At 51.9% G+C, this 140,422-nt stretch overlaps 3 protein-coding genes and 1 pseudogene across 13 annotated transcripts; 3 read left to right on the top strand and 1 right to left on the bottom strand.

Annotated features, from left to right (window-relative positions):
- Positions 1 to 21,299: 21,299 nt before the first annotated feature.
- CRYAA (crystallin alpha A) lies at positions 21,300 to 81,245 on the bottom strand. Of its 5 annotated transcripts, none has more exons than XM_030806052.1 (8): positions 81,094 to 81,245; positions 62,438 to 62,616; positions 56,176 to 56,255; positions 54,156 to 54,438; positions 25,521 to 25,662; positions 24,763 to 25,041; positions 23,464 to 23,586; positions 21,300 to 22,035 (listed from the first exon to the last, which is right to left on the bottom strand). In XM_030806052.1, exons 6-8 carry the CDS (start codon positions 24,949 to 24,951, stop codon positions 21,826 to 21,828), a joined length of 522 nt encoding a protein of 173 aa, XP_030661912.1. In that variant the 5' UTR covers positions 24,952 to 25,041; positions 25,521 to 25,662; positions 54,156 to 54,438; positions 56,176 to 56,255; positions 62,438 to 62,616; positions 81,094 to 81,245; the 3' UTR covers positions 21,300 to 21,825. The 5 variants fall into 5 exon arrangements, with proteins under 5 accessions (XP_030661912.1, XP_030661913.1, XP_030661915.1 ...); XM_030806053.1 differs by lacking the exon at positions 81,094 to 81,245 and adding an exon at positions 79,669 to 79,693; XM_030806055.1 differs by lacking the exon at positions 54,156 to 54,438.
- On the top strand, positions 73,663 to 74,661 carry LOC115833134 (annotated as a pseudogene).
- A 657-nt stretch (positions 81,246 to 81,902) lies between the features above and the next one.
- Positions 81,903 to 96,527, top strand: U2AF1 (U2 small nuclear RNA auxiliary factor 1). 2 transcript variants are annotated; one of them, XM_030806050.1, is made up of 8 exons: positions 81,903 to 82,052; positions 85,113 to 85,200; positions 88,972 to 89,038; positions 93,738 to 93,787; positions 93,939 to 94,037; positions 94,689 to 94,822; positions 94,914 to 95,006; positions 96,234 to 96,527. In XM_030806050.1, exons 1-8 carry the CDS (start codon positions 82,009 to 82,011, stop codon positions 96,379 to 96,381), a joined length of 723 nt encoding a protein of 240 aa, XP_030661910.1. In that variant the 5' UTR covers positions 81,903 to 82,008; the 3' UTR covers positions 96,382 to 96,527. The 2 variants fall into 2 exon arrangements, with proteins under 2 accessions (XP_030661910.1, XP_030661911.1); XM_030806051.1 differs by lacking the exon at positions 88,972 to 89,038 and adding an exon at positions 88,060 to 88,126.
- Positions 96,528 to 103,102: 6,575 nt separating this feature from the next.
- On the top strand, positions 103,103 to 126,462 carry CBS (cystathionine beta-synthase). Of its 6 annotated transcripts, none has more exons than XM_030806186.1 (17): positions 103,103 to 103,866; positions 106,746 to 106,821; positions 107,891 to 108,107; positions 111,454 to 111,560; positions 113,679 to 113,813; positions 114,357 to 114,436; positions 114,531 to 114,665; positions 114,780 to 114,849; positions 116,057 to 116,148; positions 116,961 to 117,086; positions 117,647 to 117,731; positions 119,518 to 119,623; positions 120,785 to 120,862; positions 121,119 to 121,253; positions 121,833 to 121,941; positions 122,703 to 122,787; positions 125,672 to 126,462. In XM_030806186.1, the coding sequence occupies exons 3-17, from the start codon at positions 107,899 to 107,901 to the stop codon at positions 125,773 to 125,775; spliced, it is 1,656 nt and encodes a 551-aa protein (XP_030662046.1). In that variant the 5' UTR covers positions 103,103 to 103,866; positions 106,746 to 106,821; positions 107,891 to 107,898; the 3' UTR covers positions 125,776 to 126,462. The 6 variants fall into 6 exon arrangements, with proteins under 6 accessions (XP_030662046.1, XP_030662049.1, XP_030662045.1 ...); XM_030806185.1 differs by lacking the exon at positions 103,103 to 103,866 and adding an exon at positions 104,128 to 104,288; XM_030806190.1 differs by lacking the exon at positions 103,103 to 103,866 and adding an exon at positions 104,142 to 104,288 and having other exon boundaries at positions 111,454 to 111,551.
- Positions 126,463 to 140,422: the final 13,960 nt, after the last annotated feature.

Here is a 140,422-nt window from a genome sequence, read left to right as displayed (position 1 = left end):
AGACACCTGGCCCCACACACTGCCATGCAGCCCAGCCTCAGGAGGCCACCATCCTACAGGCAGGCCCCCAGACAGAGGGGCACAGGCACAGGCCCCAGGTCCCCTGGCCATGGAGAAGGCATCATGTGAATGTGTGTGTGTGTGTGTGTGCATGTGCATGTGTGTATAGCCCTAGGCCCTGGTTTGTCTCCTCTTGCCCTCTGGAAAGTAAGCACAGCACAGCCTGGCCATCCCCTCAGGGTCGCACCTGAATGAATGCCACCCACAGAGCAGTTCCCCCCTTTCTGGAGACTGAGCTGCAAGCTGTGGGTTGGCAGAAGCTCTAGGTTGGTGCAAGCTCTAGCTTGGTGGAAGCTTTGGGTTGGCAGAAGCTCTGGGTTGGTGGAAGCTCTGGGTTGGTGGAAACTGAGTTGGCAGCAGCTCTGGGTTGGTGCAAGCTCTGGGTTGATGGAAGCTCTGGGTTGGTGGAAGCTCTAGGTTGGCAGAAGCTATAGGTTGGTGCAAGCTCTGGGTTGGTGGAAGCTCTGGGCTGGCAGAAGCTCTGGGCAGAAGCTCTGGGTTGGCAAAAGCTCTGGGTTGGTGGAAGCTCTGGGCTGGCAGAAGCTCTGGGCTGGCAGAAGCTCTGGGCAGAAGCTCTGGGTTGGCAAAAGCTCTGGGTTGGTGGAAGCTCTGGTTTGACGGAAGCTCTGGGCAGAAGCTCTGAGTTGGCAGAAGCTCTAGATTGGCAGAAGCCCTGGGTTGGTGGAAGCTCTGGGTTGGTGCATGCTCTGGGTTGGCAGAAGCTTGGGGCTGGCAGAAGCTCTGGATTGGCAGAAGCTCTGGGTTGGCAGAAGCTCTGGGTTGGCGGAAGCTCTGGGCTGGCAGAAGATCGGATTGGTGGAAGCTCTGGGTTGGCAGAAGCTCTGGATGGAAGCTCTGGATTGGTGGAAGCTCTGGGTTGGTGGAAGCTCTGGGTTGGTGCAAGTTCTGGGTTGGCGGAAGCTCTGGCTTTGTGGAAGCTCTGGGTTGGCGGAAGCCCTGAATTGGTGGAAGCTCTGGGTTGATGGAAACTCTGGGAAGCTCTGGATTGGTGGAAGCTCTGGGTTGGCGGAAGCTCTGGGTTGGCAGAAGCTCTGGATGGAAGCTCTGGATTGGTGGAAGCTCTGGATTGACAGAAGCTCTGGGTTGATGGAAGCTCTGGTTTGGTGCAAGCTCTGGGTTGGTGGAAGCTCTGGGTTGGCGGAAGCTCTGGACTGACGGAAGCTCTGGGTTGGTGGAAGCTCTGGGTTGGCAGAAGCTCCGGATTAATGGAAACCCTGGGTTGGCGGAAGCTCTGGATTGTTGCAAGTTCTAGATTGGTGGAAGCCCTGGCTTGGTGGAAACTCTGGCTTGGTGGAAATTCTGGGTTGGTGCAGGCTCTGGGTTAGTGGAGCTGCTGGAGTCCACTTAGGTCCGAAGCTCCTGTACTGGTGCACCGAGTGTCTGGTGAGAGAAGTCTCCAGCAGGAGGACTCACTCCAGAAACAAAGGAGGAGGCTCAGGGTGAGCCTGTCTTGTCTGACTCATTTGTACCAAATCGCACTGGACGGCAGTTTTATCCCGTACAAAAATGAGCACGTGTCACATTAGCACTAATTGTTGTGGGGAGGAAACAAATAGCTAATGACTGAAGGTGTGGAGAAAAATGCTTGAGGCACTGCTGCCATTTCACACCCGTACAGCGCACCGTGCCCTGGCCAGCTGCCTTTGCTGCTAATTATGGGATCGAGCCCAGGAGATAGGGGGTCTCCTCTAATGGAAATGGGTCGCCTCCTTCCAGGCACTGGCAGTCCTCCCCTTCCTCTCCCTGTGCTGGCCACTGCCCTCCCTCCCACCTGACACCCCGTTCCTTCTGCCCCCTTCACATGTCACAGCTCTCCTTGGAGTTGAAATCATTGTTCCTGCCATGTATTCTCTCTCTCATCCTTCAGTGGCCCTGAGCAGTCCACTGTAAGCAAAATGACATCAGAAAACCCATGTTTTAAAAAAAAATCCTTCCATTTACCAGAATGTCTGATGAAGATGCTGCTAAGTGCGGAGTCCCATGTCTTATTTCCAATAGGTTTGGATTGACAGGAATGGGTTGGGGCTGTGGCTTTCCAGGTGGCATCTCTAAATCAAGGCCTTGTGCACTTGCCCTGGGGTCTGGGTAGCGATAGGAGTGCCGCTGTCATGTTTTCCAGGGCACCCACTGTGTGCAGGTGAGGGGTGTGTGTGCCAGCACAGTCAAAACTCACAGCCCCTCGGGAGTGGCCTTGGCAGCCCACAGGTGTGCCAGCATTCCCAGAAGGCCAACGTGACCTTTACTCCAAGATGCTGCCAGCCCTCTTCCAGGAGGTGGGCACAGTGGGTTGAGGTGGCGGCAGCACTGGCTCATAGGTAGTGTGGCCTAGGTGGGCACTCACTGTCTTGAGGAAGGGGGGGAAAACACTGCAGTTTCTAGACCCAAGCCGGCTGAGCTGTTGCAGGGTAGGGGGATGATACTGACAGTGGCAGTGACCCCAGAAACAAGCAGTGAACCCCAGCCCCACCTTCTGCAGTTGTGGCTAAGAGCCCAGCACACTTCCTGTATCAGGAAGGGACAAGGAGGAGGGTTCAGACTGTGGATGACCAGGGTTAACAGCACGACATGGACATCCACAGGGAAGGGCTGGGGCTCACATGGCATCCGCACCTAGGGGACAATTGCTGGGCATGTGAGTGTTCACAGGGGCTGCAGCCTGAAACCTCGCCAGCAGGGGCTGGGAGGCAAAGTCATCCCAGCAGAGAACCATCGATATAAAAAATGCCTGCAAATAAAAAAAAAGCCAAAATATGAAAGTCACGGGCAAAAGACTTCATGAAAGAAGAAATACAAAAAGATACTAATCCATGAAAAGATGATCAGGTGTGGTGGTTCATGCCTGTAATCCCAGCACTTTGGGAGACCAAGCCAGGAGGATCAGTTGAAGCAAGAAGTTCAAGACTTAGCCTGGGCAACATAGCAAGATTCCGACTCTACAAAAGAGAAAAAAGAAAAGATGCGTGGCCTTATGAATAATCAGGGAAATGCAAATTAGCAGACAGTCACTCAGGCGGACTGCAATCGGAGCTCCATGTGGGAAAACCATTTGCCACGATCCAGTAGAGCTGAGCACAGGTACACCCCATGACACAGTGATTCCACCCCCAGGACCCGGAGAGACTTGTGTAATAACACTTGCAGCAGCATTTTCTGTAATAGCCAAAAATCAGAAGCAACCCTGATGTTCACCAGCAACAGAATGGATAAACCGATAAACAATGGTACACTATACAGAGGCATGAAAACAAATGACCCATGGCCACGCACAGCTGTGGGGTGAATCTCACATGCAAGGCAAGACCGAGGGAGAGAAGCAATCCCATCCGGGTCCACGCAGTATCACCTTGTTTACCTCAAGTTCCAAAACCACAAAATGAAGCATGATGTTGTTTAGGGATGCATGCCCACCCACATGGAAACCCTAAGATGAAGCAAAGGAATGAACATCACAAAAAGTCAAAATGTCTCTTACCCGCAGGGTAAGGTGCAGAGCCACACAGCCAGGGATTTTGATCTCTTTTGTCTGCAGCTATGTCCCAAATGCTTAGCACAAATCCTAGCACATAGCAGGGACTCAGGAAAGACTTGCTGCAAGCATGAACAAATGAATGAACGAATGAATGAACGAATGAGATGCGATCCCAGAGGGTGCACAGGCCACTTCTAAGGTTCTGGTTAAGGTTCTATTTCTTAATCTGGGAAGAAGTTCCCCATTCTTTTTTTTTTTTTTTTTTTTTGAGATAGATAGGGTCTCGCTTTGTCGCCCAGGCTGGAGTACAGTGGGACGATCACAGCTCACAGCCTCTGCCTCCTGGGCTCGAGCAATCCTTCCACCTCAGCCTCCCAAATAGTTAGGACCACAGGCATGCACCACCATGCCTGGCTAATTTTTGTATTTTTTGTAGAGATGGGGTTTTTCCATGTTGCCCAGGCTGGTCTCGAACTCCTGAGTTCAAGTGATCCTCCTGCCTCAGCCTCCCAAAGTGCTGGGATTATGGGCATGAACCACTGCACTTAGCAGGCTAACCATTCTTTAAAATGTATATCTGTATTATATGTACTCTACTGTATGTAGCATATATTTTACAATAAAAATAAAATTGTTTTAAATCACAAAAGTGTTTGAAAAAACAGTCGTCTGGGGACAACTTGTATTTATACATGAAAGATGTCAAATAACGAAAGCCCTGTGATTTTAGAGCAAAAAATAGACAAATAGAAGAAAATAATGAGTACAGAAAGTTCAGGGAAAGGATGTGGAGCCATTATTTTTTCTTTCCTGTATCCTCGAAGAGCCCAGCAAACTGAGTTGGGTTTTGCTCCATTTCTTGGCAAATGCAGAGAAACACCACGAGCTTGCCAAGGGAGGTTGGCATGGGCACTCTGTAAAACACAAGATCCTCCCAGACCCGGTGGGGGCCAGGAGGGAGCTCTGCCACGCCAAAGAGCTCCCAGTCGAGCCAAACTTCCCACAGGGACGTAGAAGAAAGGCTGTCAACTGGTACAATTAGCAAAGGGGCCGGGAGAGCATCGGGCTAATGTTTCTGCACACAGAAAAGAGAGGAGTTAAGAAGGGGGGTGGGGCAGGAAGAGGAAGAAAAGAGACGTTCTCAGCCCTCAAGCAGACGAATTAGAAAATCAAATCAAATAAAAAAGGAACCAGGAGAGACCACACCTCAAACACCAGGAAATGAAACTAACGTTCCTCACACCTGTAATCCCAGCACTTTGGGAGGCTGAGGCGGGCAGATCATCTAGGTCAGGAGTTCGAGACCAGCCTGACCAATATGGCGAAACCCCATCTCTATTAAAAATACAAAAAGTCTGCTGGGCATGGTGGCAGGCCCCTGTAGTCCCAGCTACTCGGGAGGCTGAGACAGGAGAATAGATTGAACCCGGGAGGTGGAGGTTGCAGTGAGCCGAGATCACGCCGCTGCTCTCCAGCCTGGGTGACAGAGCAAGACTCTGTCTCAAACAAAAAGAAAGTAACCTTCCTATGTGTTGGGTTTCCCACCTCAAGTTGTGGCGAGAGGCACCTCACAGCCCACTGCTTAGGTCTGAGGGTGGCGAGGAGTGAGGGTGACCAGCCAGCCACCCCATCGGGGGATGTCCTGGCTCTGTGTTTTCCAGACTCAATGACCAAGGACCACAGTAGGAAATAGATTTTCCACCATGATCCAGTGTGTATCATACATGTGTACCTGTGTGGGTAGCACTGAAGTAAAGGTTGTGAACCAATGTATACTTCCACTCCACTCTATTCTATTCCTTCTTTAAAAATGCTGGTGGAGACCCACTGAATTAATTTCACGAGCCACCCATGGGATGTGACCACAGCTGGGAAAAGATCTAAAGGTTTTGATCCTGGGATCTATGCATGAGCTTGCCCCAGCCCACACACTTCCTGAGTGTATGTGAATGTGCCTGTGTGTACACATGTGTGTGTGCATTGCATGTGTGCACATGTATGCATGTATGTATCCGTGTGTGCTCATGTGCATGCATGTGTGCACTGTGTGTGCATGTCTATTATGTGCATGTGTCTATTGCTCATGAATGTGTGCTCGTGTGTGCATTGTATGTGCATGTTGTTATGTGCATGTATGTGTTCAAGTGTGTGTGCTCATGTGTGTGCACTGTGTGCATGTTTGTGTTATGTGCATGTGTGTATTGCTCGTGTATGTGTGCTCATGTGTGTGCACTGTGTGTGCATGTGTTGTACATGTGCATGTGTATGTGTTCATGTATGTATGCCCATAGGCATGCATGTGTGCATTGTGTATGCATGCTTGTGTTGTATGTATGTTCATGTGTGTGTGCCTAGAAATGAGCCCATGTCTTCTGATCATATTTTCAGAGGTGTCCCTGATCCTCCAAACCCATCCCAGTCCATTATGTCACAGAAGAAGAAACCGAGGTCCAGGGAGGCCTCAGTGAGTCAGGGGCTAAGCAGAGGCAGAAATTCCACCTCTTGACTCCTGCTCCGAGCCGAGCACATGAGCCTGTGACTCAGGGCCCCGTCCCTGCTGAGGAGCTCCAGCTGCCGCCTCAGGCCTGTCCGGCCTCCCCAGGAGACCTGCGCTGTATCTGCACACTGTCTTACAGTAAAGGTTCCCAGGCACTGACTGCATCGGCACTGCCGGGAATCCTGGGCAGCAGCCCCAGCAGACCCCAGGGCTGGCCTGAGTGTCCTGTGGAGCCAAGCCCTGGGCCCAACACCATCCATGGGGCTTCAACTGCTCAGCTAGCTGTGGTGCACGTGGTACAAGATCCATAACAGCAGGACCCACGGCAGCCCTCAGAGCGATGGCCGGGGGATGGGCGGGCGGGAAAATGGAGCCATGGAAGGATGAGGCCAAGGACCAACCAGTCAGAAAAACCAGAGACCTGCACAGAGCCAGCAGCAGCTGCACCGGAGGCCACAAGAAAAGAGCCCCCAGCACAGGGAGAATTCATGGAGCTCATGAATATTTTAATAGGGCTTTACAGGAAACAGCCCTGGGTACCTGATCCCCAGGTGTCTGATGGCTGGAGTGGCTGCGTAATGACCGGCAGGGTATGGAGGCCTGGGGCAGACCCAGTCTTGAAAGAACAGTTGGCTCCTGCTTTGGAAACAGAAGCCTCTGCTGAATTCCACCCTGCCACTGGCCCAGGGGCCTCAACCTCTGGAGCCCATCTCCTGAGTTTGGAAGGGTGACAGTGACACCTGCCTCCTGCTGCTCCACACCTGGCCCCTGGGCCGCATTCAGGATCAGTGAGTGTCAGGCCCAGTCCCCTCTCCTCTCGCTCTGCCTCCTCCTCACAGGGCACCTGTGAGTGGGGCCGCAGGACCCTGTGGGGGATAGCGGAGGGTCCGGATGCTGAGCAGGGAATCACCTGCCACGTGGCTGATCCAATGCAATCATTCTATCAGAATCACTGGACTACACAGGGCCAGGCCCTCAGCCAACCTGAGGGTAAGCCATCACAAGCACCTGCTGTTGGGTGGCCTGCAACCAACCGGTTATGTCACTCCCGTCCCACCAGGACCAAGTGAGACACATTTGGCTGTGGGTAACAGAAAGACCAACCCCAACTGGCTTTTGCAAAACCAGAAAAATCCAGAGATGCTTGGACATGGTTCCCTTTCTCAGGGGTTTCCCCAGCTCTACCCTCTTCCCTGCATGGGCTTTGCCTGGAGGCTGCCACAGCCCAGGTCTGTGCATGACCATGTCAGCCCAGGAGGGAGAAAGGTCACCTTGCCCACGCTCTCCGTGGGAGGGGAAGCCTCTTCCCAGAGCTGCACTCACTGTTCCTGCAGCTCGGCGGTCTGGACAGAGCACCCAACCTGAGTCGGTCTCCATCTAGGGAAACACCAGGTGCTGACTGCGGGGAGCACCCATCCCTGAACCCACAGTCAGAACAGACGCAATCCCAAAGCAGCGCAGCTACCCCACAGTGGGCAAGATGCTGGAGACAAGAGGCCAGGGACATGATCATGAAGCCCACGTCGGAACAGCATGGACCAAACGATGGTTTCAGCCACATCCCAGTTCCCAGATGTTCCAGACAACCCTCGCATGCGAGACCATCTTGCCTTTGGTGTTCAGATCTCACACATCTGGGTCTATGCATTTACAGATGCCCTCCCTGGCCCTTAGGAAAGGCTGGCTCAGCCCACAGCGTGCCCCTCAGGTGGTGGCCCCTCCACCCACCTGGCTTGGGCACTGCTGTCCTCTTTTGCAGGTCGCATCTCAGCCTCTCGAGGTCAGCCTCCTTCTCCTTGCCTTGCCTCTCTGCCCCATCCCAAGGCATGGAGCCCTCCCTCAGATCCCTCCCAGGGATGTAACAGGAACCAGGCCTCCCTGAAAGTTTGGGGCCCTTGAAGGGAACTTGATGTGAGCAACCCCTGCTTTCCACGGGGGCTCAGCCTCCTCCTGCCCCAGGAGTGACCTCACCCACAGCAGTGAGAAAGCCCTGAGCATGGCTCTCCCACTCCAAGTCCAGGCTTCAACTACTCAAGAGACAGCCAACATCTGCCTCTAAGTCTTCATTCTCTGCCTAAAATATACCTCTTTGGAGCACGATTGGTTGGGCAAATATTCAAGGACATTTGCAAAACATTCCCATCCACAGCCAGGTGGGCTTTCCCTTTGACCCCCATTAAGAACACAGAATTAGCCAGGCATGGTGGCACATGCCTGCAATCCCAGCTACTCGGGAGGCTGAGGCAGGAGAGTTGCTTGAACCTGAGAGGCAGAGGAGCTGAGATCACACCACTGCACTCCAGCTTGGGCGATAGAGCAAGACTCTGTCTCAAAAACACAAACAAACAAACAAAAAAGGACACAGAACAAGAAAGGCCAGCATTCAGCATTCACACATTCCCCAAGGTCTGTCCTCTTTCTATGCCTTTATTCTCCTCTCATATGTTGCTTTGCATTGATTAAAAGTTTTGTAAAATTCCTTTATTCCATCTATTTTGAAAAGTATCTTTTTAAATTTTAACAGGCATTGCTAACTTAAAGTCTAAATATCTCTCCAGAATAGCACAAAATCCTGGTCATCTTTAAATCCCACCTGACCAATGTTTTAGATCATTTTAAAAGCCATCAAATAGAAGTCCTTTGGTATGTATCTTTTGTATGCTGTTGGCGAACTTCTGGTTTTTGTGTATCTGAAACATCTTTATTTTGCTATCATTCTCGAGTGATAGTTTAGCTGGGTATGTAGGGGACTGATTGTTCTCTCAGCAGTTTGAATATAGTATCCTTCTGTCTTCTGACTATATAACTAACAATGACTTTACTTCAGCACATAGAAAATCTTACTCTATCCCAGGGTTTCTGATGAAAAGCTCAACGTGCTTATCACTTCCCTCCTCTAACTTGGTGGGACATGAACTCCAAACTTGGTCTTTCTGGGACTAGCCAGATGCTGAAATGTCTGCCCAGCTCTCAGCCTCCAGCTGCTCCTGCTTTCTGGGCTTTCTGGAGTCTTGGCTTGCACATGCAAACTTTAGATATCAGCCAAGGGTTTCAGGGAAATTTGTGCTAGATTTAGGAGCTCCCCTCTCTGTGGCTCCCTTTTTTTTTTTTTTTTTTGGCAGCCTTGAACTCTGGCCTCTGACCTCTCAGCCCAACAAAACTGCTGTTCCACTTCAGCTCCATTCCATATGGGGCAGTCTGAAGAAGGACCTCAGAACAAAACCCAGATAAGCATGGCTCCCTTTTTTGCAAGGGTCATACCTCTTTAGCTTGGGTTTTTTTTTTCTTTCATGCTTTATGTCACTTTCCAATGCCTTCAAATAATGGTTGTTTCCATTTTGTCCAGAGTTTATAGTCAGCAGGAAGGTTAGCAAAACTAGCATTTTCCAAGAAACTGGAAGTCCTTGGTCAAGCTGGTTTAACCTGAAATGGTAGCACATAGGGAGTTATAAATTCATCAGAGGGGAGACGGTACCCACCATGGCACAGCTTCGAGACCAATGGCAGCTTCCCTCCATGTGTTCTCTCCCAGCCTTTTATTGCTACCTTCTCATTAACCCATGCTTGGAAAGAACGAGTACCTCTTCCAGGTAGTGAGGAAAGAAACATCTGTTGTGAAGAAAACATAACCCACAGAGACACAGATCTGCTAAAACCCATCCACAGTTTACATTACTAAAGGCTTCCAGCCGGGGGCAGTGGCTCATACCTGTAATCCCAGCACTTTGGGAGGCCGAGGCAGGTGGATCACCTGAGGTCAAGAGTTTGAAACTAGCCTGACCAATATGGTGAAACCCCGTCTCTAATAAAAACACAAAAAATTAGCCAGGCATGGTGGCATGCGCCTGTAGTCCCAGCTACTCAAGAGTCCGAGACAAGAGAATCGCTTGAACCTGGGAGGTGAAGGTTGCAGTGAGCTGAGATTGCACCACTGTACTCCAGCCTGGGCGAAAGAGTGAGACTCTGTCTCAAAAAAAATTAAAAAAATAAAATAAAACAATATAAATCTTCCAGGTCTTCCAAGAACAGAAACATGTCTCCTGGCTACACATGTGCAGAACCATGGAGGTCCCAGAGTGAGCAGACAGTCATCCCCAAATGCAAACATGAATCTGTTCTGTGCAGAAGCTGCCTCCAGCTTTGAAGTAGTGGTTTCTCGTGTCTCCTCATCAGGGATTTGTAGCGACTTGGGCTCCAGTCTCCCCCAGGTTCCCATATTTCCCGAGTTGTCTGTTTTCGCTGTACTGATGACGCATCGACCTCTCCAACCATGGCAGTGGCCTTGGAGGACAATTCAAAACCATCAGGCCCTTAAGGACAGGATGCAGATCTCAGCAGGCCCTGTATCATTTGTCACCGCTGTTGCCATTGTTGTTTCAACCTCTACTTATGTGCCGCAGCATAGCAGACTTGGAAAACGACGGAGATTGTTCCATGTATTCTTGTTAATTAGCTACACTGATTTTTATGTGACTGTTTTTCCACTTTCAAATTCCATCCTAGGGGGAAAAAAGTTTCTTGGATCCAGTCCAGCCCTCCTCTGGTGAGATGGTTAACATCTCCACCCCCACAGCCCTGCTCGTGACAGGTGCACACAGGCACAGCCCAGCCCAGGAAGTCACTATCTGATGATACCTTCCCAAAGGTGCACACCTGCGGGGACTCGGAGAAGAGCAGCTTGTTGGCATCTCTGGAAACAAGTGTGAACCACGGAGCTGAGTTCGATTCTGAAATCAAAGGGCAAACAGATAATGACGTTGTCCCAGGGAGACTGGCCATGCTTCAGCCAGGCCTCCATGTACCAGGGGTACCTTCCTGCCACCCAGTCATTCAGAGATGGCCTCCAGTGCCCCGCCCAGGAACCCACCTGCATGGAATCAGGCGAGCTCATCCCTCCAGATGCTGCTGTGTGCAAACGGCGACCTTGAGAGAAAGGGCAGAAGGGGAAGTCAAAACACAAGATGGCAGAAGACAAAATCCTCGCGGCTGATGGAGTGAAGAAGGATGCACCAAAAACTATGAGAATCGGCAACACGAGGGCCACATCCGTGCCGTGAATGAAGTGCCCCGGGCGTGCAGAGGAAGGCGTGGGACTACAGAGGCCGCGGTGGTATGGGATGGCTCCTGACCTGCTCCAAATGACAAGCACCGTGTCCGCTGCTCCCACTGGGTACCCCAGACATGCCTTCATCTCGGTCACTGCACTCAGCCTGGCCTCATGTGACCACTGGGTCTTCTCTGCTGGTTCATCCCTATGGTATGGTCACTCACAATTGGTGACAACTGCAGCCCGTCCAGGTGGAATTTGTGTGTTTAAGACATCACCACGCACGCGCCATACTCCAATAGAGGCCAAGGATTGCTTCTCCAGCATGCATGACCCGGTTCAGGGCCTGGCCACGCACCTCCAGCAGGTTTAGCCAAATCAACCCTCCCTCCCAGCTCAAAACGTTTTTGGTTTCTATATTCCGGTCTATGTTCATCAAAGCCTGACCGAGGAGCGTGTGTGGACTCAGCACGAACAAGCTGCCTGACTTTCACCTATTCAGCAGACAGACCAGCAGGGAAGTATCTTTTCTTGTCTTTTTTAGGCAGCCTCAGAAAACTAGAAAACGTAGCTGAAATAATTCCCCCTTTAAAACCCGCCCTGGTGGCGAGCCCACTGTCTTAATTTGACTGCCTCGATAATTAGTCAAACGATATGGGTGCTCCCCCTTGCCGGCGAGCCTCATCTCCACCCGCTTGCATGCTAATTTGCCAAAAAGCTCCAACTGCATTTGCATATTTTTCCATCTAATTTAGCCTGATCACAATTTAGAGCAGGTGCAGCTCCAGCAGGCAGCTTGAGCAATCAGCCAGGCCCCGGTGGGCTGCGCGGGAACTCATTTAAAGGGCCCCTGCCTGTCGGGGCTGGCACAAACCATGCTGCAAGCCCATTCCAGACACAGAGGGGTGAGCTCATGGCCTGCGTTGGTTGTCCCCATCAACACTGCCACTTAATGGGTACTACGCACTCAGGACCCCTGAAGAACTGTAAGGGTGCCAGGGAACGCCCTCTGCCCTTCATGAGCTCAGGCCTGGGACACCTGAGTGGCCACAAGGCCAGGGTACCCACGTGCTGAGCCGTCTGGGGGTCCTGGGGCCACTGCCCAGCTGTGACGAGCAGCAGAGCCTTGGTAGCAGCTGCCAGCCCACCCACATCCCCTCGGCGGCAGCCTGCGCCTAGCAGGGCCCTAGGAGGCCCTGAAGTCAGCACGGGAGGAGAACCGGGTAAGCTGGAAGTTCAGCAAATGACTCGAGGCCAGACGGAGGCACAGTCGCACTCAGCACTGGCATCTGTGAGCCGCCTGTGTTCACACGTGTCTTGCATTTAGCCCTCACGGGCATCACCCAGCTGCCAGAAGAGCCTGCCTGCCATGACCCCACCCAGAACCCAGGTTTCCCGCTGCTCTGCCCACCTGCCAAAGAAGACGGCCCCTGAGACCCCCTTCCCCGAGGGTATTCTGGACAGGACCCCTCACCCTCGCCACTGTGCACGTCCAGACCTGGGCTAACACAGGAGTGGATGCATATCAGGAGTCACAGCATGGAGTGGCAGCAGCTCCAGCAGACGCAAGGCCACCCCTGGGATGCCTCTGATGAGGATGGGGATCCGCCATGGGCAGCCCCAAAATACAAAGTCTCCTACCCAGCTCCAGCCATGGCCTGCCCTGGCTGACACTGGACATTTGCCACCAGCGGCCCACAAATGTGGGTAAGTTCCCTGCAAAAACCATGTACCTGGGCTCAGCCCACTCACAGGGACACACACACACACAGCCACTCACAGGGACACCACACTCATACACACACACCTACACACAAGCACTCACAGGGACACCCACACTCACACACACAGGGACAGCCACACTCCCACACACACACATAACCCCCTTACAGGGTCACATACACACCCACACACAAAACCACTCACAGGGACACCCGCACTCACACACACCCACTCACACACACCCATACACAAACACAGAGACCCCACACACACAACCACTCACAAGGACACACACACCCACTCACACACACCCATACACAAACACAGAGACCCCACATACACACACACACAACCACTCATGAGGACACCCACACTCACACACACACAGGGACAGCCACACTTACACACACACACACACACAGGGACGGACACACAAACCACTCATGAGGACACCCACACTCACACCCACTCACACACTCTCACAGGGACACCCACACTCCAATACTCACAGGGACAGCCACACTTACACACACACAGGGACACACACACACACACAACCACTCAGGGACACTCACACTCATACCCACTCACACACGCTCACAGGGACACCCATACTCGTAACACACTCACACATGCACACATACACATTCACTCACACACAGGGACACACACACATGCTCTTACACATAGGGACTCACACACACACATTCATTCACACAGGGACACACACATGCTTATACACATGCACAGGGACTCACACACACATGCTCACATACACCCATTCATGGGACTCACTCACAGGGACACACATATGTACGTGGACCCTCATACACACACACTCATACACTCACCCCCACTCACAGGGACACCCATACTCACACATTCTCACACATACACACCCACGGGGATACACATACGCAATGAATATCAAAAACAGTCCCGCCAACCTCAGAGGCTTCCTGAGAGGAACGTGTATAATGGCGTATGTGAAGCGTCCCCAAATGCAAGGACACGGGAACTCAGGGGCGTCATCCATACTTGTCATGGGTGGAACAGTGTCCCCCAAAACATGCGTCTAAGTTCCAAACCCCAGAACCTGGGCATGTGACCTTATTTGGAAACAGAATCTTTGCAGATGTAATTCAGTGAAGCATCAAGCTGAGATCGTCCTGGATGACAGCAGGCCCTAAACCCAATGGCTGATGTCCTTTAGGGGAAAGGACACAGACGGGAGGGGAAGGCGGAGGCAGAGACTGGAGCTCAGAGGCTTCCACCAACCGGGAATGCTGGAGGAGGTAAGGAAGACTCACCCTGCAGCCTCCAGAGGGAACACGGCCCTGCAGATACCTTGATTTCAGACTTCATGCCTCAGAGTGAATTTCTGTTGTTTTAAGCCAACCAGCTTGTGGTCATTTGTCACAGCGGCCGTGGGAAATTCCCCACAGCACTGCTGGATTCCAGCTGGTTCATTGCAGAAACACCCTTTCCGACAGCCACAGGCAGGGGCAGGCAGGAAGAGTGAGCGAGGGGGCTCAAGGGGAGAGCCGGGGCTCCCCGCCTGGCTCCCAGCACAGGCCACACGGCCGCAGACCACTTACTTAATTGGGTTTCTCATCACCGAGCAGGTAAGAGCACCACGGCTGCCAGCGGGACCCCTGAGACAGCTCCTGTGTGGAGTGCAGCCCGGCCCCACACAATCAAAGGCCCAGCACTTGGCCATTACCGGCCATCAGAAATAAGTCAGCCACCAGCTCCTCCAAGGGCAGCCGCTGCCTTTTGTCACCATCAGAGAGCCACTGCCAGGGTCATCATGGGGTCTCAGTGTTCCTGCGAATGGCAGATGGGATTTGGGGTGTCCTGCCTTCCCACCCCAGTCTTCTAGGTCTGACGTGTCTTCCCCAGGGAGCGCCCTGTCCCCTCAACAGCCAGCCATCTGCAATTCTGCGTCAGAGCCTTCGGAAGCCCTGCTCAGAGACCTGCACTGCTCTGGAAAGCAAGGTTTTTGAGCCGGGATGCTTTTGAAATTGATTTCTCTCACTCCTGGCAGAGGTAAAGGCACAGCGCTCACAGGCTCCCGGGGCAGACAGCTCTGCAGAATAATGAGCCACCCCCTCTCTTCACTGCCCCTCCCTCCCGGTGCCCTTGGGGCGTCCTTGAGCTGCCGCACGGCCCCTCCCTCATACCCGCCCCTCCCTCGTGCCGTCTCTGACGTCTCTGCAGGTGGCACGAGGAATGCCAGGGCCCGGGCAGCTCGATGTCAAAGAGGCTGCTGAGCAGCACACAGGAGGGGGCTCCCCTAAGCTGGAGGGTGGAAAGGGGTCTCTCACGGTCAAGCACAAATCAGACACAGAGGGCAGCCGCACAATGAAGTAACAGCCCAGAGCTTGGCCATGGCCGTGATAGTGGTGTGTGCGTCTTCCTGTGGGCTGTGTGAGTGTATGTTTGTGTAGGTGTGCATGTGGGCATTTGTGCATGTGTAGGTGTTATGTGCTTCTGTGTGTCCGTATGTGTCCACATGTATTGTGTGATGTGTGTGTACATGTGTGTTTGTATTGTGTGTACATGTGTGTTTGTGTGTTGCATGTGTGTTTGTGTTGTGCATTTGTGTGCGCATGTGTGAGGTGTGTGAGCATGTTTTGTGTGTTGTGCATGAGTGTGCATGTGTGTTCTGTGCATATGGGCACACTGTGTGTGTGTGTGCATGGATGCAATCTGTATCTTTCCTTCTGTTCTGTTCTAATGGCAGCAGCCTGCACAGCAGGTTTGGGGCCCGCCCACCTTTCCTGCCCCTGCAAACTCAGTCCTTAGCCCAGGGTCTCAGCGGAAATCCCACAGAGCGGGGCCCTCTGGCCTCCAGCAGCCTGGGAGCTGACACTGACGGAGCCTTCACCCAGCCCTGCCACGGGTCTCTCCCCTGAAGGGAGACTCCTTTCCCAGCTCCCATCCTGGAGGCCAAGGGCAGAGCGGGAGGCAGGCGCCTGCCCTGTAGAGAGAAGGCCGCCCTGCCCCCAGCAAGCAGCTCCTTGTCCCTCGACCCCTCGGCTCTACTGTTGCCTCCTCCTTCCAAGCTGGCACCGTCTGGCACCTGTGCCTGCATCTCTGTCTCAGCCCCCTCTCAGACAGCCACATGCAGCCTTGGCTGGCAGGACCTCTGACCCTGTGACCCCAACACCGCGTCAGCTGGGGCTGCCTGCCAGGGACACTTCCCGCCCTGCCCCACTCACAGGCCTCTGCGGATGTGGGCGGGACGGGGGCTGCTCCTCACAAGAGGCTTCCTAGGAAGAGCTGACCTGGGCCGGAAGCTGGGGACTGACGTCAGTCTGCACGGAGGAGACCCCGCCAGAGCCCCCGGGGACCCCAGCACAGCCCTGGCCTTCCAGACAGTGACGCCTCCTTTTTCAAGTGATTTTACACACAAGCAAATGAAACCCCAAAACTGCTTGTGGTAAAGAAACACCGCTGGCTTCCAGCACAGCTTCTGTGTCTTCCCATCTCAGTCTCCCCTGCTGGGCACTAGCTCCCCAGGGGTCAGGGTGGGTCTCCCACAGCTTGGCAGCACGCAGCCCAGAGGCTCCCGGAGCCAGGCACTCTGCGGATGTTTGCTGCGGCCGCTTCCCACTGTCTTAAAGAGTGAAGGTGACCTTTAAGGCTGAGGTTCGGCAAGTCTCCTGCGGCCAAGGTCTCGCCGGCCAGGCAAGTCCTCTGCTGCCACCTGGTGGTAAGTGTGAGGCACGCTGGTGATGATTGAAAGGAACTGGGGGCTGGAGGCTCCCTGCGGGCACTCGGTCTCCCTGCTTCAGCCGACTGGCAAAGACGGACATTGAATACTCAGAGGGGTTGACAGATCTGCCCAAAGTCACCCAGCATGTCACCAGAAGAAAGGGACCAGTGCCTCAGGCTTCCTCAGCGCCTCCCAATTTTCACATTATGTGTGACATTGCAGTAATCATCTGCCCAGTGGCGCTGAGTCCTGGCTTTGGGGTCAAACAGACAGGGTGCACCTGGCCCAAGCCCTCACCAGCTGGGGACACCAGGCAGGTGACTCATTTCTAAGCCTGGGTGTCCTCAGCTAACAATAGAAACAGGCTACAGGCTGCTGTGCAGGCTGCGTGAGAATTGCCGTTACCCGCGCAGCAGGCACAAGGCCTGGCATACAGCAGGTGCTCCATTAATGCTTTTCTTGCTGCTGCTCATAATGATGATGACAATGATACTAATGACAGTGATGCCCAAGGTGAAAACGGGAGCAGAGGAGAGCGTGGGTCATTCTCACTCCAGAGTCCAGTGTCCCGAGCAGTGGGATGAGGAAGAGCCTCTCTGGAGATCTAGAAGGTGAGCCTCACGACCGGAGAGGCAGCTTCCAGTGACACTTCTCTCCCCCACTGCCCCAACCTGAGGAGGCGCCGCCGTCCCACAGCATCTCCCACTTGCACCTGATCATAGGGCTCACCTGGAAGCACCAAAAGCCCAGCTCCCTGGACTCTGCCCCTCCAGACTCTAAGTCAGTGGGTGTGAGCGGGGCCCAGGAGTCTGTAATTGCAATTCACTGCAGGTGGTTCTCCTGGCCTGGCAGGCTTGGGAAGTACTGGCCAATCCCATCTTTCCACGATGGCCATGTGCCCTGGAGTGAATGGGGCTGGACACTGGCATGCAGAGCTCTCTGATTTCAACCTGAATGCATACCAGGGAGCAGTGGGGCAGTCAGACCACAGGGGCCTCGGACGCCAGGCCACACAATGGGAAGCGGGGGAGAGGTGATCAGAGCCTCAGCCCTCAGAAGGCCAGGCGAGGGGGAGGGAGGCCCAGAGGGCAGAGAGCTGGCAGCAGCACCCACGGAGAAGGCTGGTGTGAGTCCCAGGCCTAGCACCGGGTGGGCAGAGGCGAGCCTGGAAAGGAGGCAAGGGGAGCAGGCATCCTCCTGGCTTCAGAAGCTCTCCAACAGCAGCCCATGGGACCTGTGTGGGCAGAAGCAGCCACCAGGGAGCCTTGGCAGCTGCTCAGACTCCAGGAAAGTGGCTGGGCACCGTGGCCAGAGCTGCGCCCTGCATGAAAGTTCACATCCATGTGGCCTCCTGCCCTGGGGGGCGGGCGTGGTGGGGGTGGAATCTGGCGACTCACCTGTGACTCTGAAGGGGTCTTGGGTACAAAGCAGCCCCAGGCCCCAGCACAGGCAGCTCCTGAGCCTGGGCCCGTTGAGATGACTTCAGGGTGGGAGCCTAGGTCTCCAGGCCTTGCCATTGGCTGGCTGGGGCCTTGCACAAGTCCCCGCTGAGCCTCTGTCTCATCTGGACAAGGTGGTGATGAGGCTGCTGTCAGATGACCGTCAGCTTGGTGCCTGCAGGGAGTCCATGTGACCTTGACCTCACAGTAGCCATGGTGACGGTGAAATCACCTGGGCGGCCCTTGCAAGGAGGGCTGTTCCAGAATAGGCCCCAAGGTGGGAAGAGAGGAGACAGGGGCTGCGGCCAGCCTGGGATGGAGCCAGGCTCTGGGCCCTGTCGGGACAATCTCTCAGGCGTATCTAGCCTACCCCAGGCCAGAGGGGAAGCAGCCCCAGGCCCCTGTGTTTAAGAACCGCCCTGGTGGGGTGTGATTGGAGAGCCGAGGAAGGATGGCATCAGGAGGCCCCAGGAGGGGAGATGGGAGGGGTCACGCTGCATGTCTTGGAGCCAGATGAGATGAGAGCCGCTCCCCGCACCCCCTCCAAGTCCTTCCTGAGCCTGTGCTGCTGGAAGACCCAACTGGGGGAGCAGAGGAGATCAGACAGCCCACCAGCCAGGGGAAGTTCTGCCTGGGCTGGCCCTGGTGCTCCGTGCGACTCTCCAAGGAGCCTGATTGAGGATCTGGTGAACCACCCACGGGCCTTGCAGACCCTGCCAAGGCCTAGCCGAAGGCCATGTCTTTGGGCCTGAATGCATTGGTTCCTGCAGCTGCAGCTCCAACGGCAGACATAGATGCTGCTGGGTCCTGCAGGCCGGGAGTCCAAGGTCAAGGGGCGGCAGGGCCGGTTCCTCTGGGGCCTCTCTCCTTGGCTTGCAGACAGCGTCTCCTCCCTGTGCCCTCACGGGGTTGTCCCTCTGTATGTCTGTGTCCTCATCTCCTCTTCTTACAAGGACACCGGCCAGATTGGGCCAGGGCCCACCCCAGTGACATCACTTCAATTTAATCAAAGCCCCCACCTCCAAACACAGTCCCATTCTGAGGCTCTGGGGGTAGGACCCCATATAATTTTCAGGGAGTCACCTTCCAGCCCCTAACAAGGTCCAGGCAGGACCTGCAGTCAAGCAAGACTGCAGGCGTGAGTGACAGCTCCATTCACTGTGCAGCCGGTGAATGGACGGGACCCCGAGCTACCAGATGTTGGGGTGGGCCCGCCTCCCTGCAATGGCTGCCAGGCTGTGCAGAGCAAAGGTGTCCGCTCAGCTGGTCCGGGACAGACCCAGGAGGAGCAGGGAACCCCAGACACCCCGATTTTCAAAAACATCCAGCCCCAGCCCCAAGGCACAGTGGGTCATTGTTGTTGCCAACCACAGGGCACCCCCTTCTGTACAAATGGGGACTCAATGGCACAACAGCCGGGCAGGTCCTGCTGGAGGGAGGAGGAGGGGGGAGTCTAGAGGAGCCACTCCCAGGACTAAGAACCCTTCACACCACGGCCTGGCCAGAGGAACACAAAGAGACACAAAGGGCATGGTGTGTTGAGGGGTGTGTGTGTGTGTGTGGTGTGTGTGGAGTGTGTGGTGGGTGTGTGTGTGTGTGGATTGTGTGGAGTGTGTGGGGGGGGTGTGTGGAGTGTGTGGGGGTGTGTGTGTGTGGTGTGTGTGGAGCGTGTGGAGTGTGTGGTGTGTGGTGTGTGTGTGGAGTATGTGGAGTGTGTGATGTGTGTGTGGAGTGTGTGGTGTGTGGGGTGTGTGGTGTGTGGTGTGTGTGTGGAGTATGTGGAGTGTGTGATGTGTGTGTGGAGTGTGTGGTGTGTGGGGTGTGTGGTGTGTGGTGTGTGTGTGGAGTATGTGGAGTGTGTGATGTGTGTGTGGAGTGTGTGGTGTGTGGAGTGTGTGGAGTGTGTGGGGGGTGTGTGTGGTGTGTGTGTGGAGTGTGTGGTGTGTGTGGAGCGTGTGGAGTATGTGGTGTGTGTGGAGTGTGTGGTGTGTGTGGAGTGTGTGGTGTGTGTGGCGTGTGTGGTATGTGTGTGGCGTGTGTGGTGTGTGTGTGTAGTGTGTGGTGTGTGTGTGGAGGGTGTGGTGTGTGTGGAGTGTGTGGTGTGTGTGGATTGTGTGGAGTGTGGGGTGTGTGGTGTGTGTGTGGAGGGTGTGGTGTGTGTGTGGAGTGTGTGGTGTGTGTGGAGTGTGTGGTATATATGTGGGGTGTGTGGTGTGTGTGTGGGGTGTGTGGAGTGTGTGGAGTGTGTGGTGTGTGTGTGGGGGTGTGTGGTGTGTGTGTGTGTGTGGTGTGTGTGTGTGGAGTGTGTGGTGTGTGTGGGTGTGTGTGGGGTGTGTGGTGTGTGTATGTGGGGTGTGTGGTGTGTGTGTGGGGGTGTGTGGTGTGTGTGTGGGGTGTGTGGTGTGTGTGTGTGGAGTGTGTGGTGTGTGTGCTGTTCAGTGGCCGTGGCACGTGCTGTCACTGGGCGTCACAATGGCCGCCCACGCTAATGCCTGTTGCTGACTTTTTGAAACCCCGGTGGTATCTGTGTTCTCGCGGGTGGAGGCTGCGCCCCCGTGGTCGTCCCGCTGGTGCCGTCAGGGTCCCGGTGCCTTCGGCCTCCGGGGTGGAGGGCGCTTTACTTGGCTGAGGGCGCTGGCAGGGCCCACCCGCCGTGGACTCTGCTTCCCCTCGGGTGCCCTCTGGCCCCCTCGGTGAGCGCAGCAGGCAGCCAGGGCCCCCCAGGCCGAGTCTCCCTCCCCGCGGCGGGGTCTGGCATGGCCGCCCAGTGTCTGGTCCCGGGAGGGGACAGAGCGAGCTTCCGCCTCCCGCTCGGGGCGACGATGGGTTGCCCAGGGGAAGCTGCCGAGTTCCAGCTCCTCAAAAGCACGAGTGCCCTTAAAGCCCGGCCCCGAAGACAGCAGGACAGCCCCGCGGACCCCCGAGAGAACAGGACGGCCCCGCGGACCCCCGAGAGAACAGGACGGCCCCGCAGAAGGAGGCCAGGGCTGGCGTCCCGCCCCGGTGCCGGTGCCGGCGCGGACAGAGAAAGGAGCCCGGCCTCCCTCCATTCCCTGCAGCCCCTTCCAGGTCCCTCCCCTCCCCCAGCTCTCGGAAGCGCTCCCCAGTACCTTTCCCATCAGAGGCTCTGCCCCCAAAACCCTCTCCTTCCTGCCCAGTGTGGAGGGAGGCGCTTGAGCTCAGGAGAAGGACGGGACGCAGGCGACCCCATCATTCCGAGGCCGCCGGGTCCAACCCGAGCAGGAGACCCCGCTGTCTTCCCTCCCGGCGCCGCCCTCGCGCCCCTCGCGCCCCTCATGGAGACAGCACCAGCAGACGGCGGGTTGCTTGTATCACCTGCTCTTTATTGATTGCCGCGGGCTGCGCTCTCATGGGCGATCCATGTCCCCAAGAGCGGCACTACATAGAGGGGTTGGAGGAAGACGGTCTGAGAGAACAGGCCGCCAGAGCCCAGGCGCACAGAAGCCCCGGCCCCACGGGCCTCACGCGCCCCGGGAGGTGTGGGCAGGGCCCGCCGCGGAGGGAGGCTGCAGGTGTGTCGGGAGGCACCTGGCCGGAGGTCACCCCCTCCTTCTGGACCCTCAGCAGAGTTGAGGCGCCTGCACCCCAGGGGAGCCAGGCTGCTATCTAAAGGAGTGTGAGGTGCGGTCACTTCCGCCACTGGCCGGTGTCGGGGTCTGGGACACCCTGAGACCCTGAGCTCTCCTGGCTGCTCTCTCAAACCCTCATTTCATGTGAGAAGGTGGAAAGGAAAAACAGGGAAGCAAAGGAAGACAGACACCCCCCCCTCAGGGTGCTCCCCCGATGATGGGCTGGGGCTGCAGGGGAGCCAGCCGAGGCCATGCCTGCTTAGGACGAGGGAGCTGAGGTGGGCTTCTCCTCCCGCGACACGGGGATGGCTCGCTCGCCGTGGGTGGCATCCAGGCCGGTCTGGATCTTGGGGCCACAGAAGGTCAGCATGCCGTCGGCGGACAGGGAGCAAGAGAGGGCCGACTGGTCCACGTTGGACGGCAGGCGGTAGCGGCGGTGGAACTCACGGGAAATGTAGCCGTGGTCATCCTGGAGAGGGTGGGGGTGCACAGTCAGAGGGGCCATGGTGCAGGTGGCCCCCTCACCCCATGCCAGAGAAGCTGCCCCAGCCGCACCGACTGCAGAAGGTGGCGAGCCTGCGGGGGCTCTCACAGGGGCCGGGTGCAGCCAGCGCATCCCATGGCCAGGCCCCCTGGGATTTACAGATTCATGCCCCTGCCTCTCTGGACCTCAGCCTGGCCTCGTGGCCACTTGCCGGGCTGTTCCCTGCATGCGGTTCTCTCTTCACGCTCCATGGCTTCACTCCAAAATTGCAGGATCATTCCATACCAGGCCCCGCACCTCAGCCAGGCTTCCCCTGCCAGACCCCGCAGGACTGCTCCAGCCCAGGTCTCTGCAGCCCTACCTAACGTGGCCAGACAACCCACACACTTCCACGTCCCCTGGACGCCCTAAACCACAGACTCAGCTCCCTGGGCTGACCCCCTCCTACACTGGGTGCAAAGACCAAGAGCTGGGAGCTCAGGAAGCATTTTCCAGGCTGTGCTGGGGCTAAGTGGGGGCTTTACCGGGCCCAGGCAAGGGAGGGGCAGCACATGAGGAGGTCAGGGTTTACCCTGCAGCGCCGCCTTCTCCAGCCATTGAAAGAGGATCCCGGCCAAAAGAAACCAAGACTTTGGCTAAGAGTTCCACCTTCCAGCCCCACTCTGCTCTCCAGCCCCCGCGGGACACTGTCCATCTGTGACAGTCCATGAGCTCTTCCCGGCCCCGCCAGGAGATGCAGGTCACCAGGGCTCCAGTGCCCTGGCTCCCTCGACACCACGGAGACGGAGGCCTCCACCCGAGCAAGAGCGGGGCATCAGGGTGACTGTGGGGAGAAGCTCCCGTCCCACCTGCCCAGTACTAGCTGTGGGACCCAGCAGGCTGAGGACCCCCTTGTTCCCCAGCCGTGCCCTGGAATAATGACACTGGTCCCAAAGGGCTGCTGTGAGGTGAAGGTGCCAATGCCTGTAAAGCATTACAAGCAGATGCAGCTATGCCGTCGGGGACCGGCCTTCCTCAGGTAGGGTTCATGTGAAGATGTACATTGGCTAGGAGGCGGCCACCCGGGGCACTCCCACTTCCTGGGGTTCTTTCTAAGAGCACCCTGGCATCGAGGTGACAGGGATGGAGCTGGCGACGGCTGGGTGCAGCCCGGGAAGGGACCCTAACCTGGATCCCTGAGCCACATTAACTCGGGAATGGTGACCTCTGTCGCTGGGAGGGGCTGGCTGTGCTCAGGTGGGCATGGCCCCTCCCTTGGGGAAAAGCCAGGCCTGATTCGGGGGCCCCTGGAGAGCGTTCCTCTCCCAGGGTGGAAGGCCTGGTGCAGGTGCGCAGGCCCGGTCGCGCCCACCGTGACCCCCTTGTCCTCGCGCCCACCTCGCCCCCCTCTCCCACCTCTCAGCCTGGGCTCACCTGGCGCTCGTTGTGCTTTCCGTGGATCTCCACAAAGTCATCCTGCACCTTCACGGTGAGGTCCTCCGGGGAGAAGTGCTTCACATCGAGGAAGATGAGGAACTTGTCCCGGTCGGATCGAACCTGAAACCCAAATGTGCCATGTGGAGCTACCCAGAGGGTGCCGTCCCTGCTGGGGTTGGCAGAGACAGGGCGGATCCCGGTTATCAGAACAGAGACGCTTCAGTCACCTGCCGGCCTCTTCTCCCACACACCAAGTGGGGCAGAGCTTTCGGGGGTCTGTGACTGTCTCCTGGACAGACAAGCATGACCCTCGACCTGTCTCCAAACCCTCAGGGCCAGCTGAGGGGCTGAATGCTACTGGTGGGCCGGCTGGTTGTTTGGCTATGGTCAGGTGGCTGGTTATAGATCGGTTGGCTGGTTATAGGCTGGCTGGCTACTGGTTACGGTAGGAGGGGTCGTTATGGGTTGGTTGGCCCATTAGGGTCAATCGTCTGGCTGGTGATGCTTGGCTGCCTGTGGAATGAGGTCACTGCCCTTGGTGTCATGCTGTCTATAGAAGCGGCCGGAGCCTGCTGACAGCCTGTGCAGCTGCCGCTCCAAAAAATACTTCCACATGCTCCCTCTCGCTGCCCTGGCTCAGCCTCGGCTCCCTGAGGCATTTTGTGCCCTGGCGTTGATGCCTACTGCAGCAGCCCTGGGGAGGACCCTGTTTATTAGGTGCTGGGTGGGACTCAGGCCCTCCAGAACAGCAGAACCCGCACCGCTCACCCGTGGCTCAGAGAGGAGGCCTGTGGTGAGGGGGGCCCATTGCCTGTCCCTTTGGCCTTGGCAGGGCACCTAAGAAAACTTGCCAAGAGCTTTGCTGGCCGTGGGCAGGCCGAGCTCATTGGAGGAGGTGCTAGGAACCCCCTGCTCTCTGGCTTTCAGGACTGTGACCCCCACCTGCTCCCAGGTCTCCGGGACTCAGGAGACCAGCGGAACCCGGGAGCTCGCATTCGCCACCACGCATGCCTGCATGGGCTACTCTTGGGATTTCCAGTATGTGGCTGGTGCCTTACAAAGCACACATGGGTCATGAGCTGATGGAGGAAAACAAAGGTGGATTCAGGCTGTTCCCTTGTCCAACCTCTCCAAGCTCTGCCGCGTGGCTGCAGTGGGGACACAGGCTCTCGCCCAGCCTCTGCAAGGGGATGAAGTAGGGTGAGACCACCTGCCTGACGGAGCAAGACCAGAGTCCATCGCTCTCCACCCACCAAGGCCAGCGAGGAGAGGCCAGCACCACGGGCCACGTCTTACCTCAGAGATGCCGGAGTCCAGCACGGTGCGGAAAAGGGACTGGCGGTAGTAGGGGCTGATGGTGGATGACAGGAAGGGCAGCAGGTCATACTCAAAAAGGCCCTCGCCGAAAAACTGGTCGAACAGCCGGCTGGGGTAGAAGGGCCCCAGAGTGCGCTTGAACCAGGGGTGCTGGATGGTCACGTCCATGTTCAGCTTTGGTACCACGGGGACCTGGAGGCTGGCAGGAGTCAGCGGGGCCTCTGGGCAGCGCAGTGTGGAGCTAGGGCCGAGCCCTCCCTATATATGCCGCCAGCAGAATGGAGGCATTAAGGGATTTCTCTGGAAAGGCATGAGCTCATGAAGAAGGCTGCTCAGTCAGCAGAAACGTGGCTGAGACAAGTGCCCGCCCCCAGCCCCAGGAGGGGCTGCATGGACTGTCCCCGAGGCCTGGACTCAGCTGAGGCCCGCCTGGGCACCCTGGGGCTCCCGAGAGGGCAGACAACCCAAGGAGGAGCCTGTGCCCCACACTCGCCTGGGGTGACAATGGAGCTTCTCATCTCCCAGTTACTGGGCGGGGGCTACGTGCCAGGGACCACGCTAGTTCTCTGCACACCTTGTCCTGCCTGGGTGGTCCTCATGGTCGCCGGAGGAGGGAGAGCCCACACCCCCATTAGACACAGGGGTTAGACACATCGTCCTCAGAGTCTCACTGCGCCTGGGCAAGAGTGCACTGGTTTCCAAAGCGGAGTGCGTCTGTGAACCCCTGTTACACTCACCACTTATAAAAGGTATGCATGCTTGTTAAAACTCCTGGAGAAGAAGCTGAAAGGTGCCATAATTCCAGCACCTGGGGGAGCCCTGTGGAGTTTCATGCTTGTCCTCCAGGGGTCTGCGTGCCTCCAACAGGAAGACGGGCGGCTGTGCGCAGATGAGAGTGCCACGTGGTGAGCTTCCCTCTGCGGCCCACCCTGGACGCCCAGCCCCATGGCCATCGTCCCCTCGATGTAACGCCTCAAGCGTTACGCCTTGTAATTATGTAACGCCTCGATGTAACGTCCCCACGTAACGCCTCGAGCCTCCGTGGCATGACCTGCCATGGCTGTTGAGTGGGGCTGCTCCTGTCAGGGTGGCGACATGTTCCCATGTTCCCGTCACCCATGCGGTACCACCACCCACATGATCCTGTTATCCACAAGTCCTGGTGATTATTTTGCTCCTCGACTCATGGCCCCTGTCCAGTTCTCACTAAGTGTCCAGGCACTCCTGGTTTTGTTTGTTTGTTTTTGAGATGGAGTCTTGCTCTGTCGCCCAGAGTGGCGCCCAGATCATACAGTGGTGTGATCTCAGCTCACTGCAACCTCTGCCTCCCAGGTTCAAACAATTCTCCCACCTCAGCCTCCTGAGTAGCTGGGACTACAGGTGCCCGCCACCACACCTGGCTTTTTTTTTTTTTTTTTTTTTTTTTTTTTTGTATTTTTAGTAGAGACGGGTTTTCACCATGTTGGCCAGGCTGGTCTTGAACTCTTGACCTCAGGTGACCCACCTGCCTTGGCCTCTCAAAGTGTGGGATTACAGGCGTGAGCCACTGCACCGGGCTCACTCCTAGTTTTAAGTCTTTTGATATTTTGGGGTAAACTGGCCCTGGGGAGCATGGTCCTCCCCCACATCCCCCCTGCCAGCCTGGGAACAGGCCGTGCCCCCTCTCCCAGGCTAGCTTTTCTAGTGTACGGTCCAGGCTGTGGGAAGTTGCTTGGTTCTCTTTGGGCCTCCCAGTTCCTGCTCAGCCTCTAACAGATTCATGCGTGTGGAGTAAACACACACCCAGGACACTCCTGGGCTTTGCAAACTCATCTCCAGCCCATGGGCTCAGAAGGCCACGAAAGGTCAGATGCCCCAGGGTATGCGGATCAGACCTGACAAATCCCAGATGGGATCAGAGCTGAAAGGGGGGCTCCGAGGCGTGCTCCACAGGGCACCTCCATCATGAGCAGCACCCAGCACCAGACCCTTCCTCCTGCATTTACAGCCCTGTCCGGGGACACAGGATCCCAAAAAATCTTGAAATGACTTTTGCCCTGCAAGGTTACAATTCCAGAGGAGTGATTCCCTGGGGTGCCAAATTAAGGTGCAGATAGGAAACGCTGCGAGAGTGATGGGTGCCTTCCCCAAAAGCCTACACCAGGCCTCTGCCTGTGGGTCCTCAGAGCCACCCTGTGAAGCAGGTCCCAGCATCATTCCCGCTTCACAGACCAGGAAATGGGAGCTTAGAAGGTTAAGCCGCATGCCCAGGTCACTTGGCTTGGAAGAAGGGAAGGGGGCTTAAAGCCACCTTTCTAGTCTGGGGGTCAACATCCAAGCAGTGGCAGGGTCTGGGTGAGGCAGTGGGCGGCCCCACTGTGCTGGCTACCTATTCCTGGGGCACAGGGAGGGGGAAGAAGAGGCCGTTGGGATGGAAGCCAGCATGCAGCTTGGCCCCGGGGAGGGTCGAGCCAGGCCAGGCGCACGGTAAGTGCTGGGCGGAGCCATGGTGGAGCTTGAAGCAAAAGGAGAAGGCTGTCGTCCTCATCCTGCCTTTATGTAAAATGTTGACTGTTTGTCCACCGCAAATTTTTTGCATTCATTTTTATTTACTTATTTATTTATTTTATTTATTTATTTTTGAGATGGAGTCTTGCTCTGTCGCCCAGGCTGGAGTGCAGTGGCACAACCTCCCAGGTTCAAAGGATTCTCCTGCCTCAGCCTCCCGAGTAGCTGGGATTACGGGCACACACCACTACACCCAGCTAATATTTATATTTTTAGTAGAGATGAGGTTTCGCCATGTTGGCCAGGCTGGTCTCGAACTCCTGATCTCTGGTGATCCACTCGCTTCAGCCTCCTAAAGTGATGGGATTACAGGCGTGAGCCACTGCGCCCGACCCATTTTGATTTTTTTAAACATTGCATCAAAACATGATTTCAACATCAGGACATTGATGGCGGTGTTTTTAGTGCCCCTGACACTTGGCAGGGAGGGAGGAGCTGCGCTGTCCTTCACAGCTGGACCTGCACATGGTCAGTCAAACAGTGGAGACTGCAGGCTGAGGAGGCAGCTGAGGCACCAACCTGGGGCTGAGCACCAGCCTGGTCCTATGGACTGCACAGCTCTGGGCACCGAGGCTGAGGCAAGGTCCACACGAGGCAGAGCGAGATCCAGGCACTCACACCTCTTGCGCCCCTCACCACATGCTGTAGGGCCTGGCGGCTCAGAGGCCGCCATGGGACGTCGAGGCTCCTGCCACAGGGTTGACCGGGCCTGCAGGGGCCTTCTGAGTGAGCCAGCGCCTGAGTCTGCACAACAGAAGCAGGAAGGCCTGGACCAGGGGACAGGGAGGGCTCTAGGGCCCTAGGGGCCTTTTCAAACCCCGAGTTTAGGTGTTGTATTAGTGTCTTGTGGCTGATGTACCAATCACAGACTTAGTGGCTTAAAACAATACAAATGTTCTCTCACAGTTCTGGAGGCCACAAGTCTGAAATGTATCTCATTCAACTTAAAGCAAGACACCGGCAGGGCTGGCTCCTCCTGGAGGCTCAGGGGAATGTTTCCTGCCTTCTCCCTCGTCTCAAGGCACCTGCCTTTCTTGGCTCGTGGCCCCTCCTCCACCTTCAAAGGCAGTGGTGGGCGGTGAGGTCTCTCCCATCACATCCACCTGGCAATTATGCTCTCAGCCCACTTGGATAATTCAGGATCACCCCCATCACATCTCAAAGCCGGCTACTTTCAGGAGCCTTAACCCCCGCTCGCTGGCCCGGAGGCTGCCGTGCAAATATCCTCACTCAATTGATCCACACGGGTCGAGTCCTATCTCTTAAGGCTGTGTTTAAACAAAGTCCCTGCTTTTGTGGAGCTGATATTCTCTTGGGTAGAGACAAGCAACAAACAAATAAAGAAGTAAATGCACGCTGAGGTCAGTGCATCCGCCTGCCAGAGCCCTGCGCCATTCGCCTGGATTCTGGGGAAACAAGACCCTTTTGCTCTGGACCTGGGCTCCTCCCGACATTTGTGTTGAAGATGCTGCCTCAAAGCCACAGTGTGCAGGCGGAGGGCAGGGGGAGGTGACGGCCAGTGCACTGAGGGATATGATGTCTGTGGAAAATGAAAAACCAGAATGAAACCAAACACAAGTCAGTGTTCTTTTCCTGATTCCCAGCCACTGTCCATGCAAATCATGTCAGCACAAAATCCGCCTCCCCTTTTGCTGGGCTAAGTTCTAGCAATTGCTGCATTCATAGCAGTTGATTCTCGAGGTAGGGATGTTCTATAAGCTGCTGTGAGCACTGAATTAGTGATGCCTGGACTGCTGAACCATGGCTCCCAGGGGAGACACAGGGTTAGGGTCCTGTGAGCCTCTGGTCCCAATGTTCTCATCAGCTGAGCAATGCATCATTTGTCTTACGAGTGTTTCTGTGTAAAGATGCTTTACTGAGGCCGGGCATGGTGGCTTACGCCTGTAATCCCAGCACTTTGGGAGGCCAAGGCGGGTGTATCACCTGAGGTCAGGAGTTCAAGATCAGCCTAGCCAAAATGGTGAAACCCCATTTCTACGAAAAATACTAAAATTAGCCAGGCGTGATGGTGCGTGCCTGTAATCCCAGCTACTTGGGAGGCTGAGGCAGGAGAATCGCTTGAACCCAGGAGGTGGAGGTTGCAGTGAGCTGAGATCGTGCCACTGCACTTCAGACTGGGCAACAGAATGAGACTCTGTTCCAAAAAAGAAAAAAAAAAAAAGATGCTTTACTGAATCTATAAACATTGATTCACTAACACTGAACTCATGGCCAGCAGCCCTGTAGCTCGGCCCGAAGGAAGCTTCTCTAACCCGTGTTTCCTCTGTGAGATGCGCTGCAGCTTTCTTACCTTTTGCAGTTCTGTGTGTTTTGTTCGGATTTTGCTGTTTAAAATGCCCCCAAGCACAAAGCTGAAGAGTAACCAAACAATAACCAAAACCGTCTTTGGGTTTCCATTTGTATGGCATATTTTTAGAAATCTTTTACTTTCAAACTATTTGTGTCTTTGAATCTAAAGTGTCTCTTGTAGACAGCATATAATTAGATAATGTTTTTAATCTGTTTGGACAATTTCTGCATTTTAACTGAAGTGCTTAATCCACTTACCTAAAAATGCCTCCAAGCACACAGCTCTTCAGCACTGGGCTTGGGGACGTTTTAAAAAGCAAAATCACAAACAAAACACACGAAATGCAAAAATCGTGGCACTAAATAGACCTCGAAAAGGACACTGGTTGACCGCCTGAGGCTGCAACAAGAGGGCATAGTGTTGCCTTGTTCAACCTCAGCCAGGAATGTGTGTAAGGAGACAAATGTTTTGGCACACTCTACACATCTGTGAATGACCAGGAAAACTCTGCAATTATTGATTTGGGGTCACAAATAAATTTTTTTGGTAGTTTTTTTGTAGGGATGGGGTCTTGCTTGCTATGTTGCCCAGGCTGATCTTGAACTCCTAGGCTCAAGTGATCCTCCCACCTTGGCCTCCAAAGGTGCTGGGATTACAGGCGTGAGCCACCACGCCCAGCCTACAAATATTTTTGACCAAGTAGGTGTCATGGACTGAACTGAGTTCCCCAAAGATTCCTATGTTGAAGTACTAACCCCAGGACCTCAGAGTGTGACTGTATTTGAAGATAGGATCTCTCAGGAAATGAAGTTAAAAGGAGGTCCTTCAGGTGAGCCCTAATGCATGTGACTGGCATCCTTATAAGAAGAGGAAATCGGCCGGGCGCGGTGGCTCACGCCTGTAATCCCAACTTTGGGAGGCCGAGGCGGGTGGATCACGAGGTCAGGAGTTCAAGACCAGCCTGGACAACATGGTGAATCCCCGTCTCTACTAAAATACAAAAAAATAGCCAGGCATGGTGTCGTGCGCCTGTAGTCCCAGCTACTTGGGAGGCTGAGGCAGGGGAATCACTTGAACCCGGGAAGCGGAGGCTGCAGTGAGCTGAGATCGCGCCACTGCACTCCAGCCTGGCGACAGAGTCTCACTCTGTCTTGAAAAAAAAAAAAAAAGGAAATCTGAACAAATTCCAAAAAGAGACACCAAGAACACGTGCACCCAGAGGAAAGTCCACATGAGGGCACAACAAGAAGAGGCCTGTCTGCGAGCACAGGAAGGAGCCGGCCCCGCCGACCCCACGATCTTGGACTCCCAGGCTCCAGGACTGTGAGGCAACAAATGTCTGTGGTCCCTGGCACGCTGACATCACAGGGAATTCCCAAATCTGGAATGCATGAGTCATGAGGAGAGACTGTATTTCTGTAATCTTCACATTAGCACAGTTTTATTTCTTGTTCTAAACATTTACTGAGTGGAAATTGTCCAGTGAACTTCCAGTCATGGGGCCACTCCCGACACTGCAGACGCAGCCACCTGCATTTGCTTGGAGCGGCTTTGAAGGCCGGGTGCGGATGCAGGTGCACTGGGGGAGGGGTTCTTATCTCCAGCCCCCGTGGTTCAACATATTTCGGTGCTTAAACGAGAAATTTCGCATAACAACAACAGCACTCACAAAGAAACCGAGCTGGAAGTATTTCAGTTCTGTCATTCTGCATGACCTCTTGGTGTTTTCATTCTGTGTTTCAAATGTGAGACTGTGAAACCAGAGCACAAACGGAGGTTTGTGAAACGGAGCACAAACGGAGGTGTAGTGCTGAAGCTGAGATGTTAGCTCATGCATGAAAGAAGTCACTGAATTTGAATATCTTTAACATTGAAATGCATTTTTTTCTGTTAATTGCTTTAAAGAATGAATCAAGAAAATCATGATTATCCGTGATTATTACATAACTATCGTGAAAATAATTTTGCGGTATGGAGGATGGAATATTCAAAACTGTGACTCACTCTGGTGTCAAATAGCCTGGGGGCACCACCGGCCTGGGGCTCCTCAAGCTCCTTGCTGGCATCCAGTGGCCTCTGGCAGCCCTCCAAGTGTGAGCAGACTGAGACTGTTTGGGGAGGCCTGGAGCCCTTTGGCTCTGCCCTCAGTCTGCCTCTGAGCCAAAACCTACAGCCGGCCTTGTCACCAGCGACGCTGGGACGCCAAGGTAGAGATGATATAGGAAACAAGGGTCCCCCCAGGATGTCTGAAGGGTGAGGTGAGCTTCTTCCTGTGCCTCCCACACCACCGCCCAGTGGCACAGGGCCCCCTGGGCCTGCCCGGGACAGCCTGCAGGAGCCTGGCCCCAGCACACAGGCCCCAGGCTGGTGTGAGCTGGGTCAGGGGAAGGTCCGCCTGGGGACAGGAAGGGCCATGGAGAGAGAGGTCTGCCCAGTAGGCCCCAAGGACCCCTCGGGGAAGATGCTGGCCTCTCCAGGCAGCCTGGCATGGAAGCAAAGGGCTGCGAGTCAAGTGTCTGACTCCCAGGCCAGGGCTGGGAAGGGCAAGAACAAGGCTGGTCCTGTAGCCTGCCACCTGGGAAGGGCACGGGGGTAGGCAAACAGCTCAGCCCTGCAGGCACACCGGGGTCTGTGTAAACATGGTCACCCTGGGTACGGGCGGCCCTTCCTCACTGGACGTCCCTGGGCACGGGTGGCCCTTCCTCACTGGATGTCTCGTGGTTCTCCTGGCCTCCTGGAGAGTAACCGTCACTCCTGCCCGTGCCCTGGACCAAGACCCTGGCGAGTGTGACCAGCTCAGGGCAGACCCAGCCAGAGCACCCAGTGGGCCCCAAAGGACACGCCTTGGGTTAAGGGGGCACGGGAGGGGGTCACCGCAGAGCCAGCAGCTTCCAGAGAAGGCTGAGGGTGGGGACCCGGGCATAGCCCAAGGTGCCAGTGCCCACCTGGGGTCTTGGTGGCCACAGGGAGAATGCGGGCCGGGTGCCGCGCGCAGCTCCATCCAGCCTGACCCTCGGTCCCAGCCCCGCCCTGGGCCACTGCTGCTGGGTCCCCCCTCACAGATGCAGGGACTGCGCAGGCGGCAGGGTCGGACGGACGCAGCCTCCACATGGGCCCCACCTAGGCCATCTGCGCCCCAGCAAGGGAGGCGCCAGCCCAGCATGCCTGGCTCAGTGCAGTGCCACCACAGGCCCGACCCTCACGCCCCTGCTCAGAGGAAGAAAAAGTAAGAGTTTCACAGAGATCAGAAAAAGAAAAGGCGCGCCCCTCCCAGAGCTGAGCAAGGCCACGGGGCAGGGCTGGCCCCTGTGCCCACCAGCCCTCGCGGGGGCCGTCCCACCCGGGAGAGGCCTCAAGGCCATTGGCTGCCTCCACGGGAACTGCAGCCCAGTGGAGCCTGCAGCCAGGGCCTCAGGCCTGTTGCAAGTGTGGAGCCCCGCCGCCTGAGGACGTTCTGCAGGGTGGGCAGCGCTGGGGATGGCGCAGGGGGACCCTCCCTCCCGACCCAGGGGCTAGGCAGGACCGAGTGTGGGCTGCATGGGGCTCCTGAGGGTGGAGAAGGGGTGGGAGGCCAAGGGAACAGACGGGCAGATGTACGGGAGCTGGGTGGGAGGGCAGGGCTCCAACTGGTCTGGAAGCGTGTGCGGGGGTGTGGTGTATATTTGATATGTGTGGTGTGTGGGGTGTGTGTGTTGGATATGTGGTGTGTGATGTGTGTGCGGTGTGGTGTGTGAGTGGTATATGTGTGGTGTGTGGGGTTTCTGTGATGAGTGTAGTGTGTGGTGTGTCTGTGACGTGTGCGGTGTGTGTGTGGTGTATATGTTGTGTGATGTGTGTGGGGTGTGGGGTGTGTGTGGTGTATATGTTATGTGATGTGTGTGTGGGGTGTGTGGGGTGGTGTGGAATGTGGTGTGTGTGTGGTGTATGTGTGGTGCGTGATGTTTCTGTGGTGCGTGTGGTGTGTGATGTGTGTGGTGTGTCTGTGGTGTGTGTGATGTGTGTGTGGTGTATGATGTGTGTGCAGTGTGGTGTATCTGTGGTGTGTGTGATGTGTACGTTGTGTATCTGGTGTGTGATGTGTGTGGGGTGTGTGTGGTGTGTGTGTGGTATATCTGTGGTGTGTGTCTGTGTGGTGTGTGTTGTATAGGTGGTGTGTGGTGTGTGTGTGATGTGTTTGGTGTGTGTCTGTGGTGTGTGTTGTATAGGTGGTGTGTGGTGTGTGTGTGATGTTTGGTATGTGTCTGTGGTGTGTGTTGTATAGGTGGTGTGTGGTGTGTGTGTGATGTGTGGTGTGTGTCTGTGGTGTGTGTTGTATAGGTGGTGTGTGGTGTGTGTGTGATGTGTGGTGTGTGTCTGTGGTGTGTGTTGTATAGGTGGTGTATGGTGTGTGTGTGATGTTTGGTGTGTGTCTGTGGTGTGTGTTGTATAGGTGGTGTGTGGTGTGTGTGTGGTGTTTGGTGTGTGTCTGTGGTGTGTGTTGTATAGGTGGTGTATGGTGTGTGTGTGATGTTTGGTGTGTGTCTGTGGTGTGTGTTGTATAGGTGGTGTGTGGTGTGTGTGTGGTGTTTGGTGTGTGTCTGTGGTGTGTGTTGTATAGGTGGTGTGTGGTGTGTGTGTGATGTGTTTGGTGTGTGTCTGTGGTGTGTGTTGTATAGGTGGTGTGTGGTGTGTGTGTGATGTGTTTGGTGGTGTGTCTGTGGTGTGTGTTGTATAGGTGGTGTGTGGTGTGTGTGTGATGTGTTTGGTGTGTGTCTGTGGTGTGTGTTGTATAGGTGGTGTGTGGTGTGTGTGTGATGTGTTTGGTGTGTGTCTGTGGTGTGTGTTGTATAGGTGGTGTGTGGTGTGTGTGTGATGTGTGGTGTGTGTCTGTGGTGTGTGTTGTATAGGTGGTGTGTGGTGTGTGTGTGGTGTTTGGTGTGTGTCTGTGGTGTGTGTGCCTGGGGGTGTGTAAGCCACTGTCTCGAAGATCCTTTTTCTGGAATCTCTCTACAGATGGAGACCTGTCGGGAGGTTTTTCCCGGCCTCTGGGATGGCTCCTCCGCGGCTCCCCGGCATTGTTTCTGTGGCCCAGCTTAAGCCTGTCCTCAGCGATTTGCCGCCCCGCTGCACCCGAGCTCAATGCCAGCCCCCTCACACAAAGGCGACATTCACTTCATCTACAGGATTCCCGTAACGCCAGCAGTCTGCCCCACAAAGGCTGGCGCTGCAATTTTCCACTCCAGGGCCCCGCGGGGCTCACACACAAATCCGCCTGTGTAGGGCGGATGGGGCATTGTTGTGGCTCAGCGGGGAATGTGCCTGAGCTAAGCCCTCGCCCTGCTTCTCCTCGAGGTCAGCAGGTTAGACAGGATGGTCCCCCGCAGACCCCCGAGCTGCCCTCAGAGTGGAACGTGGGGCCGGTCATGTCCCGCCAGCCCCTTCCAGAACAAAGCCGGCAGGCAGAGTGTGCCATAGACCCCGGAGGCCCTCCGAGGCTGGAGTGAAGTTGGGGAGAGGATCCTCTTTCGGGGGTTTAGAGATAATTCTGTCCCACAGCACACACTGGGCGCTCACCACTGCCAGGACATGCAGGTCATGGGTGACGGGGACAGAGCCAGTGACGTCCCGCCCTCCCCCTGCCGGCCAGCACCTGGTGCGCCCATCATGGGGTATCACTTTTACGGTGGCGGCAAATGCTACTTAATTGAGTTTATTTTTATCACGAAAATTTTTACACAGTCTCAAAACTAGAGACCATGGAACAATGAGCCCTCCACATACTCGTCAGCCAGATCCAACAATCAGGAGGATTTTGCCCCGCTTCCCGGCTCTCTTGGTTTTTTTCTTTACTGGAGTATTTTAAAGCAAAGCACAGACGCCACGTCATTTCACCCCCGCGCAGTTCAGGTGCCTCTCCTACAAATGGAACATTTCTTTATATAAGCGCAAATTCCCTCTCATGTTTGACAGGATTCCTAACAATTTCTTGATGTCATCTAAAACCTAGTCCCTCATCAGATAACCCTGATTGTCTCAAATATGTTTTTTTACAGTTGATGTGTTTGAATCATGACCCAAAAAGAATCTGCTGGCTGCTCTGGTTGTGACGTAGGTAGCATTTTTTCTGAAATTGCTTCTGCGTTCCTGAAAAGGTCATACGTCTTTTCCTCTTTTGATGTGTTAATACAAAGAACGTTATGAATCAGTTGTCTAATGCTAAACCAATCTCACATGATTGGAACCCACCCAGCTTAGTTACTGTCCTAGCCCAGCTTTCCAAGAAGAGGGAGCCTGGGGAGACGTCTAGGTGTGGATGTGGAGGCACCACCCCAGGGAAGTGAAAGGGAGGTGAGGAAGGGAGGGAGGGTACTTTGCAGAACTGGCTCTTCCTTCTCATCTCCAGGTGGCCAAATCTGCTCCAAAGGATGGCGGCTTCCCTCACCCCATCCCAACTTTCTGATGTGTCTTTCTGGGCCCTTCGGGGAACCATGGGGCAGCAGAGCCCTTGGGATCGGGGCAGCTCAGCCTGAGGCTCCCACCAGGATGGGTGGGGGCACCCCAGCCCAGGCTTGCCTCCGAGGAGCGCTAGATGGGACGGTGGGTTCAGCTCTGTTACATTTAGGATTTTCCACCTATGCTCTGAATGCGGCTGGCCTGTAACTCTCTCTTGTATTGTCCTTATCTGGTTTTGATACCAAGTTTGTAACCACCTTATAAAACGGGGGGTATGCCGGGGGCAGTGGCTCACCCCTGTAATCCCAGCACTTTGGGAGGCTGAGGAGGGTGGATGGCTTGAGCTCAGGAGCTTGAGACCAGCCAAGGCAACATGGCAAAACCCTGCCTTTACAAAAAATACGAATATTAGACAGATGTGATGGCGCGCACCTGGAGGCTGAGGTGGGACGATGACTGAGCCCAGGAGGCAGAGGTTACAGTGAGCAGAGATTGCACCACCGCACTCCAGCCTGGGCAACAGAACCAGACCCTGTCTCAAATAAAAATAAACAAATAAAATGAGAGGTGAGGGAAGCATGTTTTCTAATTTTCTTTTCTTTGGAAGAGTTTCTATAAAATTGAAACTGTTCTTACTTGTTGGTAAAACTCACCAGTTAACATCTAGGAATGTTATCTTTTATTTGGGGCTTTTTTTTTTTTTTCCTACTGATTCCATTTTTTAATGGATATAGGACTTCTGGTGTTTAGAAAATCCTCCTTTGTGTAGGTATCACACTCACGGGCATGCAGCGTCCCCCAGGGTGCTCGGATTCCTTGGTGACCTCCTCTGGCCTCACGAACATGGTGGGCAGTTGGTTTTTTTTCTCATCCCTCTTCTTGTTTGTCTCCACCTTTTTCTTGATTAATTGGGGCGGTTTATCAATTTTATTAGATTTTTGGCTTCGTTGATCCTCTCTACAGTATGTCATTTTTTATTTCATTCATTTCTACTCATATCTTCTTTTCTTCTTCTTTTTTTTTTTTTTTTTGACATGGAGTCTCCCTCTGTCACCCAGGCTGGAGTGCAGTAGTACAATCTCGGCTCACTGCAACCTCCACCTCCCGGGTTCAAGCAATTCTCCTGGCTCAGCCTCCTGAGTAGCTGGGATTACAGGTGCTCACCATCATGCCTGGCTAATTTTTGTATTTTTAGTAGAGATGGGGTTTCACCCTGTTGGCCAGGCTGGTCTCGAATCTTTCTTTTGCTCTTTCCTCTGGATTATTCCACTGTTAATGTTTGTAAATCTAACGTGGTAACTTTGCTATGAGTTTTACCTTTTCTTCGCTCAGTGTCAGCGTGAAGATGGTTGTTCCTTTTCTCACCGTGGCCGCATCCCACAGGTTTAGCTGGAGAGCTGGGGCTCTTCCCGCAGTGCCCCGGAGGGAGCCGGGGCTGGCCCTGCAGGAGTCACCGTACAGCCCAGTGAGGGGCTTTCAGACATCCGGGAGCGAAGCCACACAGCGGCTTCTGCAGTCAGTCACTGGGCAAGACTCAACACTCACTGTGTGTTTGTTCTTAGCCCACCTGACCCAGAAATGATTGGAGACAGGCAAGAGGGGCTCAAGCCCTGGGCATTGGCTGTGTTCAGAGGAATGAACAGTTCCTAGGCCAGTGCTGGAGGAGGGAGAGGAGCTGTTGACGCACCACCCGTGACAGTGACGCTGCTGCTGTCACCACACCAGGGGTGTCCTGAGTGCTTCACCTGAGTGGGACCCTGCACCCCCCACAGAAACCCTCTGCAGTCAGAACCACGGCGACCCGGGTGCTGGGGAAGCAGCTTCGGCACCGTCCAGAAAGTTACAGGAAGCTCCTGGAAGCTTCGAGAGGCAGAGCCCGGGCTAAGCCCGCCACGATGCTGCCCGCTTTGTGTGGTCTGAGCGCGGAACGTCTCCCTTTGCTTTTCTGCACAAAACACTGCTGCGCTGCCAGTCCTCAAGATCCGATCTGCGGTCCTAGCCCGCCCCAGGCACTTGTTTCCCCTTCAAAGACCTCTCAGCGGACAATTGTTTTTCATGCCCTCTGGAAGGGAACACTCAGGCCGCAGGTGACGGGCGACGTGGCTGAAGGCATGGGACACAGTGGGTGCTTAGTCTCTCCAGGAATCAACCCAGGCTCACCGAGGAGGCTGGACACAGCTCTGGGCGTGAGGACAAGGCTGGTTTGCCTTTGGTTCCTGAGCAACACGGCCCACCTTTCCCCACCCAGAGGTTCCGCCCTGCCTCAAGGGGCAATGACACGGGTCAGCCCAGCCTGCAGTCAGAAGCAGGTGCTCTCAGAGCCAGGCTCTGGCTCCATGACTCCACGTGCCTGGTCAAGGCGAAGGTGCTAAGGAGCCCCCCCAACCCCCTGCCGCCTGAGGGAAAGCAGGGAGGTGGGTTGCTGGGGGGGTGTTGGCTCCCCCACATCAGGGGATCGAGAGGAGAAGGCAGGTCTGGGGCCTTTGGAAGGTGACCTGGGAAGCAGGAGTGAGTGAGAGGGCAGGAGGTGGGGTAAGGAGCAAAGCCACCGAAGGCTCCTCCATGAGAGGGTTGCTGGTGCAGGCAACTGGGGCCAATCCCACTGAGGATGTCAACTGTGGCGCTCCTAGCTCTCACGCGGGCCGAGTGGACCGAAGCCCCAAGAGCAGAGAGGCGGGGAATGCGGCCCCTCGGAAACGGCCCCCTTAGCTTCCGTGGGCTCAGAGGCAACTGCAGGGTTCTGGCCAGGGCAGCAACAGGGTCTGGCGCCAGCGCCAGAAACCATGACCCCCACCAAACCAGGGGCATCTGTCAGGGTTCCCAGAGGAACAGAACCCACAGGACAGAGCCGATAGGACAGGTGGACAGAAGGATGAATGGATGGATGGAGGGAAAGAGATTTATTTGAAGAGATTGGCTCAGCAATTGTGGGGGCTGTCACTTCCAAAATCTGCAGGGCAGGCAGCAGGCTGGAGACTCAGGCAAGAGCTGACTGAGGTCTCGAGTCCAAGTTCTGCAGGGCGGCATGCTGGAGACCCAGGCAGGGTTTCTGTATTGCAGTCTTGGGGGAGATGGAATTCCTTCTTCTTCAGGAAACCTTAGTCTTTGAACTTAAGGCCTCTGGCTGACCGGACAAGACCTACCCACACGACAGAAGGTCACCAGCTTTAAACAGAGTCTACTGACCTAAATATGAATCACATCTACACAGCTGTCCACAGCAACATCTAGATGGGCGTTTGACCAAACCGGGTGCCGTGGCCCAGCCAAGTTGATGCATGACACTAACCGTCGCACCAGGGGTGAACCCAGGAAGGTTAACTCATCACGAAACCAGGAAGGTGAGCCTTCCTGCTGCTCTCAGAGCCTTGAGGAAAGGGAGCGCATTAGGGTTGAGGAAAGAAAACCTCTTCTTAGATGATTGCTACTAAAATTACCATAACCTCCAAGAAATGGCTGCACCATGGGGGTTATTTTGTTTGTTTTTCTTTTTATCTGTTATTTTTGTACAGACAGGGTATCCTTATGTTGCCCAGGCTGGCCTCGAACTCCTGTTAAATCCCAGGGGCAAGAGGAAACCAATGGGAAGCAGGGGGACAAAGAGGGGTCGGTATCACTAAATCCACGGGACATGGTGCTTTTTTTAAAGTGTTTTTTGAACTGTGGTAAAACATGTATAACATAAAATTTACCATCATGACCATTTTTAAGTGTACAGTTCAGTGGCATCAAGTACATTCCAGTCTTGTGCAACCATCCCTGACATCCAGCCACAGAACTCTTCATCGTGCAAAGCAAACTCTGTCCCCGTTCAACACTCCGCCCCCGTTCCCCATCCCCCAGCCCCGGTGCCACCATTCTGCTTTCTGTGTCTGTGAATCTGACTCCTCCAGGGCCTCATCAAAGGGGAGGTCACCGTACTTGTGTATCTGTGACTGGCCTCTTTGACTCAGCCTAATGTCCTCATTCCTGTCTAGCCTGCATCAGAATTCCCTTCCTTTTGAAGGCTGATAGTCCCCTGTGGGAATAGACCACATCTAGGGAACACTTCTTGAGGGCCTGCTGGGAAGTGGAGGTAGCCCAGAACTGACAGGCCCAGTTTCGGCCCTCAAGGAGCTCACAGGACAGGGAAAGCGCACTGGAGATGCGGCGAGGAAGCCACACCTGCACGGCCACACTCCTGCCTCACCCACAGCCAAGGCTGGTATTTTTGCTCCAACCCTGGCCAGCCAAGTTCTTGCCCCACCAGGGCCTCTGGGTGAGCTGCAGCAGGAAGAACATGGATAAAACTAATCATCGGCTGGGCGCGGTGGCTCATGCCTGTAATCCCAGCACTTTGGGAGGCCAAGGCAGGTGGATCACTTGAGGTCAGGAGTTCGAGACCAGCCTGGCCAACACAGCGAAACTCTGTCTCTACTAAAAATAAAAAAATTAGCCAGGCATGGTGGTGCATGTCTGTAATCCCAGCTACTCAAGAGGCTGAGGTAGGAGAATCGCTTGAACCTGAGAGGTGGAGGTTGCAGTTAAGCCGAGATTGTGCCACTGCTCTCCAGCCTGGGTGACAGAGGGAGACTCCTTCTCAAAAAAAAAACAAAAAAACTAACCATCAACGCCTGGACCTGCCTCCCTCCTTCTAGGAGCTGAGCGAGACTGCACAGCTGGCAAGGGGTACAAACGGACCCAAGCAGCCGCCTCATGAGGGGGCCTGGGACAGCTCCACATGTGCTTGCTACAAACAACATCGCACGCATCTCTGAGAGCATTTCCCTAAGTCAAGTTCCCAGAAGTGAAATTCCTGAATCAAATAATCAAACATCAGTCGCAATGAGAACTACAGCTCCTTCCTCACCCCGCCATGAACTTGTAAAAGCAGATATGAAATGAACAAGTAGAACGCTCACATCCTCTCGTTCCCCTTGGGGAAAATGTACAAGTGAATTTCCCTAAATGCAGTTAGATAAGCATGAAACTTCACACACAGAAACCAATGAGATGATCTACTACTCTTTTGTGGGTTTATCCAAAATGTTGCTTCTCTATTAGAAAAAGAAAGGCCCAAGGTACGCCACAGCACAGAACTGCTGCCTCCCTCCTGCTTCCACAGCTCCCCTGGCGACACGGCCAGGCTCCAGGGGCTGGCCAGCCCTTGTCTTTAACCCTCTCAGGACACAGATTCAGGAACAAACAAAGCACTTCTCGCCTGTAACTTGAGCATCTCAAAACCCAAGGGCTGGCTGGACATGGTGGTTCACACCTGTGACCCCAACACTTTGGGAGGCCAAGGGAGGAGGATCATTTGAAAGCTGGAGGTCAAGGCTGCAGTAAGTCAAGATGGCGCCACTGCACTCCAACCTGGGTATATTAGTCCATTTTCATGCTTCTGATAAAGACATACCTGAGACTGGGAAGAAAAAGAGGTTTAATGGGCTCACAGTTCCATGTGGCTGGGGAGGCCTCACAATCATGACAGAAGGCACATCTCACATGGTGGCCACAAGAGAGAATGAGGGCGAAGCAAAAGCAGAAACCTCTTATAAAACCATCAGATCTCATGAGACTTACTCACTACCACGAGAACAGTACGGGGGAACCACCCCCATGATTCAATTATCTCCCATCGGGTCACTCCCACAACACGGGGGAATTATGGGAGTACAATTCAAGATGAGATTTGGGGCTGGGTGCGGTGGCTCACACCTATAATCCCAGCACTTTGGGAGGCCAAGGTGGGTGGATCACCTGAGGTCAGGAGTTCAAGACCAGCCTGGCCAACATGATGAAACCCCATCTCTACTAAAAATACAAAAAAAATTAGCCAGGCGTGGTGGTCTGTGCTCTTAATCCCAGCTACTCGGGAGGCTGAAGCAGGGGAATCGCTTGAACCCTGGAAGTGGAGGTTGCGGTGAGCCGAGATTGCGCCACTGCACTCCAGCCTGGGCAACAAGAACGAAACTCCGTCTCAAAAAACAAAACAAAAAAAAGATGAGATTTGGGTGGGGACACAGCCAGCTCATATCACTGGGTGACATAATGAGACCCTGCCTCTAAAAATAAAAATAAATATAAATATAAATTCTTTAAAAACCACAAGGGCTGACTGCCAAGGTCGGGGAGCCCCAGGGGGCTAGCCATGGTAGGGGAGTTCACAAGAGAGGAGGGTCTCCGCTGCTCCCGGCCACCTTACAGCAGGTGTTCCCACATCAGTATCTGTGCACGTTGATGAGTTCGGGCACAGAAATTCAACAGAGCGCTGCCTCATTCACATTTGCATCCCCAGGGACTGGTGCACAGAAGGGTTCAGGAAATCCATTTGTGCATGAGTGGGTGTTTTTTTTTATTTCCTTGCTCCATGAGAAGTGGACAAAAAGGAAGAGAAAGTTCTAGCCAGGTGGACACCAGCAGGCCGTCACCTGGAGTCCAATCGGAGAGTGTCAATCTGTTTTTCCCACCTGCCACCCCCTCTGCCCACCCTTAGGGGTTGTTTAACCAGGGCCACCAGCACCTCACACCTAGTGGACACCCCAGGGGCTTCCAGAACCCCAAGCTCATGGCGTCTTTGTGTTTCTAACTTGAAAGTCCACCAGCTCCTGCCATCCCAGAACAGGCTGTTTCCTTGGAGTTCACGCAGAGAACCTCAGAGCTGGGAGGAGGCGAGAGCCCCAGACCACACGTGACGAAGGTCCAACCGCAAGACTGTCAGGGACGGCGACTGTTTGTCCACCGCCCATGCTCTGCTCTTTCTGTTCTCCTACCCAGGCTTTTCATTCCTCTGAGCCTCAGTTTCCCCAACTATAAAATGGAGATGAAGGCAATGACCACTCACCTAAACAGCACCACAGCTGCCAGAGGCAGGATGGCCAGCTCCATGGCCTACAGAGGAGGAAGCTGAAGAAAGAGCGACTGAGGAACTGGACCTCTGAGGGCTCAAAGTCACGCATGGCCTGGGGTGGCTCTAGGAGCTGGAGGGAGGCAGCTGGCTCCATTCTGGCCCCTGATCCATGGGACATCCTCCCCTTGCTGAATGGGCATGCAGACCGGCCACCTCCACCCAGTCACCCCTGACACAAATGCCCACAGCCTCTTCCAGCCCCTACTGAGAACCTACATAAATGGTCTCAGAGAAACCATGGCTCCGAAACTTCCACAAAGCTACCGGCATGGCGGCTCTCTCAAGCCACTGTCCACACCACCAGCTCATTCTACCTGGCTCACCAAGGACCTGCATTGGGTGGAACTGTGTCCCCCAAAGCGATGTCTTCAAGTCCTAACCTCAAGACCTATGGATGTGATCTTATTTGGAAGTGGGGTCTTTGCAGATGTAATGAGGCTAAGATGGGGTCACACTGGAGAAGGTGGACCCTCATCTAATGACTGACGACCCTGTAAGAAGAGAGAAATTTGGACGCACACACACAGAGAGGTCGTGTAAACACAGAGGCAGAGGTAGGAGTGAGGCTGCCACAGATCAGAGTTCCAAGGCTTCCGGCACCCACCAGCAGCTGGCAGAAGTGAGGAAGGGAACTCTCCTAGAATCTCAGAGGGGGCGCGGCTCCGCCCACACCTGGAATTCAGACTTCTGGCCTCCAGAGCCATGACAGAGCACATGTCTATGGTTTAAGCCCCTCATTTTGTGGTACTTTGTTGGGCTGCCCCAGAACACTGATGCAAGCCTAGATTCGTCCATTTTCCCACTGCTATAAAGAACTTCCGGCCGGGCGCGGTGGCTCACGCCTGTAATCCCAGCACTTTGGGAGGCTGAGGTGGGTGGATCACCTAATGTCAGGAGTTCGAGACCATCCTGGCCAACATGGTGAAACCCCAACTCTACCAAAAATACAACAATTAGCTGGGAGTGGTGGCAGGCACCTGTAATCCCAGCTACTCCGGAGGCTGAGGCACGAGAATTGCTTGAACCCAGGAGGCGGAGGTTGCAGTGAGCCGAGATCATGCCACTGCACTCCAGCCTGGGTGACAGAGCAAGACTCTGTCTGGAAAAAAAAAAAAAAAAAACTTACTTGAGACTGGGTAATTTCTAAAGGAAAGAGTTTTCATTGACTCAGAGTTCTGCATGGCTGGGGAGGCCTCCGGAAACTTATAGTCATGGCTGAAGGGGAAGCAGGCACCTTCTTCACATGGTGGCAGGACAGAGAGAGCAAGAGCGAGCGAAGGGGGAAGAGCCCCTTATAAAACCATCAGATCCCATGAGAACTCACTTGCTATCATGAGAACAGCCTGGAGGAAACCACCCACATGATCCAGTCGCCTCCCTCCTTCAACACCTGGGGATTACAATTCGAGGTGAGATTTGGGTGGGGACAGAGCCTCACCACATCATAGCCATTCTGTCCTCCCTGCCCTGCCTCAAGACCTGGAGTGTTTCTGAGAGTGGGCCCAGCACAGGGAGGAGGTGGGTCAGGACACTCAAGTCCTGGTCGAGCTCCCACTCATAGCTAGGGTCCTGGCCGGTGACTCCAGCTCCCTTTCTGCTGTCTCCCTGTCTATAAGACAAGGGGCTGGGCCAGCCATCTCAAGGTCCCCTCCAGTTCCATGTTCCCAGGGCTGAGCAGGTCCTGGGCCTTGGTGTCGCAGAGCCCAGCATCATGGGCCCACCTGGGAGAGGTATCGGGATGTGTCTTTGCCATATCATAAGTCAGGTAGAAAGATGTGTGGGACGTGGCTCTGCCCCTGGTCAGGACGGTAGACACGTGCAAACGCCGCACAGACGCACCCTGCCCCGACACCGCCCAGAGCGCCTGGGTGGCTTCCTGAATGGCGAGGCACGGTGGGCACTCATGGGTCTGCAGTGCACCCCACCTGCAGGGCACGTGCCCAGCAGACAGCAAGGGCTGAATGACAGGTGACAGGACGGCCGCCAGGCAGGCCAAGGTGGGACCAAAGGCAAGGGTGGGTGCTCGGCTGCAGGGCACGGACACTCAGCCTCTATTTCCTCCTGGGGTGGCAAGGGAGGGGTGAGGGAGGGTCAGACCGGATGTGACCATGCTTCAGACTGCACGGGAAGTCCTGGGAAGGAGTGGAGCCCGCTTCAGCTGAAGGGACAGAGCGGGAGGCAGGGGCCAGACAGCGCCGACCACCTGAGACCCAGGCAAGAGACAGTATGGTGGGTGGGGGTGCTGCTCAGTAAGGGCTGGGGGAGAGGACTGAGGAAACCCTCCCTCCATCAACGTGCCTGGGAGCCCTGCCAGGTGAGAGCCCTGTTGTTCCTGGATGACTGTGGACCGCTCACTCCGGCCCCTCAGCCCCTACCCAGCCTGCCCCCAGGAGCAGCATGGCTCAGCACCAGCATCTCTCCAGCTGGCAGCTGCCCCAGTGGGATCCCCCAAATGCCCTGCAAGCCAAGGTGTGCAAGCCCTGCACACCGACGGCCGGAGGGCAGCCCCTGTGCTGTGTTCCAGATGGAGGGCGGGGTGGGGAGGGGGGAGCTACACTGCCGGGGAGGGAAAGCCTCAACACCACCCCTCTTATCCCCTCATCCCCCGCAGCCTCCCAGCAAGGTTGTGGCCCACAGCAGACGCTCCCCACGAGGTAGAGCCCCGTTTCCACACCTGGAGCAGCTGCACCTGGAGGTGGGGCTCATCTCCATACCTGGAGCAGCTGCCTGCCCCAGGGCAGAAGCCACTGCGCGCAGCCAGGTGAGGCCATGTGGCCAGTCCTGGTCAATGGACTGAGCATGAGGGGACGTGTGCCCAGCAGCAGGGACTACTGTGCACTGAAGGCCAGGGCCGCTGGATTGGGACAAATAAATACAACAGGTCCTCAAATTCCATCGTTTCATTCTAGGGAGCGGTGAGGAGGTCTCCCCAGGTCCGCATGGGTTTTCTCCAGGTCCTCCAGTTTCCTCTCACATCCCAAGTACACACCTCAGCCTCATGGCATGTCTACATGGGCCTAGTCTGAGTGAGTGTGGGTGTCCCATGGAGGCCTGTCCTATCCAGGGCGGGTGCCCGCCTTGGCCCTGAGCTGCCAGGATGCGCCCTGGTCACCTGCCACCCTGAACTGGAGAAAGCAAGTTGGAAAATGAATGAATAAATGAATATAAATTATCGAATAAAAATCATAAAGCCTATGGTAATCACACAAACGCATGCCAACAAACGCCGCGTGTGAGGGTGTTCAGGGAGAGGCCATATTCACGGTCGCTTGTCTTTCAGCTGTGCGGTGGGAGGAGGTGCTCCCAACAGCTTGTGCTTTGCAGACATTGATTCCTTGATTTCACCACCACCACTACCACCGCTGTCACTCGTGGACTTCCCAAACATTGGGTAGATAATGATCTCACTTGTTTGTATTAATCTTTCTTATGTAGGTATAGCTACCTCTACATGTAGGGATAGTTTACATTTATTTCAATGTTTAATATTAGAAGTGTTTGGGTCTTTAGAAATTTGGTGGTGTTTTTTTTTTTTTGTGGGTTTTTTTTGGAAATAGGGTTTCGTTCTGTCGCCCAGGCTGGAGTGTGGGGGTGTGATCACAGCTCACCGCAACCTTAGCTTCTGAGGCTCAAGCAATCCTCCCACCTCAGCCTCCTAAGTAGCTGGGACCATAGGCATACACCACCTTTCCTGGCTAATTTGGGGGGTATTTTTTGTAGAGATTGGGTTTCATCATGTCGCCCAGGCTGTTTTGAACTCCTTGCCTCAAGAGATCTGCTACCTCAGCCTCCCGAAGTGCTAGGATTACAGGTGTGAGCCACCAAGCCTGTTCTGGTGATGTTTTGAGAACAGAAATATGCCTTTTTTTTTTTTTTTTTTTTTTTGAGACAGAGTTTGACACTTATTGCCCAGGCTGGAGTGCAATGGCAATCTCGGCTCACTGCAACCTCCACCTCCCAGGTTCAAGCGATTCTCCTGCCTCAGCCTCCCGAGTAGCTGGGATTACAGGCATGCGCCACCATACGCAGCTAATTTTGTATTTTTAGTAGAGACAGTGTTTCTCCATGTTGGTCAGGCTGGTCTTGAACTCCCAACCTTAGGTGATCTGCCCGCTTTGGCCTTCCAAAGTGCTGGGATTACTGGTGTGAGCCACTGCGCCCAGCCTATGCCATAGGAATTTAACTCTTGTTTATATCAACTAGCCTATGGTAAAATTGGTTTCATTATATGTTGTCTTGCTTAAAGTCACAGTTTCCAGGAACCTGTGATGAAATCGAGGACTTACTGTATGCCATTATCTGTTTAAAAGAAATGATAAGTACCAACCCATGGCCCCTGTTTCCATGGGGCCTAAGATGAAATGCCCAAGGTAAAGGCGATGGCTTCCATCTCCCAGTCCCCTGAGCCTGTCTGAGCTCCAATACTGGTTCTCTGCCCTGTGCGGTACCCCTTGGGAAACACTGACTTTCCTCCCCGAATCCAAATAATCATCTCTGTAGTTGCAGAAGTGGAGAAGTGGACTGAGCCGTCACATTGCCTAAAAGATGGAGAACTCCGCCCTCTAGTGTCCGTCACCACAGCAAGTGGGACACTTCCATTTCCAAAGTGGAAAGACCGTGCCTTTAAAGATGTAACCCCAGCGGAGGTCAAGGTCTGAAAGGGGCAAATTCTTTCCATGACTCCAGCCTGATACAGACACCCACAACCCTCCCGCCACTTGCAAGATTTGATCTGAAACCAGCTTCTAACAGGTGCCAAACTAAAATGCCTTAGAGACATGGGGTAACCAAATTACAAACGCACGTTCCATGTGATGCAGCCCTTCCACCTCTAGAACTGTATCCTACAAATATCGCACATGTGCAGTCACCTGTGCACAAGATTACTGTTGCAGCTGTTGGTGTTAGTGAAAAACGGACACTCCCTAAATGTGCGCCGTAGAGGGTAGGTGTGCCAGCCTCGGCTGCAAGCAACAGCCTGCAGTGGTTGAAAAACGAGGAAATCTGCACATCCATGTTCACAGCAGCATCATTCACAACAGCCAAGAGGTGGAAACAACCCAGACGTCCACCAACAGGCCAACAGAGAAACACAACGTGGTCTCTACATGCAGTGAAATATTATTCAACTTTAGAAAGGAAGGCGTTTGGACACATGCTACCACATGGATGAACCTTGAAGACAATACGCTCAGTAAAATAAAACAGTCACAGGCCGGGCGCAGTGGCTCACGCCTGTAATCCGAGTTTGGGACCAGCCTGACCAACATGGTGAAACCCTGTTTCTACTAAAAATATAAAAAAAAAAAATCGCTGGGAGTGGCGGCACACACCTGTAATCCCAGCTACTCGGGAGGCTGAGGCAGGAGAATCACTTGAGCCCAGGAGCACAAGTTGCAGTGAGCTGAGATTGCACCACTGCACTCCAGCCTGGGCGATAGAACCAGATTCTGTCTCAAAAAAAAAAAAAAAAAAAAAAAAAAAAAAGACGGTCACAAAAGAACAAATGACTGTACTTATTTGAGTTTCTTAGAGGAGTCATATGCATAGAGACGGACAATAGAATGGTAGGTGTCAGGGGCTCAGGTAGGGAGAACAACAGGCAGTTAGTGTTTCATGGGGACAGAGTTTTGATTTTGCAAGACAAAAAAAAGTTCTGGAGGTTGGTGGTAGTGATGATTGCACAACAATGCAAATGTACTTAATATCACTGAACTGTACACTTATTAGTAAAATGGTTAAAATGGTGAATTTTATGTTACGTGTATTTTACCATTAAAAAATGAAGAAATTTCTTTGCTATTGTGGCACACACACAAAAAGAAATTCTTTGTTTTCGTATCTCCTTCCTTCTAGAGATATGGAAATATCTCCAACTTATTAAATAAAAATAAGGTGGAGAACAACGTATGTATGGTGTGCTAACATTTCTGCCAAAACAGGAAATACATATGCAATTGCTTGTAACTACATAAAATATCTCTAGGACCCACATGAAACTGGTCACGCTGGCTGCTCCTGGTGAGGTTGTAGGAGGCTGAGCACAGAGCCAGCAGGGGACTTTTTGGTTATTTTTATTTTGAACCGTGAGAAGGTATTAATCACACATACAGTAAGCAAAATAAAAAAGCCATTTTGGGAAAGAGTAAAGCCATTTATGGAAAGCCACAAATATGGGTTGCCTGCATACAGGCTGATGTAATGGTGGTACAGATCACCATTATTCTGCTGGAAATAAAACTGACCTATATGGACCCCAGGTGCAGACCTGTTATGAACTGAATATTTATCAAAATTAAAATGTTGAAACCCTAACTTCCTACGGTGTTAGGAGGTGAGGACTCAGAGGTAATAAGGTTATGAGGATGGGGCCCTATAATGAGGTTAGTGCCTTTATAAGAAGAGAGAAGAGAGCTTGCTCATTCTCTCCCTCTCCTCACCATCTGAGGATACAATGAGAAGGCAGCTGTCTGCAAACCAGGAAGAGAGACCTCACTAGGAACAGGACTGACCAGCAGCTTGATCTTGAACTTCCAGCCTCCAGAACTGTGAGAAATCAATTTCTGTTGTTTAATCTGCTCATCTGTGGCGTTTGTCACAGAAGTCCCAGCTGAGGGAGATACGACCTTAAGTCTTCTTAGGGGTTTAACTACATGGTCTGATCAATTACAGATGCTAATAAAACACAAACACCTTCCTTTTAAAAACTGAGATTCACTTGCTAAATGATTTCCCTGTGAGATCTTGTGACGACCATTCATGTGTGACTACATGGAAAGAATATGAAAGTGAGAGCCAAGCCGGGCATAGTGGCTACGCCTGTAATCCCAGCACTTTGGGAGGCTGAGGGGGGCGGATCACCTGAGGTCAGGAGTTCGAGACCAGCCTGACCAATATGGTGAAACCCTGTCTCTACTAAAAATACAAAAATTAGCTGGGCGTGATGGTGCATGCCTGTAATCCCAGCTACTCAAGAGGCTGAGACAGGAGAATTGCTTGAACCCAGGAGGCGGAGGTTGCAGTGAGCTGAGATCTCGCCATTGTACTCCGGCCTGGATGACAGAGCGAGACTCCATCTTAAAAAAAAGAAAGAAAGAAAGAAAGAGAGAGAGAGAGAAAGAAAGAAAGAGAGAGAGAGAGGAAGGAAGGAAGGAAGGAAGGAAGGAAGGAAGGAAGGAAGGAAAGAAGGAAGGAAGGAAGCCATCAGAACATGAGGCTCCCTGCGCTCTAGGCAGCAGGGAGACGAGTGTCTGTCTCCCTGGGGAGGGAGAGTTTACAGCTTTCTGCAGACCATGGCAGGAGGGTTGTGTTTCATGTCGTAGACTCACAAAGTTGGGGGTTTCAGAAGGGACCCCAGGAATCAACTCCCATAGTGCAACTCCCATTCCACAGATCAACAAACCAAGGCCCAGATTGAGAAAGTGACGGTCTGAAGCCTCACTTGGCCCTCACAGCACACCAGGCCTATGCTGGGCACTTCACAGCTTTACCGAATCTTTTCCCAACAACACCCTAAGAGGCAGGCACACTTACTATCTTAGTCTATTTTCCGTTGCTTATAAACAGAATAGCTGAAACTGAGTAATTGATAAAGCAAAGGAATTTATTTTTTACAGTTACTTCTCACAGCTGCCAAATTGAAATGACTTTGGCAGCTGAGAAGTCCAAGGTCAAGAGGTCAAGAGGTCACATGTGGTGAGAGCCTTCCCACTGGTCACATGGCGAGGGGGCTGTGCATGCTAATGTGCTAGTTCAGGGGTCTCTTCCTCTTCTTATAAAGCCACCAGCTCCCCTCCCATGATAACCCATCCATCCGCTAACCATGAATGAATGAATGCATGCATGACGGCAGGGTCCAATCACCTCTCAAAGGCCCCGCCTCTCAATACGGCCACAGTGGGGACAGTGTCAGCATGAGTTATGGAGGGGACATTCAACATAGCACATAGCATCCTCATTTTACAAATGGGAGAGCTTGAGAGATTAACTTTCGTGCCCAAGGTCTCAAGCTCTCCCTATGGCAGAGTCAAGATTAAGCCCAGGTCTACAGGGTTCCAGAGACCAGGCCCTAAGCCCTTGTTTGCCCTGATTCCTCACACAGTGCCCATCGTCATCCTAGGCTGGCTGAGAAATGGCAATTCTGACATGGAGCAGCTGGCCCCGCACCCCTGTCCCCCCCATTACTCCCTGCTGCTCTTCCTTTCTCCCTTACCCTGAATGTCCAACCCCCCAGCAAAGGCTGCACCTCTACCTCCTATCCCTTTCCCTCCACCTCCAGCCTCCATCCTGGCCCAGCCTCCATCTCCAGCCTCCACCCTGGCCCAGCCTCCACCTCCAGCCTCCACCCTGGCTCAGCCCCCACCTCCTGTCCCATTCCTTCCACCTCCAGCCTCCACCCTGGCCCAGCCCCCACCTCCTGTCCCATTCCTTCCACCTCCAGCCTCCACCTCCAGCCTCCACCCTGGCCCAGCCTCCACCTCCAGCCTCTACCCTGGCCCAGCCCCCACCTCCTGTCCCAGGATCACCCCTCGCCTGCCTTCTCCCTGCTGTCCTGCCCCCAGCACTCTAACCTCTAGTTTTTTTAACAGGTTTATTGAGAATTAATTCAATACTATAAAGCAGCCCTTTTAAAGTGTATGATTAAGTGGTTTTTAGAGTACTCATGAAATTGTACATGCAACACCACCATCAAATTCTATCTTCATCACCCCAAAAAGAGACCCCAGGCCATTAGCAGTCCCTCTCATCCTCCCCTCACCCCGGCTGAGGCAACCCCTTATCTACTTTTTATCTCTATAGATTTGCCTATTCCTGTATTTCATAGAAATTGAATCTTAATGATACGTTGTCTTTTGTGTCTGGTTTCTTTCATGGAGCATAATGTTTTTGTCGAAGTTGCAGGTACCAAGATGAACTCACTTTTTCTTTTTTTTTGAGACACAGTTTCATTCTTGTTGCCCAGGCTGGAGTGCAATGGTGTGATCTCAGCTCACTGCAACCTAGGTCTCCAGGGTTCAAGCGGTTCTCCTGCCTGAGCCTCCCGAGTAGCTGGGATTACAGGCACCCACTGCCATGCCCGACTAATTTTTGTATTTTTAGTAGAGATGGTGTTTCACCATGTTGGCCAAGCTGGTCTCAAACTCCTCACCTCAAGTGATCCTCCTGACTTGGCCTTCCAAAGTGCTGGGATTACAAGGCATGAGCCACTGAGCCTGGCCTGAACTCACTTTTGTCAGACCCAAACAAAATAGGTGTGGGAAAGCCGAAAGCAGTGGGGGCTCACACTTAGGTGTCTGAGATGACTGTTTCAAGGACTTTTCTAAAACCCTTTCGTGTTCTTCGCGCATCTCCTGCTTTGATAAGATCATCACCAGACATCGTTTAGGACGGCAGTGACTCACGCAAGATGCTCCTGGAAGAACACCTGCCCAGGAACAGCCTCTCCGCCAATGAACTGACAGCAACTCTGTCTTTAGACCTCTGGGACCCATGGACTCTGTTTCTAAGCAGCTTATGTAAATCTCTTTTTGCCAATAAGAGCTCCCCTTGTGTCCCTCACCGAACGCCCTGGAGGCTTGCCATTCCATGCATTCTGGATTATAAGCCTTATTTCTACTCCTGAACAAACCCAGTGTGTATAGAGATAATTCTCTCTCATGCCTTTTTTCTGCATTGACGTGCTCAAGGTTCACCCATGTTGCCGCATGTGTCCGCGCACCATTACTTCTTAGGGCTGGAGATTATTCGTCGTATGGATGGACCACACCTTGTTTATCCACTCGTCGGGTGAGGGACTTTGGACTGATTCCACTTTTTGGCTGTTGTGACTAATGCTGCTATGAACAGTCTTGCACAAGTTTGTAGGGACATATGTCATACTCTACTTCTGAGACTTTTAGAAACATAAACTGATCTCAATTCTCCCCTTGTTCAAATGCCTGGTAGTGTCCTCAGGGTGGTTTTAGGATGACATCATGCTCCATGCCACAGCCCACCTGATCTGGGCCAGGAGCCCCTCCCCAAACTCTGCCAGCCTCACCTGGCCCTGGACCCCCACCAAGCTCCGGGCACAGTGGTCTGCTCGCTGCTCCTCGACATAGAGTTCATTCTCCACCCGCCACCCCGCCCCTGCCGACCCCAGGCCTTCACTCACTCTCAACTCTACATCTTTTCAGGGTCACACCCTCAACACCACGACCACAGCTGCGTCACCATCTGGGCTGCTCAGGGCCTCTGAGTGCCACGCATTCTCTCCACAGCTCTAAGCACTGTCTGAAATTAGCTCACTTCTTTCCTATTTTTTGTCTTCTCTCTCTCCCTGAACCTGGGGCCCCTGAGGGCAGGGGCCTGGTCTCATTTGCCCTGGTAACCCCAGTTCCTCAGGCAGCATCTGGTTCATAGGAGGTGCTCAAGAAATATGCAATGGATGAGTAAACAAAAGACTGAGTGACTGGAAGCCCCAGAACCCGGGCCCGGCAGAGCGTCATTCCATAAAGCACCGGCCTTTACAAAGGCCTGGCTGTTCATGGACTGCCATGTCTGGTATGTCTGGGTGGGGCTTCACTGGCCTGGTTGGTGGGCTGATACTGAATTTGGGGTTTTCTCCTATATCATCAGAGCACATCTCCCCTCTCATACAGGAAGACAAATTCTTCCTTGGGTCTGCAAGACTTTTAAGACTTTTTTTTCTTTTTTTGAAACAGAGTCTCACTCCGTCACTCAGGCTGGAGTGCAGTGGTGTGATCTCAGCTCACTGCAACCTCAGCCTCCCGGGTTCAAGCAATTCTCCTGCCTCAGCCTCCCGAGTGGCTGGAATTACAGGCATGTGCCACCATACCTGGCTAATTTTTGTATTTTTAGTAGAGATGGGGTTTCACTGTGTTGGCCAGACTGGTCTCAAATTGCTTACCTCAGGTGATCTGCCCACCTCAGCCTCCCAAAATACTGGGATTATAGGCGTGAGCCACCATGCCCTGCCTGTGAGACTTTGTAATACTTAATACTAAGTTAGGTGTGCCACCAGCATATACACATAACCATTTTCCTCTCCTTTAAATAAAAAATGAGAAAGAACAGACAGATGGTACAGGGTCTGAGACAGAAAACCACTCTGGCCAGCAGCAGCATCGAAGGCACAAAGCAGCCTTTGGTTCTGCCAGGAGGCTGTTCCTCTGCCACTGAGAGAGCCCTTACCCGCATCCCAGTGGCTACAGACGCCAGCTTCTGCCAGCTCTCAGGAATGTTTTGCTCCTGATCCACTTCTGCATCTACTTCCTGATGCACTGGCTCCAGCCCAGCCGACATGCACGGCAGCAGAGAGATGGCTGTCATATCGGCTGCTCAAGCAGTCAGGGGCCAAGTGGAATCCTGGCACTGGGGAGAACGTTCACCACAGTGATGGAGCTAGTCTGTGATTCCGCTTGAAAAGCCACCTGCTAGGCGGCTTGTCTGCTCTCAGCCGGGCACCCTCATGCATCTGCAGTGGTGACAGGTGGGTCTTGTTGCTGTGGGCTGTCCCTATGCAATGGGCTGTAGCTGTCCCAATGCACTGAGCTCTATGCTCCAGCGGACTGGCCCAGACACATTGCAGCAGTTGGCAGAGCTGAGAGAGGAAGTGTGCAGTCCCCTGGCAGCCTCAGCTCAGGGCTGGCCTGCAGTCACGTCTGCCACACCACTGCTCAAAGCCATTCTCCTAGATGTGCCACACTCAAACGAAACAGATGCCACCTCTTCAGAGGAAGAGCTGCAAAGTCATTGATTTAAAGAGCAGCAAACTCATATCATCATTTCTTTCTTTCTTTTTGAGACCGGGTCTTGCTCTGTTGCCTAGCCAGGACTAGAACTCCTGAGCTCAAGTAATCCTCCTGCCCACAGACCAAACTGAAGGTAGACCACCTATGCTCATGTCCCAGTAACAAGACGCAGATGAACTAGGAGAGAAGGGAGCTTTTATTTCTGTAACCAGTTACAGAGAGAAGGCCTGGAAATTATCACCAGACCAACTCAAAATTACAGCGCTTTCCGGAGCTTGTATACCTTCGCAGCTATATGTCTACGTGTAAGTGTGCATTCATCTAAAGACGTAAGCGATTAACTTCGAATCTATAACTAAGATCTGAGTCCTGAAGACCTTCCTCTGGAGCCTCAGTGAATTTAATGAATCTAGCTGGGTCCAGGGGCTGGGGTGAAAACCCGGATCTGGCCTCCTGCTAAGTCATGGAGGTTTGGGGAGTTCCTTTAGTCTCCAATAAAGCTTGTTTGTGGAGGCCTGGGGAGTTTCTTCAGACCCCCAATACAACTTATTTAATCCTAAATGGGTCCTGTTAAGAATTCCTTTGCTATCTCCTCATGCTTTAAAGCCCAGGAAAGGTCTGGGCAAAACTCTTGGTGGGCTTCTGTTATATTCCAGCCTTTGTATAAGGGCGCTGGCTCTTTCAGCTTTTAATATTTAACTTCACCACTTGGTCAGCACTGAAACAGTTGTTATGGAGACCTGTGTTAGTGAGACCTGGCCTGCCGCACCCCCACCTCAGCCTTGCAAGTAGCTGGGACTATAGGTGTGTATGACCACAACCGGCTACCAAGTCCTATTTCTAAGGTGCATGGAAACAGTAACGGGAAAATTGAGGCTATTTTCGCAAACAAAACATTCAAGCAAACCATTTATAGCAGAATAAACAAATAAAAGCAGCCAGGCGCGGTGGCTCACGCCTGTAATCCCAGCACTTTGGAAGGCCAAGGCGGGTGGATCACAAGGTCAGGAGATCAAGACCATCCTGGCTAACACGGTGAAACCCCGTCTCTACTAAAAATACAAAAAATTCTCCGGGTGTGGTGGCGGGCGCCTGTAGTCCCAGCTACTCCGGAGGCTGAGGCAGGAGAATGACGTGAGCCCGGGAGGTGGAGCTTGCAGCGAGCCGAGATCGCAACACTGCACTCCAGCCTGGGTGACAGGGCGAGACTCCGTCTCAAAAAAAAAAAAACAAAAAACAACAACAACAAAAAAAACAAATAAAAGCAAGTACTATAGATTGCATAGCCCCCACCCATCAGGGGTCTGAGGCAGGACTCCAAAGGCAAATATACTGATATTTCTGCAGCCAAATTCATCATGCTAAGTGGAACAAATATCCCATAAACAGGATTACAGCTTGCTTCCGGCTGATTTATATAGTAATACAGTAGTTCATGAAATAGCAAGATAACCACATACCATAAATTTTCTAGTACTTCTTACTCCCAAGGACAATGTTCACTAAAGCTTCAAACACAGGTTCAAGTGAAGCTAAATGTCTGCGAAATAAAAAAAAAAGTTGTTTAAAAGCAAATAAAATTTCAAGACCCTCTAAATTTATCAGGCCAAAGGGGATGTTAAGCCCTGGAGACTAAGTCAGTAGCATATTTGCAAATTCTGCTTCTTAGATTACAGCTTAACTCTCTTCCCCAGGGTCCTTGTTCTGGACATGACTAGGAGAAACATGAAAAGCTGCAAAGTTATTGATGTTCTGAAAAGCTGCAAAGTCATATTGTCATATTTCTTTCTTTCTGAGACAGGGTCGGTCTTGCTGTGTTGTTCAGGCTGGATTGGGACTCCCCCTTTCCGGACCAAACCAATGTTCATCTTACATGTGTTAACTGATGTCTCAGGTCTCCCCAAAGTGTCTAAAACCAAGCTGTGCTCTGATCACCTTGGGCACATGTTGCCAGGACCTCCTGAGGCCATGTCACGGGCACGTGTCCTCAACCTTGGCAAAATAAACTTTCTAAATTAACTGAGGCCTGTCTCAAATGTCTGGGGTTCACACAGTCAACCGAGTGCACGTTAGTGGAGCTGTCCATCCTGTCCGAGCATTTGCAACTGTGTGAATGGCGGCCTTATGAGTGAACTTAGTCAGGAAGCCCTGCTTTCTGTTAATGGCAGGATTCCCCCTTCCCCCCAAAAAAGCATTTATATTCACTCTTATTGGAGTGTAAAACTCCCTTCACAAATCGAGGAGAGTAAATGTCAGAAACATTGCTTTTCAAAAGACATTCAGGAAAGGAATGTGTGGAGCAGCTGTGCAGAAATAACAAAATGTTCGTTTTTCTTCCAGACCAGCTTATCTGCAGTGAATTCCTGGCACTGATACAAAGGATTATTAAACCATGCAGAAAACATGGCTCGGGTTCCCAGTATATGTTCCCTTGCATACTAGCATACACCATTCACACCAGTGGCTTTTTCCAACCACAACTAGCTTTGGCCAGCATCATCCCATGCCTCTCCTCCTGGACGCCTATTGTGACTCTCCGCAACCATCCTGCCTGTCTAGAAAGGAGCACAGGTGAAGCTGCCTGACTCATCAGCTCCACAAACTTGTTCTGACTAAGGTTTTGTTGTTTTTTGGTTTTCAGACAGGATCTCTCTCTGTCACCCAGGCTGAAGTGCAGTGGCACCATCTTGGCTCACTGCAGCCTCAACCTCCCTGGGCTCAGTGATCCTCCTACCTCAGCCTCCAGAGTAGCTGGGACTACAGGCATGCACCACCATGCTTGGCTAATTTCTGTATTTTTTGCAGAGATGGGGTTTTGCCATGTTGGCCAGACTGGTCTCAAACTCCTGGGCTCAAGCAATCCACTTGCCTTGGCCTCCCAAAGTGCCGGGATTGCAGGCGTGAGCCACCGTGCCTGGTTGAGACTAAGGTTTTCAGAGGATACAAATCCATCAGTGTAATTTTCAGCTGTTTCCTGATCAGAAAAGAAGCCTTTCCACCACAGCTATGCAGATTGTTTTACACCATGACACTTCTTGAATATTCATGCGCACCTTTAAAGTTCAGTTCTTCCTGCTGTATTCCAGCTTCTTTCATAACCAACAAACCACTCCTTGGCATATGGTGACTTCTTCACTGCCAACTGGATTCCATCCATTCCTGGTCAAGATCTCCCTCCCTACACCACACCTCACTGGCCCTGTGTTTTCCATATTTCAGTGGCTCTTGGTAATCACAATTATTGTAAATTTTCAACTGTTTGTCTTTTTTTTAATAGAGAGGGGGTCTTGCTATGTTGGCCAGGTTGGTCTTGAACTCTTGATCTCAAGCAATCCTCCCACCTCAGCCTCCCAAAGTGCTAGGATTATAAGCATGAGCCACCACGCACAGCCCAACTGCTTGTCTTTTGATGGCTTCCCAACATCACTGATGGTTTCTGCACTATTGACAAAGAGAGTGTTTCCATGTGTCCTTCCCACAGTGAGCACTGGGTACATGTTACCCTTTTTGTATGAATTCACAGTGCAATTAAACCCATGGTCACAAAAAAGACAAATGCATTTTAAAAATTAAAACATACACATTGTCAGCAACCAGCAGAGGTGCCTGTAACAGAGGGAGTGCTGGGATGCTGCCAACACCTCGGGTCAGGTCAGCTTTCGCAAATTTTGGCACCAAGTTTACAGAAAAAAAAAAAGGCCTTTTCATTTTCACAGCTTTTGGCTTTTTGGAATGCTGATAAGGGCTTGTGGGTCTGTTCCATCATGGAATCATGATGAAAAGACAGAATTGGAGTCCTCAAAGCAACCCCAGCCTAGTAGGACAGGGATGTCAACACTGCATTAGAGCATCATTCAACAAGGGCAGTTTCTGATGCCTCATGGGCACCTACTAAGTGCCAAGCTTCGTCCACTCCTCAAAGGCAGGTTGGCTGATCCTATTAGCCAATGGAAACTCTGAGTGTAGAGAACTTCATAACGAAGGTCATGCAGCAGGAAGTGGCAAAGCAGGATATCAGATCCAGGTCTGTTCAACCTTTGCGGGTAAGGAGGGGAAGCTGTGAGAACCCAAAATGCATTGCACATCTGGGAGGGAGATGACTCCGAGGAGGCCTCAAGAGCCAAACTGGAATGCTGGGAAGGAGGGAGTGGGCATGGGCCCTGGAAGAACACACTGTGCACAGGTGGGAGGCTCCCAGGACCAAGAGCTGAAAGTTGCCCGGCACATTCCAGGGACTGGGAGCCATGGAGGGCTCCCAGCAAGAAACAGCAGGATCGAATCTGTATTTCCCACAGAGCCCTAGAAAAGGAGGCAACAGCATAGATACTGCTGTAGTGATCCAGGTACACTCAGGAATGGCCAAGAGGAGGAAAAGGAGCAGACATGGTTGAGAGAAGCCAAGGAATTAGAATGGATATGAATCAGACAACTAAGGGCAACCCAGGTGGTCTCAGGCTGTAGATGACTGGCATTTACTAAATGCTTGAACAGAACGTCAAGAGATGGGAGGAGGAGGATAAAATGAAGTCAGCTGGAGATATGTTGAGCTGAGGTGCCTGGCAGACTTCTAAGTGGAGCTCTGTCTTCCGAATTTGTGTCTGTGCACCTGCCACAGTATCTGACACATCAGACATGCCCCCAAAAATATAAGATGGATGGACGGACAGATGGATGGATGGATAGATGGATGGATGACTCAGTGGGATGGATGGATGGATGAATAAATGGGTGGGTGAAAGGACAGATGGGGATGGAGGATGATCAGTGGGATGGATGGATGGATGAATAAATGGGTGGGTGAAAGGACAGATGGATGGATGGATGGACGTCTGGGTGAGCGGATGGATGGATGGATGGATGGACTAACAGACAAATGGGTGGATGGCTAGATGAGCAGACAGGTGGGTGAAAGGACAGACATATGAATGAACAGATGAAGGGAGGAATGAATTCTCAACTTTAAATAATGAGATTTAGAAAATATGATTAAGTACAAAGTTTATTCAAGCCCAAAGCTTAAGGATGGCCACCTGGGAGCCTAGATTCACGTTCCCCTGAACAACAGATGCTCCAATTAGCAGCAGTGGGTTTTTTTTTTTTTTTTTTTTTTTTTTTTTTTTTTGAGACAGGGTCTCACTCTGTCACCCAGTCTGGAGTGCAGTGGTGTGATCACAGCTTACTGCAGCCTCAACCTCCCAGATTCAAGCAATCCTCTCTCCTTAGCCTGCCTCAGTAGCTGGGACCACAGGCACATGCCACTATGCTTGGATAATTTTTTTAAATTTTTTATAAAGACAGGCTCTCACTATGTTGTCTCAAACAAAAACAAAACAAAAAGTCCCACACTCCTGTCTCTCTGGGCCTGATAACTTTGGCACACCTCACATAGCTCAGACTACTCTGTGCTATTTTTTTCCCATTTCTCCCCTTTTCATCAAGACCTTTCAGAGAAGGCCTCATAGAAAAATGCAAATTGTTTTGGCTCCCTTTATGTTCAGGAGCTTAGTCCTGAGTTGCTAGGAAGGTTAATTATCAGATGGCCTCGTCCCACATAGGGGAGGGGAGACGTATTAAGCCATTCTTGCATTGCTATAAAGAAATAACCAGCTGGCTGCACTGGCTTGCGCCTGTAATCCCAACACTTTGGGAGGCCGAGGTGGGCAGATGGCTTGAGCCCAGGAGTTTGAGACCAGCCTGGGCAACATGGCAAAACCTCATCTTTACTAAAAATTCAAAAAAAATTAGCCAGGCATGGTGGTACATGCCTGTAGTCTCAGCCACTCGGGAGGCTGAGGTGGGAGAATCACCTGAGCCTCGGGGGGAGAAGGCTGCCGTGAGCCATGATTGTGCCACTGTACTCTAGCCTGGGTGGCAGAGTAAGAACCGATCTTGCATGAAAATAAATAAATAAATAAATAAATAAAATACCTGAAATTGGGTAATGTATAAGAAAAGTGTAATTGGCACATGGTTCTGCAAGCTTTACAGGAAGCATGGTACTGGCATCTGTTCAGCTTCTAGGAAGGCCTTAGGAAGCTGACAATCATGGCAAAAGGTAAAGGGGGAGTGGGCATGTCACAAAGGGAAAGCAGGAACAAGGGAGAGAGAGGGAGAGAGTGGCAGGTGAGGTGCCACACACTTTTAAAAGACCAGATCTCATGAGAACTCACTATCGTGAGGACAGCACCAAAGGGAGGGTGCTAAGCCATTCGTGAGAAATCCACCACCGTGAGTCAACCACCTCCCACCAGGCCCCACCTCCAATGTTGGGGATTATATTTCAATATCAGATTTGGGTGAGGACAAATATCCAAATTATATCAGGGAAGTATACCTCTCAGTGAGGAATCTGAAGAAAGCCAAAAGCCAAATTGGGATGGCATCGCAGGGTGGCACAAATGCGACCTCAGTCAGGTCATCAATTTATATAACTGCTGTTGCCTGTTGACTCATCTCTAGTCTTCAGAATACCATGAATTTGGTTTTCTTAGGAGAAGTAAAACAATGAGAGATACAGCCGGGCGTGGTGCCTCACGCCTGCAATCCCAGTACTTTGGGAGGCTGAGGCGGGTGGATCACTTGAGGTCAGGAGTTTGAGACCAGCCTGGCCAACATGGTGAAACCCCGTCTCTACTAAAAATACAAAAAATTAGCTGGGCGTGGTGGCGAGCACCTGTAATCCCAGCTACTCTGGAGGCTGAGGCAGGAGAATCACTTGAACCCGGGAGGCAGAGGTTGCAGTGAGCCAAGATCAAGCCATTGCACTCCAGCCTGGGCAACAAGAGTGAAACTCCATCTCAAAAAAAAAAAAAAAAAAAAAAAAAAGAGAGAAAGAGATACATAGTAGAAATATAATGCACATAAGAATTACAATCAAAGCCGGGCGCGGTGGCTCACACTTGTAATCCCAGCACTTTGGGAGGCTGAGGCGGGTGGATCACAAGGTCAGGAGATCGAGACCACGGTGAAACCCCGTCTCTACTAAAAATACAAAAAAATTAGCCGGGCGTGGTGGCGGGCGCCTGTAGTACCAGCTACTCAGAGAGGCTGAGGCAGGAGAATGGCGTGAACCCGGGAGGCGGAGCTTGCAGTGAGCCGAGATTGCGCCACTGCACTTCAGCCTGGGCGACAGAGCAAGACTCCGTCTCAAAAAAAAAAAAAGAATTACAATCAAAAAGAAATGTGTATGCCAGAACAGAAAAAAACAATTCAATTTATGAGTGAACTAAAAACATCATAAAGAAAATTAAAACCCAGCCCTTCTTTAAAGACTTGTTGTAGCCAGGAAATAATTAAGGATTGCAGGAAAATAATAAAAACTCAGAAACAATCATCAGGGCTGGAATCTATTAATAGGTATAAAATCGTTTTCTTCTGAAACATAATTTTTCTCTCTCAGATTCCCCATTTCTACCAAAGATAAATCTTAGTGGGACCAAGTTACTTGTAAAATAAGTTTTAGCATTGTACTCAGCTTCATTATTTGCATAAAGTGGAACAAGAATTATGACGGATCATAAAGGTTCTTTTCAAGTTGGCTTTGAAGGACTTTTCATAGAGAATTTCAGATTAGACTTTTTAATCTAAGGCTTTAAAAAGCCAAAGATTCATCTTCAGATTGTGCCTGTAACACCTGCATGAACTGGGTGAGTTCCTCTTTTCTCAAGGCCCCAAAATATTTGAGGTTCCTGGGCCTGTCAGAAAGGGGCATTACTTACTTACCTCAAGATCAGGAACCTTGTAAGGGAACTGTATAGATAAGGCACATGGCCACTCTTTCCAAGTAGCTTTTTATTGGCTCTGTTAAGCCAACCTGAATTCCTCAAAGCAGTCTGGTCATATCTGGAAATATGCCATTCCAGTCAAAGCCTGCTAGAACAACCAGTGTCTTCAGTTGTGTTCTGTTAACAAAGGAAAAAAAATTTTTACTAAAATTATGCAAATAATTATATCACAATAAAATAAGAATATTCATTCATAGTTTCTGAATTCTGGAGAAATCAGGTAGAAAGAAAGATAAATGCTTCAATTTTGCTCACAAACATATATTTTACCCAATTGCTATAAGCTCTAAACAGATTTTTTTTTTTTTTAAAGTTTTCGGCCAGGCGCTGTGGCTCACGCCTGTAATCCCAGCACTTTGGGAGGCCAAGGCGGGTGGATCACCTGAGGTCAGGAGTTCGAGACCAGCCTGGCCAACATGGTGAAACCCCATCTCTACTAAAGGCATGGTGGCACACACCTGTAATCCCAGTTACTCAGGAGGCTGAGGCAGAAGAATCGCTTGAATCCGGGAGGCAGAGGTTGCAATGAGCCGAGATTGCACCACTGCGCTATAGCCTGGGCAACAAGAGCAAAACTCCATCTCAAAAAAAAAAAACAAAAAAGTTTTCTTAACTCTCGAAAACAAAACAAAAAGAGTTAGCAATGTTTCGACAAAAAAGTCATAAAAATAATTTCAGTCCAGTGTAATTAATTATTGTAATGCCTGATGCTGGGTTAGCAATCTTCATGAATGCATCAGTTTTTCATTAGCGTTCTGGAAGTTTTTACCTAGTCCAATGGTATGATATCTAAGTTTATTAGAAACCTGTATTCAAGAGTACTTCTCAGTGTCCTTTCCATGAATTTCCTTGAAGAAAAGATAAACTTTGGACTGTAGCTGATTGTAAACCACTTTTTCTTTTTCTTTTTTTTTCTTTTTTTTGAGATAGAGTCTCCCTCTATTTCCCAGGCTGGAGTGCAGCAGTGCAACCTCAGCTCACTACAATCTCCACCTCCAGGGTTCAGGCGATTCTCCTGCCTCAGCCTCCCGAATAGCTGGGACTACAGCTGTGAATCCATCTGATCCTTGACTTTTTTTGGTTGGTAGGCTATTAATTATTGCCTCAATTTCAGAGCCTGTTATTGGTCTATACAGGGATTCAGCTTCTTCCTGGTTTAGTCTTGGGAGGGTGTATGTGTCCAGGAATTTATCCATTTCCTCTAGATTTTCTAGTTTTATTGTGTAGAGGTGTTTATAGTATTCTCTGATGGTAGCTTGTATTTCTGTGGGATCAGTGGTGATATCCCCTTTTCATCTTTTATTACATCTATCTGATTCTTCTCTCTTTTCTTATTAGTCTTGCTAGCGGTCTATCACTTTTGTTGATCTTTTCAAAAAACCAGCTCCTGGATTCACTGATTTTTTGAAGGGTTTTTTGTGTCTCTCTCCTTCAGTTCTGCTCTGATCTTAGTTATTTCTTGCCTTCTGCTAGCTTTTGAATGTGTTTGCTCTTGCTTCTCTAGTTCTTTTAGTTGTGATGTTAGGGTGTCAATTTTAGAACTTTCCTGCTTTCTCTTGTGGGCATTTAGTGCTTTCCAGCTTTGTTCCATTGCTGGTGAGGAGCTGCGTTCCTTTGGAGGGGCAGAGGCACTCTGATTTTTAGAATCTTCAGCTTTTCTGCTCTGTTTTTTCCCCCTCTTTGTGGTTTTATCTACCTTTGGTCTTTGATGATGGTGATGTACAGATGGGGTTTTGGTGTGGATGTCCTTTCTGTTTGTTAGTTTTCCTTCTAACAGTCAGGACCCTCAGCTGCAAGTCTGTTGGAGTTTGCTGGAGGTCCACTCCAGACCCTGTTTGCCTGGGTATCAGCAGCGGAGGCTGCAGAACAGTGAATATTGCTGAACAGCAAATGTTGCTGCCTGATCGTTCCTCTGGAAGCTTTGTCTCAGAGTGGTACCTGGCCATGTGAGGTGTCAGTCTGCCCCTTCTGGAGGGTGCCTCCCAGTTAGGCTACTTGGGGGTCAGGGACCCACTTGAGGAGGCAGTCTGTCCACTCTCAGATCTCAAACTCCGTGCTGGGAGAACCACTGCTCTTTCCCATCCTGGCTAAATGAATGACTTATTTTACACAGACCTGTGATCCTATTTTGATATTAAATGTTTTCTTTTTTCCTTCTTTTTTTTTTTTTTAGATGGAATCTCGCTCTGTCACCCAGTCTGGAGTGTAGTGGTATGACCTCAGCTCACTACAACCTCCGCCTCCTGGATTCAAATGATTCTCCTGCCTCAACCACCCAAGTGGCTGGGATTAGAGGTGTGCACCACCACACTCGGGTAATTTTTGTATTTTTAGTAGAGATAGGGTTTTGCCACGTTGGTCAGGCTGGTCTTGAACTCATGACCTCAGGTGATCCACCCACCTCGGCCTCCCAAAGTGCTGTGATTATAGGCGTGAGCCACTGTGTCCGGCCATATTTTGATATCAAATGTTTAAAAACCTTTGATATTTGACATACTTCCCAAAATCAATTTTTTTTTTTTGAGATAGGGTCTCACTCTTTTATTCAGGCTGGAGTGCAGTGGCACAGTCATGGCTCACTGTAACCTCTCCCTCCTGGGCTCAAGCATTACTCCCACCTCAGCCTCTAGAGCAGCTGAGACTACAGATGCATGCCACCACACTCGCTTAATTTTTTTTTTTTTTTTTTTTTTTAGTATTTATTGATCATTCTTGGGTGTTTCTTGGGGAGGGGGATGTGGCAGGGTCATAGGATAATAGTGGAGAGAAGGTCAGCAGATAAACACGTGAACAAAGGTCTCTGGCTTTCCTAGGCAGAGGTCCCTGCGGCCTTCTGCAGTGTTTATGTCCCTGGGTACTTGAGATTAGGGAGTGGTGATGACTCTTAAGGAGCATGCTGCCTTCAAGCATCTGTTTAACAAAGCATATCTTGCACCGCCCTTAATCCATTTAACCCTGAGTTGAGACACAGCACATGTTTCAGAGAGCATGGGGTTGGGGGTAAGTTTATAGATTAACAGCATCCCAAGGCAGAAGAATTTTTCTTAGTACAGAACAAAATGGAGTCTCCTATGTCTACTTCTTTCTACACAGACACAGTAACAATCTGATCTCTCTTTCTTTTCCCCACATTTCCCCCTTTTCTTTTCGACAAAACTGCCATCATCATCATGGCCCATTCTCGATGGTCGCTGTCTCTTCAGAGCTGTTGGGTACACCTGCAGAAAGGCTGTCACTTCACACTTGGAAGGTTGCACAGCGGCCAGGCAGAGGCGTTCCCCACTTCCCAGAGGGGGCGGCCAGGCAGAGACGCTCCTCACATCCCAGACGGGGCGGCCGGGCAGAGGCGCTCCTCACTTCCCAGACGGGGCGGCCGGGCAGAGGCGCTCCTCACTTCCCAGACGATGGGCGGCCGGGCAGAGGCGCTCCTCACTTCCCAGACGATGGGCGGCCGGGCAGAGGCGCTCCTCACTTCCCAGACGGGGCGGCCGGGCAAAGGGGGTCCCCACATCCCAGACGATGGGCAGCCAGGCAGAGACGCTCCCCACCTCCCAGACAGGGCAGCGGCCAGGCAGAGGCTGCAATCCCAGCACCCTAGGAGGCCAAGGCAGGCGGCCAGGAGGCGGAGGCCGCAATGAGCCGAGACCACGCCACCACACTCCAGCCCGGGCAACACCGAGCACTGAGTGAACGAGACTCCACCTGCAATCCCAGCACCCTGGGAGGCCGAGGCAGGCAGACCACCCGAGGCCAGGAGCCGGACACCAGCCCGGCCAACACGGCTAAACCCCATCTCCACCAAAAACACAAAAACCAGCCAGGCGTGGTGGCGTGCGCCCACAACCCCAAGCATCTGGCAGGCTGAGGCAGGAGACCCACGGGAGCCTGATGCAGGGAGGCTGCAGTGAGCCGAGATCACGCCACCACATTCCAGCCTGGGCAACAGAGGGAGACCGCCACAAAGAGAAAGAAAAGAAAGAAAGAGAGAAAGAGAGAAGGAGAGAAAGAGAGAGAGAGAGAAGGATGGGGTGGAAGGGAAGGAAGGGAAGGAGGGGAAGGACTCGGCTTAATTTTTAAATTCTTTTTTTAGGGATGAGGCTTGATCATATTGTCTAGGCTGGTCTTGAAATCCTGGGCTCAAGTGATCTGCCTTCCTTGGCTTCCCAATGTGCTGGGATTACCAGTGTGAGCCACTGTACCCACCCAAAAATCAAATTTCAAATTCTAAAATTAAGTCTTTTTGACCTGAACTAATATGGACATAACCTGGACATAACAAATAGAAACGCCTGGAAATCCAAATAGTAGGCTTACTTGGTATGTTAGAATCATACAGGAAGCATTGTCAAATAAACAATAGTGTTTAACTTTCTTTGAGTTATATGTGTATGACACAACTATAAATGTGTGATTAATATTTGTTCCAAAATCATATGAGATTTCTAAAATTTTGATATGTCCTGGTATATGTTATCAGTCATAATTATGATTATGATGTTACATTGTTGGATGCCACAGAAATAACCAATTTTCCTTGTCACAGGCATCTTTAACTATGGTTACTATAAGTCTTTTGTCATCCGTAGACAATTATTGTTTTACTTTGATTCTTTTTGAAAAGTGGTTTACGGCCTGGCATGGTGGCTCACACCTGTAATCCCAGCACTTTGGGAGGTCAAGGCTGGTAGATCACCTGAGGCCAGCCTGGCCAACATGGTGAAACCCCGTCTCTACTAAAAATATAAAAATTAGCCAGATGTGGTGGTGGGCACCTGCAGTCCCAGCTGAATGCTACCAGAGGTAAAAGGAGGAGCTGGTACCATTCCTTCTGAAACTATTCCAATCAATAGAAAAAGAGGGAGTCCTCCCTAATTCATTTTATGAGGCCAGCATCATCCTGATACCAAAGGCTGGCAGAGACACAACAAAAAAAGAGAATTTTAGACCAATATCCCTGATGAACACTGATGCAAAAATCCTCAGTAAAATACTGCCAAACGGAATCCAGCAGCACATTAAAAAGCTTATCCACCATGATCAAGTGGGCTTCATCCCTGGAATGCAAGGCTGGTTCAACATACGCAAATCAATAAACGTAATCCAGCATATAAACAGAACCAAAGACAAAAACCACATGATTATCTCAATAGATGCAGAAAAGGCCTTTTGACAAAATTCAACAGCCCTTCATGCTAAAAACTCTCAATAAATTAGGTACTGATGGGACATATCTAAAAATAATAAGGGCTATTTATGACAAACCCACAGCCAATACCATACTGAATGGGCAAAAACTGGAAGCATTCCCTTTGAAAACTGGCACAAGACAGGGATGCCCTCTCTCGCCACTCCTATTCAACATAGTGTTGGAAGTTCTGGCCAAGGCAATCAGGCAGGAGAAAGAAATAAAGGGTATTCAATTAGGAAAAGAGGAAGTCAAATTGTCCCTGTTTGCAGATGACATGATTGTATATTTAGAAAACCCCATTGTCTCAGCCCAAAATCTCCTTAAGCTGATAAGCAACTTCAGCAAAGTCTCAGGATACAAAATCAATGTGCAAAAATCACAAGCATTCTTGTACACCAATCACAGAGAGCCAAATCATGAGTGAACTGCCATTCACAATTGCTTCAAAGAGAATAAAATACCTAGGAATCCAACTTACAAGAGATGTGAAAGACCTCTTCAAGGAGAACTACAAACCACTGCTCAACGAATTAAAAGAGGACACAAATAAATGAAAGAACATTCCATGCTCATGGATAGGAAGAATTGATATTGTGAAAATGGCCATACTGCCCAAGGTAATTTATAGATTCAATGCCATCCCCATCAAGCTACCAATGACTTTCTTCACAGAATTGGAAAAAACTACTTTAAAGTTTATATGGAACCAAAAAAGAGCCCGCATTGCCAAGACAATCCTAAGCCAAAAGAACAAAGCTGGAGGCATGACGCTACCTGACTTCAAATTATACTACAAGGCTACAGTAACCAAAACAGGATGGTACTGGTACCAAAACAGAGATATAGACCAATGGAACAGAACAGAGCCCTCAGAAACAATACCACACATCTACAACCATCTGATCTTTGACAAACCTGACAAAAACAAGAAATGGGGAAAGGATTCCCTATTTAATAAATGGTGCTGGGAAAACTAGCTAGCCATATGTAGAAAGCTGAAATTGGATCCCTTCCTTACACCTTATACAAAAATTAATTCAAGATGGATTAAAGACTTAAATGTTAGACCTAAAACCATAAAAACCCTAGAAGAAAACCTAGGCAATACCATTCAGGACATAGGCGTGGGCAAGGACTTCATGTCTAAAACACCAAAAGCAATGGCAACAAAAGCCAAAATTGACAAATGGGATCTAATTAAACTAAAGAGCTTCTGCACAGCAAAAGAAACTACCATCAGCGTGAACAGGCAACCTACAGAATGGGAGAAAATTTTTGCAATCTACTCATCTGACAAAGGGCTAATATCCAGAATCTACAAAGAACTCAAACAAACTTACAACAAAAACACAAACAACCCCATCAAAAAGTGGGCAAAGGATATGAACAGACACTTCTCAAAAGAAGACATTTATGCAGCCAACAGACACATGAAAAAATGCTCATCATCACTGGCCATCAGAGGAATGCAAATCAAAACCACAATGAGATACCAACACACACCAGTTAGAATGGTGATCATTAAAAAGTCAGGAAACAACAGGTGCTGGAGAGGATGTGGAGAAATAGGAACACTTTTACACTGTTGGTGAGACTGTAAACTAGTTCAACCATTGTGGAAGACAGTGTGGCGACTCCTCAAGGATCTACAACTAGAAATACCATTTGACCCAGCCATCTCATTACTGGGTATATACCCAAAGGATTATAAATCAGGCTGCTATAAAGACACATGCACACGTATGTTTATTGCGGCACTATTCACAAGAGCAAAGACTTGGAACCAAGCCAAATGTCCATCAATAATAGACTGGATTAAGAAAATGTGGCACATATACACCATGGAATACTATGCAGCCATAAAAAAGGATGAGTTCATGTCCTTTGTAGGGACATGGATGAAGCTGGAAACCATCATTCTCAGTAAACTATCGCAAGGACAAAAAACCAAACACCGCATGTTCTCACTCATAGGTGGGAATTGAACAATGAGAACACTTGGACACAGGAAGGGGAACATCACACACCGGGGCCTGTTGTGGGGTGGGAGGAGCGGGGAGGGATAGCATTAGGAGATATACCTAATGTAAATGACGAGTTAATGGGTGCAGCACACCAACATGGCACATGTATACATATGTAACAAAGCTGCACGTTGTGCACATGTACCCTAGAACTTAAAGTAAAATAAAAAAAAAAAAGATTTCAAAGAGCAAACTCTTTTACTCTAAAATAGAGCAGAGACTCAGTTTCCAATCAAGAGACATAATAAAGATAGCATGAGGCAAATTCTCCCAGCCCCCTTTTTTTGCAATTTATTCAAAAGGTAAACAAATCTTTTACTTTTTTTTTTTTTTTAGATGGAGTCTCGCTCTGTTGCCCAGACTGGAGTGCAGTGGCACAATCTCAGCTCACTGCAACCTCCACCTCCCGAGTTCAAGTGATTTTCCTGCCTCAGCCTCCCAAGTAGCTGAGATTACAGGCATGTACCACCACGCCTGGCTAATTTTTGTATTTTTAGTAGAGACAGCGTTTCACCATGTTGGTCAGGCTGATCTTGAACTCCTGACCTCAAGTGATCCACCTACCTTGGCCTCCCAGTGTGCTGGGATTACAGGTATAAGCCACCACACCCAGCTTACTATCTCTTATTAATACAACATGAAATTCTTATTCAATGGAGAAAAAATTTAACTTTTATATTAGTTTATTATCAATCATCTATTCTCAGTCAGCTTTGACCATACAAAGTAAGATTCCCAAAAACCTTTTATAAACTCTTACAATTTTCTTTCTCCTAATTTTTAAAATAACAGTGATAGGGTCTCACTATCCTACCCAGGCTGGTCTCAATCTCATGGTCTCAAAGTGCTAGAATTACAAGGATGAACAACCATGCCCGGCCCAACTCTTATTAATTTTCTATTAAAGAGTACATCAATACTCCAAGAAAACCTACTGTTCAGACACAGGGGCCCAGACTCTGGCCTAGCATTACTGTGCTTTTTTTTTTTTAGACTCAGACTCCCTCTGTCACCCAGGCTGGAGTCCAGTAGCGCAATCTCGGCTCACTGCAAGCTCCGCCTCCCGGGTTCACGCCATTCTCCTGCCTCAGTCTCCTGAGTAGCTGGGACTACAGGCACCCGCCACCACGCCTGGCTAATTTTTCTTTGTATTTTTAGTAGAGATGGGGTTTCGCCGTGTTAGCCAGGATGGTCTCTATCTCCTGACCTCATGATCCGCCCACCTTGGCCTCCCAAAGTGCTGGGATTACAGGCGTGAGCCACCGCGCCCAGCCAAGCAGTCCCTTCTTTAAGCCAATTAATTATAGCATTTTCATATATTTTGGTAGTGAAATATCACATACACATGACACATATAAACATATAGACGTACAGACAGAAGCAGATCTTATAGTTTTTGTAAAGAATCTTCTCTCCAATTCCCCATTTCTACCAAAGATAAATCTTAGTGAGACCAACTAACTTGTAAAGTAAGTTCTGGCATTATACTTAACCTGATTATGCTCTCAAATAGTTTTTATCTCCCCCTTTTACATGATCCCTAAGCAACTGTTAGCTAGGCAACACTAAATTGGCACTTCTAAAGGGATGACTGAGGTGAAACAAAGTAGAAAAAATTCACATCTCAAAAGCACAGAGCTGAATTCAAACCAAGGAAGAAGGGTGTAGGTAGAAGCCTAGTTGTAGGAGGCAAACCACCTACGTGCCAAGGCAAGAGACCGAGGGCATGAGCTGTTCCAGTATAATAAAATATATAAAAGAACAAGAGTTATACTAGATCTAGATCACAGACATGATTATATATGAATATCATCAATCATTAGTTGGTAGTAATTACTCTTTATTCCAATATTATAATAATTCTCGCTCTATAATCACAACCTAGGAAAAACCAGGCCATACAGACATAGAAGCTGAGGGGACATAGTGAGAAGTGACCAGAAGACAAGTGTGTGAACCCTCTGTTATGCCTGGACAGGGCCACCAGAGGGCTCCTTGGTCTAGCGGTGACGCCAGCGTCTGGGAAGACGCCCGTTGCCAAGCGGACCATGGTCTAGTGGTAGCGTCAGTGTCAAGGAAAAACACCTGCTACTTAGCAGACCAGGAAAGGGAGTCTCCCTTTCCCCATGGGAGTTCAGAGAAGACACTACTCCTCCACCTCTTGTGGAGGGCCTGACATCAGTTAGGCTTGCCTGCAGTTATCCAGAGGCCTAACCGTCTCCCTGTGATGCTGTGCTTCAGTGGTCATGCTCCTAGTCCGCCTTCATGTTCCATCCTGTACACTTGGCTCTGCCTTTTAGATAGCAGTAGCAAATTAGTGAAAGTCTCTGATTTGCAGAAATAATGGAGCAAGTTGTCTCTCTCTCTCTCTCTCTGCCTTGGCTGCCAGGCAGGGAAGGGCCCCCTGTCCAGTGGACACGTGACCCACGTGGCCTTACCTATCATTGGAGATGACTCACACTCTTTACCCTACCCCTTTTGCTTTGTATCCAATAAATAACAACACAGCCAGACATTCAGGGCCATTACCAGTCTCCATGTCTTGGTGGTAGTGGTCCCCCAGGCCCACCTGTCTTTTATCTCTTTGTCTTGTGTCTTTATTTCTACAATCTCTCGTCTCTGCACATAGGGAGAAAAACCCACCGACCCTGTGGGGCTGGTCCCTACACCTAGCGAAGCTCTGAGGTTGCCAGGAAAAGTATCTCCACCAAAGGTAAGGTCTGTGATGTAAACTGTAAGACAGTGTCTTCAGCCAATGTCTTCCCCACCATCTTCAGTTTTGAGCAGTTTGGGTGCAGGGGGGGAGATGCCCTTACAAATGGAGATTTCCTTCGTATATATAAATGTTTTTTACAAAGAGTTTCAAAATAGCCAGCTAACGGCCGGGCGCGGTGGCTCACGCCTGTAATCCCAGCACTTTGGGAGGCTGAGGCGGGCGGATCACGAGGTCAGGAGATCGAGACCATCCTGGCTAACGCGGTGAAACCCCATCTCTACTAAAAATACAAAAAATTAGCCGGGTGAGGTGGCAGGCGCCTGTAGTCCCAGCTACGCGGGAGGCTGAGGCAGGAGAATGGCGTGAACCCTGGGGGGCGGAGCCTGCCGTGAGCCGAGATCGCGCCACTGCACTCCAGCCTGGGTGAAAGAGCGAGACTCCGTCTCAAAAAAAAAAAAAAAAAAATAGCCAGCTAAATGCTAGAAAGCCATACCTTGGAGATCAAAGTTACACAAGGGTCTGCATTAGTCAGGGTTCTCCAGAGGGGCAGAACTAACAGAATAGACATATATATGAAGGGGAGTATATAGGGAGAACTGGCTCACACCATCACAGGGTGGAGTCCCATGATACGCCATCTGCAAGCTGCAGACGAAGGAAGCCGGGAGTGGCTCGGTCGGAGTCCAAAAGCCTCAAAAGTAGGGAAGCCAACAGTGCAGGCTTCAATCAGTGGCTGAAGGCCTGAGAGTCCCAAGCAAACCACTGGCGTAAGTCCAAGAGTCCAAAGGCCGAAGAACCTGGAGTCTGATGTCCAAGGGCAGGGGGAACGGAGGAGGCATCCAGCACGGGAGAAAGATGAAAGTGAAACTGCCTCTGCAAAAATTACAACTGAGGAAATGACGACAGTGAAAGAGATCAGACCTACCCGACTCCATCTTGCTTCTAACCTTTAGGCTGTCTTTGTTCACTCCTGGGCACAGGCCAACTAACCTTGGGAAGGAATTTAGCTTATAGTTTGACTCTGAAACAAAATTGATAATAGCCGCTTCCCAGAAAGATCCCCTTCTTGCCTAGGAACCAGTCTGCCTTTGTAGGACTAACAAATTAGCTACAAGATTAGAAATTTTAAGGCCCAAGATGGCTACCTTCACATTAGTACCCGTGTGAAGTCGGCAGGGACGGTTCCTGTCGCCTTGAGGGCCATATCTGGTCCTCATTCTTGGGTTTATTTGGTGTGCTGTTGAAGGGGGAGACTAGAGAAATGGCAGGGAGCCTCTTATGTGGGGCAGGTAGGCGCCTGTGGGACTGGGTATGGCATGCAGAAGCTTCTGTCTTGGTGTTCCTAGATTGATCGGTACAAGGCTCACCCTCCCACCCCCCAAAGTAGTTGATCCTTGCAACGAGAGGAGGGCCATGTTCAGAGTGTATGACAACATCAGGATCCTGGGAAACTTTGAAAAGCACCCCAAAGAACTGATCAGGGACCCCATATGGCTTCGAGGTTGGAAGGGGAATGAATTGCAATGCTGTATGCAAAAGAAGAAAATGGTTGGAAATAGAATGTTCGCTGATGAGCTGCACAACCTTAATAAACACATCAGCTATCTCTACAAACACTTTAACTGACATGGGAAATATCGATAGAAGAGAAAGCTGAGAACTTCAGAAAAGGCTCATCTGTCACCCTGGAGAAGGGAAGCTGTACTTTTCCTTATGAGGAAACGGCTTTGTATGCTCTCTGTAATAAAATGGGTCTTCTTTGAAAAAAAGAAAAAGAAATTTTGATTTAAAGGTCATCCAGCCTCTGGCTGTGAGTCCAAACCTCCCGAAATTGCTCCTGGGGATAACGTCACCATTGTAATCCGAAGATCAGTGCTTGAGGTATTCTGCAAGACCCTGTACTCGATGGATCAGCTGATACCACACAGACCGGCTATCTGGCTCAGCCAGTTCTGCCGTCGCACTCAGGAACAGAAGATGGCAAGGAACCCTCACTTTGCCCTCCCTGTGATTCCATCTCCAGCCGGATCAATCAGCACTCCCAGTTCCTGAGCCCCTGCCCCCCAAATTATCTTTAAAAACTCCGATCCGCAAATTCTTGGGAAGTCTAATTTGAGTAATAATAAAACTCCAGTCGCCGGCACAGCTAGCTCTGTGTAAATTACTCTTTCTGCATTGCAATTCCCCTGTCCCGATAAATCCGCTCCATCTAGGCAGCCTGCAAGGTGAACTCATTGGGTGGCTACAAAAGCCAGAAGACTCAGCAAGCCAGCTTCTCTCACCCTCCTGTCTGTACTAAAAATACAAAAAATTAGCTGGGCATGGTGGTGGACACCTATAATCCCAGCTACCCGGGAGGCTGAGGCAGGAGAATCGCTGGAACCTGGGAGGCAGAGGTTGCAGTGAGCCAAGATCGTGCCATTGCACCCCAGCCTGGGCAACAAGAATGAAATTCCATCTCAAAAAAGAAAGAAAAAGAAAAGAAAGAAATCTTGCTAGCTGCACATGGAGTACAATCCACATTTCTGTCCAGCCATATGTTCTAGGACCTCAGCTTCTCAGCTGAGCACCTATACATAAAGGTCCAAAAGCCCTGTATGCCCCCACAGACAGGAAACTACAAGAAATCAAAAGCTGTTCACAGAATGAAAAAGGATGAATAAAAAATGTGTTCCCCAAAAGGTCCAGAGTTACAAGAATAATTTAAAACAAACAGGCCGGGCGCGTTGGCTCACGCTTGTAATCCCAGCACTTTGGGAGGCCGAGGCGGGCGGATCACGAGGTCAGGAGATCGAGGCCATCCTGGCTAACACAGTGAAACCCCGTCTCTACTAAAAAATACAAAAAATTAGCCGGGCGTGGTGGCGGGCGCCTGTAGTCCCAACTACTTGGGAGGCTGAGGCAGGAGAATGGCATGAACCCGGGAGGCGGAACTTGCAGTGAGCCGAGATCGAGCCACTGCACTCCAGCCTGGGCGACAGAGCGAGACTCCGTCTCAAAAAAAAAATAAATAAATAAATAAATAAAACAAACATGGCCAGGTGCAATGGCTTGAACCTATAATCCCAGCACTTTATAAGGTGGAGGCAGAAGGATTACTTGAGGTCGTGAGTTCGAGACCAGCCTGGCCAACATAGCAAAATCCCATATTTACAAAAATAAAAATTAAAAAATTAGCCAGACATGGTGATGCCCACTTGTAGTCCTAGCTACTTGGGAGGCTGAGGCAGAAGGATCACTTGAGCCCAGAAGTTCAAGGTTACTTTGAGCTATGATAGCACCACTGTACTCCAGCCTGGGTGACAGAGCAAGACCCTGTCTCTAAAAATAAAAATGAAAAAGAAACAAAACTGGCTGGGCGCAGTGGCTCACACCTGCAATCCTAGCACTTTGGGAGGCTGAGGCGGGCAGATCACCTGAGGTCAGGAGTTTGAGACCAGTCTGGCCAATATGGTGAAATCCCGTGTCTACCAAAAAACACAAAATTTAGCCAGGTGTGGTGGTGCATGCCTGTAATCCCAGCTACTCAGGAGGCTGGAGCAGGAGAATTGCTGAAACCTGAGAGGCGGAGGCTGCACTGAGCCAAGATCGTGCCACTGCACTCCAGCCAAGATTGTGCCACTGCACTCCAGCAAGACTCCGTCTCAAAAAAAAAAACACAGGACTGGAAATTGAACCCAGGCTGCAAACATGAAGGCAGAAACTCATAGCCTCTGGCCCACAGGCTGAAGCACTCACAAATCCTGCGGGGGCTCCAGAGCAGGCAGTTAGAGCATTTAAAGGGTTTTAACTTGTTTCAGATCTGATCTCAGCTGAACTAATTCTCTGGATGTTAGCATTTTATTTTTTTAATTTCCCTCCCTCCCTTCCTTCCTTTCTCTTTTTCTTTTTCTTTTTGGCAGCATCTCGCTCTCTTGCCCAGGCTGGAGTGCAGTGGCACCATCTCAGCTTACTGCAACCTCCACCTACTGGGTTCAAGTGATTCTCCTGCCTCAGCCTCTCGAGCAGCTGGGAATACAGGCACATGCCACCACATGTGCTTTTAGTAGAGATGGGGTTTCACCATGTTGGCCAGACTGGTCTTGAACTCCTGACCTCATATGATCCACCAGCCTTGGCCTCCCAAAGTGTTGGGATTACAGGCGTGAGCTAACATTTCTTTTCTGGCCTATTTCTTTTCTTTTTATTTTTTATTTTTGTTGTTGTTGTTGTTGCTGTTTTGGGTTTTTTTGACACGCAGTTTCCATCTTATCACCCAGGCTGGAGTGCCATAGCGCCGTCTCGGCTCACTGCGACCTCTGCCTTCCGGGTTCAAGTGATTCTCCTGCCTCAGCCTCCCAAGTAGCTGGGATTACAGGAGCCCGCCACCATTCCCCGCTAATCTTTTTTTATTTTTAGTAGGGACGGGTTTTCACCCTGTTGGCCAGGTTGGTCTCAAACTCCTGACCTCAGGTGATCTGCCCTACTTGGCCTCCCAAAGTGCTGGGATTACAGGTGTGAGCCACCGCGCCCAGCGTCTGTTCCAAATTTAAATATACTTTCCCCTTTTTGAGAGAAGAAAATGTGTGCATTGTGGAATTCCAAAAACACTGCTTAAGAGATGTATGGGAGCTGAGGGAACAGGCAGAAAGAGATAAGTTTGGATCATCCCAGAGGCAGAAGGAGAAGCAGCAGCTGGAAACAAACAAGAGAAAGCCTCCACGGTCTGTTTGTTTGTTTGTTTGTTTGTTTGTTTCTGTTTTGAGTCTCTGTCGCCTAGGCTGGAGTACAGTGGCGCAATCTTGGCTCACTGCAACCTCCGCTTCCTGGGTTTCATGGGATTCTCTGCCTCAGCCTCCCGAGTAGCTGGGATTACAGGCGCCCACCATCATGACCAGCTAATTTTTGCATTTTTAATAGAGATGGGGTTTCACCATCTTAGCCAGGCTGGTCTTGAACTCCTGACCTCGTGATCCACCCGCCTTGGCCTCCCAAAGTGCTGGGATTATAGGTGTGAGCCACCTCACCCAGCCTGAAACTACTTCTAAATTTTAAAAAGAACTGTGGACGGCTGGGCATGGTGGCTCACACCTGTAATCCCAGCACTTTGGGAGGCCGAGGCTGGTGGATCACCTGAGATCAGAAGTTCGAGACCAGCCTGGCCTACATGGTGAAACCCTATCTCTACTAAAAACACAAAACATTAGCCAGGCGTGGTGGTGGGTGTCTGTAATCCCAGCTACCGGGAGGCCGAGGCAGGAGAATCGCTTGAACCCGGGAGGCGGAGGTTGCAACAAGCTGAGATTGTGCCATTGCACTCTAGCCTGGGCAACAAGAATGAAACTCCGTCTCAAAAAAAAAAAAAAAAAAAAAAAACAAAAAAAAAAAAAAAACTAGCCAGGCAAGGTGGGGGGCGCCTGTAATCCCAGCTCAGAAGAATTGCTTGAACCCAGGAGATGGAGGTTGCAGTGAGCCAAGATCACGCCAATGCACTCCAGCCTGGGTAACAGAGCAAGACTCTGTCTCAAAACAAACAAAAAAAAGAAATATTTCAGATAATCTTTTGTTTTCTTCTTGCAAAGAAATGACTTCATCAGAACTTCTTTTAGAAGCTTCTAAGTATCATTGAAAAATAGCTCTCTCAGTATTTAAATTTTAGATGCAGCTTTTTCCTATTGAGTGCATAAACTAATTCAGGTATTTTAAAGGCACCCCATTTTAGCTATTATAGTCTGGGGTCTTCATGGGTTAAGTGAGACCATGTTTCCAGATATTGACAGAAGGTGGCACCATAAGCATTGTCCATGAATCCAGCTGCCGTTTCTGCAGATGGATGTCTCTTTTAGAAGCACAAGTGCCCATAATTTAGATTTTCCTTCTGAATAACCAAAAAATGCCCAAGGGGAGGAATTTTGGTCACTAAAGAACAAAGTGGCCAAGCGTGGTGGCTCACGCCTGTAATCCCAGCACTTTGGGAGGCCGAAGCGGGGGGATCACGAGGTCAGGAGTTCAAGATCAGCTTGGCCAAGATGGTGAAACCCCAACTCTACTAAAAATACAAAAAATTAGCAGGGCATGGTGGCAGGCGCCTCTAATCTCAGCTACTTAGGAGGCTGAGGCAGAGAATTGCCTGAACTCAGGAGGCAGAGGTTGCAGTGAGCTGAGATCATGCCACTGCACTCCAGCCTGGGCGACAGAGCAAGACTCTGTCTCAAAAAAAAAAAAAAGAAGAAGAAGAAGAATGTTTAGATTTGTCAGTTGAACCAAGTTTCAGAATATGGCCAGTTTTAAAGATGACACTTTCTCCTTGACCAAATTTCGAATGAGAGAAAAGGCTGCAAACTCTAAAAAGACAAGCAAAACCTCAGAGAGAAGTGAGAATCACAAATCTGCAGTCAACAGAATCTCTAGAGAATAAAAATGGAAACTCCTACCTTTCAGTGGAGCTTCAGTTCCAACCCTATCAAATTATTAGTGTATAAGTCTCAATCTTCAACTAAGCTGGGAGGATTCAGATCCCAAGACTGGCCTTACCAGAGACCCCTGCCAGCCCCAGTGAGGTCGAGTAAACAATAGTCGTTTGTGCTGGTACGAAGGCTCCGACTATTGATGAAGTAGTGGCAATCCCTGAAGGCCTGCTTCAGGTCCTATATGGGTTGCCAAAATGTCAACCTCAAATAATGAAATTCAGGAAATATGATTAAGTATAGAGTTTATTTGAGCCCAAAGCTTGAGGATGGCTACCTGGGCACATGCCCCTAGGCTGCCCTGAACATATGTTCCCATTAGCAGCAGTTACAGTGGGTTTTTAAGGAAAAGGAAGAGGCAGTCCCTAAGTTGTTAGCAAGAATTTGCATTAAAATAGCAGAAGGTGCTGATTGTATCACTAATTCCATGTGAACATGAAGATAATGGGTGAGGCAGCCTGTCAGGAGCTGATTAGTATCACTAATTCCATGTGAACATGAAGATAATGGGTGAGGCAGCCTGTCAGGAGCAAAAATTCCATCAAACAATTGCCCCGGACAGTTGCTTCTATGGTGGAAGAGGCGCTGAATGAAGTCCCACACTCCTGCCTCTCTGGGCCTGATCATTCTGCAAACCTCACAGAGCTCACACTGCCCTATTTTTCTTTTCTTAGGAAAAATGGGTGGATGGAACTGGTGACCCTGGTCTGATCATCTACCCTGGTTCTAGTAACCAGATTAATTCCTTGTAATAGAGCTGTGGATTTCAGTTCAGTTCCCACGCACAGACCTTACCTCTGCTTTCTCCGACCACTTCTCCCCCACCCCAGGGACTTCACAGCTGAGACCCTCTTGCCAGCTTCCAACTCTCCAGCAGTCTTTGTTCCCAGACCGTGTCCTGAGGCTGCACTTTCTGGACATGACCACCTGCTAGACTGGCATCTGTCTTGTCACTTCTCTGGCCTCACCTCTGCGAAAGGAACACAAAACTCAGGACCCCAGTTCACTCTGTCAAAAGGAAAAGAATGAGCTGAAAGCTGAGTCATGTAAGCAGCTGCCTTTCCTTTCGTTCCTAAGCAGACGGCTACAGATAAAAGGTTCAACATCCGCTTCTCTTATGTAAACTGCTGATTTGCTGAGGAGTGAGCTGTACACAGTCGACTGTTCCCGACCTGCTTCTTTTCTCTTGCAACGTGTGGATTACCACACTGTTCCGCTTTCGCCTCCAGCCCACTTTTCCCCTTTAAATACCAAAGCCCTCAAAGTCATCTTTGGAGAAAGGCAGAGACCGCAGACTGTTTCTGTGATACCGTGTTTTATTTCCTCCCAGGCACTGTCCTTAACCTTGGCAAAATAAACTTCTAAATTGATTGAGCCCTGTCTCAAGATACTTTTTGGTTTACACCTCCGAGGCCCTACTGTTTCTAATACAGGTTTCCAGTTTGCTCATCTTTCCCAGGTAGGAAGATGCTCTGTTGCCAAGAGAAATGCAATTCTAACACGCAAATCCGCCCAAACACTAGGGCTCAGCATTCAGCTGTAGCCGACCTAAGAGGATCCCATGGTCCTGCCCCACAGTCTGGGGCTCATCTTGTGGAGGAGGTAAGTGAAATAGGCCCCGTCTCTCTGACTTCTACCTAACCAGAGTTGATAGTTGCGTTGGAAATTAGGTAAATCGCAGGTGAGTTGATGAATGTGGGAAACCAGATGAAAATGGCTGCTTGATGGGGTTAAAACGCAGGAGAGAGGAATAGAACCGTTCCAACGGAATGGTTCCAGCCTTGTGACATGAGGAGACTGAAAGGGTATCCCAGAGGCAGGTCACTGGCCTTCCAGCTCCACCTGCGGGTGGCCTTGGCCAGGCAACTGCAAGAGTGCAGGGCCCCGGGGAGGTCGCACCTGGCAAGCGCTCAGGGAGGGTGAAGCGGACCGGGGTGTCAGAAAAGAAAAATTACACAGAGCGTCCGAGCTATGTGAGGCGTGCGAGGTTAATCCGGCCCTGAGAGACAGGTCTATGGGGCTTCAGCGGTCCCCAGCCATGCCTGGCAATTGTTTAAAGGCACTATTGCTCCGGACCCGCGGCCTTCACCCATGAACTTCCTTTCCTGGAATTATGATATAAAGAACAACGTACAGCCAATTAATAGCTTCTGTTATTTTCATGTAAATTCTTGGTGAGCAATTTAAGAACTGCCCCCCTCTTAAGCTTTATAGACTCACTTGTCACTGTTGCAAATCCTATATGTTCAGGGCAACTTGAAGCTATGCTCCCGGGTTACAATCTTCAAACTTGGCCCAAATAACCTCTCTACTTATATCAAGTTTGCCGGCCGGGCGCGGTGGCTCACGCCTGTAATCCCAGCACTTTGGGAGGCTAAGGCGGGCGGATCACGAGGTCAGGAGATCGAGACCATCCTGGCTAACATGGTGAAACCCCGTCTCTACTAAAAATACAAAAAATCAGCCGGGCGTGGTGGCGGGCGCCTGTAGTCCCAGCTACTCGGGAGGCTGAGGCAGGAGAATGGCGTGAACCCGGCAGGCGGAGCTTGCAGTGAGCCGAGATCGCGCCACTGCACTCCAGCCTGGGCGACAGAGCGAGACTCCGTCTCAAAAAAAAAAAAAAAAAAAAAAGTTTGCCTCAGTTTTTTTTTTTTCTTTTAGGTCGACGGTTCCCGCCCCGCAAGGGTGCTGGGAAGGGGACGCCCGCACTTCCTAGTGCTCCCTTAGCTGGGGTCGAGCTGAGCGCCCCCCACCGAGCCCCAGGCGGCTCTGTGGAGAAGCCCCTCGGCCCCGGGTTCGGTCTGCACTGCCAGCCCCCAGACCCCGACGCACAGGATCCAGCAGGGCCAGCGCCCGGCGGGCGAGAAGGTGAGAGAGCTAGGGCCGGGCGGGGAGGGCACCGGCAGGGGGCGCGGGTTCCCAGGACCGAAAAGGCGGAGCCTCCTACGCGCACTACGTGCTCCCTACGCGCATGCGTCCCGCCCACGCGCAGGCAGCACCTCGCTTGATTGGGTAGCGCTGCCACGCCCGGGCGGGGAAAAGCGTCGTCGCGTCCGGGTGACGTCTCCCGCGGGCGTCGGCAGGGTCGGCGGCGTCGGCAGAAGTGTCGACGGCAGCGGTGGCGGCGGGTGGGAAATGGCGGAGTATCTGGCCTCCATCTTCGGCACCGAGAAAGACAAGTGAGTGGGAGCCCCCCGCCGGGGGTTGGGCGCGATCGGGGCACAGGGTGGCTGAGGCGGCGGGAGGGCGACCGGGGAGGCCCAGGCGGGCCGGCGCGGCGGCGGCGGCGGGGGAGGGGCCCGCGGCGGGAAGGAGCGGCGGCCCTTCCGGCCCCTTGCGCGCCCTCCGGAGCCGCGCGCCGCCGCCGCCTCGTGGGCCGCGCGGCGGAAAAATGGAGCGGGGTGAATGAATGGTGCCTCTTTTCGGGGCGCCGCGGCCGAGCTCTCTCCGGCCTTGGGGCCTGGACTGGCTGATCGCCCGACGTCCGGGCCTCCGAGCCGCCGGGTCCCGGAAGCCGTCTCGAGCCGCGCTGAAAGTTGCCTGGAGCATCCGGGCCTTTTCGATGTGGACACGTTTGCTCCAACTTTCAGCTGTGAATGTCCTGTCGAGCAAGCTCTGGTATCAGCCTCGCCAGTATTCAGTCGCTTATCTAACTTAGGGTCCTGAGCGTTGGTGTTTTATCCACTTAGCCAGCCTCTTGCCTGTTTAAGCGACCACTGGGCCGGCAATAAGGAGATATGACAAGGAAAAGTATGGTGGAGACTACTGGATTAACTATCTAACCACAAGAGACGTGATCCGCTCTTAAAATACAGGTGCTCCTCGATTTACGATGGGATTGCGTTCCGATAAACCCATCATGAATCGAAAATGCCTTTAATACCCCGATAAACCCATCATCTAAGTTGAAAACTTGTAAGTCGGTGACTGTTCTTGAAGACACAATTCTGATATAAGGAAAAAGATGTTTTAATTTTTTCCTTAAGGTTGCATGCCTTCCCTAATCAATCGTTAGGTTAAAAGCAAAACATTTAATTTCAGCTTTAATTGCCACCTTGGCACGTACTAATTTCCATTGAGTTGGCTGTAGTTTTGACTAAATGGAATGTTTTCAGACGTTTGAAGGATAATTCTTACTTTGAAAACCTAAAGACTCAGCATCTGGCTTAATCTACTCTTTAGTTATCTTGGCATTCTTCAGTGCCATACAAAGTTAACATGACTTTATGTTTTCAGTGATAAACCCCTAAATTTGTCACAGATGTTTTTAATGCCACTTTTTTCAAACGCTGTTTAAAATGTTTCTCTTTTCCAGGATGGAGTCTATTTTGTAAAATGTCCTCTTCACACATGGTAGAATCTCCTGTGTTGTTTGGATGAGGAGGCTATATTTCTAGCAAAATTTTAAGCCAAAATCTACCAGTTATAGTCACTCCAGAAACATTTAGTGTGGGTCAACTATAGGTCAGTTTCTGGAGACTTAAACATGGGTAAAATTTGGATATTATCCCTAAGGAACTCACGGTATGATCTTGGCGAATGAATAGACCAGCTCTACTGGAACAAGAGGCTCTTCTGAGTTTAGGGTGAAGAACTAACACTTGTAGGATCGGGGCATCATTAATTTCGCCTTTTCATATTTGCATGTGGCATGATTTCTGTCTTGTAAAAGTCTATCTCCCTATATTTCTGCTATAAGCAACCACAGTTTAGTCTATTGGGCTATACTATAAAGGTCATGGTTTTAATTCAGAAAAGTTGATTATTTAATCTAGGTTACTTGTGTTTTCTTTTCAGGGAGACGTGGGGTTTTAGCTTCCAGGAAACAGGATCAACTCCTAAAAAATGAAGCTGATGGTTCATATTAACTTTGTTTTAATTGTTATTTAAGCTAAGAATAAAATATAGATCTCTACCAATTAAAAAATATTCAGCTTATTATATGTTTGAAGTTATAGATGTTTTCTAGATTCAGGGATCTCCTAATAGCTTGTCTGTGGTTTAATTGTATGGAATAATTGAATATTAATTGTTGAGGCCCAGGGCTTGCCCATTCTGAGGTAGTTTTTAAATAAGCTTTCTTTATTTTTAGAAGACTTCCTAAAGATATGCTATTGTCTAATCAAGTTAAATAATCTCAAGACCTATAAGTTTGCAAATATATATAATCACTTTCCTCTCCTGATAAATTCGGACTTTCCCATCTTTATTGCTACCTCATAATAAATCAGTGGCTAGTCAGTCTTCATGTCCATCAAATTTCACTGAGGTTGAGGCCCTTCAATCTTAACTCTGGATTGACTGTTTAAAACATAATGGCACTTGGTAAAAAAAAAAAAAATTGAATTTTGAATAGAGTCTGTCTAGTAAGATGTCCTAATTCATCAGAGATCAGCTTCCCTCCCTGACATTGCTGGCACACAGGCATGATTGCTGGTTCCATTGGATATGGATCTGGATTGTCAGCGTATTTGAACAGTATTAAGGGAGGGTTTTGCAGTAGAGACAGAAGGTGACGTAAGGTGGTTCCTAAGGTGGGTTTGGTCAGTCCCCTAATAGTTTGTTTTCAGTGTATTGAGACCAGGAGAACTGATTTACTTAGGACCTATTTTTTGAAACTCCCTGTTGGTCTGGTGTCATGGGTTTAGAGAGACTCTGAACTTCGTTTTCTGTTTTCCTTAGATAATGATAGCACTTCGTGAGCACCATATGTGAAGCACACATACGTTCTGTCTGACTCTCAGAACAGTGCCACATTGGCATTGTCATCATTTACAGATGACATCTGAGAGCTAGGGTGACTTGCCCAAGCAGCTGGTAGCAGAGTTGGGATCTTAACCCTCACCACACCGGTGTTTTCAAGAGAGAACTTCAATGTGGAGAACTGGAGAACAGATACTGTTTAAGTTACATTTAGTTTTAGACTAGTGTAATACTCCATTTAAGAAAAAAACAGAACATCTGTGCAGTTAGGAAAGTGGAGGGGGTTTGAATGAGGAGGAGGCAGATTAGAGTTAGAACCGTCTTTGCTGAACAAGTAGTGTGTTTGAAGAAAGGGAAGTTGAAGTTACGTTGTCCTAAAATACAGCAAGAGGAGGTGCTTAATACCACGGAAAAAAGCCTGTGTCATGTTTCTGTGAGGTTAAAAGTAATTTGATAGTGTATGTCATGCTGCTGACATATTTCCATGTGTTTGATATCTTCTCAGCAAAATAATCAGCTCTCATTTTCCCTTACAGAGTCAACTGTTCATTTTATTTCAAAATTGGAGCATGTCGTCATGGAGACAGGTGCTCTCGGTTGCACAATAAACCGACGTTTAGCCAGGTTTGTTTGCCTTTTTTTTTTTCCATGTAAATTATAAAAACTTCACATTCTTTTCAAAGACAGTTAATTTCTACATATTAAGCAAGTCATTTTTTCTCTAGTAGTTGTATTTTCCATTTGTGTTCATAAGTGTGTTCTTTTATTTAAATAAGAGTGAGGCAGGTGAACCACTTCCAGTGGAAGGTCTGAGACCACCACTCCTTGTTTTTATCATTAGAGAAACTTTAAAAATCAGTTTTTGATGTTTGTGTGTTGGCTGTGCCTGATATTTGCTGCCCTGCCATCTTCCCTACCCTCTCTGATAGACATGAGTCCAGAGTGGGTGGCCGTGCCAGCCTTGGCTTAGCCTCTTCCAGGCACCAGTGGACACGGAGTGGGCTTTCTGCTCTTTGCTGTCTCCAGACAGTAGAGGTGATGGAGCCACCTTACAAGCTAGCATGGTTGTCACCAGGCCCATCATGCTGCTGGAGCTTCTCTGGCTGCGTCCTCACTTTCACATCCCTAGTTGAGGAAACAGCGAGTTGCATCACGTCATGGAAACATGAAAAATTAAGCTGAAAGGTAGAAAATGGGCCGTAAATTGCTCATAGCGGGTCTGTGGATAATTGAGGAGTGCCCATTATCTTGGGCTTAGATCCACTCTGAGTTCAGTTCAATCAAAAGTTGTGATTTTTGATAGTTTTATTTTTGCTTAATTGAAGAAAAGGCAAAGGTTTGTACCACTTATGGATTAAAGGGAGAAGGCACCTCTAATCGGAGCAGAAAACTTGTGCCCAAGTTGATGAGAACATTTGAAATTTGAAAATCTGTGCCCAAGTCTTTCCAGATGGAGGGCTGGGGAACTCCTTCCAACCCATCCTTGAAGTCTAAATGTGCAGCCTCTGAGCTGTTGAGTAGCCATTATGCCCCTGGGAGCTGCCAGGCTCTGCCTTTGAGCTCACATCTGTCTATACATTTTCCTGTAAGCATTTAAGAAAATCTACCACTTGGTATAAGTGAGCTGGGAGAAGGAAACATGGGTTTTTTCCGGTTGAAGCCCATGGACAACCCCACAGCACACAGTGTTTTTAGAAGGGAAGAGGATGATGGCTTTTCCCTCCATTATGCTAATTACCAAGTGGTTAGTATAATAGCAGTCTGTCTTTTGATAGCTCTGAACATGTGTTTCTTTTTACAAATTTCAAAATCTTGGAGAACTAGCTTTAAATTTTCTGTGTATTGTAATTGTTTTTCTTTAATGTTTTGATTTATGAACCGAGTCTCCCCTAACTAAACCAGTGGCCATGGATTGTGCTATAACCAAGCATCTTAAGTGACCACCCAGTTCTTTGATTTTGGGGGTGTCCCAAGTGTTGGGCTGAGAGAAATCAACTGTTCCCTATTCTAAAAGTTTTCTTTAATCTGGCCGGAGGCACTTTCTTCATGTTTTTCTGGATCATAGATTACCTGAGAATGTGAAATGTGAAGTTAATTTAGGCACTCCGGATCAGTGCTGGGGAGAGCCCATTGGAGCTCGATGGGGTCAGTAGTATGTGTCAGCTTAAGCATCCTAGTTTGATGTGTGGGTTTGTTTTGGTTGGTTTTAGGCAATCCTAGCCACCCTTGGCTTTCCCATTAGACTGCATTGCCTCTTTACGTTAAGCTTCCTTCATTAAATAGCCACTGCCAGAATACCTGAGTGAGACCAACGGAATTTTACTGTTGAATAATTGGGCTCAGTTTAGCTTTTCATCAGGGTTGTCATGCTACGGTCATTTCAGTTCAAAGTTGAGTCAAGTCAGCTTTGGGAAGCCTCCCAGGCCTGAGTTCAGTTGACTCAGGGCAGTACTTGACGGCTTATGGAAGAGACGGGGCCCTGATACAGGTCTGAGTGGTTCAGTGTGGACAGTTTGTCAGACCTCCCTCTTAGGTGCGCTTCCCAGCTGCACACCTTTGACTGAGGGACTCTTCATACAACCACTCCCCTTTAAACAGAGCTAGAAATGGAGCTGGCTGGTTTTGTAAAACGACCATTTACAAAACTGCTTCACATGGATATTGTTAAGACTAAACATTTATTTTTCTAAATCATGTGAGTGATTGCTTTAGCTTGTAAATCTCTAGCATAATTCAGGGTGGGTTTCTTTATAAGCTGCTTACAGTGATATGGACATTAAGATTCATGTAATATATTAGCCTACTAACTTAAACATGGTTTGTTTTTTCAGACAACTTGATTTTAAGAAGAACGGTACAGTGTAAGGTTTCAAGTCTGCCTGATCCAGTTTAAAGCACAAGGGCTAAAAGGATTTTTTTTCCTTAAAAGAAGGATCGGAAAAGAGCAAATGTTTTAAGCTATTGTATTATGTAAACAGAGATCCCACCAAGAAAGTGTAAATCAGAGCCGGGTGTCCATGACAGTTGACAAACCTGTTTGGTGTGCCTGTTTTGCTAGGAGACCAGAGAACTTGAAGTACTGCAGACAGCTGAGTTACACATTTGGTTTTGAAAAATTATCTTGTGTGAGGAATATGATTATAACATGAATTTTTCCACATCTTGGTGTCTGCTAGCTTGAAGTACAAGAAAATGTTAGTATTCTACTATTTATCTTGCATTAAAACACTTTAACATTGAAAACGTGGGACTACTCAAAACAATACAGTTTCTTCTTGGTTGCTGGCTGACTTGACCCAAGTCACTGCTCAAACTCTGTTTTCATAATATGATGGTTTTGGTGTACTCTTCAGAAGACAAATGTCTGACTTGCGGGAAAAAAACAAACGTTTAGCCATTTGCAAACAAATTGTCTCTTTGCAATTGTCTAATATATGCACAGCAGCCAGTAGAATTCCCCTTTTTATTTTTTTTTCCCCGCAGACCATCTTGATTCAAAACATCTATCGTAATCCCCAAAACAGTGCACAGACGGCTGACGGCTCACACTGTAAGTCCCACAGTTGGAGAAATTTTTTTAAAACAATGGTGTTAAAGAGCCCACTCTTAATTGAGACAAATAATGTTGGCTTCTGAGCTGCTGACATAGAGCTGTTGCAAACAGGACAAGGTGCTGGAACTCCTTGGCGCACACAGCAAGAACTTGATACTTGGCCACGTTCAGGAGGCTTTTCCCTTCTAGGGAGGGTCACTGGCCCGGCCACCTCCATTGATTGACATTTGTCATGAGAGCAGGTCCGTCCATGTGAAACGGATTTCAACATTTTGAGCCGTTCATTGGTCTTTACAGTGACTGAACCCCTGGCCTTTATTAAGTTCTTTGTGTAAAATTAAAACTCTTAGGAATATTAAGGAATCGATAAGGTAAGTTGCCCAGTAAGTGTGGGTTTTATTTCACCATTATAATTTTTCCTCCAGGAAGTGGAGATTTCATGATATGTAACAATTGTATTTCTCTAATACAGTAATTTTTTCCATCAGTTTATGTAAGCATTATTCTTTCCGAGTTCATTAAAAATTTTCTGCCACATCTAAGAACATTTTGGTGCTAGCCTGGAAACTATTTGTGCTTTTACCTGAATTGGAATTTTGAAAAGGAGAGTTTTCACGTTCTGTAAGCAGAAGTACAAGATGGGCATATCATGAGACCTCCGTTACACCGCAGTGTTAGGGATTCAAGGCAGCCGCCAACTGAGAAAACGCCTCTGCTTCTCCAGAAAATAACTTGCTCTCTTTTCAGCACTGAATCTCAACTGAAGCACTTGCCAGAGGCAGCCGGTTAAGTGTTTACCTTTAATTTTCCATAATATAAAGTTGTTGCGTTTTGTATTTCAGACCATTGCCCTCTTGAACATTTACCGTAACCCTCAAAACTCTTCCCAGTCTGCTGACGGTTTGCGCTGTAAGTTCATACAAGTTCCTTCCCCGGTTCCCTGGGCTTGCGTGTCAGAGCTCAGTGTCCACTCCATCTGGTCTGCCGTGCTAGTGTCAAGGACCGCGTTTCACTAGAGGTGGCAAGGAGCTTTCGTCCCACTGACCCCACGGAAACCTCTGTTGGAGATTTGAGCTCCCACCGTGTGTTAAAAAGGGAAAAAGTAACTGGAAAGGGTGCCCTTTAAAACAGTCTGGAGCTGGGCCGGGCGCGGTGGCTCACGCCTGTAATCCCAGCACTTTGGGAGGCCGAGGCGGGTGGATCATGAGGTCAGGAGTTCAAGACCAATCTGGCCAACATGGTGAAACCCCATCTCTACTAAAAATACCAAAATTAGCTGGGCGTGGTGGCAGATGCCTGTAATCCCAGCTTCTAGGGAGGCTGAGGCAGAGAATCGCTTGAACCCGGGAGGTGGAGGTTGCAGTGAACCGAGATCGTGCCGCTGCACTCCAGCCTGGGCGACAGAGTGAGACTCCGTCTCAAAAAAAAAAAAAAAAAAAAAAACCAGTCTGGAGCTGCTGCTGCCCCTTCTTCCTTTACGTTGGCCGTCATCCTGGAGGGAATGTACTGGAATTAAATGTCGAGTCATATTCTTCCCTCTTAGAGCAACAATATTTGAATGTTTCTCTCACTTTCTGGAATTTTAAAAAGCAAACTTTTTAAGTTATTTTTTCAGATTTTATTTCTCATTAGCCTTTTTTCCTTGAACTCCATTTTGGAGTGCACCCTGTAGTTGTGAGAGCATTTTTCTGAGAGCGTTCCCCAAATGAGGGTCTGCAGCTTGCACTGACCCCTGAGTTCCTCACCCACCAGCCCCGTGCCGACCCGTCTAACCCGTGTGGGGGTGCTCCACTCAAATAGGCCCTTGGCAGAAAAGATTGTCCGTTCTGTCCACACACTGCCTGGATACAGTCTCCAGCTCTAGGAGATGGAATTGGTTTGCTCCATTTAGAAATAGATCGAAACTGGGCATTCAGTAGATGCTGCCAATTTCTTCCTGTACTGGGAAATACTAAATTTGGGTTGTGAATATTTACTTAATGATAATTTTTAGAGAAGGAAATATCGTAGATGAGTATGATTGGAAAGTTCAGAAAACTAAAATTTGATTTTTACAGCCATCCAACTATAGAATCATTGGAATTTAGTCATTTATGCATAAATTAAAATGAACACCTGGACTCTTGTTAAAAAGTCCAAACCAAAGATAGGCACTTCCCATTCACCATTCTGTTTTAAAGCAGTAAAAATTGAGGTGCCCTTGGATATCCACAAGCCTAAGTTGTGTACACCCTTGAACCAGAGCCCCTCAGTTAATGGGGTGACCGACATGGGGTAGATGATCCCAGGGGGCATTCTCCTCTCGAGCTGGCCCCGCACCGGGAGGCCTGGGGATTGTGCTTCCTCGCACACAGTGGTGCGCATTTCTGTGTGTGGATGAGATTTTCTTGTCAACTTTTCCTGCCAAGACACTAAATGCTTTTCAGTGCTAATACTGACCTGATAGTAGAGGTTTCTTTCCCTGAGTCGGATGGTAGCAGGATTTACTTGGTAACCCTTGGTTTAAAATACCTGTTTTTTTGTTTGTTTGTTTGTTTTCTTTTGTTTTTTAAGGAAATAAGATCAATAGGCGGAGGGAAATGTTTCTATATGCACTTATTAAATAATTTTTGTTAACAACCCTGCCCTGGGATAAAAGTGAATGGAAGTACATGACTGAGTAACAGTAATTAATTCTTTGCCCTGATCGTTTATTTGGGGACTGTATATGCTTTATTGACTGACAATAGAATGTTGTATTAGTTTTCATTGTGTCTTTATTTGCAGTTCACAGCACTTTTGTTTTGCATATGCTACAAACTAAAAGTTTAGCAATTATGTTATATTCCAATTCTGGGGTCCAGATTGTACAAATTAGATGAAATTAATTCATCATTTTAGGAAGAAATCAATTACCTAAAATTACTGGCTCTTTTTAACATACCCTTTAGTATGTAGAAAAATAAGCTTCAAATGCGTGGGTTAAAGTTAACTATCAATCCCAATTTAAGAATGATATTTCTGTAAGAAAACTGCTTTATTTTCCCAGTTGTATTTAACATAGGCTGAGTCATAAATAAGTTTTTAATTGCATCTTAATGCAATTCTCTGCCTTTCAAGTCACTTTTGATTGAAACATTTTAAGCAGAATAAATATAGCCAATAATTTAAAATAATCACCCCAAAACCATTTCTCAAAGCTGCTGAAACTTTGAACATGTGAATATTTTTCTCCTCTTCACATTCTTCTGATGTGGGAAGGAAGTGAATTTGAAATACTAAAATCTGCCCTTTGGCATAGGCTTCTTTGGCCGTTTATAACATGATTTCTACTCGGGGAGGAAGGTACATTCCCAATAGCTTTTCAATTGGGATATCCTGTGATATGATTGGCAGGCTGTCCAAGTAGTTACACTTAATAAAATTTGGGTTTGAAAGCAGATTCCTGGAAGTTCAAAAATAACTAAAACAGCCCCAGATAGGTTAGAAAGTGAACTTAAATCATTCTCAGAATTAGAAAATAAGACGTTATTTTTTATCTTTAAAGATAAAATGGGGGCCGGGCACGGTGGCTCACGCCTGTAATCCCAGCACTTTGGGAAGCTGAGGCAAGTGGATCACGAGGTTGAGAGATTGAGACCATCCTGGCCAACATGGTGAAACCCCGTCTCTACTAAAACTGCAAAAATTAGCCAAGATCACTCCACTGCACTCCAGCCTGGAGACAGTGAGACTCCGTCTCAAAAAAAAAAAAAAAAAAGATAAAGAGAGTTTCGAGCAAGCTCAAAGACCCGTGTGCCAGCAGTCAGATGCCCACGTTGGGTGCACAGGCTAAGGCAGCCGGCCCAATCTGGAAACCAGTCAGGGTTTTGCCAGCCCCTAATCTAGCTGATTTGAACATGTTTGTTGATATACCAGCTCTGTGATTTCTCAGGTTTAGAGAACTCTAGAATTTGATAGAGTGGGCCGGGCGCAGTGGCTCATGCCTGTAATCTCAGCACTTTGGGAGGCTGAGGTGAGCAGATCACGTGAGGTCAGGAGTTTGAGACCAGCCTGGCCAACATGGTGAAACCCCATCTCTACTAAAAATACAAAAATTAGCCAGGCATGGTGGTGCGCGCCTGTAGTCCCACCTACTTGGGAGGCTGAGGAAGGAGAATTGCTTGAACCTAGGAAGTGGAGGTTGCAGTGAGCCAAGATCGCGCCACTGCTCTCCAGCCTGGAGTGGACAGAGACTCCATCTCAAAAGAAAAAAAAAATTAAGTTTGATAGAATGATGATGGGGATAGAGTGTAAATTTGCCAAATCTCCCACGCAACAGACATGATTTTACCTAATACATGTGAATTATGAAGAATAAACTGATGAAAATAGTTTGGGAATATAAAACTTAAGAATGCTTGCGCCGGGCACGGTGGCTCACGTCTGTAATCGCAGCACTTTGGGAGGCCGAGGCAGGTGGATCACGAGGTCAGGAGTTCAAGACTAGTCTGGCCAAGATGGTGAAACCCCATCTCTTAAAAATACAAAAATTAGCCGGGCGTGGTTGTGGGCGCCTGTAGTCCCAGCTGCTCGGGAGGCTGAGGCAGAGAATCGCATGAACCCAGGAAGCGGAGGTTGCAGTGAGCCGAGATCGCGCCACTGCACTCCAGCCTAGGCGACAGAGTGAGACTCCGTCTCAAAAAAGAAAAAAAAGAATGCTTTCATCAGCAAAACATTGTACCATTCCCTTTATTTGAGGGCGTCCACAATACTGTAACGTTGCATGGGAACTGTCCTACTGAATCTTCATGGTTGCTTGGATTTTAATCACATCAGAAGAATATGAGAGCATACCATGGCTGGCAGTCCGTAAAAGACTAGTTAGGAACATCAGGTTTTAATTGTTGACCCTGCTTTCAGGTTTCATTTTAAACTTATAGAAGAGGGGAAGACATCAGTGTGCTTACTTGCCCTTTACTCTAAATCTTAAAAGGAAGAAAATTTTAATATTTCTTAGTTTGAGCCCAGGCGCGGTGTCTCACGCCTGTAACCGCAGCACTTTGGGAGGCCAAGGCAGGCAGATCACTTGAGGTCAGGAGTTCAAGACCAGCCTGCCAACATGGTGAAACCCTGTCTGTACTAAAAATTAAAAGAAAAAAAAAATTAGCCGGGCCTGGTGGCGGGCGCCTGTAGTCCCAGCAACTCTGGAGGCTGAGACAGGAGAATCGCTTGAACCCCGGAGGTGGAGGTTGCAGTGAGCTGAGATGGTGCCACTGCACTTCAGCCTGGGCGACAGAGCAAGACTGCATCTTGTGGGTGTAAAAAAAAAAATTCGTAGTTTGAGAGTCAACTTTTTCCTCACAGTTTCTGAAAATGTGGCCCTTTTGATGCTGATTAAAGCTGGTTGTGATTTTAACACCTTAGTAGCCAGAATCGAGACTGTCATGGGGGCATTTAAAATCGCACCACACTTGACACCATTCACAAGTAGCCATGTGGCTCAGTCTCCTGAGTGCTCCTGCAGAGTGCAGCTCTGACAGGCTTTTCTCTAGATAATCTCGTGTGTGTTACTGTAGCAGTTTGAGTTTAAGCACAAGAGTTCACTCAGTTAACACGTTCTAACCAGCAAGATTTCTGTTGTTTCCAGGTGCCGTGAGCGATGTTGAGATGCAGGAACACTATGATGAATTTTTTGAGGTGAGAGAATTGACCTGTAACTAATAGACCTGTTGATCTGTATCTGTTTGGAAGGATTTAAAATGTTTCTCTGCTAATAAACATACATGAGTTATATCTAATGACACTTTGTAATGTATAACAGTCTTAAACCACTGTGATCTCCCTTCAGGAGGTTTTTACAGAAATGGAGGAGAAGTATGGGGAAGTAGAGGAGATGAACGTCTGTGACAACCTGGGAGACCACCTGGTGGGGAACGTGTACGTCAAGGTAGGAGCCAGGGCGAGACGGCGGCGTGGCCACTTTGTGTGCCGGGGCCAAGGCCGACAGGCGAGAGCGAGACAGTGGTGCAGCCGCTTAGTGTGCCGGGGCCAAGGCCGACAGGCGAGGATGGAGTGCCTGCCGCTGTGCACCTTGAGATCCTGGATGCTCAGGCGCACAGCCGGGCTCGGGTGCACTGGCTCGGCACCTACCGGCTGCGTCGTATGTGGCGGTGGCCAGCCTGCACATGCGCCCAGCCAGCAGAACTGAAGGACAGACCGTACACCGCGGTCATTGTTATTTCAGTGTAGAATATTTAGTACCTGTTGGTTAGAAGCTGTTTGGACTAAGGAAAAGTTAGGTTTACTCACATGTTTGGTTTCTTTTTCTTTTTTAGTGAATAAAACTTTATTTGCCTACACAGCCATATTTGCTCCCTTAACCAGTTGAATTTGAAAATGAAAGCAACATTTGGCAAAATCTTGGACTATCTTGAAGTTAATCTCATTGAAAATAAAGGATTTTTCAATTATCCTGTAATGCTATTTCACCTTACTATACTTGAGTGTGTATATCTCTCTCTGATACATACTTGGATTGGTGATTCAGAAAGTGTTACTAAAGCGTGGATGGCAAGCACTTTTGTTTTTGTCTTTTCAGTTTCGCCGTGAGGAAGATGCGGAAAAGGCTGTGATTGACTTGAATAACCGTTGGTTTAATGGACAGCCGATCCACGCCGAGCTGTCACCCGTGACGGACTTCAGAGAAGCCTGCTGCCGTCAGTATGAGATGGGGTGAGTGAGGAGCGGCCAGTGACGTGGCTGAGCACAGTCCGGGGCCGTGTGCACACGAGGTAGTAAGTGTCTCCTTCCAACCCACCCACAGAGAATGCACACGAGGCGGCTTCTGCAACTTCATGCATTTGAAGCCCATTTCCAGAGAGCTGCGGCGGGAGCTGTATGGGCGCCGTCGCAAGAAGTGAGTATTCCTGTGCGCGTTGTTAAGCTAAGTGGCTTCTTTCTCCCCTCACAACCGCCCCCCCTTCCAAAAAAAAAAAATTGGGGGCATAGGTGTCATTTCTGTTTTTTAAAAGGCAGTGCTTAGAACATAGTACATATTTTTAAATATCCAAATGTCCTCTTTGGAGAAGAATATTCACCTGCACACAGGTAACTTCATTATCCAACTTCTCAAGTAGAGATCAGATCTTAGTAATCAAGCAAGAGGGCGGTTAGCTGGGCAGCCGCGGACGTGAAGCTTGTGGAGAAAGTGGGCGTGCAGTTTATTCCCCCAGATACTATGAAGAAGAAGAAGAATAGACGTTGTAACCTCCTTTAGATCAGGGATGGCTTCCCTGGGACACATTGGAAGAAGAATTGTCTTGGGCCACACATGAAATACACTAATGATAGCTGATAACTTTTTTTTTAATTGCAAAAAAAAATCTCATGTTTTAAGCAAGTTGATGAATTTGTGTTGGGCCGCAGGTTGGACAAGCTTTTTGCTTTACATATTTCACATGTCCACTGGGGTCTTTGGTTTTGTTTGTTGGTTTTAGGGCATTTCATTATGTCTTGGGATCGGTGGCATCCTCCCTTCGGGACACTGGCAGAATCAGGCCCAGCAGTCACATCTCTCTGATCCTACATTTAAATGCCCGACAGTCAGGTCACAGAGCAGAGAAAATCAAGATATCAGAATCGAACTGATTTGAGTTCTGAGTCGGGACAGGTTCTCATCCCTCTTCTGTTAAACATGGACTAGGAAATCGATGGGTGGTGATTGTTTTATTGTCAGCATTCAAGAAGCATAAAAGAAAAACAGGCCTGCTCTCCCCAGCCCAAAAACCGGCCTGATGGACACAGTAGCTATGAGCGCCTGAAGCGTGGGGTCAGTGAGGGTTGAAGATGGTGTGTGTCCAGCTCATTTTCATTATGATCTCCTGTGATAGTTTGAGTTGGTTCTAGAAGAAGACAGAAGATGGAAGGTATTACACCTGTCACTTCTAAGCTGCACATTTTTTTCTCCTGAAGCTTTTAACACCTGAAATCAGGGTGCCTCTCAGTCACGGAGTGTAGTCTCTGTAGTGTGTTTATTAGTGCCGTTGGCTTGAGGAGCTGCTCGGTGTTGCAGAGTGTGGGTGTGGTTCTGTGCTGCACACTCTGGTTTGGATGGCACGGTTTTGTTTCTTTTCCTTGGTTGCAGGCATAGATCAAGATCCCGATCCCGGGAGCGTCGTTCTCGGTCTAGAGACCGTGGTCGTGGCGGTGGCGGTGGCGGTGGTGGAGGCGGCGGCGGACGGGAGCGTGACAGGAGGCGGTCGAGAGATCGTGAAAGATCTGGGCGATTCTGAGCCATGCCATTTTTACCTTATGTCTGCTAGAAAGTGTTGTAGTTGATTGACCAAACCAGTTCATAAGGGGAATTTTTTTTAAAAAACAACAAAAAAAAAAACATACAAAGATGGGTTTCTGAATAAAATTTGTAGTGATAACAGTATTCTTGGTGTAACATTTCTTGTGGAAGTTCTTTAAATTTCTTTTTCTTTGTAAATCTGCTAGTCATCTTGGAGGTAAAGATTAATATCCATCTGCCACTTTGAGTATAAATGAAATGGTATTTTTTATCTTAGGGCATGAAATAAAACACATACCAGGTGAGATCTACATGTTAAATAATCCAGAGTTTCTCGAGGCTGTCATGGAAAGCCTTTTGGGGTTTCTTTTGTAACTGGTTAGTGAAGAAGTGCTTAGCTGTAATCAGTAGACACACTGTAGACTGCACTGATGTTGGGAAGAAGGCTGATCCTGTGATGAGACACAGTGGGTGGGCCCGACTCATGTTACCTTCTCGTTCCTGCGAGTTTGTGTCAAGAACCCAATGCCTTCCTGGGAGGCGCGTGGGAGGGAGCGTGGATGCTTGCGTGGCACACTGAGGGCCGGTAGTCTGTGTCTGTGTTTCCTTATGCCAGTGTCTGTGGGAGACACCAGAAGCCTGTGGTGCAGATCCTCCTTTAGTCTTTAGACACTCTGGTGTTACTTTCCCCAAGGCTACTCGGGTGGCGCGTGCTGGTGGTGTGACTGTGGTGACAGCCAGCTGACCAATGTGGGGCTCCTGCCACAAGTCAGTGCTGGGGGCTGAGCATTTCATTCCTAAGACCAAAACATTCCAAGCGAGGCCATCCCAAACCATGCCCAGGTGTCCACATACCTCATCCTCAAAAACCTCCCGGCTCTGGGTGGGAGTCACCCAGGCTCTCCTGCCCTGCTCTGCTCCTCGTGGGGGCTCAGTGACAGATCCCGCTGGTGGAGTAGGGGAGTGGCTAGGCCCTAACTACACACCCAGTGAAGATTGGCAGGACATGCTACTTGGCCAGTGTATCTCATGAACGCCTATTTGCATGTGATGAAGTTCAAAAAGGTGATGCTGTCGATTGACCTGGGAGGCTGAAGTGAGCTATGATCATGCCACTGCACTCCAGCCTGGGCAACACAGTGAGACCTTGTCTCTTAGAAAAAAATAGGTTTGTATATTATAGTAGTGGGCAGATAATTTTAGACGGGTTGGTGGCAGCGTTTGGCGATGTGGGTGGTGGGCAGAAATTTTAGATGGGTTAGTGGCAGCGTTTGGCGATGTGGGCAGATGATAATTTTAGATGGGTTAGTGGCAGTGTTTGGTGATGTGGGCACCACTGCACTCCAGCCCGGGTGACAGAGTGAGATTGCATCTCAAAAAAAAATAAAAGTAAGTTGAATCAGCTGGGCACGACGGCTCACACCTATAATCCTAGCACTTTGGGAGGCTGAGGTGGGTGGATCACCTGAGGTCAGGAGTTCAAGACCAGCCTGGTAGGCCGGGCGCGATGGCTCATGCCTGTAATCCCAGCACTTTGGGAGGCCAAGGCGGGCGGATCACGAGGTCAGGAGATCAAGACCATCCTGGCTAACACAGTGAAACCCCGTCTCTATTAAACATACAAAAAATTAGCTGGGTGTGGTGGCGGGTGCCTGTAGTCCCAGCTATTCGGGAGGCTGAGGCAGGAGAATGGCGTGAACCTGGGAGGTGGAGCTTGCAGTGAGCCGAGATCACGCCCCTGCACTCCAGCCTGGGTAACAGCAAGACTCCGTCTCCAAAAAAAAAAAGACCAGCCTGGCCAACATGGCGAAACCCCATCTCTACTAAAAATATAAAAATTAGCCAGGCACGGTGGAACGCACCTGTAATCCCAGCTACTCGGGAGGCTGAGGTAGGAGAATAGCTTGAACCCGGGAGACGGAGGTTGCAGTGAGCCAAGATTGCACCACTGCACTCCAGCCTGGGCGACAGAGTGAGACTCATCTCAAAAAAAAAAAAAAAAAAGTTGAATCATAGGAAATTGCCATTTTTTTGTGGGTCAAAAGGTTACATTTCAGCAATTTCACGTGGTTCAAACTGGGACTGACTGTCGTTATGGGAGGACCACAAAGTCCCATGGGTAAGAGTGGGCCCAGGAGTCCCGCCACCTGGTCTTACCCGGCTCTGCTCCGTTCCTGCGCACTTGTCTTTCTCTTCTGTAAAGGGATGGCCAGGTGGTGCCCCTCCTTCAGCGTTAGGAAGATCCTGTCAGGTAACACAGGTGAAGTTCCCAGAGCAGGGCCTGGCACATCCGCAGTCAGTGCATAACAGTCAGTTGTTGTCATTGTCAGTAGCAATAGCATTAGTAACCATAGCCGGGTGTGGTGGCTCACACCTGTGCTCCCAGCTACTTGGGAGGCTGAGGCAGGAGAATCACTTGAGCCCAGGAGGTCGAGGCTGCAGGGCACCATGAATGCACCACTGCACTCCAGCCTGGGAGACAGAGCAAGACTCTGTCTCTAGAAAAATGAAAGATACAGGCTGGGTGTGGTGGCTCACGCCTATAATCCCAGCACTTCGGGAGGCTGAGGCGGGTGGATCACCTGAGGTTGGGAATTCGAGACCAGCCTGACCAACATGGAGAAACCCCGTCTCTACTAAAAAATACAAAATTAGTTGGGCGTGGTGGCACATGCCTATAATCCCAGCTACTTGGGAGGCTGAGGCAGGAGAATCGCTTGAACCCGGGAGGCGGAGGTTGCAGTGAGGCAATATCACACCACAGCACTCTGGCCTGGGTGATAGGGTGAGACTCCGTTTCAAAAAAAAAAAGAAAAAGAAAAGATACAGTATTAGTAACTGAAGGTGGGATGTGGGGGTGTGGGGGTGGGGCAGACACGCAGAACGGGGAGCAGGAACTCTACTTGCCCAAATGCAGAGTGGAGAGATGGCGTGAAAGTGAGCGAGTGCACACGTTACTCTTGGAAAATGACACAGCATTGCTGGAAGACGTGTAGCCAACCTGAGACACAGACGGCCTGCATTCCTGGGCCAGCAGACTCGTTCAAGTCAAAAGGAATAAATGTAACCAAAGAAGTGTGAGACCCCAAATCCCAAAACACCACTGAAAAAAATTAAAGATCCAACCTCCTCCTGGACGCCTGGGCTCCGGAACCCTCCCCTCGGAACGATCTTGGCCACTGTCCTACCCAAATCCTCCCCGCCTCTCATACCCAAAGGGCATTGTTGCTATAGCAGCAGCCCCTTCAGCCCCTCAGATGCTCCAGCTCCTTACTCTAGAACTCTCCATCAGCAGTTCTTTCTCTCCGGTGACGCTGCCTGTCCATGGACCCACCAGCTTTTCAGTGTCCCTGCCGCCTGCTGCCCATCCTTCCCGCCCTGCCCAGCGCAGATCCCTGCAAACAAACGCAGCTCAGCCTCCCTTCTGTGCCGTCTCCCACCAACACACTCAGACAAAACTTCGCTCTCACACATAACCCAGCCTGCAAACAGCCCCAGTCCCAGTGGCTCCCAGCAAAGGGCATTTTGTTCTTGCCCTGCCGGGCTCTGCAGGGCTGGGCCCCGGGCTGCAGGTTGAGGTCAGGGCCGCTGTCCCTGAGGTCTCAGCTGCAGACAGGCACACTCCCTTCTGCTATGTGTCCCAAGGGGTGAAGCAAACCAGGGCTCAGCCCAAATCCAAAGGGTGGGTAAGTTTCCGCCACTGCCGTGACTTGGGCAGGGAGAGAGAATCTCGTAAACACACACGACCATCTCTAGCGCTCTTCCCCCTGCTCTGCCACGTGGGCCACTCACCACAGCCAGAGGAAAGCACAGCCGTGCTGCCAGGGGCCTGGGAAATTAGTGAATGGAAATTTGCAGGGGCCCTCAGTGCTACCCACCTCTCCTCCCTCCTCCTTCCCTTCCTCTTCCTCCTCCTTCCCTTCCCCTTCCTCCTCCTTCCCTTCCTCTTCCTCCTCCTCCTCCTTCAACCTCCTCCAGTTCTGAGGGCCCAGCCTTCCGGCCACCAGGGGATGGTGCAGGCCCAGGCCTCTCCCCTCTGCTCGCACCCCAGTGGGGTAGCGGTTTATCCTCTGTCCACTCGTGACGTGTGCACTTTCTTCATACGTGTTATACTCTGAACAAAAGTAACAACAACAAAACCATCAGCTCGGCCTCTCTGTCCACTTGCTGCTGACCAGCTGTCAGGCCTATTCCTTTGAGGAAACAGGTGATTAGAAGGAAGCTCTTCCACCATGTCCACAGGACACCAGCATTCCTGCGTCTCTGGCTCTGCGCTCCTTCCCATTACAATGTGGCCGGCCAGGCCCTCCCGGGGGCTCTGCTCCTGCAGTGCCTCCTCTCATGTAACAGGCAGACACAGAAATGAGGCAGAGGCTAGAAAATGATGAGGGCCAGGGAGATGTGTTTTTCTTTTTTCTTTTTTTTTTTTTTTTTTTTGAGATGGAGTTTCGCTCTTGTTGCCCAGGCTGGAGTGCAGTGGTGTGATCTCAGCTCACTGCAACCTCCACCTCCCAAGTTCAGGTGATTCTCCTGCTTCAGCCTCCCGAGTAGCTGGGATTACAGATGCCTGCCACCACACCCAGCTGTATTTTTTCTTTCTTTCTTTCTTTCTTTTTTGTATTTTTAGTAGAGACGGGGTTTCACCATGTTGGCCAGGCTGGTCTCGATCTCCTGACCTCAGGCGATCCACCTGCCTTGGCTTCCCAAAGTGCTGGGATTACAGGTGTGGGCCATTGCGCCGGCCAATATTTGTATTTTTAGTGGAGACTAGAGACAGAGTTTTGCTATGTTGACCAGGCTGATCTCAAACTCCTGACCTCAGGTAGTCCTCCCACCTTGGCCTCCCAAAGTGCTGGGATTACAGGCGTGAGCCACCCCACTTGGCCATTTGTGCACTTTCAGTAATCAGGTGTAGTTTTTTCGTTTTAAAATAGGACCTATGGCTCACACTGATATAACTAAGTGAATAAATAAATGAGGGGGAAGGAAAACTCTGATAATGGAATGCCAAATGGTAAATGGAGGAGTGATGGGCTTAGAAAAACCACTATTCAGCAACCATTTTATTTTATTTTAATTAATTAATTAATTTATTTATTTATTTATATTTTTTGAGACGGAGTCTTGCTCTGTCGCCAGGCTGGAGTGCAGTGACACAATCTCAGCTCACTGCAACCTCCAAGTCCCTGGTTCAAGTGATTCTCCTGCCTCAGACTCCCGAGTAGCTGGGATTACAGGCACGCACCACCATGCCCAGCTAATTTTTGTATTTTTAGTAGAGACGAGGTTTCACCATGTTGGCCAGGATGGTCTCAATCTCTTGACCTCGTGATGCGCCCGCCTCAGCCTCCCAAAGTGCTGGGATTACAGGCGTGAGCCACAGCTCAGCAACCATTTTAATAAAAATCAATTCAGACAAAATCTTCAGTAAGTGTTAAAACTAGAGAGTGGGCTGGCTGCAGTGGCTTACCCCTGTAATCCCAGCACTTTGGGAGGCCGAGGCAGGTGGATCACCTGAGGTCACGAGTTCGAGACCAGCCCGTCCAACATGGTGAAACCCCGTCTCTACTTAAAAAAAAATACAAAAAATAGCCTGGTGTGGTGGTGGGCACCTGTAATCCCAGCTACTGGGAGGCTGAGGCAGAAGAATCGCTTGAACCCAGGAGGGGGAGGTTGCAGTGAGCCGAGATCACACCACTGCACTCCAGCGTGGGTGACAGAGCAAGATTCTGTCTCAAAAAGAAACAAAACAAAACAATACAAAACAAGTTAGAGAAACCAGAGAGACTGAGTGACAGACAGATTCATACACCATACCTGTGCACGTGTGTGTGTGTGTGTGTGTGTGTGTGTGTATGTGGAGAGAGAGAGAGAGAGACAGAGGGAGCAAATGTAGTAAAAACTTTACATTTGAAATAACAATGAGTTTCTGATAATAGAAGCAAAAAAAATTAACATTTGGAAAATCTGGATGAGGGAATATGACATTCTGTATGGTTCTTGCCACTTTTCTAATCTAAAATTACGTTAAAATTTTTAAAAAATTAAGAAGTATTTGGGCTGTGTAACAAATTACTGCAAACTTGAGTGGTTTAAAACAACACACATTGGGCTGGGCGAGGTGGCTCACTCCTGTAATCCTAGCACTTTTGGGAGGTCGAGGTGGATGGATCACCTGATGTTCGGAGTTCGAGACCAGCTTGGTCAACATGATGAAACCCCCTCTCTACTAAAAATACAAAAATTAGCCTGGCATGGTGGCGCACGCTTGTAATCCCAGCTACTCGGGTGGCTGAGGCAGGAGAATCGCTTGAACCCGGGAGGCTGAGGCTGCAGTGAGCCAAGATCTCGCCATTGCACTCCAGCCTGTGTGACAGAGACTCTGTCTCAAACAACAACAACAAAAACAACACCGTTTATCATCTTTCTCTCCCGCAGGCTGGCTGAAGGCTCTGGGGGAGGCCCTCCCCACCTTTCCCAGCCCTGTGGAGGCCGCCAGCCATCCCTGCCGTTTCTCGTCTGGTGGCAGCACGTATCATCTCTGCCGCCATCTCCACATGGCCGTTTTCTCTCCGCGTGTCTGTGTTTACGTCTCTCTTCTTATAAAGGCTGGACAGGATTTTTTTTTTTTTTTTTTTTTTTGAGACAGTCTTGCTCAGTCGCACAGGCTCGAGGACAGTGGCGTGATCTCGGCCTCCAATGCCACCTTCCAGAGCCTTCATGATGTAACTCCATCCCTGTCCCCTCCCCACGTCGCCGGCTTTATTGTTCTTCGTGTCAGTTCTTGCTAGTGGACATTTAATTCTAATTCACGTCTCACTCCCTCCCCCACTGTGAGCCCCACGTGGCAGAGACCCCTGCGGAGCCGCGCGGGCCGGAGGAGGCTGCGGAGCATCGCTCTGACCTGAGCTGGGGACGCTGCGGAGGCGCAGCACGTTCCTCTGCCCAGAGCTGATGGGCACCGGCCTGTCTTTTGCTGCAGGTCCCGGGGGAGACTCAGGGGCCTGGGATCCCCCATTTAGCCACAGGGCGGGGGGGATCAGGTTCACTCTGAAAGTCCAGAGCACGATGTTTGGGAAACGGCCCCGCCCGCAGCCTCCGGGACCGCGGGGCGCCCCTGCTACCACCCTGCGCGGCGTCGGCCCCGTCCCCGCGAGCGCCCGGAAGCCCCTGGCCGTGGGCCGCACCGGAGCTGCGCAAGGCGACTGTTCTGCGCCTCGCCTCGGGGTTCGGACCCGGCGCTGGGCGCGGTCACGCGGGGCGCTGCGCACGACGTCCGGCGGCCACAGAGCGCGGCCATCGAGTCCCGCCCCGGCGCAGCGCCCCCTCCCGGGCCCGCGACACACGCCCTCGGGGTCGGTCCTCGAGGACACGCAGCGCCCCACGCACCCACCAGGACGCACGTTTTAAGCTCATCAGTGAAGGTTCCTTAAATTCCCGAAGGGCAAGAAGTTAACCAAGTAAAACAGCACCGGAACACCAGGTAGAGGGCACCACCGGGGTCCGCGGGTGGGGGTGGGTGGAACCCGGGGTGGGCGAGGGCAGGCGAAGAAGAAGGCGGGGGAGGGGACGGCGACTCGGGTCTGCGGTTGAATCAACAGGGCGTGGGAATGGGGCGGGCGGACTGGGGTGGGGGCATGCCGGGGTCCCGGGGAGGGCGGGGGTCGGGCAGGCCGGCGGGTCCCAGGCTGCGGCGGGGTGGGAAAGGGATGAGGGGGAGGGGCCCGGGCTGCGTGGGGTGGAGGAGGGGTTGGGCGGGGCGGTCGCCGGCCTCCGCCCCCACCCCTCCGCCAATCACCGCCCGCCTGCTCCCCTCGCCGTGGGTCCCCGCGAGGCCGCCACCCCGGGGTCGCCGTCTCCGCCTCGCCGCAGCCGCTCGCCCCTCTTTCCCATGTATCCGTCCAGGTGAGATCCGGCCCCACCGAGACTCGCTCCCCTCTCTGGACGGAGGATCTCAATTGGGTCCCGGTTTCCCTCTCCGCGCCTCCGCCCAGAGTTGCATCATCTGCACCGAAAGGCGGCGAGACAGGGTCTCCCAAGACCCCCGCCCCACCGGCGCCCACGCCTGCGGTCTTGACCGCCCAGAAGATGGGGGCTGGCCCGTGCCCCGGGCTCCCACCCAGCCCCCGCGCCGGCGGAGTGGACCCCACTGGCGGCGAGTCCCGGAGCGTGGAGCGGGGACGCGGGGTGGGAATCCGGGGGAGATGCACGTTTCAGTGCCCAGCATTGAGTTTTCGCTGCATTGTGGATGGGAAATGGCTGTTTGCAAATCGCCCTTTTCGGCGGATCGTGTGGGGTGGCGGTAAGCGCTGTTGCGCGGGCGGCACGCGAGGTGGGTGCCCGCTGGGGGAGGGACGCGGGGCTCTGCCCAGATGGCGTTCGGGGGATGGAGGCTTTCCTGGGACCTCACTTCCCTGAGCCCCAGGCGAGACGGCAGCCGAGCTGGAGGATGCAAGGGGGAGGCGGAGGGGGGTGGGAGAGCGGCGCGCGAAACTCGGCTTCCCGAGGATCTTCTGGGCTTACTTGTCCCCAGCTTTGTACCGAAGTGTCGCTTCCGGAGGCGGGTGGCCGGCGGCTTCCGGCTCTCAGCAGGGTCTGGATCTCCCACCGGGAAACTTGGAGGAGGTTCCCGCTCTCCCTAGGCCCCTCCGGGAGCGCTGGCGCGCGCGTGCAGGGTGCCCCGGGAACGTCGTGACCCCAAGGGGGTCTTGTGGTTTAAGGAGCGAACGGAACCGGCCGGGCGATGCCAGCTGAACCCGCCTTCCCGGGACGCACATGCATCCGGCCGTCCGGCGCTGTCGCCTTGGGGAGCCCGCGGGTTCGGGTCTGGGTCGCCTGGCGAGCTTTACGCCGAGCGCCTCTGAGTTCTATAGAGCCCCGACGGCTTGCGATCTGCGTTCCCGGCAGTCCCTTACCTTGCGGGAGAGGGCTCCAGGGCGAGGCGAGGCGAGGCGCCAAAAGCAAGGTGCTGGGCCGTCTGCGTCTGCCGGGGCCTCGGGTCCACGGCTTTCTGGAGGATTCGGCGGCGGAGCGTGCGCTCCCCAGGCCAGACAGGGCCTGTGCCAGACGGAGAGTCCCTTCCCGCAGGTGACTCCCGCGACCCGCAGGGGACTGCTCCTGCGGCCGGAGGAGGGTTGTGTTAACCCAGGAGTTTGAGACCAACCTGGGCAACGTATCAAGATCATGTCTCTTTAAAAAAAAAAAAAGAAAGAAAGAAAAATGGTGGCCAGGTGCGGTGGCTCACACTTGTAATCCTAGCACTTTGGGAGGCCGAGGCAGGTAGACCACTTGAGGACTGGGATTCGAGACCAGCCTGGCCAACATGGCAAAATCCTGTCTCTACTAAAAATACAAAAATTAGCCGGGTGTGGTGGCAGGCGTCTGTAACCCCAGCTACTCAGGAGGCTGAGACAGGAGAACTGCTTGAACCCGGGAGGTGGAGGTTGCAGTGAGCCGAGATCGCACCACTGCTCTCCAGCCTGGGCAACAAGAGTGAGACTCCGTCTCGAAAATTTAAAAAAGAGCAGTTTGGCCGGGCGCGGTGGCTCACGCCTGTAATCCCAGCACTTTGGGAGGCCGAGCCGGGCGGATCACCTGAGGTCAGGAGTTCGAGACCAGCCTCAACATGGAGAAACCCCGTCTCTACTAAAAAAAAAAATACAAAATTAGCCGGGCGCGGTGCTGCATGCCTGTAATCCTGGCTACTTGGGAGGCTGAGGCAGGAGAATTGCTTGAACCCGGGAGGCAGAGGTTGCCGTGAGCCGCGATAGCGCCATTGCACTCCAGCCTGGGCAACAAGAGCGAAACTCCGTCTCAAAATAAATAAATAAATAAATAAGAGCAGTTTTAGATTTACAGAAAAATTGAGAAAATAGAGTTCCCCCAGTTTCCCCTGTTATTAAGATCTTAAACTGATGTTGTATATTTGTTACTTTATTTATTTTATTTTATTTTTATTTTTATTTTTTGAGACAGAGTCTCACTCTGTTGCCAGGCTGGAGTGCAGTGGCGCGATCTCGGCTCACTGACCTCTGCCTCCCGGGTTCAAGCGATTCTCCTGCCTCAGCTTCCCGAGTAGCTGGGACTACAGGTGCGTGCCACCATGCTTGGCTAATTTTTGTATTTTTAGTAGAAACGGGGTTTCACCATGTTGGCCAGGATGGTCTCGATCTCTTGACCTCATGATCCGCCCGCCTTGGCCTCCCAAAGTGCTGGGATTACAGCGTGAGCCACCGCGCCTGTCCTATTTGTTACAATTAATGAGCCAATTCCACGATGACACAACCATTGTTGACATGAACCAAAGTCCGCGCTTGAGTCAGATTTGCAGAGTTTTCTCCTCACTCCCCTTTTCTATCCCAGGATCCCACGAGAGATTCCGTTGTCACATCTCCTTCCAGAGTTTGAACGGTGCTGAACTGTCAGCACCATCTGTCCGGTGAGTGACAGCTGTGGACTTAGTCTTCCTGTTGAGTGTGGAGAATCAAAGGAGGGTGAAGGAGGGCTGAGTCCAGTCCTGGGGCCTCTGAAGAAGGCAAGGTGGGAGGTGATTGTGGGTTCCTTGTCCCCCCAGAGGAAGGGCAGCAGATGGGACCTCGCCTGGCTTTTTTCTTTCTTCCCTTTTTTTTTTTTTTTTTTTTTTGTCTCATCTATTTCAAGGTGCTTGTGTGTTTTTTTAATCCTGGGTAAAATACACGTAACACTTATCACTGTAACCATTTGTAACTGTGATGCAACCACCGTCACTATCTCCACCCAGAACATTCTCATCATCCCCAACACAACCTCTGTACCCATTAAACAATCACCCTCCCTTCCCCACTGACCTCAGCCCCTGGCAGCCTCTGTTCTACTTTCTATCTCTATGAATTTGCCAGACATAGAGGGGCGTTCAAGAGTCCCAGGGGCCTCATCGTGGAAGTGGAATCACACAGTATTTGTCCTTTTGTGTCTGGCTTATTTCACTTGGCCTAATGTCCTGAAGGTTCGTCCGTGTTGTAGCATGTGCCAGAATTCGTTTCTCTTACGGCTGAGTAATATTCTAGTGTGTGTATGAGCCTAAGTCCATCCGTCTGCGGATACATGGGCTGCCTCCACCTTTTGACTTGTGAATAGTGCAGCAATGAGCATGGGTGTACAAGCATCTGTTTTGTTGTCGTCGTTGTTTTATTTTTTAAATAGAGACGGGGCTGGAGCCCAGGCTGGTCTTGACCTCCTGGATTCAAGTGGTCCTCCTGCCTCAGCCTCCCGAAGTGCTGGGATGAGAGGCATGAGCCACCGCACACGGCCCAAGCAACTGTCTGCTTCCGTTGCTTTTGGTATATGCCTATAGGAGAGAAATGGCCCAGCGGCTGCCCACAGGGCTGGTGCCTATGTTTTTGTGTAGTTCTTCCAGGGCTTCTCTGAGGGAACGGAGCACCCCTCCCAGAGGGGGCCGGGTCAGCAGTGTTCGCTGGAACCCCACAGCATCTGAGCCTGAACCGACACCTCTCTCCTTGCTTTGCCAGGTCCCAGCATGCCTTCTGAGACCCCCCAGGCGGAAGTGGGGCCCACAGGTTGCCCCCACCGCTCAGGGCCATACTCGGCGAAGGGGAGCCTGGAGAAGGGGCCCCCAGAGGGTAAGGAAGCCAAGGAGCCCCTGTGGATCCGGCCCGATGCTCCGAGCAGGTGCACCTGGCAGCTGGGCCGGCCTGCCTCCGAGTCGCCGCATCGCCACACTGCCCCGTAAGTCCTGCTTTTGATCACAACAGGGCTGATCCATAACCTGGAGGGCAGGAGTTTGTCACCTGGACACCACACAGCCAGGAGGACATGAGGTATAACCCCCTGTAGTCACTCTGGATTGAGGAGCTGGGGGTGGCGGCATGCTGTGTAGATGAGGCTCTGAGAGGCCAAGGCCTCCTTACACTGCAGCCCAGAACCTAGGCCAGTGCCTGGCAAGACAGTGGATGCTCAACAAGTAGTTCCGGAATAAATAAATAAATGTGCCCAGGTCACATGCTTTGCCCGGTCTGTGGCTGCACATGTGCATTCCCTGGAGGTGAGTGCCCAGGGTCCTGCCTGCACTCTCTTATTTATTTTATTTTTTGAGACACAAGCTGGAGTGCAGTGGTGCAATCATGGCTTACTGCAGCTTCAAGCTCCCCCGATTAAGCGATCCTCCCACCTCAGCCTCCCAAGTAGCTGGGACTATGGGCACCCACCATCACACCCAGCTAATTTTTGTATTTTTAGGAGACGGGGTTTCACCCAGGCTGGTCTTGAACTCCTAGGTTCGAGTGATCCGCCCGCCTTGGCTTCCCACAAGTGTTGGGATTACAGGTGTGAGCCACCGCGCCCGGCCCAGCCTGCACTTTTCCGTTAACTCTAGGTCATGAAGACTTCCCGTAGGCATTAAGTATTTTTCCATAAGGGCTGTTTTTCTGGTGGCACAGACTGTTCAGTGAAGAAGCCTCTACGGGGTAGACAGGTGTTTGCAGTTATCTCATTTTACATAACTGCAATAGAAGATACTACACATTCATTTAGCCGAGTTTTTCCTCAGTGCCTTGTGCATTTCGTGCCCTGCTCAAGGTGCAAAAGATCTGTCCGTGGAAAAGACAAATGAACAAAAATCCCTACCCCAGCTCGAAACTGAAATCAAGCTCACTAAGCCTTAGGATTATCTTTATTTCCTTAGTATAATCTCCTTGGAGGAGAACAAATAGATCAAAGAATGTGCTTCTTAGATGTTTGATTCCTTTTTTTTTTTGAGACAGAGTCTTGCTGTCGCCCAGGCTGGAGTGCAGTGGCGCGATCTCAGCTCACTGCAACTTCTGCCTCCCGGGAAGCGATTCTCCTACCTCAACCTCCCTAGTAGTTGGGATTACAGGCATGTGCCAGCACGCCCAGTGGATTTTTGTATTTTTAGTAGAGATGGGGCTTCACCATGTTGTCCAGGCTGGTCTTGAACTCCTGACGTCAGGTGATCCAATCGCCTTGGCCTCCCAAAGTGCTGGGATTATGATTCCTATTTTGTGTACACCACTACCAGCATTTATGGTTGTTGATTTACAGTTCAGAATGGGTGGGGGTGGCTGCGTGTACTCTCAGTGGAGCAATAGAAAGAAGTGACAGTGGACAAACCCAGAAGGTCTGAGTGTTGAACATACTCAGTGCTGGGAGCTCAGGAGGCCAAGCAGATGGGTGGGCAGCCAGAAGGATGGGCTCTTGCTGCCAAGACAAACCCAAGAGAGCAGTGGGTGAGAGGCCCGGTGATGTCGGGAGTGGCTGCTGGGGGGTGGAGTGGGCAGGGAAGACAGGCCAGATTCCTGAGGGCTGTGTGAGCTCCTAACTCTAGGGCATGAGATGGGGACGATGCCCTCCAGGCTGTAAATGGCACTGCACCTGCACCTCACATACTGGCCTCATTCATCCTCCGAAGACAGCCCCATCCTGAGATGCAGAGCCGACGCTGCTTGTCTCCAGTCAGAGGGCGCCTGAGAATAGTGGCGTTGCGGGGAGGTGCTGCAGAGGTGGGTCAGGAGTTGGAGGTTCATTCTAGGACAGTGGGGCGCGTCCTCCCAGGAGCCTCTTGGGCTGTGGAAGTGGGAGTCCTTGAGATAAGGGGCTCCAGGGCTATCCCTGCAAGTCAGATCCTTTATCTTGCTAAGTGCTCTGGGCCTGGCCCTGACCACCTTTCAAACTTCTCAGGTAACTTCACAGCCACCGAGGCCCAGTGCTGAGTCAGCACACCTGCTGCAGGGAGGTGGGCCTCTTCCTGCCTGGCTGGCCGGATGCCGGAACTGAGTTAATGAACTAATCCCCGGCGCTGTCACCGGGGGCTTGGCTTTCCACCTGGCCCTGGCTCTCTACACCTGCCAAGCCTGGTTCCCTTCCGCCGAGAACTGCTTCCGAGGGAGCCTCCCTGGCCCCTGTACAGTTTGGGCACCTGGCAGGACTGCCCTCTGCTCCCTGGGAAGGGCACGACTGGACTCCAGCTGCTCTTGTTGGCACCTGTTTTGGCCTCAGGGCAGCTCTCCCTGCAAATGTGGCACTCCCTCCATGGCACAGGACCTCCGGGAGCTGGGTTCACCCCAGGTCTAAGGGTCGCCTCCTGGCGGGCAGGACCCAAGGACCCTGGCTGTTTAGCAGGTGCCTGTGCTGAAGAGGGGGCTCAGGGTTAGCCACAGGGTGTCATCAGAGCTGCAGGGGCCAGGGAGGGGTTGCAGGTCTGGAGACTGCAGCAAGCCATGCGTGTTCCCAGATGAGTATGTGGTGAGCTTGGTGCAGATAGATAGGGGGTGTCATCGGCCTCTCCCTGGGGGAGGATGGCAGGGGCAAGAGGGCCATTTAGGAAACCACCTGGACCAGGGTTTGAGGGTTTGCACAGCCAGATGCTGCAGGGCAGAGCATCACAAGCCTGGCCGACAGCGCCTCTGCCGGGGCTCTGTGTCTGCCACATGCCTGACATTTTCTGTGCAGGGCTAGACATCCCGTCTGCGCTTTGCGGCCATTGTCCCTGGTCTAAGGAGTCTCTGCCCTGAGGTCAGCACTTCACTTTTTTTGCTTCCTGTGGTCACATGCTGAGAGATGAAAGGAAATGTCATTCTCCAGTAAAGCCTTTCTGAAAAGGTGGACCTAAACCTTTGTTTTGGAGTCAGTATTTGCTTATTTTAACTTTTTTATTTGGAAATAATTTACTACTCACAATAAGTAGCAAAAATAATAGATCCTTTGTACCCTTCTCCCAGCTTCCCACTAACAACATCTGCCACGACTGTAGGTTCATTTTCAAACCTGGGAAGCTGGCATTGGTGCAAATAAACCACAGGCATGATTTGCTTTTTATAGATTTGTATGTCTAAGTATGTGTGTGTATGTGTGTTTCAGGCGTGTGTGTGGGGTGTGTGTTAGGTGTATCTGTGTACAGACTTGTGTAACCACCACCCAGATAAAGCCAGTTCTTTTTTTTTTTTTTTCCCGCCAGTTCTTCGAGAGTTGATTTGTGTAAGACAATGTCTGCCAGGACTGGTACTATTTTGTTTTGTTTTGTTTTTTTCCTGAATAATTGTGGACTCCTCTGTTTCAGGGCAAAAGCTCCAAAAATCTTGCCAGATATTCTGAAGAAAATCGGGGACACCCCTATGGTCAGAATCAACAAGATTGGGAAGAAGTTCGGCCTGAAGTGTGAGCTCCGTGAGTGCCCTGGCTTTGGAGAGGGGCTTCCTCCATCTACACTGGGCTCCGTGGGCCTGGGGGGTCCTGGGAGGTCTTGGGATGGGTCCCTTAGGCAAGGCCCTGGGATCAGAAAACACGCTGGTTAATGAGTGGCCAAGAACATATCAGCTTAAGTTTGGGAAAAACACACAACAGGGCATTGTGTCAGAGGGTGACCAAAGTGGCTCCCCAGCTGATGGACCAGGGAACGAACAGGTGACCTTTGAACTGAGGCCAGAGTGGAAGCAGCGAGGGTGTGAAGGGCCGGATGAGGGTCAAAGGCAGAAGCAAGCAGGTGGGGAGGGTTAGCGTCATGTCTCCTAAGGAGCAGTGGACGGGTCCTAGCACGTGCCGTGAGCCATCCGCTGTCCAGGGAGCGGTTACCTCTGTCTTGCCAGCTTCGTGGGGACAGACAGTTCAGCTCATCATTTATGAGATGGAGAATGGGAATTTGGAGGGTCCGTGGCTGGCCTCGTCCTGGGTGCACAGGGGGTCACCTGAGGTGTGGTCTGAGCCCTCCGGGGAAGGGCATTTCTTTGCAGGACGCAGTTTCCAGGCTCAAGAGGGTGGAGGGAATTCTTAAGGGTCGCTCTTCACCAAGAGCGCAGGGCCCTGGTAGACCTCAGCATCGTCACGGAGAAAGCTGTGGGTGCAGAGGCCTTGGGGACAAGGCGGGGATGGAATTTCATATTTCAGATGACCAAGGCCAAGTGAGTTTGGAGGGCGGCAGGAAGGGTGCCGCGGAGAACCCCGCGACAGGGCCAGATGGAGGGGTGCAGTTCGAGTGGGAAGGAGAGGGAACCAGTAACATGGCTTGGGACTTTTTCATCCTGAGGTGCTATAATGTCACAGCCGGGGGACATGTGAGAGCTGGGACAGGTGCTGGGGGAAGGAAGTCAGGGGTCAGTGCGTTGGGAACCGATCGCCGATTCACAGGAGGAGCCTCGTGGGAGCCTGGCTCTCCTCTGTGCCCCTCTAGGGAAAGAAATCTTGGAGCTGCATCAGAGCAGCCCCCTTCACAGAGACCCCCAAGGCAGCAGGGCCGGCTCTGTGCTCAGAGTCAGACAATAGGGACCCTTAACCCGTACGCAGCAAGCGTGGCTGGCTCACTGTGCTCCGTGTAGGACGACGTCTAAACTTGGCAGTTGCCCTTGAAGTAGGTTTTGGAATGCCCGTTTTACAGACAGACACGCCGAGGGTCAGGTTGGTCACGTGGCTTGCCCGAGGCCACCAGCTCTGCTTTCTGCCTCGGAGCTGGCCCCCAGGCGCTAGTGAGAATGATCTAACAGTATGGGACCCAGAGGGGTCCGGGAATGCAGGCCTGTGGAGGGCCAGACCCCGGGAGTTCTCCCCACCACACACAGCGCCTCGCCCTGGTTCTAGGGGCAACACCTGTCTGGTGGTGGCTTTCAGAAATTTTGAGGTGCCGCAGGCTGGTCCCAGGTCCCTCAAATCACATTTCTTGCAGCCCAGTCTCTCTCTGTTAAAAACTAAATATTTTTAAGAGCTGGAGAGGCAGAGAGGACCTGCAATAAGGAAGGAAGTGCAAGTGAAGGCCTTGGCCTTGTGTGGGACTGCGCAGGGAGCCCTTCCCCGGGCAGGTGACGCCCCACGGGGGAAGGATGATGATGGGAGGCTGTAGGGAGAGAGTGCGAGTCCCCATCCAATGGGGAAGCCAGTGCCCTGGCTTCAGGACATCAAGCTGTTTTGGCAGGGGCCGCCGGGTATGGCTGGGCATAGGGGTGTAGGGGACCCAAATCCAGGCGCCTGCCCACCACAAGCCCAGCTCGTGGGTGGGGGGACGGGGTTTTCTGTGGTGCCCCCCAGTGAGGGCTGCTGATGCCTCTCTGGTTCCCACAGAGTTGCTCTGCGCCCTGCAGGACTGGTAGGATGGGCTGCAGGGGGAGAAGCTCTAACAGGCTAGTGCCCAGGTGCAGGTGTAGGGGAGGTGAGTGGAGAGGTGGCAATTTTTCAGAACCCACAGACCCCCAAGCCCGTCTCCCATCCTGGGATGTATCAGGTAATGGGGGGGTGAGCAGGAATCAATGGGGGGGGGTGGTCAGGGGGTCCCCTCTGTGATTCATTTCTGCCTCCCAGTGGCCAAGTGTGAGTTCTTCAATGCGGGCGGGAGCGTGAAGGACCGCATCAGCTTGCGGATGATTGAGGATGCTGAGCGCGACGGGACGCTGAAGCCCGGGGACACGATTATCGAGCCGACATCCGGGAACACCGGTGGGTGCCGGGCCCAGCGGGGGTGGCCGGGGCTGGCTGTCCCCTACCCATGCCGAGCCTGCCGGTACCCGGGGGGGATGGCCGAGCTGCAGCTGCATGTGCTGGCCCGCCTGGCCGCCTGCTCCCTGACATCTTGCACCGCTGCCGGCCTGTGTCCCAACCTAGCTTCCATTGCCCAGCATTCGGGGCCAGTGCCGATGCTGTCGGGGCGATGGCACCTGGCAGTGCCTGGCACACAAGATGAGCACCCAGAGTCTGCTGTTCCTGTGCCCGTGTACCTGGCCGGGCCTGGAGGAACCAGATCTCCTGTCCTGCACCGCTGCCTCCTCCTCCTTGATGTACCTTTTATTTCCGCCTCTGGCAGTCTCTCTCCCCCTGCACTTGAAGGCAGAAGCAGCTATGCTGGGCAATTTTGGAATCCCACAGAACCCTCTTCCCTGGGCCCTAGGGGAACCGGCATCGGGGTGTGCCCCTGTGTCCCAGGCAGGGGCGGGGCAGGGCTTGGGGGTCACTGGGCCCCTCTCACCCTCTGTGTACCCTCAGGGATCGGGCTGGCCCTGGCTGCGGCAGTGAGGGGCTATCGCTGCATCATCGTGATGCCGGAGAAGATGAGCTCCGAGAAGGTGGGTGGGCGTGGCCAGGGGCGGGGTCATAGGGCAGGGGATGAGGGTGCCTGGGCCAGGCGGAAGGTGCAGGCCAACGCTTTCCTTCCTGCAGGTGGACGTGCTGCGGGCACTGGGGGCTGAGATTGTGAGGACCCCCACCAATGCCAGGTTCGACTCCCCAGAGTCACACGTGGGGGTGGCCTGGCGGCTGAAGAACGAAATCCCCAATTCTCACATCCTAGACCAGGTGAGGCGCCTGGGGCCTGGAGACAGGCATTCCCTAGGAGGGTCTCAGTCAGGGATGTGGGGGTGACTGAGGTGTCGGGGGCCAGCTCACGGGCTCTGCTCTCTTTCTATGCAGTACCGCAACGCCAGCAACCCCCTGGCTCACTATGACACGACCGCTGATGAGATCCTGCAGCAGTGTGATGGTGCGACCCTCTGTCCATCTTGATTGCATTTATCCCTGGCTGCCTGGGAGTGTACAACTCTCTTGCCCTCTCATTGGGGAACTCCTATTCACCCTTCAGAACCCAGCTCAAATGTTCCCTCTGTGAAATGCTTTCTAGAGCATTTCTCTAGAACAGTTTCCTCCCTCCCTTGTGCCCTCTTGGCCTCCGCCTGTGGCTTACCTGTAACACCAAACACAGGGCACGGCTGTATTTGTTTACCCAGCAATCTCTGCAGGTCTGCAGGGGCTCCACCGGCAGAGAATGCAGGGAGCGAGTCTGTTCAGGGCCCAGGCTGGTGCTGGGCTCACAGCTTGGACTTCATTTGGGATCCTGCCCTGACTCGGCATCAAATTCATCTGCAGAACAGGGCTGGTGACATCTGCGATGAGCTCACTCTCTGTTACAAGCATGAGGCTGGCTCCTTGGGCCCTTTTCCAGGGACTCGGTGCCAAGGCCCGTGGGGGTTGGTACTGATGTTTTCCCAAGAGATCCCTTTAGAGACAAGTTGCCAGGACGTTGGCGCCCTGGCTTCCTATTGGGAATGTGGTGTTGGCATGGGCTGGAGTACACCCTCAGTCTGTGCCCAGGAGCCAGGCTGTAAGGTCCAGGCATTTGCTTGTTTGGGCTTTAAGTGTGAGAACTCTCTCATTTGGCAAAAACAGTCCTGTCTCCGCATGGGTCCCCAAGCTGCTCCGCCTCGCCGAGTCTTTGCCTGCTGTGACTTGTCCGCCAGATGCCCGCGCTGGCGGCCAGCAGTGTGAGCGCCCAGCGAGTTTCTGCACTGAAGCCTAAAAGACTGATTCCATTTCCTGTGTAAATTCAGTTAACTCACTCACACCACGCAAACATCCAGCAGCCCACGGAGGTGGTTAATTCACAGCCTCCCTCTGCCCGCCCTCAGCGCCTGCACCCCCCGGACAGGGTCTTGTCTTTCTGCATCCAGCCAAATGGGGGTTTTAGGGGCCAAGTGTCATTGAGCAAAGACTGGGCTGGGGTGCCCCAGGCAGCCCGTTTCTGAGGCTTTCACAGACCAAGGGCAACAACAAGGGCTGCTCCAGCTGGAGAAGTTTTTCTTTTGAACTTTTTGGTCACCGGCCGTGGTTTGGGCTGAGTGTGTTTTCAATCATTATTACTATGAGTGGTGGGCTGGCCAGGCGGGGACCCAAGAATGTTATCCGTCCACCAGGGAAGCTGGACATGCTGGTGGCTTCAGTGGGCACGGGCGGCACCATCACTGGCATTGCCAGGAAGCTGAAGGAGAAGTGTCCTGGATGCAGGGTGAGTGGTGTGGCCGGGCCCGGGAGGGGCAGTGCGGAGTGGCCCCGGCTTCTGAGCTGAATCTCGTTCCTCATGATCTGCTCAGCACGCTGTCTCCCACCGTATTTCCGCGCTGCCTGGGAGGTGTTTGGGAAGACGGTGCTTGACAGATAAGGGACCAGCAGCTCGTGACCCAAAGGAGCTGGGGCTGGGTGGTCGCTCACCGGCCAGTGTCTTGGAGAGGCTTCCTGCGCTGAGTGGGGGGTCAGAGTTCCATCTGGGGGCCTCTGAGGATCAACCAGGAGCTCTAAGTCCTCTGGTCCTGAGTCTGCCCCTCAACTGGGGTTTGTGGGAGTTGGGGGAGGGTTCCTGGACTCAGGGTTAAGAGCAGGTCTGAGGAGGGGTGCCTAGAAAAGTCCCGCTGATAAGACAAGAGCGTTCTCTCCCTGTTGCTTGCCCTTGAAAAAGACATCACTGCCCAGCCATGCCCTTTGTCCCCAGAGGCTCTGCTGCTCCGCCGCAGGGTGGTCTGTCTGGGCTGTCCTGGGGGCCCCGCTCTGAGAAGCCCCCCAGGGAGGTCAGTTCCCCCCAGGCACCTGCCTTTACTTAGTGAACATTTAGTCCAGACGAGGTCATTATCGCTTTAATACTTGGAGCCTGGGTTCTTGGGTTTCCCATCCTGCCTCTGAGGCTGGGAACAGGCCACCACCCACGGGCAGATCGTTAACAGGCACTGGTTAATGGCGGTATTGGCCACTCCGATAATAGAATAGCGAGGCATGTCCAGGCAGGGCATTTGCTGGGCTTGAGCCCTGAAGCCGCGCACTCTGCAGATCATTGGGGTGGATCCCGAAGGCTCCATCCTCGCGGAGCCAGAGGAGCTGAACCAGACAGAGCAGACAACCTACGAGGTGGAAGGGATCGGCTACGACTTCATCCCCACGGTGCTGGATAGGACGGTAGGTCGAGTCCAGAGCCCGGCCACAGTGCCGGTGCAGCCTGTAACTCACCCTCACACTGGGGAGCCTGGCTGACCCTGGGCCCCAACTGGCTTCTCCACTGAAGGGAACAGAAGGGCAAGCCCCGCATGGTGGTGAGAAGCTGGTCTTGAAGGTCGAGACAAAATAGACTGGGGGACGATGTCGGCACATGTGGCCTGACCTCACCAAGGGATGTAGCCCGGGTGGCACAGGCAGGGAGCAGGGAAAACGTGGGAAAATTAAGGCCCCAGAAAACTCTGTTAAGAGCCAAAAAGGTGACTTTGGCCTGAGGGAGAGCAGAGACCGAAGGGCCGGTGTGGGTCACACGGATGCTCAGTGGGGCTGGCGGGCAGTTTTGCTGTCTGCAAAATGCGTTGGAACTGGAAAGTCTGCAGACGTGCTGATCCCAGGGGGAGAGGCTGGGGCATGACCTCTGGGGTCCTGCCGCCCAGACACGGGGTCCACCACGAGGCTGTTCACCCCCTTGGTCACGTGGGAACGGCTCCCACGCTGACAGGCTGTGGTGGGGTCCTGCTCAGGTGGTGGACAAGTGGTTCAAGAGCAACGACGAGGAGGCGTTCACCTTTGCCCGCATGCTGATCGCGCAAGAGGGGCTGCTATGTGGTAAGTGGGTGGCGGGCACGGGGGTACGGGGAAGGCAGAGATGGCTAGGGGGCACCGGGTATGGCCGGGGGCGCACCCTCTGTCAGCCACCGACCTGCATGTGTAAGACAGCAGTTCTGTGGTGGCCACGAGCCTCAGGTGTTGTCTGCCTGCCTGGGTCCTCACCTGCCCAGTGTGGTCACCTGCTCGGGTGAGGGCAGGAGGCCATGGGGTGGGGCTTCGAGCTGCCTTCAAGAATGTGTTTCTAGAACAAGGCTGAAGCTCTCATGGCACTTACTGTTTCTAATCAAGTCCACCAGGGCCCCTGGGGCGGTGGCTCTGCATTGACGGGGCCCATGGCCAGGACTGGGTGCTGCGAGCACCCTGGAGCAGCTGGGGAGGGGAACTGGAGCCTGAGGCTGTCCAGGATTGACCCCACTCACCTTCCTCCCACCCCATGCACCTCTGCCCACCTGCTTGGGGGTGGACAGACCAGGTGGCCGCTGGCAATGCCACTGACTAGCCACACAGGCAGCAGAGGCCCTGTAGGGACCACAGTTGATCTAGGCCTCTGGGGACTCGGAGAGCACACACCAGCTTCTAAAACCCAGGCAGGGACATAGGAGGTTTCTACATGTGCATTCCGTGTGTCATGTCACTTTGGGGGTGGTGACAGGGAAAGTGGAAGGAAACCAGCCCTCGGCATGGCCAAGTCCCCCAATAGCTGAGCCCCAAACTAGAGATTGGAAGAAAGTCTTAATTGAAAAACCATTTCCCAGCCAGGCGCGGTGGTTCACTCATGTCATCCCAGCACTTTGGGAGGTCGAGGTGGGTGGATCACCTGAGGTCAGGGGTTCAAGACCAGCCTGGCCAACATGGCGAAACCCCATCTCTACTAAAAATACAAAAAAAAAAAAAAAAAAAGTAGCTGGTGTGGTGGTGCATGCCTGTAATCCCAGCTACTTGGGAGGCTGAAGCAGGAGAATTGCTTGAACCGGGGAGGTGGAGGTTGCAGTGAGCCGAGATCATGCCATTGCACTCTAGCCTGGGTGATAAGAGCGAAAACTCCATCTCAAAAAAAAAAAAAAAAAAAAAAAGAAAGAAAAGAAAAAGAAAAGCATTTCCCACATGAATCTGTCATGAAAGGTGACTTGGTGCCCATAATCGCTGGGCTTTCCCTATCTCAGTCTTCCTGTTCCCCGTGTTGGTGGAGAAACAAGCCCCCACCTTTGGGGCTGGAAAGCAGGTCCATGGGCCCCGTTACAGACGAGGCCGCCTCTCTTCCTACGGGGGCTCCTGGTGCAGACTTAGACGTTCCCGACTGCTGTGTGCACCCTCAAACTAAGCCCAGAGAAGATGCCTCCGACTCTGACTTCAGGGCTCCTAGGGACAGCTGGTGTCACTGTGAGCCTTGGTCTCTTGTTTATAAAGCAGAGCCCAGTGTGCAGTCAGGCAGCCTGCGGGCCTGGTGTTGAGGGCTCCGTCCTTGTAGCATCGCTGGCTCTCGGCTCAGGGCCGGGAGGTTTGCCAGGGGCTGCAGCCCCGCCGCAGGCATTTCCCTGGCACCAGTGCCCACCCCAGCTGATTATGAAGCCCCAAGTGGACACGAAAACTCCATGGTGCACAAGGAAGAAGCTGATGCTCACGGAGAAGTGGGGTCCTCCCAGCCCCTGTCCTCGAGGCAACCCCTCTTGATGGATCCTTCGGAGCGTGACATGCTCCCATGCGTGCACGTGTACAATTCACGCACATGTGTGCATCCACGCACGCTCACCCTGGCACGTCCATCTCATGGCCCTCTCTGCAGGTGGCAGTGCCGGCAGCACGGTGGCGGTGGCCGTGAAGGCCGCGCAGGAGCTGCAGGAGGGCCAGCGCTGCGTGGTCATTCTGCCCGACTCAGTGCGGAACTACATGTAAGACACGGCTTCCCTCCCAGGTCCCTGCTCCTCTCCGTCCTGCCACCCTTCCCTGGATGCCTCGCACGCCTCACCTGAGAGCCAGCAGCCAGAGCTGGGAGGGGAGGAGGCCAGCGGGGCCCTGTGAGCACTGCCTCCACTCTCCTGCCCGCGTGCCCTCACGCTGTGGGGCTTCCCAGCCTCTTAATGCTGTGAAAATCAATGCGCACTCGCAGTGACAGCCCTGACGGGAGGGGCATGAAAGATGGCGGCTCCCTCTGTGTCCCTCCTGTCCCTCCCTCTCTGGTGTCTGGCCCCCTCACTGCTCTGGGGTCCATGAGCTCCAAGGGGTAGCCCTGGCCACATGGACTGACGTCCTCTTGGGCTGGGCCCTGTGCCGCCTCCTATCCACCCTGACTCCCTCTGCTGCTTCCCCCATACTCCAGATTGGGACCGAGTGCTGCCCGGGTGGCAAGAGCCCTGCTGCCCAGGTGGCCCCCTAGGACTTGCTGTGACTGTTTTGCCCAGAGGCCCCTCGGACAGTAACGCCACAGACCTCGCTGGTCACCGGGCAGCTGGGCTGAGACTGGCGCTGCTCTGCACCTGGTCTCCGGAGGCGGTACCAGGGCGGGTGTCTAGAGACCCCCATGCCCTGCCCCCTGCACCTGCAGGGTTTCCTCCATGGCCTGCAAGCTGCAGGGGCTACACAGCTCCCGAGAGCTCAGCTGCCCTTGGAGGGCCAGGCCTGGCTGATGGGTGCCCCGAGTTGGGTTCCCCGGTGTGGGATGATTCACATCTGGAGCCCACGGTCAAGTTGCCCTGTGCAGGGCTCCTGCCCACCCCCGTCAGTGCAAGAACACCATCTCCCCACCTACTTGGCCAGCCTGCCATGTGTACCTGTGCGTGTGAGTGTGCGAGGGGCAGAGAGTGAGCATGAGAGGGCGTGTTTATCTGAGTGCCAGAGCGATGGCTGTGTGCATGCTTGCACACGCTTGTTGGCCATGGGGGGCGGGAAGTCCAGCCCCCAGGCTTCCCCCTGGGCCCTCCAGCCAGCACTTGGGGGTCTCTGCTGCACCAGTGAGGTCCAGGAGAGGGGCTGGGCAGGCAGTGCGTGCCCCTCAGCAGGGGCGGAGGCCTGGTGGGGCCCTGCGGGGCCTCGGTGACTCCCCCATCCCACAGGACCAAGTTCCTGAGTGACAGGTGGATGCTGCAGAAGGGCTTTCTGAAGGAGGAGGACCTCATGGAGGAGAAGCCCTGGTAAGACCGCTTGGCCGGAGACCCGCTGCCTGTGCTGGCCCTGCCCAGTGTGACAGGCAGGACAGCAGTCCCCGTGGCCTGTGCTGGCCCTGCCCAGTGTGACAGGCAGGACAGCAGTCCCCGTGGCCTGTGCTGGCCCTGCCCAGTGTGATAGGCAGGAGAGCGGTCCCCGTGGCCTCCTGCTGAGGTGCTGCCGGCGGGGGTGCCAGAGCGTTTGTCCTTGTCCTGATCCCCCCGACCTGCCCTCTTCCCTCAGGTGGTGGCACCTCCGCGTTCAGGAGCTGAGTCTGTCAGCCCCACTGACCGTGCTCCCGACCGTCACCTGTGAGCACACCATTGAGATCCTCCGGGAGAAGGGCTTCGACCAGGCGCCCGTGGTGGACGAGGCGGGGTCAGTCTCAGCCCCTGCCCAGAGCTCAGTCCTGGGCTCTGTCTGTCCAGCTCCACCCCGTCAGTGTCACTGGACAGGGCAGCCGTGCAGACCCCGCAGCCGGGCTCATAGGCCCGCCTGGGCCGCCTCATGCAGACGTTCAGGGCGTTGGAGGCCCCTTGCTGGTCTCTGAGCAGCCTGGGGCAGGGCTGCTGTGCTCACTCCAGGCCCTCAGACCTCAGCCCACCCACCCTTTGTGTGCAGGCTGTCCTGGGCCCACCTGGGGGTCAGGGAGAGATGCCCCGAGGACATGTCTGACAGCAGAAAGCCTTGGCACACGTGCCCAGTGACCACTGAGAGCCCCACGTCGCGGAAACCTGACGGCTGGTCCCCCTCGACCCTGGCTGAACGGGTCCAAGGACTCTTGGTTTCTTTCTGCCCGTCAGGGCCCAGCCTGGTTCCTGCCACGTGTAGGCTCGCGGCAGAGGACTTCCATGTGTGGCCAGAGAGCGCCCCTCCCCAGGGCAGCTGAGGGTGTGCCCCACCGTCCTGCGAGGGGCGAGGTATGAGCACTGACCCCTGCCTGCCCGCATCCCACAGGGTGATCCTGGGAATGGTGACGCTTGGGAACATGCTGTCGTCCCTGCTTGCCGGGAAGGTGCAGCCGTCAGACCAAGTTGGCAAAGTCATCTACAAGCAGTTCAAACAGGTACCCAGTCGCCCACAGGCAGTTCAAACAGGTACGCAGGCACTTCGGGACCCCAGAGGGTGCCCGAGTTCCCCCGGCGTCGAAGGCAGGACACGGTGCTTCCCGTGTGGGGTGTGGGGTCCTCGACCCTCAACACCACTTAGGCCGAAGCTGGCTGCACCCCTCAAACCATGAGGCTGAGAAGCACCCACTTTACAAGGGCAGCAGCCGGACAGGAGTCTGTCATCAGTGCAGGCTCATCCACACCAGCCATGTTTTGGGGACTTAAGGAGGTCATTTGCACTCAGAGGCCACCATCCCGGCACCATGCGGCATCTGCCGGGGTCTTTCTCATGCCCAGCCTCATTTGCCTGTGCATGCACTTGGTTATCCAACAAGAGCTGGAACATTCTGGGAGGAGCCCACGATGGCTCCTTGCTGGGCTGGTCAGACTCCATGGTTGTCCTGAGCCACCCACCCTCTGCTGCCGAGGGTGGCCCAGGAAAGTCTGTGTGACCTTCCACATGGATCCCCTGGGACATGCAGGTGTGGCTCTTGACACTGGAAAGGCTGAGGGTTCTGCCCAAACCTAGGAGCAAACTTGACTTCTTTCCCATCTCATACACACACCCGAGACGTCACCCGAATCCACGCGTTTCTCACATTCGGCTGCCACTGCCTCCCGGGTGGGCCTTGCAGGACCCACCATCGCGTCTTCTCTCACTCCACAGAAAACTCATGGGGCCGTGTCCCCCCTGCCACTGACCATGCTTCCCTTGCAGATCCACCTCACGGACACGCTGGGCAGGCTCTCGCACATCCTGGAGATGGACCACTTCGCCCTGGTGGTGCACGAGCAGATCCAGTGTGAGTGGGGCCCTGCTCTGTGCGTGGGGTTCTCACTGGGGTCAGGCCACCAAGCCTGGCCTCTGCCATGGGCAGCAGCTGGGCCCCCATCCCCTGCGGGGTGTTAGGGGAATGGGTGGTGCCAACCTTCAGTGATACCCAGTCTTTATGCCTGGGCCTCCCACACGCTCCGGGCTGGTGGGCTGCACCTGTGATTCCTGCAGAGACCCCTCAGGCCACACTGTGTAGGGCCCTTTGTCCAGCTTGCAGAGGCTCAGGAGTCCAGGCCTCTTGCCTCCAGGGAGGCCAGCAGTCTTGGGGATTCTCAGGGACAAGCCCAGAAACATCTAGAAGGGTTTCAAGTCCTGACCCTGGCCATGTCCCGCAGCCCTGGAGAGGCAGCGTTTGCCCCAACAGCCTCCTGGCCTTTGGAGGGCTGCTCTGAATGGAAGCCCCATGTGGGTCTCAGAGGAGCCACTGATGGGCTGTCCTCAGAGCCCCGCTCCCAGCGAGCTCGTGAGGTTTTGCAACTCCTGAGCACATCCCCGGGCGTCCCCACCACATCCCCACAGGCCAGGACAGTCGCTCGCAGGTTTTGGGTCATAGATGGCAGCCCTGGGCCTGGGGCCCACAGGAAGAGTTGGGAGGGGCCCTGGAGCCCGGAGCCTACTCACCCACCAGGCCTGTGTGCAGTGGGCGAGCGCTCGGCGGCTGAGGCTGGTCTGTGAGGGCCCCGAGTCTAACCCCATCTCCTGTCCTTGGCTCTGCAACGCAGGACCAGGCCTGGGCAGGCGTGGTGGGGGGCGCCCACAGCTAGGTATCACCCACCCCTCAGAATGGCTCTCAGGCTCAGAGTCACAGCCTCCCCATGGCAAATGGAGGCCTTCCAGGGTCCTGGACCCACCCCCCCGCTTGGGTAGGAGGGTTCCCCCTCTTAATCTCACATGTACTGGTGTGTGAACATCTCAGAAAAAAAAAAAGAGGCAAATTCCAATGTCAGGGTCCCCAAATCAAGTCCTCCTGGAGCATGTCCACGCTTGTCACCACTGTCTGTGGCTGGCTGCTTTCGAGCACGTCAGGGCTGCGTGCTCATAACAGAGACGGCACGGCCCCCAAGACCTAAAATACCACCAGCTGGCCCTTGTCGGAAAGTCCCCTGGCCGGCCCTGGTTCACTGCCTCAGGGCCAGGCTGCCAGGGCCACAGAAGCCTGCGGCACTCAGGGCTCCCAGGGCTCCCTTCTCCCAACAGTTGCTGTGCCTCGGTTTCCCCGAAACGCAAGGAGCTGATCTCATCTGGGTTCCCTATGTTTTCCTGGGGCTCTAAGTGGGCCACCCCAAGGGACCTCTGCCTACAAAGAGAGGAGTGACAGCCGTGGCGGAGTGGGGACAGGCTCCGAGGGCTCTGCCTCGATGTTCCTCACCCCCACCCTGCTCACCCCTCTGTGCCTCATGACAGCTGGTGTAGGGTCCTGTGGAGACCCAGGACCAAGAGGATGTGGGGTGGGGGGAGAGAGAGGGAACGAGATCTGTGTTAAGGAACTGGATCATGAGATCATGGAGGCTGACAAACCCTGAGATCTGCAGGGTGAGGCGGCAGGCCGGAGATTGGAGAGCCAGCAGTTCAAGGCCCAAGGCAGGAAATTCCACCTTTGGTTCTATTCAGGCCTTCAACTGCTTGGGTGAGGCCCTCCACAGTAGCACACCTTATCTGCCTCTTGACTCTTGTGCTAATCCGGAATCCCCTCACACACGCCCAGAACGACGTGTGACCAATGCCTGGGCTCCCACGGCCCCGTTAATCTGTATTAAAATTAACCATCACAACAGCCCTGTCTGTGTATGTGGCATGGGAGCCTGGGCCAGCATTAACACCGAGTCTACGCTAGCCAGGAGAAAGTAGGGGTGAAGACAGAATCAGGCCAGAGATGGAAGCTGTGTGCTGCCCATGGTGACAAGGGGTTTTTGTCTGTTTTTAGAGACAGGGTCTTGCTCTGTTGCCGACTGGAGTGCAGTGGTGCCATCACAGCTCGCTGCAGCCTCGACCTCCTGTGCTCAACTGATCCTTCTGCCTCCGTCTCCAAAGTAGCTGGGACCACAAGCGTGTGCCACCATGCTCAACCAATTTATTTTTAAAAATATTCTGTAGAGACAGGGTCTCAATATGTTGCCCAGGCTGGTCCCAGACTTCCGGGCTTAAAGGATCCTCCCACCTTGGCCTCCCACAGTGCTGGGATCACAGGTGTGAGCCACTGTGCCCGGCCCTGTAAGCGGGTTTGAATTTCACGCCCACACTGGCTCTGAAGTCATGAGCGCCTCAGGAGCTCAGCCGCTGGGCCAGGAAAGGGTGCGTCCTGACCTGCGGTGGGTGGAGCCTGGCCTGGGGCCCAGGGGGCTCATGCGGTGGGTGGAGCCTGGCCTGGGGGCTCATGGGGCTCATATCAGAAGAACACTGGCTTGGCCAGACACAGTGGCTCACGTCTGTAATCCCAGCACTTTGGGAGCTGAGGCAAGCGGATCACTTGAGGTCAGGAGTTCCAGGCCAGCCTGACCAACATGGCAAAACCCCATCTCTACTAAAAATACAAAAATTAGCTGGTTGTGGTGATGTGCACCTGAAGTCCCAGCTACTCGGGAGTCTGAGGCACAAGAATCACTTGAACCCAGGAGGTGGAGGTTGCAGTGAGCCAAGACTGCACCACTGCACTCCAGCCTGGGTGACAGAGTGAGGCCCTGTCTTGGAAAAAAAAAAAAAAGGAAACACAGCCTTGGCCGCTGGGCTCCAGCAGGCCACCCTGGGCCCCCATGGTGCACAGGTGCCCCAGGCCCTCAGGAGCCTCCTGCCCCGCAGCAGCCCGCCCAGCCTCCCACGGCGCCTGCAAACCTGCTGCCTCATTCTCCCCTCAGACCACAGCACTGGGAAGTCCAGTCAGCGGCAGATGGTGTTCGGGGTGGTGACCGCCATTGATTTGCTGAACTTCGTGGCCACCCAGGAGCGGGACCAGAAGTGAAGTCCGGAGCGCTGGGCGGTGCGGAGCGGGCCCGCCATCCTCGCCCACTTCTTCGCTTTCCTGAGCCCTAAACACACACGTGATTGGTAACTGCCTGGCCTGGCACCCGTTATCCCTGCAGACGGCACGGAGCATCCGTCTCCCCTCATTAACACATGGCTTCCTAAATGACCCTGTTTACGGCCTATGAGATGAAATATGTGATTTTCTCTAATGTAACTTCCTCTTAGGATGTTTCACCAAGGAAATATTGAGAGAGAAGTCGGCCAGGTAGGATGAACACAGGCAATGACTGGGCAGGGGGGATTAAAGGCAAAAGAGAGAAGAGTCCAGGAAGGGGGCGGGGAGAAGCCTGGGCGGCTGAGCATCCTCCACGGGCAGCGCCGTCTGCTCGGGGCTGAGCCGGCGAGAGCAGTTTGAGAGTTTGGGTTTTTTAATTGAGATGAAATTCAAATAACCTAAAAATCAATCACTTTAAAGTGAACAATCAGCGGCATTTAGTACATCCAGAAAGTTGTGTAGGCACCACCTCTGTCACGTTCCGGAACCTTCTGTCATCACCCCATGAAGCAATCATTTCCCCTCCTGTCTTCCTCTCCCCTGGCAACTGCTAATCGACTTTGTGTCTCTGTTGTCTAAAATAGGTTTTCCCTGTTCTGGACATTTCATATAAATGGAATCACACAATTGTGGCCTCGTGTCTAACTTATTTCACTTTGCATGGTATTTTCACGCATGTTAGAGCATGTGAACGTGGTTTCTTTTTGTGGCCAAATAATAAGGCATTGTGTGGATAGACCACATTTTGGTTCCTCATTTATCGGTGATGGACACCTGGTTGTTTCTGCTTTTCAGCCCTTGTGAGTAATCTGCTGTGCAGCTTCATGGCCGAGTATGTCTGGACACCTCTTTTCACTTTTCTTGGTGTGTACCCAGGAGTGGCATTGCTGGTTAATGTGGTAACTCCATGGTTTTTTTTTTTTTTTTTTTTTTTTTTTGAGATGGAGTCTTGCTCTGTTGCCAGGCTGGAGTACGACGGCACAATCTCGGCTCACTGCAACCTCTGCCTCCTGGGTTCAAGCGATTCTCCTGCCTCAGCCTTCCAAGTAACTGGGATTACAAGTGTGCACCACTGTGCCTGGCTAATTTTTGTATTTTTGTAGAGACGGAGTTTCACCATGTTGGCCAGGCTGGTCTCGAACTCCCGACCTTAGGTGATCTGCCAGCCTCAGCCTCCCAAAGTGCTGGGATGACAGGCGTGAGCCACCGTGCCCGGCCTCCATGTTTATTTTTTGAGGAACCATCAAGCTGTGTTCCACAGTGGTCGCACCAATTTCCATTCTCACCAACAGTGCACAAGGGTTCCAGTTTCTCCAGGTCCTTATCAACACTTGTTATTTTCTTGTTTTAAATTATTATAGCCATGCTAGTGCGTATGAAGAGGTGTCTCATTATGGTTTTGATTTGCCTTTCTCTAATCATTGGTGATGTTGAGTGACCATCTTTTCATGTGCTTGTTGGTTATTTTTTGGGAGAAGTCCATCTCCTGTTTTTAAATTGGGTTGTCTTTTTGTTGAGTTGTAGGAGCTCTTTATATGTTCAGGATACTAAGCCCTTATCATAAGACTTGCAAATATTTTCTCCCATTCTGTAGGTTATCTTTTTACTTTTTTTTTTCTTTTTTGAGATGGAGTCTTGCTCTGTTGCCCAGGCTGGAGTGTAGTGGTGTGATCTTGGCTCACTGCAACCTTCACCTCCTGGATTCAAGCTATTCTCCTGCCTCAGCTTCCCAAGTAGCTGGGATTACAAGTTCCCAACACCACGCCCAGCTAATTTTTTGTATTTCGTATTTTTTATTTTTTTGAGACAGAGTCTTGCTCTGTCGCCCAGGCTGGAATGCAGTAGCGCGATCTCAGCTCACTGCAAGCTCCGCCTCTCAGGGTCAAGCAGTTCTCCTGCCTCAGCCTCCCCAGGAGCTGGGATTACAGGCACGCGCCACCACGCCTGGCTGATTTTTGTATTTTTAGCAGAGATGGGGTTTCACAGTGTTGGTCAGGCTGGTCTCAAACTCCTGACCTTGTGATCCGCCTGCCTCGGCCTCCCAAAGTGCTGGGATTACAGGTGTGAGCCACTGCGCCTGGCCTAATTTTTAATATTTTTAGTAGAGACAGGGTTTCACCATGTTGGCCAGGCTGGTCTTGAAATCCTGACCTCAAGTGATCTGCCCATCTCAGCCTCCCAAAGTGCTGGGATTACAGGCATGAGCCACTGGGTCCCAGTCTCTTTACTTTCTTAATGTTCTTTGATGCACAGCAGTTTTTAGTTTTGGTGGAGTCAAAACTTGTTTTTGTTTTTTTTTCCTGTTGCTCATGCTTTGGGTGTCATATCCATTGGCAAATCTAAGGTTCATGGAAATGTACCCCTATGTCTTCTTCTAAGATCTGTACAGATTTAGCTCATTGATCGATTTTGAGTCAATTTTTGTAGATGGTTTAACATGGGAGTTTGTGGATGTCTGTCTGTCTCAGCATCTTTTGTTGAAGAGACGATGCTCCCCCCATGGAATGGCCTGGCACCCTTGCTCACAGATGTATGGGCTCATTTCTAGACTAAGTGCTATCCCATTGATCTGTGTGTCTGGCCTTATGGTGGTACCACACTGTTTTGATTACTGTAGTTTGTAGTAAGTTTTGAAATTGAAAGTATGGGTCCTACAGCTTTGTTCTTTTACAATATTGTTTTGGAAATTATGATGTGTCCTGATGTATTTGTCCTTATGTTTTTGTGTGTGGAATTCTTTGAGCTTATTGGATCCCAGCATGTGGCAAGTAAGAGTTCCAAAAAGAAAACAAGGAAGGATCTCAGTAATGAAATAATTCACAAAACTGCTCTGGAACTCAAAGACATGACCTTGCAGACCGAGACGCCCACCCAGTGCCCAGCAGAATGGATGGCGAAAGATCTACACGGTGAACATCACTGTGAAATGTGAGGTCACTCAAGACATGAGAACTCTAAAACGCTCCCAAAAAAGGATGAAAAGCCCAGCTCACACAGGGAGGCTTGGGATGAGAAAGGCATCAACTTCAGCCTCCAGCACACATGGAAACTAGGAGATGAAACCTGACCGAATCCGGAGGAGGAAGGAATGTAGGCTGGAAGCCCTGGGGCCAGCACCCTCTCACTTAGCACTGGAGGCAGGAGACATACTTACATCATGTAGGGCAGCCTTTCTGCCCAGGAACACACGCCGCCAAAAGGAGGGAGTAAAACCAGGAGAGGAAATGGTGTCACAGGAGGTCCCAGGGCCACCGTGAGTCCAGCAGCAGTAGGACAGAGGAGGCCTAGGCGGGGAGATTGCTTGAGGCCAGGAGTTCGAGACCAGCCTGGGCAATACAGTGAGACCCTGTCTCTACAAGAACAAAGAAAGGAGAACAGCTCCTCAGGAGGCTGAGGCATTGGGATCAGCATTGGGATCACTTGGGCCCAGGAGTTGGAGGCTGCAGTGAGCCATGACTGCACCACTGCATTCTAGCCTGGATGACGCAGTGAGACCCTGTCTCAAAAAAAAAAAAAAAAAAAGACAGGAGTGATGCTTCAAGGGAGATAAGGAAATCAGGAGGTCACCAGAGTGCTGTGAGCCTATCAAGAGATCTGCATGCCTGGCGGAGAGTTGGGAGTTGCATCAGAACCTAGAAAACAAAGAGGCCGGGCACGGTGGCTCATGCCTGCAATCCCAGCACTTTGGGAGGCCGAAGCAGACACACTTTGGGAGGACTCGACTCAACACACACACTTGAGTCCAGGCGTTCGGGACCTCATCTCTATTAAAATAAAAATAGCTGGGCATGGTGGTGGGTGCCTGTGGTCCCAGCTACTTGGGAGGCTGAGGCAGGAGGATTGATGGAGCCAGGGAGATTGAGGCTGCGGTGAGCTGTGATTATACCACTGCACTCCAGCCTGAGTGACACAGCGAGACCTTGTCTCAAAAAAAAAGGGGAAAAAATACTGGAGCTCTGTAAGAAATGTAATTACATAACATGACTAGGCTAGGGATAATAGTTGCTTCATCATAATCATGTAAACACTGGATATTAATCTATTCTCAATTATAAAACTGTCTTGAAGGAATCCGAGAATGGAATTATATTTCCTGCTAGTGGAGAGGAGCATGGAGAGGAAGAATCTTCATTTTTCCACAGAAGGATGTTGGTAGATAACATCTATACTTACAAAAAGAAAAAAGCAGCTGGGTGTGGTGGCTCACACCTATAATCCCAGCACTTTGGGAGGCCAAGATGGATGGATTGTTTGAGCTCAGGAGTTCAAGACCAGCGTGGGCAACACGAGGAAACACCGTATCTACTACAAATATGAAAATTAGCCAGGCATGGCAGTGAGCACCTGTCGTCCTAGCTACTTGCGAGGCTGAGGTGGGAAAATTGCGTAAGCTTAGGAGGTGGAGGCTGCAGTGAGCCTAGGTGACAGAGCCAGACCCTGTCTAAAAAAAAAAAAAAAAAAAGGAAGGAAGAAAAGGAGGGAGAGAGGGAAGGAGCATAAGCAAGTTTCTGGAAATATGGATGCAAGTAAGTCTGTAGATGAGTGCCACTCCAGCCTGGGGGGCAGAGGGAGACCCTCTAAAAACAGTAGAACTCTGGTGAGCTGAACAGTGGTCCTTCAAAGCTACCAGGCCCTAATCTCTGAAACCTGTGAATGGGCCCTCTTTGGAAAAAGAGTCCAGCAGGTGTGAAGCTGAGGCTCCTGAGATGCAGAGACACTCCTGGATCATCCAGGTGGGCCCTAAATGCCCTCGAGCTTCACCTTCGGTTTTCCCTGTGTGGCCCAGTGTGAGTCCGCCAGGGCTGCTGTATCAAAGTGCCCCACACTGGGTGCTTCAACAACTTACTGTCTCACAGACTTGGAGGCCAGAAGTCCAGGGTCAAGGTGTTGGCAGGGATGGTTCCATCAACCCTGAATAATGTGATTCATAAAATACAATGAAGTCCAGGGTTTATTTAAGCTTAAAGCTTGGGGGCCGGGCGAGGTGGCTCACGCTTGTAATCCCAGCACTTTGGGAGGCCGAGGCGGGCGGATCACGAGGTCAGGAGATCGAGACCATGGTGAAACCCCGTCTCTACTAAAAATACAAAAAATTAGCCGGGCGTGGTGGCGGGCGCCTGTAGTCCCAGCTACTCAGAGAGGCTGAGGCAGGAGAATGGCGTGAACCCGGGAGGCGGAGCTTGCAGTGAGCTGAGATCGCGCCACTGCACTCCAGCCTGGGCGACAGAGCGAGACTCCATCTCAAAAAAGAAAAAAAAAAAGATCTACCTCATGCAGATGAATGGAGAAGCAAAATGTGGACTATCCGGGCAACGGACAATGATTCAGCTTAAAAAGGAATGAAACCATGCCACGTGCTACACCAGGACGAACCCTGCATGACCCCACGAACGCTGCGTGACCCCACGAACCCTGCGTGACCCCACGAATCCTGCGTGACCCCACTTATGTAAAGAATCTAGAACAGCTGACTCAGGCAGCAAGAACAGTGGTTGCCAGGGGCTGAGGAGTGGGATGAGGAATCACTGTTGACTGAGAATAGAGTTTTAGTTCAGGAAAGTGAAAAAGTTCTGGAGATGGATGGTGGCGATGGTTACACAACGTGAACATACTTAACCCTACTCAACTATGCATTTAAAAATGGTTAAGATGGTACATTTTACCACAATGCGTAGGTGGGGGCAGCCCTCACTGAAAACATAGTATCTCAGCAGAGGCTGGACAGAGGCTCAGGGCTGCCCATCGGGCCCTGGGGAAAGCATGCCTGGCCGAAGGCACAGGTGGGCAAAGGCCTGAGTCAGGAATGTGGCTGGTGCAGTCCAGGTGCGGGTGGGAGGGCTGGGGAGGTGTGGAGGGTGAGGACAGGGGGTGCAGGGGCCTGCTGAGGATGCGGGGCGTGCAGATCAGACTGCGGTTGGGGGTGAGGGCTGCTCTTTGTGCAGGATCTGCTCATCCTGCCCAGCCAGGAACACTGAAAATGGAGGGGAGCTGAGAAATCCACACGGGGCGCTGCACGTGCCCATCCAGGTGTAGACTCTGAGGGCATGGAGGCATGGAGTTGTGCAGTTCACAACCTGCACACCTGTCCACAGCAGCCCTGACTCCAGATGGGTGGCTGTTCATATGTCCTCCACAGACCTCTGCAGCTGCTTATGACACCTCTCGGCTGTGGCTCATGAAACTATGACTGCAGCCCCACCCTGAAGGATCCAGCCAGCCAGCCAGCTTTAACGGCTGTGAGGGGACAGGTCTTGATGCCCAGGGCTTTCCTAATGAGTGAGCCTGGCCAGCTTCATGTTCTTGGTCTCTGGGCATCTCAGCAATGGCTTGAATTATGCCCTGGCATCAAGCCACTTAAGGATGGAGACAGAGTTGCTGTGGACACTAACAAGGGCTTTTCTCCCCAGGTTGGTGGCATCTGTGCTGGGCTGTAGTGCTGGCCTGGGAGGTCCCCGACACTCGGGCCCCCATGACGGTGTTATTCCTGCAGGTCTGCTGGGGGAGGACACTGGCAGGGAGGCAGGTGGGAGGAGGAGAGGGCAGGGCTTTCCCAGAGCGACTGGGAAGGCACTCCCGCTACAAGGCCCCAGGGGAGCCTCCGGCTTTCCCCGAACTCAGCTCTCCTCAGGCACTTGGTTTTCTGCCAGTCTCTGGAGAGTAGGCTTTGCTTAAGGCCGGTGGAAAAGTTCCCGTTTCCCACTATGCAGCCAAGTGAGCCAGGGCAGCCAGCGGGTAGAGGAAAGGGATAGGCATGACCTCTCCTGAACGGGTATCAAAAGCAAGTCAGTCAATCATAGGCCAGAGGCGTGGAAACTTTTTGGCAAAAACAACATTTCCTCTTCCAGGAAACGGCACTTGGTGTTCTCAGGATGCCCGGGGCTAGGGTGCCAGCATGCTGCTTGGGGGTGGGGGTGGAGAGGGTTTGGAGTTGAGGTAATCACAGAGCCTTCCTGAAGCAGAAGCCCTTGTGGGCCTCAGAGGCTGGCAGGGCCCATACATAGCACCTGCAGAGGGCAGGGGTGCGCGTCAGGAACTGGAGAAGGGGGAGCTTGTGCGGGATGCAGAGGAGCGCCAAGCAGGGAGCTGTGGGGGTCTCTGCGGCTCCAGGGAGTGACGATATTCGGGGACTCCCTAGGAGCTTGCTGAGCAGGGAGGCAGGAGAGAAGCCAGGAGGGGGGCACAGTGAGTGAGCCTCAGGGAGGGCAGGGCACGGGCCCCATCCACCCCAGCGTGGGGTGGCATGAACAGCTTCTCAGCTCCGGAGCTGTAGCACTGACAATTCAATCTATTTGAGGCCATACTAAAAACCCCAAACACCCAAATTCTCAAAAATGATCTTCAAGAGTGACGTTAAATGCCAACCATCCCTGCTGCAGCAATCTCAGGCTGCCACCTCCCCTGGCTGTCTGCAAGGGTCTCACGCACTGTCACAATGGCAGTGAGCCGGGCCCTGGGCTCCAGGCAAAATGCAGGGGAAGTGGCCAAGGCTAGCCTTTCTCAATGCAGTCAAAATGGTACATTTTTACGGAAGCGTCCTGAGAGTCACAATTCCGCACAGTCAGCAAGTGCACACCTGTGCATGGGGCTGCTCACCCGTCGGGGCACCATAACGTCTGTTTGCTGAGCCTGGCAGGCCCTGGAGCCGCTGGTGAGCACACAGACACAGCCCCTCTCCGGGGCAGGCACTCACAGCAGCCACAAGCACCGCCACCTCGTGGCCTGGGAGTCCTCCCTGGAGGCCAAGCTGTGGTTCAGCTGGTGCTGTCTCCTGCAGGAGCACCCTGGCTGGCTCAGGACTTCCTAGCTGGGGACACGTGCCCATGACGCAGGGTCTGGGCCAGCCCCTGGGTCGGGGAGCTAATGCCTTTGACCCACTGAGCCCACAGTTGTGGAGGTCTTCACTGTCTCCTGACGGATGTTCTTACAACAGAGGCCACAACATTGTGAGGACAGAGGAGCTTTACAGGCCAGCAGGAGTCGCTCATAGCTGCGTCACCAAACCCTTGACCATGAGAAAAAAGCACGGGGGGCTTGCCATGGATGGGACGGGGACTGCAGAGAGGCTGGCTCAGCTGTGCAGATCGGTCCCCATTAGGGTCAAAACGCAGGCTCCCTGGGCCCACGCCCAGGAGCACACAACCGGCCCCCATAAGGTCAAGATGGGCCAGGAGTGGTCTGTGAGCTATCTCCTCAGGATTTTTAAAGGTTCCCTACATTTTTTTAAATTTTTATTTATCGTTATTAAATTATTATTATTTTGAGACAGAGTCTTGCTCTGCCACCCAGGCTGGAGCATGATCTCAGCTCACTGCAACCTCCACCTCCCGGGTTCAAGCGATTCTCCTGCCTCAGCCTCCCGAGTAGCTGGGACTACAGGCACGCACTACCATGTCTGGCTAATTTTTGTATTTTTAAAACAGATGGGGGTTTCCCCATGCTGGCCAGGCTGGTCTCGAACTCCAGACCTTGTGACTGCCTGCCTCAGCCTCCCAAAGTGCTGGGATTACAGGCGTGAGCCACCCTGCCCAGCTACATTATTTTTTTAAGTTTAGAAATACATAGAATTTATGTAATGTGGAATAACAACAGACATGTCAGCTGATCTTAATTTAGTGAATAAAATAGAGAATTGCATCTCACCAAACATGTACTGACTTAACTAAAGCTTTAAGACTTCACAGACACAGGAGGATGATAGGAGTGTGTGAACAGATGGGCTCGAACAGGAGCTGAGCTGCAAGCAGACACCACAGCACCGAGAGACAGGGAAGCACTGCAAACTGGGAAAGAAAATGCCGTTGTGTTACGAGATCTTCGGGCTGTCGTTTTTCTGGCCAAAACCTCTGTGGCTGGGGCGCCTTTGCTCAGGCCTGCTGGGCTCATTTCACCCACTTGGGCTGGCAGGCTGCACTCAGCTCACACTACAGGCCTGGGTCCCATGCCTGCCAAGGGCAAGTCAGGCATGGAATGGCGAGGCGTGTGTGAGCGTGCGTGGGGTCTGGCCACTGCGCACAGTCAGACATGCCGGCTGCTTCAGCGGGGCAAGCAGCTATAGGTGCTGGCACGGGTGCTGGCTCCCTGTGAGGCTTCGGCCTCAGAGACCTCAGAGAGCCTGAGTGGGCGGCTCCTGCCCGCAACCACACCTGGGGCACAGCCCTCTCTGTTGGCTCACACCAAGGTGGCATTGGCGTTGGGTGAAGAGGCCCGGGGCAGCCCACTCCCTTCCAAGCTCCCCCTAAACTTTGCTTCTTTATGGGTCTAACACCCCCCGCTCAGTGACTGGATCCAGAGCCAGCATCGCCGGCGGGCAGCGTGGGTCCATGGCAGGCCCCAGGAAGGCTGGTGCAGGGCTGACATGGTCCAGCACACGACAGGCATGGCCCATGCCAAGGCCCAACGTGACACGACAGAGAACCGGCCACAGAGTCCCGCCTCAGGCACTAAGCCTGTTTAACAACAACCCCCAGAAAAGTGGCTTCAGACAGTGGCAACATTTATTTTGCTCACACATCTGTATTTGGAGCGGGGCTCACAGGGGCAGCTGGGCTCTGCTCTGCTCTGCTCTGCTCATCAGTTGGGGAGGCTCGAAGCACCTGTAGGCTCACTTGTGTGTAGCTGGTGGTCAACGCGGGCTGACAGACAGGACACCTGCACGGCCTGTCCCTGCAGCCTGGGCTTCCTTCCAACATGGCACCAGGGCCAAGTCTGAGCCCCCTCAACCCGTCAGTCACATGGCAATTACCGCCCCAGCAGGCCACATAAACCTCCCCAGGGTCAAGAGAGGGGGATCCCCTGGATAGGCAAAATTCCAGAGGGGGACAGGGGACTGGAGATGTCATTCCTGCCATAAGACCCTGGACACTGCCCAAGAGAATCCTTCCATAAGAGAATCAGGAATCAGAACGGCTTTACGTTGCTCAAGGTAAAAGGCAATGCCTTCAACTCCGAGTAAAAGCCATTTCCAAACCCGAATGTTCCCCCTTCCTCGTTCCCAATTCTGTTGAACTCTCAGACCATGCACAGAGCTCCGTGCGCACTCCGGGGTGCAGGGCAAAGGCCTCCCCGCCCACCCCGAGTTTGGCAGCTGCCAGAGGGCAGGAAAGGAGAAAACAGTGAGGGGACAGGGAACCTGCAGCCCCTTCCCTCCTTCTACCAGGTAAAGAGCCACCGGGGAGAGGCAGAAAACATTTTCAACTCAAGGCCTGCCCCAGCTCAGACACTCTCCCGCCCAAGCCACTGTCCAGAGATAAGGCAGAGTTTGGTAGCAGAGGCAGGAGTGGGCACGAGCCCTGCACCCCAAGGGTATAGGACCCACCTGCGACGGAGGCTGGGCCAGGAGCACGCCAAGGAGCCGGAAGCAAGCAGCAGTAGCCCTCTGCCAGGGAGGGCAGGAGCAGTCATCAGGCACAGCGCAGCATCCAAGGCCTGCTGGCACCTAAGGAGGGGCAGGGCCACTCTGGCACCCACACCATGCACAGGCTGGCTATGGCCACTGCTGGAAGAATTGGAAGCCTGTGGTGCCTGCAGAGACGAAAGCAGCCCCAAGTCCACAGCCTGCTCACCTGGTGACCACACCCACCCAGGGCCTGCCTGAAGGGGAGTGCTTGTTTCTGGGCATGAGGACTGTTTATCTTGGTCTTCACTGTTCTACAAAAAAACCCCGGCATTCAATAAACTATGAAACAACAGGCACTCCACTGCCACGAAATAAAGCTATTGACAGAAGCAGACCCAAGAATGTCCCATGCTAACTGTCACATAGCCACACCCCCATGACACGCCCAGCAGCTCACCCCGTTCCCCTCCACGCGGGTGTCCACGCTGCTTCTGTAACCCCTGCCACCACAGGTGAGGCTGCAGTGAGCATCTCTGCACAGGTCTGTGCCACCCACGGTGTTTCAGCCAACAATGGACTGAGCAGACCAAGGAGGTTCCATGAGGTCACAACGGGAGCTGAGAAGTCCCTATCCTCATAACATGTAGCACAGTGTATCTCCCGTGTTTGTGGTGACGCCGGTGTCAACAAGCCTGACGTGCTGCCAGCGCACGTAAGTACATACGGTAACATCCTAGGCTTCCGCGCTCACTCCCTGATGCACCGGAGCAGCTCCTGGTAAGTGCCTGGTGCTATTTTTAACACTTTAGACTGTATTTTTACTGTACCTTTGTTTAGCATTTTTTTTTCAGACGGTCTGGCTCTGTCGCCCAGGCTGGCATACAGTAGCGTAATCACAGCTCACTGAAACCTTTCCCTCCTGAGTCCAAGACATCTTCCCCCCTCAGCCTCTGAGTAGCTGGGGCTACAGGCGTGAGCCACCATGCTTGGCTAATTTTTACATGTTTTTGTAGAGATGAAGTCTTACTCTATTGCCCAGGCCTCTCTCGAGCTCCTCAGCGTAAGTGATCTGCCTGCCCCAGCATCCCAGAGTGCTGGGATTACACGTGTGAGCCACAGTGCCCAGCCAATTTAGCTGTCTAGACACACAAATCCTTACATTGTTACGGTTGCCCAGGGTACTCAGCAGGGTCACGTGCCGCACAGGTCCATGGCTGGGAGCAGTGGGCTAAGCTGCACAGGCTGGGTGTACAGTGAGCTGTGTGAGTGCACTGTGATGTTCCTACGGTGATGGAGTCCCCTACAGAGGCACTTCTCAGAGCACAGCCCATTGTTAAGTGACACGTGACTGTCCTGTCAGGTTCATTCCAAAATGGCTGGCCCTGTGATATTCCTGCCAGCACCACACAAGTTCCCGTTTCTGCACATCCCCACTCCCAGCTTCCTCATTGCGGCCGGCAGACAGGGCAGCACGCCCCTGGGCTCCAGCTCACACTCTGGGCGTGGCGAGGTCGTGCAGTCTTCATCTGCTGCTTGGTCATCTGGTCTCCTTTCAATGAACTATTAATATCCGCTGTCACGGTTCTAGAGACTTCTAGCTGGTTACTTGCTGAGTTGCAGGAATCCCCCTAAACACTGGCTCCTTGCCGGCTTTATCCATTAAAAAGAAGGAACCAGGAAAGTGCTCCTCTCAGTCACCACCTGTTAATGGTCCTCTGTGTCCTCCAATGCACAGAAAAACTGAATTTTGATCTGGCCAAATCACCCATATTTTGCCTTAGGATTTATGCCTTTGGAGTCTCAAAATAAGGGCTTCTTCCCCAAGGGAACAAAGATAAGCTCCCGTATCATCTTCTAGTGGCTCACGGCCATGCCAGAACCCATGGCGCCTGCCTCTGCTCTCCCCTCTCCTCTTCACTGCTGTCTCCCAGGCCACCAGTCCCTCCTGGCTGCCCAGCCCCATGTCCTCCTGCCATCTACCCTCCCACAGCAGCCCACACTCTCATGGCTTCTGCTGCGGGAAGCGCTCCTTCCTGGGACTCCCTGGCACAGTTCAACTGAGTATTTCTCCACCTTCGCTGGCTGCTCTCCTCCAGCTCCACGGTCTCTACAACCCAGGTCTACACTAACACACAAGAAAATGTAAACTGTTAAGGGCTTCACAACTTATTTCTGACATGGATTGCTGTGTTAATATAAAAGAAAACTCAATGAATATAAAGTAAAATATTTTAAAATATAACTGATTTTTCTACAGGCCATTTTCTAAAAATGTCTAAGCAACTAAAGCCATCATTAAAATGTTTCTTTTCTTTTTTCTTTTTTTTTATTTTTTTGAGATGGAGTCTCGCTCTGTCGCCCAGGTTGGAGTGCAGTGGCGTAAACACGGCTCACCACAACCTCCGTCTCCTGGGTTCATGGAATTCTCCTGCCTCAGCCTCCCAAGTAAGTGGGACTACAGGCATGCACCACCATGCCCGGCTAATTTTTTGTATTTTTAGTAGAGACGGGGTTTCACCATACTGGCCAGGCTGGTCTGGAACTCCTGACCTTGTGATCTACCGGCCCCGGCCTCCCAAAGTGCTGGGATTACAGGCGTGAGCCATTGCGCCCAGCCTAAAATGTTTCTTTTGAAAGATGCTGGAATACAAGAATTCCTTATTTATTTATTTATTTATTTATTTATTTATTTATTTTTTGGGGACAGAGCCTTGCTCTGTCGCCCAGACTGGAGTGCAGTGGTGTGGTCTCGGCTCACTACAATCTCCGCCTCCTGGGTTCAAGGGATTCTCCTTCCTCCGCTTCCCGAGTAGCTGGGATTTCAGGCACCCACCACCATGCCCGACTAATTTTTTTATTTTTAATAGAGACCAGGTTTCTCCATGTCAGCCAGGCTGGTCTCAAACTCCTGACCTCAGGTGATCTGCCTGCCTCGGCCTCCCAAAGTGCTGGGACTAAAGGTGTGAGCCACCACGCCCGGCCTAGAATTCCTGATTTATATTAAAACCATTCTTGCTTTTTACAGGGTTGAAGTCCTTAGTTGCTTAGACATTTTTAGAAAATGGCCTGTAGAAAAATCAGTTATATTTTAAAATATTTTACTTTATATTCACTGAGTTTTCTTTCATATTATCTTAACACAGCAATCCATGTCAGAAATAAGTTGTGAAGCCCTTAACAGTTTACATTGTCTTGTGTGTTAGTGTAGACCTGGGTTGTAGAGACCGTGGAGCTGGAGGAGAGCAGCCAGTGAAGGTGGAGAAATACTCAGCTGAACTGTGCCAGGGAATCCCAGGAAGGAGCGCTTCCCGCAGCAGAAGCCATGAGAGTGTGGGCTGCTGTGGGAGATGTAGAATGGAAACATCTGTATAAGATAATGCCTTCTAAATATGATTTTTATACAGAATACTTACAAATTATCCAAGTAAGCAACACTAACTAGTCCTTTATAGACTACAAAAGCCAGACCTGAGGAGGCCTGGCAGAGAGGAGCCTGCAGGTGCCAGACCCGACCTGGGCTGCGTGGTGAAGAAGTGGGATTGGGGAAAGCTGGCCCCAGGCCCAGATGCCACCCCAGGACCAACATTCATTGCTTTCAGTCACATGTGCTTAGATTGCTATATAGTCACTAGTCTCGCAGATTTTAGAAACAATGATAGTTAAACAATTATCCTAGGTCTTAGTGAAGGTAAAAATATCTCACTGCACAAAGGCAAAAATAATTTGTACTAAGAATTTTTTTTTTTTTTTGGAGACAGAGTCTCGCTGTATGCCCCAGGCTGGGGTGCAGTAGCACAATCTCAGCTCACTGCAACCTCCGCCTCCCGGATTCAAGAGATTCTCCTGCCTCAGCTTCCCGAGTAGCTGGGATTACAGGTGCCTGCCACCATGCCTGGCTGATTTTTGTGTTTTTAGTAGAGATGGGGTTTCACCACGTTGGCCAGGCTGATCTCAAACTCCTGACCTCAGGTGATCCGCCGACCTTGGCCTCACAAAGTGCTGGGATTACAGGCGGGAGCCACCAAGCCCGGCCTTGTACTAAGAATTTCTTCAGAGAGTATATATAATAGAATGGCATGAAAGCTAAAAACAGACATTATTTATGACATTCATATAATTCAAAAAGTGTGAAACACTAAATATTTAATCCAAATATTTCTTATTTTCTGGATTTGCTAGACCATTACTTCCTCATCAGTCTTTAGATGGAGAGATAGAATCTTATTAGTCATAAACATCATTGTAGGGCTA

This window comes from Nomascus leucogenys, chromosome 25, assembly GCF_006542625.1.
Source record: "Nomascus leucogenys isolate Asia chromosome 25, Asia_NLE_v1, whole genome shotgun sequence".
Taxonomy (NCBI): domain Eukaryota; kingdom Metazoa; phylum Chordata; class Mammalia; order Primates; family Hylobatidae; genus Nomascus; species Nomascus leucogenys.
Note: the sequence above shows the minus strand (reverse complement) of the source record. Positions and strands in the feature narration are given on the sequence as shown.

Coding starts and splice junctions, on each gene's coding strand:
- U2AF1 (XM_030806050.1), top strand. CDS start 82,009: ATGGCGGAGTATCTGGCCTCCATCTTCGGCACCGAGAAAGACAA. Junction 82,053..85,112: donor TTCGGCACCGAGAAAGACAA/GTGAGTGGGAGC, acceptor TTTCCCTTACAG/AGTCAACTGTTCATTTTATT. Junction 94,823..94,913: donor TGCCGTCAGTATGAGATGGG/GTGAGTGAGGAG, acceptor ACCCACCCACAG/AGAATGCACACGAGGCGGCT.
- CRYAA (XM_030806052.1), bottom strand. CDS start 24,951: ATGGACGTGACCATCCAGCACCCCTGGTTCAAGCGCACTCTGGGGCCC. Junction 23,587..24,762: donor TGGACTCCGGCATCTCTGAG/GTAAGACGTGGC, acceptor TTTGGGTTTCAG/GTTCGATCCGACCGGGACAA. Junction 22,036..23,463: donor GAAAGCACAACGAGCGCCAG/GTGAGCCCAGGC, acceptor CACCCTCTCCAG/GATGACCACGGCTACATTTC.
- CBS (XM_030806189.1), top strand. CDS start 107,899: ATGCCTTCTGAGACCCCCCAGGCGGAAGTGGGGCCCACAGGTTGCCCC. Junction 108,108..111,453: donor CCGCATCGCCACACTGCCCC/GTAAGTCCTGCT, acceptor CCTCTGTTTCAG/GGCAAAAGCTCCAAAAATCT. Junction 121,942..122,702: donor TCTACAAGCAGTTCAAACAG/GTACCCAGTCGC, acceptor CTTCCCTTGCAG/ATCCACCTCACGGACACGCT.